The sequence below is a fragment of the Cyphomyrmex costatus genome, unplaced genomic scaffold, assembly GCF_001594065.2.
Source record: "Cyphomyrmex costatus isolate MS0001 unplaced genomic scaffold, Ccosl1.0 scaffold193, whole genome shotgun sequence".
Classification (NCBI taxonomy): Eukaryota; Metazoa; Arthropoda; class Insecta; order Hymenoptera; family Formicidae; genus Cyphomyrmex; species Cyphomyrmex costatus.
Window position 1 is genome coordinate 6,265,480 of NW_017275965.1, and position 144,179 is coordinate 6,409,658.

At 37.8% G+C, this 144,179-nt stretch overlaps 2 protein-coding genes across 2 annotated transcripts; both read right to left on the reverse strand.

The window, feature by feature from the left end:
* Positions 1-13,879: 13,879 nt before the first annotated feature.
* Positions 13,880-56,142, reverse strand: LOC108772662 (uncharacterized). Its single transcript, XM_018538234.1, has 7 exons — positions 56,071-56,142; positions 55,905-55,997; positions 55,434-55,523; positions 53,510-53,727; positions 52,830-52,968; positions 14,330-14,455; positions 13,880-13,885 (listed from the first exon to the last, which is right to left on the reverse strand). Exons 3-7 carry the CDS (start codon positions 55,455-55,457, stop codon positions 13,880-13,882), a joined length of 513 nt encoding a protein of 170 aa, XP_018393736.1. The 5' UTR covers positions 55,458-55,523; positions 55,905-55,997; positions 56,071-56,142.
* LOC108772663 (uncharacterized) lies at positions 55,568-109,390 on the reverse strand. Its single transcript, XM_018538235.1, has 8 exons — positions 109,367-109,390; positions 108,417-108,629; positions 106,608-107,613; positions 88,454-88,543; positions 69,213-69,330; positions 56,071-56,164; positions 55,905-55,997; positions 55,568-55,588 (listed from the first exon to the last, which is right to left on the reverse strand). Exons 1-8 carry the CDS (start codon positions 109,388-109,390, stop codon positions 55,568-55,570), a joined length of 1,659 nt encoding a protein of 552 aa, XP_018393737.1.
* Between the last annotated feature and the right edge of the window lie 34,789 nt (positions 109,391-144,179).

Here is a 144,179-nt window from a genome sequence, read left to right on the forward strand (position 1 = left end):
TCAACGCCACGCGATCGATCTTCGAGCATAAGCATCGTGCGAAAGAGATCGAAAGGGACAGCGCGTGCTGCGTCGCGCGTAATTACATTACCGTAATTAATGCTCGTTAGATCTCTCACAACACCTGGAACAACATCGGAGCCCCATAATGAAAAATCATATTACATTACACATCGCAATTGTATTTTACAAACGAAGTTAGTTATAAGCGCAATTACGTCTACTGGGGAAATAAGATTGAACATCAACGAAAATCGAGGAAAAGTAAAATCTTCACATAAAACTCACAAACGGCAGTTTAAATTGACACCATCATCAATTCGATTGCAGCACTCGTATACGAGTTTCGTGACTAAAGCATGTCACTTTTTATCAATTATAACATCGTTTCTTTTTTTTCGTTTAATTTTTTTACGTCTTCGAGTTGAAGGCAAATCAAGGTAACGTCTTCGGAGGAGAAAGTCTATCCATGCATTCCAATTGTCCCACACCCAGGGGATCCTGTTCTTTTTTTTTCTCGATTTTCACCTCGATCGATCACTGACGATGAGCGGTAGTTCATCGCTGACTTAACGTAGGTCGGACACGCGCGAGCGGAAAAAGAGACGCACAGGCGTCGAGCGCCGTTGGCCTACTGCGCCGGTACCTAATCCCATACAGCCGGCGCGGTGTACGCGATACGGCACGCCGCGTGCACACACATACACGTACACGCGGCACTACCGTACGGGGCAGGTGTGTACACGCGGCTACATAAGCAACACAGGCGCAAGCTTCCATTCCGTTCCATTCCGCCATTCCATTCGAGCCGCACGCCTCGCGTCTAAACTCTCACCGGTGCTCGGATCTCTCGCCACCGCACGCCACGCTGCGCTGGTTTCATGCCTCCTTTCGTGTGCGACGCGTGTACACACGTGTTCATACACGCGCCGATGCGTGTGTGTCGACGACCCACCGCTGACGTCCTCCAATCGGCAGGGACCGATTGCCAGCACTCGCGGCTTGGAATGCCTTTTCCTTTCGGAAACCACTTTGGATCGCGGACCGGTTACGACCGCGATATACCGCACACGCACGACCAAGAATTATTAGGAATTATCGAAAATTGATACCAGACTGGGAGGGGCCCGGAAAATACCCGAGAGGGGGCACCGAGGGATAATGCGGGGGAGTCGTGCGAAGGTATTATTTGCCGAGACGGTATTCTTAGAAAACATAAGTGTTTAGGAACAGCGCCAACGGCACTACTTTGGATCACGATCAGTTCAAAATTGTTTTTCACAAATGGAAAATAAAATTAATGTTTGCTGATTAATCCTCTAGACATCCAAATATCTAGAATTCATTTAGGTCATTCTTAAAAAAAAATAGCAAATTTATTGGAATCAATCAGATTACAATAAATATTAATACATTATTTTAATGCAATACTACTTCAGGCTCCTGCCTGCTCGCTGCAACAATAAATTATGATATCAAAAGCGACAAAAACATGAAGAAAATTCCAGTAAACTATAATATATTAAATATTTGCAATCAATAGAATAAATTTATGAAACTTCCCTTATGTTTCAGTAATCAATGTTATATATTATAAAAAAACGAATTAAATGTTTTAACTACGTCTAATTTCTAGTTATATTTGTATAGGTACTCTTCATTTTAATCAAGAAAGAGAATGTGCAATACTTGTGAGACTCTCACAGATATTTTCTTCAGAAGTACTCCAAAAGGTTTGCAGGTTATTGCCGTGTCGTGATTCATTGCTATAATACTAATGTTCTGTGAACCTTGTCGTTCATGTTATGGCGAGAAACGCACTGATACAGTATCAGTCTCTCCTTGACAAACGGCAAGGTTCACGAAACGTTAGCATTATGGATCATACGATACGGCAATAACCCGCGAACCATTTGGCACCTCTAAAGGAATGTGCGTTTAAAAGAACCATAAAAATTTACATTTATAACGGTATTTCCATAACTTTCCGATAATTATGGCATGTTTGTTTCGGATACATATGTGCGGTCAGACTTCAATATCGAAGAAAGCGACCCGCATGGTTCATTAATGGACGCAGTTTGCCTTTGCGAAAACATTATCGGACCTGCGCATATCGTTTTCCGTTTGTGAGTTTACGTCCGGTATAAAGTTTCACTTTGAGGTGCACATTGCTGTAGACCATCATCATTGGACCGTCACCTATCTTCCGGATTTTTCTTCTTGGCTAACCGCACGTCAAAGGGAGAAGATAGCGCGCTAATGCTTCCTCACACAGCGAGTTCGAAAGATATTTCTCTTGATCTCTCTACTTCACGCGAATTTATTCACGTGGTACCAAGTTTCTTGAGCTCATCTAATGATAACAAAATCCGAGAAGATAAAAACGACGGCGCAATAATTCTTAAGATCTATTTATATCTTTATTTTAAGAGATATCAACTCGATGTGCAAAAGATGTATTTTGTATTCGTGATTATGATCATCTTTAGCGTCGATAATCGTTTTCAAAGAATAAACAACCTTAATAACAATTGTAATAATAATAATTCGCAAAGTTGTATTTATTCTAATAGAGAAGAACTGTGATCGAACAGAGTTTGATATGCAATCATCCTTTCATTATCTGTGAATTTCTCTCTCTTTTGAAAATGATTTTCACGATTTTTAAATGCTAACTTTAAAACAAGTGATAAAGATTGATCCATTTCAACACATGAAAGATATTTAGAAAGCGTTTATCTGCAAGGCCGTTTTTATCACGGTTGCATGCTTACTTCTATAACGAAAAAAATGCGCGAACTTTTTTCGATACATATTTCCAATCGACACGTTTAATGTAAAGCCTATGCATAAAATCAAATTTACATGCATTTCGAGCGGAGGGTGCAGTGAATTCTTGTTCGAGTCGCGTGCGAATCTGTTAACGCACGTGCAGACAGGATTTCATTAATTGCCTGGCGCAGTCCGCCCATTCATTTTGACACGTGATCCCACAATCCTCTCCGTTGATGATCGCCTACGTCACCATTAATTATAAACGCACGCAAACAGTACGCGATCAGTACGCGCGGATAACGAGCTCAGAGAAATAATCGCCAGCTCGTACACTGTGCTGAATTATCATAATTCCATGCTAATAATTATTGTTCTTAATGAGCGTGCCTAATATCCGTTTCGTTACAATATAAAATATTAGGCTAATCGTGAGGTTTGGCGAGAGAGTAACGAAGTAGTTCAGGATGGACTTTAATAAAATCATTAAAAAGTTTATTAACCTATTGAAGTTAACTTCCTTAATTGGGATTGAAACACTCATCGTTTTTCTGGCATCGATAAATTTATACTGACAATGAGAAGTGATAGTAATAAATACTAAGTATTGAAATAAAAAGTGCATAATACGTGTAAATTTTTACGATTATTAAATACATAATGAAAATTTAATATTTTGGCAATAAACATAGAATTTTGAAAAGTATCATCAAATCGCTCATCTATATGTACTAATAATGGAGAGATTAAGGTAGTTAATTAGAAAAGATCCTATAAATATAATTACACAAAAAGTATGGCACGTAGGAGATAATGAGTATATTCATTTGTGGGCTGATAGACGATTATGCTGAGAGAAAATTTATGTTTTCGTATAATCGTGTGGCAACTCATCCGCGAGTTGTAATGAATAGGTCTCATTTAACACAATTTAATTAATTTCAGGCAATTAATTAATTTTAGACAATCCTTAAAAGTGCACCGCGCGTAAATTCTAGTTCAACCGTCAGATAACATTGAAAATTACAACTCATGTGAATTAGTCATTTAATTGTAATGCATTACTTAACGTGTCGCGACGGATAGGTACATGAAGATCACTGTTAATCTGTGTTGAGCGCATTTTTCCTCACGATATCTGATCGCAGTATACGCAACTCTCACCGTCTACGGCTCATTAATTTTCTCTCACGCTATTCGAGAAAAAACCAGTACAGCAGATTCCGAGCTCTTGTCTTACCCTTGAATCGATCATGTTGATGAGTGCGACATAATGCAACGGGAACGAGAATCTGGTCGATATTTCAATGTCGGAGCCTGTGAATTACCATGTGACACTCGATGCGGCAGTAAAAAGAGGGACGTATCTGCATTAATCTACCATTATCATCAAATCCATCTCACGTACTCCGAGACGTGTAACTGTACATTGTACATACGCGACGTATTGATTTCAGCACATTATAACGGATTTCGGATACATTCTGTATATGATCAATTGATATGTTCGTGTATCTCATTTATCTTGTGCGACCCAGTGTGTGTATAAAACAAATTTAGTATAAGAATTCGATATAAAGCACACGAAAAGAACTTCTTTTACAGAATAAATTTTAAGAAACATTATTTTCGAAATTTTGTCTATCTGAAAAGATAAACAGCGTACATAAACCCTTTTATAGAAGACAATAAAATAGTCATTAAAACACCTGGAGTCTCTTATCGCGTTTCACTTTCATAAAGGAAACACCCAGTGCGAGCAATATAATAGCTGTACGGCGTAATGGTTCCTTTCTGTTAAAACAACACTATCTCGCGCGTACCTTAATCTAACTAACAAGCCGCTTAAGTAGAATTCTCTCGGCGGCGCGCAACTTGAATTATATACGAGCCACTTTCATTGCAAGCATGCACCATTGTATGCACGCGCAAGCATTACATTGTTTGTTACGCGAATTATCCTTCTGAGCTAATGAACTCGTGTCATCGGTTGCAACCTCGACGTCCTTGAGCAAATCCATAAACGCTCGGCGTTCTCATTACGATCGCCTCCTAGTCGCAAACGTTCAACTAGAAATGCAGATATAGCCTACGTCCTTCGTGCTCCCAGATCCGCTTATGATGATCATATCGATAATGACTGCTTTCTATGCACGGATTAGACTGATTGACAGTAATCTCGATTATCTCAACAATAGAAAGGCTAACAATTTAGTGCCAGATTTAAATGTGAAATGTAGATATTATACAAATCAATCATATGACTGAAATCGAGTTTTTTTATCCAACAGTCTGCATTAAATTTAGCCTTGTAACATAGTATTTATTCTTGTTGCACAATAATATGAAAGCGAAGATGAATAAATCATGAAGCTAATTAAATAACAGCAGGGAATATTATACATACCTATTTATATTTTGCTAATGGCGAAATAAATGTCTCATCTTTTTATGCTACAATATTAATTAATATATTTGCCACATTGTAACGTCCAAGAAACAGTATAAAAAAATATAAGCAGAAAAGAATATCGGTAATATGCAAAAAAGAAAATTATGCAAGCTATATAGTAGTAGACAAACGCAGGGCGAGAACTATGTCAGTCGAGGGGGATCGGCGGTTTGTCGGTTCAAGAATCCGGCTTATGACAATTCATGAATAATAACGTCGTGTAAGAAGGAACCGAAGGTACAGTTACATTTTCCACTCATTTCTACGCAGTACAGGTAGTACACGTTCGAGCGAGCATATATGTACGTATGTCGGTACGAACGACGGGTCACCCACTTCGTTTTTCATGAAGAGCACGTACGTGACGTGGCCCTGGTCGACCAGTTCAAGATTCCCGAACTAGGGATAGACTGATCTCGGATATACCGTAACGTCAGTAAAAAAATTTGTTACGGTAAAACTGTAATATATTTATTCGACGGTAACGGAACGACTGGATAAGGCCAAAATGAATCGCTTCTTCAATTTGTCTAGTAAATATTCAAATATACCACAAAATAATTATAATAACAACCGATAAAAGTAACCCATTTGAAAATTGAAATGTTTAATCTAATAAATATTCCAAGATATTTTCGTAGTCGATTCTTATTTAACATCGTCTTAAGTACAATCTTAATCAAAAAGAGAGAAGAAATATAGAAGAACAGCTATGAATGCCGCCCCTACGAAATAATTATAATAAAAATTGACGAAAGTAATCCACTTGAAAATATGAAACGCTCAATTCAGACATCCATTCAAAGACCATAAAATAATTATAACAATTGAGAAAAATAATCCACTTGAAAATATAAAATATTCAATGTCAATGATTTACGTCTTCGCACAATTCTTACTACAGTTACTTACTACAGATGATACGCTCTCGCATTTTCTTTACTATTATGTAATGATACACTTCAAAGTTATATGTATTATTAAATTTGAACATACATTCTTAATTTACAATTTCATAACGGTGAATGGCGGAATTCCTTGACATCACTCGTTTGTCTCGCGTATGTTTAGACTTCAAGAATGAGCGTACGGTCTTGAGTATACGTTAGCTGTCATCAGTGCTTTGCTGATTCACTCTAACAAATCTGTCTACAGCGCAGCAAAGAAGCGTTTAGCAAACGGGGTCTGCTGAAACTATGCCGAGTTGTTATTCGATAAATACGCGGTGCAACGACACGGGTTCCTCGTATTATACGCACGAACGAACGCGTGTGCGTGCGCGACAGCAGCATGTGGGTTCACTGCTGCATTCATCTGAGAAGATACGAGAGAGATGGAGAAGGCGCGTTACGCATAGACGATTACGCGCGTAGGTGCAATAGAAAAAAAAATTAAAATACGCGATGCATGGAAAATATGGGTTAATCGACGGCTCGAAGTAGAGCGAAACCCACCTCTCGTCGTCTCCTAATTCACACCGGAAGGCTCACCTCGAGGTGTATTTACAATGACGACCTTCGCAAGATGTCACCTCCAATTTCGTCTTCCTTTCTCTTCCATTCAGCACCGAACCGCGCGCCAATAATGGGTGTGAGAAACGCTCATACGGAAAGATATTTCAAACGCAAGTTCTTTCGGGCTGACATTTTCTTGTGTTAAATAAATTGCACGTTTTACAATTCTTGACGGTAGTATTTTAGAGCGCCTGTTACTTACAACTACTTTCCAATATCTACGTAAAGTTAAAATAAATGTGCTCTGTTAAAACAACATCTATATATTTAATTAATTAAATCTTTAGAAACGCGATACAGTATATATGTATATATTTACTTCATTTTAATAAATTTAAAAACTTAATGAAAAATAATAGACAAATAAGAATTACTTTTACTATTTACCCATTTAATAGATACTATCTCGAAAGACATTAAACAAGGACGTCATTTATATTTTTGATAAATAAAATAAATTTAAAAATAAATAAAATTTATTTACAGGCGGTTTTTTTTCTAAACTAAAGAATATATTATATTGCTTTACGATAAATACTGAAAAGTGTGTACGATAGACTGCAAAGAGTCAGTTGCATGATCGTAAAACTTTATTGATACTTTATCGATACTTTAGCATTGTTCCCATTGCTCGTTAACATATCGTTAAACTTCAACGAATAATTGTTTGCGCTCAGTATCGTTACGATACTACTTGCATAGTCACGATAAGACCATTCCTTAAATAAGAGTGCAAGTTCTACTTGATAATACCTTTGCAAAAAATCCCTTGGCGTAATGAATAAAAATTGAAATAAAGATTCATCGCGATAACAAATATTCCTAGAAGCAGTTATCACGTCATAGGGAACGACGTCACATGGGAACGACGATAGCGCAATTTGCATGTGAAGCACAATTTCGCGCACAATCGCGCCTTACGTTCCAAGGTCTCTCGGCCTTGTTTATTAGGTTTGTCGTGACCCGTTACATTAAACACTAAGAAGGCGGGGCATTTTACGGTTTCTTCTTCGAAATAAGAGTATAAAGCGCATATTGCGTAACACAACGTCGACCATTGTGCTGTGGACGCCATGAGAAAAAGCCGCTCACAGACGACATTGACTCGCCATTTTTACGGAGCCGCGTGAAATTGTAGAATGGCCCTCCGAACGAAATGATTTGTAATTATACCAGATTTGGAGAAAACAATTGTTGAAGAGAGGAAACATAATATTCACATGATATTACACAACTCGCACAGAAAAAACTCAACCGAACATAAGAATTCCAGCTAAACAAATCATAAAGTAAAAATACCGTCTATGAGCTCATTGTTATCTATAAATTGAAAACAGAAATGTCTCGATTGCCGATGCATATTTTATTTATTTGTAATGAACAAGAGTTAGGTCATTACATGTATAGATATATTGTTTCGTTGTTCCTTATCAACAAAAAATGTATGCGATAGCTTATCGTTCTACTTAAAAATCGTCGAGTCGTTAAAAGTTAAGCATATTTGTAGCATGTTGCGATATCATGCGGTATTTTAAAGTAAATTGCAGTTGCTGTAAAGCTGAAAATGTTGTGACCAACTTTTAACGATTTCTGCAACAGAGCAGCGTCGCAAATCGATTAGACGATAGGGTGTTAATCGTGCAACAGATGTTGCGTTCAAACAGAGGAGGACAATCTTCCTTTTGCCCGAGATAAATCTATCGTGCATTAAGTGGGTGTTACGCGTGGGGTCGAGCACGATTAGGCGATTACACGCTTTCACGCGGCGTGGTAGGCAGTTCCGCGCGATAGGCACCCTAAAATTGGGGGACTAACCCGTGCGCCCCTGTAACTGCTACTTAGCACTTAATAAACACGATCGATTGAATTGATACCGAGTAAGCGTTAGTAATTGAATCGAGTTCGAAAGTGCTTTGATCTTAAGTCAAGTGAAAACAGAATTCTATAATGCATAAAATCGACAAATTCAAGGATAAAAAATATATATATAAAAATATTATTTTAAAAAAACTCTAAATAAAGCAGTAATAAAATTCCATATTTACTTAAAAACGCGACATATTCCTCGCATTAAATTATTGTAACATAAGAATTATGATGAGCGAAGGCTCTTCCGATCGTTTATTGGAGCCTTAACAGTATCTATAATTTTCTACAACCAAACTTGTTTATTTTTTATTTAAAAAACCGTTAACCTAAGACTTAATTTTTAAACTTATTTAACCATCTGACATGCAGTATTATTGAAGTTAAGGTCTCAACTGAGGTCAGCTGTAAGTTAAGAAACTCGGTAATTACGGTCTGGATTTTTGTAAAAACACTTAAAGTAAAATATTGCGAAAAAGATGTTCCGTCTATGCGGTATATCAGATAGCGGTCAGCACATCGTCGTCTTGATTATCGCGTGACGATTATGATGGAAAGTTGCGCATCAGGTACGGTGAATTAACGAGCATAACCGCCTTGTGCCGATTCGCGCTTTTGCAATTGAATTTTGAAACGGTTTCCCGATCGCGATTCGTGACACGCGCTCAACACTGGTGGTATCGAACAGCACGTTGATCGGATATAATGTGTAGTCGTTCCTCTCTCACACATAGATATTAATATAATTACTATATTAAAGTAAACATAAAACGACAGCTGATTTGCAATGACATCATCAAATTATTATTAAAACGTTGTTGAATTTAATTATTATTTAAGAAAATATAAAGCATGATTGTGATTAAAGATATTATACAGTTACAAAATTACATCTTGTTCGTAAAAAGATAAGTAAAATATAGTAAAAAAATAGTTTGTATTTATAGAAATAGTCCATTCAAGTGCTTGTTAAAACTTTGTGTGGAATTTTTAACATATCCGAGTGTTAGTTTAACATAATGTTATTTGAATATTTATTTGTATTAAATTGATATTTAACATTTCTTAGTGTTAAAATAACAATTTATAAGTGAACAAATAACATAAAAATAATGTTTTCTTAAAACGTAAATACTGCGATAAATATAAAATGTATTAAATTGACATATTAATTTTAGTAAAAAAACATAATACCTTCTGTATTGTTTTACATTTTTTGTGTTACTTTTTTTTACATAATATTTATGTCATTTTTTAAGGTTTCCATGTTGTGTTAAATTAAGATTAAAAGGGTACACTCATAATAGAAAAAATAGGGAATTAGTAATAAGGAATGATTTCAACCTAAATTAAAAACCGTATTTCGCTATATTTGATTTTTAAATCCAAATTCATTTTTTTTTTAGTCTATTTTCGTTGAGAATTAAAAATAAGAAGATTAAGTTGAATCAGGATTTAAAGTTAATCTACATATATTGATAAAAGTAGATATGTAACTCTACCACAAGAACGAATGTTGAAAAAGATATATATAGTTAAAATATTGAATATATACGCACATATATATATTATATTAAAAAATATCCGGAGTTGTCAACGCAATAACTATTTAATTATCGAATAAATGGAAAATTTATGTTAAAAGTTTTACATATTCTAAACGGTCCACTCAAAGAACTATAGAAAAAATGAAGAATATAAGTGAAATAAGATTACACTCAAACATGCGTGTTCAAAAAGGGAACATAAGACATTTACAGATGTCTTGAGGATATCTTTATGACATGAAAGATATCTTAATGATGCTGAAAGACATCTTGATGATATCTTTAAAACGTATTATGTTTGCATTTTGGATAAATTAATTCCTGACTAGTTGTTGGCAGAAACGAGCATTAATCAAGTACTTAATAATGTCGCGAGTAAGATTCCGTTTTAGTATGCATCGAGTTGCATTTCGGTCGCACGACTGTTGCTACTTTCACGATCGATCGATCGTTACCAAATTCCTCAGAGTACGTTACACTCGATGCCGAGTGTTCAGGTACACTCGCAACAATTGCGCGCGATCATGCCGCGATTCGCGGAGTAATGGCGCGGTTTCTAAACTCGATGGAATTTCTTTCCTAGAAGCAAAATCGACCATGATATCACGAGTTGCGATTGTCGCCATTATAGGTGCCGACATAATGCTTCGTTCTTATTCCTGGCGTGACTTCCTCGCCTTTTCCGCCGACGGTGTCCCATGTAATTGGGTTACGAGAACAGCCGTCTACATTGTTACGAGTACTCCTCCCTAGCAGTCCTTCGACATTATCCTATCCCACCATCGTGTTAACAACGTTTTGTACTTTGATCGTTGCTATAATTAGTTTTCGTTTCGCTTACCTCATTCAAGGTTTGCAATAATTTTTGCGTTCTTATCAGTAACTGCATTAAACGCTAGTCTATTTACAGTTGCCAATATTTACACAATACTCACAGAAAATATTAGCAAAAAAAAAAAAAACTGAAGCGTTGTTATAAAATATGTTTTGATAATCTTAATAATGCCTCTTTCGTAACGTTATATAAAATTGATCGTACTAGATATTAAAAGATCAAAGACATAGTACAGCGATATAAAGTCTTTTCCAAATAACTAGATGGGCACACGTTTCATCGCTATTATAAAATTTACGGCGGCTTCAATTGATGCACCAGCCGTTGAGCAGCGTCGTGTAATTACTCGATGCTCCATATACCGCTCGCTCGTCGTGCAGGATTGAAACGCGCGCGAATCATTCAATAATAAATCGCCAATAACTCCGTTCCAGTTCCGTCAAGATGACCCAAATAATGCGCTTTTCGACCATCGCGGCAATAATCGGTGACAATTATGACAGCGTGTGGGCAGCAATGGGGGTTATTGGGCCGTGTAAGAGGTAAAAGAAAAGAAGGAAAAAAGGGGGAGGATACAAGAGATGGGCACGTTTTTGGATAATGACCCACGCGCTCGATCCTGCATGAAACGGATAATTGAAGTGGGTGCACTGTGATTAATTAACGTCCACGCACGACCAACCATTGCACCGTCGGCCCGACCGGCTTTTATATCTCGTTGATCGTTTGCCCGACGTTTCGCTGTGAGACTGATTAATTAAGTAACAACTGTCTGTCGGATCATCGATGGGCCTTTATTGCGCCCTGAAACTGTCTGTACTACGCGTAATACTTCGGCATTGCCGCCGAGAGAAAGTTTAGTCTTTCGTAAAAAAGGAAAAACGCCCGTGGAACGCCGATTTCTTTCGCAATAAATTTTCTACGACATGGATCGATCGAGGACCAACGTGTTATTATCGCACTAACTTGTGTGACTCGTGGTATAACGCCGATAGCGTAATATAATTATTATATAGCTATTTATAATCATTTAACTTGTTTGATTGCTATTTCAAATTTTACGTAATCGTATTTAATTAGACTCATGTAGATGGAAATGCATGTACCGTCTGGTCACATCTCTTTTTTATCTTTCGAATATTTTCACATTTACATGCGATGTGATTATTCTCGGCGTCAAACATGTATACTTTCACTTTGTTACCTCTAAACAAAGTTATAATTAACAGAAAATTAAAAAGTTAATTATTTTTTAATTTTTTTACAAGCAATCGATATAAAACAATTGTAAACAGAAAAATATTTATCAATTTAATTGATGGCCTTCTCTCATAAATGAAAAAATGTTTAAGAAACTATACAATATCGATGTCTGTGGAAAATTTTTGAGAAATCATTTGGAAAACTGTCAGGTCAAAGATCAAAACCGCAACAGGTCCTACTAACATCCGTTATCAGAGGACGGAAGTAAGAAACCGCGACATTAATTGATAAGAAATGACATCGGTATGTACTTAGCAGTGGATATTCAAGTTTCACTATAGAATGTTAATCGACTCTCCATCATTTATCTTACCAAGTAGTAAGTGTATGACTTTAATTGCGGAACTTATTTAGAAAAACAGCCTTTGCTACATTAAATTAATGACCACGATTAAAGCAGCTCGTTACACTATATCGACGAGATTCTGCAGATTAATTAAACAGCAGATGTCAAGAAAAAAATAATTATCACTATTACATGCACTTGCCTTTTCTTCAGCGATTTTAATTTTCGCACGACGCTTAGTCGGTTATGAAGATTTGTCGGTTAGTGAAACATTCAAAGAAAGCCCCAACAGGCGGCGCCACGAGATTAGCCGATCGACTTACCGATCATAGAGAGAGCTCTAACGATTTAAAACGATTTGTTGGTACAATTGTTGCAATTAAAAATCTGAACTATTCTATATAATTGATAAATTATTTCAAAATGTAAGAAAATTAATGTTTATAAAAAAATAAATATACGCGTTTCATTTTAAATATAATAAAATATAAAGAAAAATCTAATTATCGACTGAGTAAAAATTATATTTGTAGTCAAGTAGATAATATAGTGATCTGTTGCATATTTGAAACAATGTAGATAAAGCATGATAATAATTAGAAACAAATAAAGAAAACCGATTTAATATTTAAAAATAAATTTAAAAAATATATATTTGTAAAATTATTCTTCTATTTTAGAAAATGTCAAGTGTAAATTTAAAAAAATAATATAACAAATGTTTTTATTACTTTACTGTTCTAAACGACAAAACAATATAAAAACTATGGCACGATGCGTGTTTTTCTGCTGGATTGCTTGCATTTTGATAAATTGCTAGAAATTCCGCGTACTCTGTGTTGCAATTCTCGTAATTTACTAAAACGTAAGCAGGAAAATATACATGTGCCGCAGGCTTTAGTAGATTATTCAAGTAAAAAGTAAAAAAATTGAAAATGCAATTCTAATAATTTTTTCACAAACATTTTTTCAACTAAATATATTTACATTTCTATTTTCTAAGAACAGGTTATATATACACCAATTACAAAATGGTATCTACAAATAAATCTCCAGATAAAAAAATTATATTAATAGTACTTTTTAAATAAAAATATCTGCCGTCAATTTTCACGCTGACATTACACGTACCTTATAAATTATGCAAAACTATCTTTGAGAAATAAATGACAATGATAATTGACGCGAATGAATAACCAGACATATCACATAAAGAGCCCTTTAAAAAAATATAAGTATTTGACTTCCACAAAATAACCGACTAAAAATAAATCCATTCAAGCAGATTTTACTCTTAATCCTATTTTCATTTGCACAAATATTTTACAGGAACAAATGTACCTACAGCTAAAATAAATATCTTTATCGTTTTGCATCATTCTCTATTCTGCACTTTGCAAGAACGCGCTTTCAGACCATATTAAGTTTACAGGTGCGAAAGGAATAATCATTTTCGCCTTCCTCTTTTTCGGCGTCGTCACGACTCCTTCCGTGTTATTTCTTCATTCCGCTGGCAGATAAATAAAAAAAGGGGGAAGTGTGCACACTTGGCAGGGGTCTTTGCAACAGTCCGCCTGTCACAAAGGAATCTTTTATTATCTCGCACTTATTGCAGCCACCTTTCGAGTCCTCCGCGACGGAATTTCTTTCGCGTCGAAGCGTGACGGGCGGCTCAATGGGTCGCGAAAAAAGTGAAATCTTCTCCTCTTAGGAGAGCGACAACGACGCGATTCCTCTCGGGGCTCTCCTTTCGATTCCATTAACTGCTATGGGACAATCAACGTTACTTACCATCGACGTGAAGTAAAACTTCTCGAATTCTCGCTCGTGAAGACGTGCCGACGTCAAATTCGTCGCTGTATGTTGTGCGTGCTTCGACAGAATATCCTCGCCTTTCTTGCAAAGCCACGATAGTACCTGCAAATTTAAAAAATCGAATGCAGGTATATTAATTTTGGTTCGTAGAACATTATTGATATAGACAATTATAGATCAGCAACTATATATCATAAGAAACTTAATTAATATAAAATTTTTTAATTCAGTTAAAGAAACAAATTACGTATTCTATATATAAGTTATTATTGATAGAACTACTTTTTTAATTAACTCTTCAGAACGTGAAAGAATATATTTCAAATATTTAAATCATTTAAAAATCTGGATTATTTTTACTTGGTATTTGTCGTTTTAATATTAATTTCGGAAATAAAAGTGATAAAGCAGTAAAACGTTATTTCTATTAATTATTGTTACTCTATCTTTCAACTGCAATCGTTTCAGCGTTTCTTTCTTTTAACGAGTTATCGAATAAGTCGCAGGCAAGCCCATATACATAAAATTATGTTTTATAACGTAACCGGTCTTAAAAGGAACAAAGAAATAATTTACACTGGACGTAACAATTATCTTGTACTCTCTCTCAAATCCACAACTTTTTATTTAAGATTAATATTTATAAAATATAAAATATATATATAGAAATTCTATATATTTTTCTTACAATCATCCGTAGCTTCATGAATCTATTGTGTGTGTGTGTGTGGGCGAATCGAAATTATAAATTTATTATTATCAATTATAAATCTGTCAAAAATGTTAAACAATTTGATTTTCTTTAAGTTACATCTGCAAATTTTCATTATTCTTATTAAAATAAACTCAGTATTAATTAATTCCTTAAAATCAGTTAATGCCTTTTAATTAATATAAATTAAATGATTCTTACAGTAACTATATTACAGATTTTAACGTTAACTCCGAAGTGTTAATAAAAACATAGCTTAGCTATATTTGTGAATGTATATAAGTTGTTGTGCTATAAGTGCATAGTTTTATCTGATACTGCAAAAATGTCAGTATTTAGTACTGCTATAGACAGTGAGTGACATCTGCTGCGTATCCAAATTTACTGGATAATTACAGCTCTCTGGCGTGGCTGTCTCTGACGTCACAGTCATGTGGGAATTATTTATGGCAATATCACTCACAATCAGTAATATATTACACACGGGATACGCAAATATGTTGCCAACAATATGTTGCTCTATTTCGATCATAAAATCGTACAATAGATGCAACAAGACAATACTGTACTCCTACAGATCGACGACTCGCCACGATTAGTCACGTCTTACGCAATTCCTGCCTGCAAGAAGATCTCTACCAATGCACGCGATATTCCTTGTTATGTAATCGTAGTCTTCATTATGACGTAATTGAACAATCATACGACAGAAATGATCCTTTGATCGGTCCATGTCGAACGCGTGCTCTCGCTCGATATTGCCACATTTGCCGTCATGCTCCAGAACTCTCAAACAAACGATGGACGTATCGCTCGAGGAATTGTTGCTTATGACTTATGATGATTTAATGCTCACTCTGCTCAAGGCATTAATCGTTGGTAATTTTAGCGGTATACATTTCTGCCATTGGACAGTTACGTATAACGTATAAATTATAATGAAAAAGATTGCAAAATGTACAGTCCTAATATGTCCAAAATGTCAAAATATATTACGGACATGTATCTCAATTAGACATTCGCGTAAACAGAAAGAAGTGTGATGCAAAAAAAAAAAATAGGAAACTTATGTAAAGCAAGTCGTTAAAAGCGAAAATTTTGCAACAATGTAGACCCTGAAACTTCAAATCAAGACATTCTAAATAGCTATCAATCTTATTTATTGTTACTTTCTATTACGAAAAATAAAAAATTGACCCAATCGAAAATTGCGATCACGGAATAAGATTGATTCAATTCCATTTACCGATTTCTCCTTTCCTTTTTTCTAATCAAAGATTAGCCTCATCTGCATAATCTGACTCATAATACGATCCCTGATGGCTCAATGTCACCCTCCGTCACGGTCTTGTATCTGTCGCGGTCGTTTCACCTGTCACATACATGCCGTTGAGAACCAAAGTGTGTTTCTTGGAGGGAATTTACAACGACGACACGCACATCGAAGATTCTTGCTGATAATTAGATCGCTTCTACGCGCGCGTCGCGCGTGATAAATGGCTAATCGTCCTTCCACAACGCATCAACGAGTGGAAAATATGCGAGGATAATTAACGGCAGCAGCCGGAGGAGAACGCGTCGCGAAGGAAAGTGGATGAGACACGAGGGAAAATATTAAGAGAAGAAGAAAGAGAAAAGAACAAAGAGTTTTGCCATGACGGTGCATCTAAAATTAAACCTAAAATAGACAAAATTTTGTATAACAAGAACATTACTAATTTTAAACGTTATTGAAAAATTACTTATAATTTGTTCTTAAGATAAACAAATTTTGTGAATTTTTTCTCAAATCGCCAATGTTCACAATTTCAGAATGTTTATCACAGAGTATAAATGGTAGGAAGAAGACTTATGGTATTGAGAGATCTTGGAACGTAATAATTTTATTTTTAACAATAACGAGATTTTTAATAAACAGCCATTAGGTATATTATTATTTTTATTTATATAACTGAGCAGCCAACATTAATCCTCGATTACAGCGACAAGTCATGGATCACCCGAAACAAAAATTTTTAACTATTCTATAATCTGTATGATTGGTATTATTATATTAAGTAGTAAAAATTGTAAGTAAGAAAACTTTGAGTCTTTTTGCATCAATCGCCATAAGGCGTAGATTTATTTGCATTTTGTACTTCAAACTAGATTATAAGAAAATTTAATGTCGTCAAAAGATAAGATTCATCTTCTGTTTTGCATTCTAACTGCGGTTAGGGATAATAATTGTGTAGTGATCGGCGAAGATAATACAGAATCCAAAAATTTTATATTACACAACGATCGTTCATAATATTCATTATAATAGTCACACTGAATTGCTGAATAATGAATTGAAACATAATTATCAACGAGAATGATAACAGATTAATATCATAATTATAAATTAACGAGCAAATATTTTTACGTAATTTAATTATTGTTACGAATATAACGATATTGAAATTAAACTCAATATATTCCTTACGAACGTATACAAGATTATTGAATGTTAATTTAATACATCTTATCTCTTGACTTAGTATTTAATTTATATATATTTATTTCTGACACTCCCGCTCTAATTTCAAAATAAATTTATTAGATTTTATTTAGATATATTGAAGATGGTGTGTGTCTAATCGAGACCAAAACGTTTATGCTTATCTTATCTTTCCATGCATAACTAACGAAATAAATTTTAATCATTTGACTTGCGCTAAAAACATCTATAGTGCTATGGTATATGCTTATTATTATTTCAAACAGAAAATGTTTTAAAATTTAGATATAGTTTCGTACTAAAATACTAGCTGTCGTTGAAATCTCGTCGTTGTTAAAAAAATAATTAGTGTGTTCCAAGATACGTAATCTCCTCTACTTCACATTATTCAAACGCATAAATTATTTAAAAGTACATCTCACGCAAGATTGTGTCCGAGATGAAATGAAGACAAACGAACGTTCGCCGATGTTTGCAGATATAAGACAAGAGCTGTATACACATGAGCATCAGAAGCGAGGAGGAAGGGGACTCCGCCTCTGCAAAGAAGAAGGTGGACCTCTTGAAGGAGCATGATTGGACCAGAGGAGAAACGGAAACCGCTTCGATCATAAGCAAACCATGGCTTATTTAGGTCACTGGGCCGCGTTAGGTGAGTCGCCGATCGAATGTCGTGCATACGGCTCTGCACAACACGCGGATCCATCGAGTGTGCAAACCGCTTGTCTGTGAAATGGTAATGTAGGAGCGCGAGCAGCGAATTTCGCGTATCGCCTTTGATCGCGTACGATTTATCTCACGCATAGATCGCGCCCGAGAATCACGCACACCGCCGCGATTTCTAGGTAAATATGCGAAGAACGGATACGCGGATGTTCATTGTACAGATTAGAGAATGGTATTTATGTCTCGTGCAACGTCTTGTCCACTTAAACGCTCGAACGTTTGATCTCGCCAAACGCACGCGACGATAATGCGAATGAAATATAAAATACAAGGCATATTCTTATTTTCTATAATAAACGGTTTTCCAATAGAAATATTACTCGATAAAAGAGAGAATATAGAATTTAATTTCTTTTTTTCTTTTTTAAGTAAGACAGCAAGAGGTATCACAACGTGATAAAGGATAACTGTCCATTCATAGTAAATCATTTGCGGAAAAGAATAATTACGGCACAGAAACTTTGTAATTTTTTTTGACTAGATGTCGATGTGTCAGACAAGTACCGGTCGTTTTTGCAACTTCTCAACTCCGAACGTTGAGTTATCGATCGGTCGGGGAGGCAAACGTGGGAAATGAAAGTTAAATCACGCGCTAACTAATGTACACACTTCGCGCAGGCCATAAAAAGATTATAATATATCATCATCCGGGAATTATATGCATTAAAAGCCGCCGGTATTTAAAGCGGGCGTACGGATATTTCATGCGCGACGCGGCCGGAGCGTGACGCTTAACCCAATTACGAATTTTTCAAACCTTGCCTCGAGAGTGAAGAGAGCCGTCATGTCATTTCGTATCGATCGAGAGTGTGCATCGGTGAAGCACAAACGTGGGAAGTAAAAACTAAATCGCGTGCAAAAGCGCCGTGCGTCTCTCGTTGCGGAATTAACGCTGTATAAATCATCGTGCCGGCGCGTTGCATTCATCGACATTAGTGGAGGCTCACTCCCGACGTCGTCGCACATTCCATAACCGTAAGAACCATGCGAGATCATAAGAAGCGAGACATGCGATGAGTATCTCGTTATCATCGTATTTTCCTCCCCTTCTTCTTGATTCTCCCTTGATCCTCTTGGAAATACTTGTGTGCGATTTTTTTAAACCGCTGGTTTACCATAATTGCAACATCTCTGACAACATCTCGCTTGACATGAATGAAAATACAATGTAGAATTTTGAATAGAACCAATGTATCCATACGAAATGAACTTTCAAAAGATTCTACAGACTCGTGAGATTATAAATATTCACACAGAGCGGAAAGTATTACAAGAACCACAAGACCTTTTGCCATACAGTTAATGCTAAATTCTCACTTTGCGGTGAACACGGTTCTGAATACCGACCGCGGAGTTGTAGCGGCGTAAGGTGGAAAAAATCACGTGCGCGCGCACTAAAAAAAAGTCACTTGCATTGATTTGAATATCGTTAAGAGATTCGATATACGCCACTTGGCTATTACTACCGAAACGATTCTCGTAAGATCGCAACGCTGAGTCTCGTACCGTCCCGTTAAGGGAAAGATACACGGAAACCTCTTCGATCATAAGCAGACCTTAGGTTATACGGGTCACTGGGCCGTGCTAAGTGAACGACGATCAAATACCGTAAACACGTGTGCGCACGTAGCCCGTATACGTGTGTGTGCGTGAGCGTGTGTATGCGCGCGATGAGGTGAATCAGGTGCGAGCGTGCAAACGAACGTTGCACCGAGCCGCCGCCTCCTCCTCCTCCTCCACCTTCTCTTCCTCGTCGCAGCATGCAGCGATCTCACGCGTCGCGACCTCGACGTGGACCGCGTGCGTTTTATCTCACCTCCACACGGCAAAGCGTGCAAACGCGCGCGCGAGCGTGCACGCCTAACGGGCGATAGGTATTTAGGTTCCGTCGTTGCGCGCGCGGCTCTCTACCGAGGCGCTTCCGCATCTGCGGCGCATCTTCTTCTCACGCGCGCGTGGACCGCGCGATCGCTTATCGGTTATGGAAAACGCAGTGTGTTCGATTCGAACCGCGGTGGTGTCGTTATGACTCCGCCGACTACACACCGGCCAATTACCGATACGTGTTGTACGTTTGGAGGAAAGAATGACGCGGACCGCAAGTATACGTGGGAGTGGGTGACGTTCGACCACCTGGTCCACAATATATGCACGGGAGAGTTGAATAGATTGAATAGCCTTTCGGATAAATCGTCGCTTGACGCACGAAAAGGCGTATCTCGATAGCGATTATTTAATTGGAGAACCGTTTGAGAAACTTGCGGGCGTTGAATATTAAAAAAAAAAGATACGTCTTATTTAGTTTATGTATAACACATTCATAATTAAAATAAATTTGTCCATCAATTCTTAATTACAAATCAACATACGCTTCGCATAATTACTTATTAAAGATTATTATGAAGAATATCATTTGAACATAGCTTTTTAGCGTTAATAACTGTCCTCTTTAAAATAGTGACGCATGTTCTAAAAAATTTTCATTAAATATCGATAATAATATGATGCATCGCGAAATTTCGCTTAAATTAGATACTCACACGGAGAAAAATATTTGGTTAAATTAATTGGAATTCTGATGGAAAATGAACGATTTAGATTTCTGGTTAAATCTCTACAAAATCTAGAGTAGAATTAATCAGAAATCTAACAAATTTTTAACCAGAATTCTGAATCGTTCGTTTTCCATCAGAATTCCAATTAATGCAATCATTTTTCTCGGTGCATAAATATCTTTTATCAAGAATTTTATTATCTGAGGTATCAATAAAAAGGACATTGTTATCGCGTGGAATAGTCATAAGTATTTCTGTATCTCGCTTAATTATCTGGGCGTATATGTGAAAGTAAACCGTGCATGCGAGAGCTAATTCGATCGAAAGTATCCCGAGTTTTTGCCGCGAAGATGCTTTTATTCGGACGGATACTGCGAGTGAGACGCGTACGATTCTCCGCGCTTCCTCTCACCTCGCGATGAAGACCTCCGTCGCGGTAACGACGTACCTTCCCGAAACCTGCGTTTTACGACACCGCCTCGTTTGAGTTTCGGGACGCAAGCCTCGTTTTATCGTCCCAGATTCGCGGCGGCACGGCTTGTCGGCGGACGAAAGGAAAGAGGACGACGAACCAGGAACACGATCGCTTAGCTCCGAGGGCTGCCGAGACCCGAATTTTTATTCGTGATGACAGAACTATCCGCACCGGTTCGCATGCTACTTTCTTACAGCCGATCATATGCGTTACGAATTAACACGTCGCGCTTAATGCACGCGATTGGCACATGCGAATTCCTGAAACGATCGTAAACCGAAATGCTTCGGCGGCGATCCGTTAACAACTTGAATGGACACGCAGACAGATTGCGTTCGTCAGACATTTGTATGAGCTGTTAAGGTGCAAAATGGGTGCATAACTTTAACGAGGAAGTCAGACAATTTAACAATTCGAAGGATGATTCATCGAGTCATCGAGTTCGACGTATGGTTAATTTGAATTTTCGAGGTGCCCAAGACTGATTAAAAAGCGAATCGCGCGGTCGCCGATTTGTCGACAGAGAGACTCACCGCCGGTATTCAAAGCGCGATTAATTGAAAGTTTCACCCTCGACGAGTAGCTCCACAATTTATCTTCGTCTGCGTGACGCACGCGTATTCCCGCTGAATGCGGCACGAATATTCGACGCGAGATACCTCTCGACCGCGATCTAACGAGCAAAATTAACACCTAATTTTCAGCTGCACTTCTGAAAGTGTTAGGTATATACATAATCAATTAACCCGCGGAAGTTCAGAATGCCTAACTGTTTTCGACAGACACGATAAGTTTAAGCCAGATAACTGGAATCAACATCGATATATTCATATATAAATTATTATTTATTGCTACACAGGGAGAATAAATAACGACAATAAGTATCGCGACATAAGATAATAAATAAAAAACCACATAAAACACAGACGCTATATTATTTATATATTATATAATTAAAGATTAACATCCTCTTTCATTTCGAACAAATTTCAGAATGAATTTTTCTTTGTGTCAAAAAAGATCTAAATTGTAAAAAGAGGATTAATTATTATAGGATCAAAAATCTTTTGCAGTAAATTAACAAAACGAATTGTAGCGCGTTAATAAATCTGACTATGATAAAGCAATTGATGCAGCTAAAACGTTTCCCAGAAAATTTATCAAAAGAGAACTTTATAATATCATGGCATCCCGTGGAGTTGAAAAGGATTGATTGTCAATAGAGAACAATCGAGAGGAGCGAGGCGCCATTTGAGAGGAACTGTACAGTGTGAGGTTCGACGCGCGATTTATTCGTCCGATCATTTTTCGCGCTTTGACGTTGATACCATCTCACTATGGGACAAGCGGTTTGTTTCTCCGATCCGTACGCCGCGAGCCCGGCCAGAATTAATGGCTCGACGCGGTCGATCGTCGGTGCGGGCCGCCCACGCGAGAATCCGCGATTCGCTATCATTCAAAGTTTGATTTCCGTTTCGCGCGACGTACGTCCTGTCAATTGAACCGTAACGTACATAAAATTCGCGTGGACGGTTGTCGATATGATCAATTTTGATTGACGTAGTAATTAGATAGCAGTCAAATCATTGCAACGGATATTGTAAATGACGGATGAAGAGAAAGAGATAAAATATTACATCTTATTCTGACAATGCAGTTATGATTTTGATATATAATATGTAATCCCTCCGAAAGTTAAGAGAAAAAGATATACAAGAATAACACGGCATATTTTATAAAAGAAATCTATACAATTTTTTTCGTACTAATAAAGATTATTTATCATTTATCAGCAAAAATGTTATCCAAATTACAAACAGAGTCTTATTGCATTAATTGGAATTCTAGACAAATCAGAATTTTTTGTTGAACGTATTATATGATAATTTTAAGTAAGATAACCATAATTTTGATTGGTATGATCAGACTCTTGGTTCATTCACTTTCAACCAAAAATTCTTCTTACAATTATTGTAATATCTAATATAGAAAAATTGAAGGTGTTACACAAAAGTTATCACAGTCTTTAAATATTATTCCGTTATATTGATGTTTAAAGTCTGTTTAAAATACCAAGTCATATTTTCAAGGAACAATATAATAATTTAATGATGATAGTTGCCACGTCACATGTGTCCATCGTATATCAATGAACGGCAACTGTTAATCATTTTCTTGCGACCTGCATCGTACTTTGAGTCAGTCCTTGAGGAACTCGGAAGATCGAATCGTTCGTCGTATTGAATTCCCTGATGCCGCACAAGCGCGTGCTGTCAAGTTGAATGCAAACTTGACAGCACGCTATCAGTCAACAGGGAGACACTGGGAGACGAGATGTGGGAACATCGTGAGATGAGATTTATCAGTACCAAGTATCGATCGTGAATAAAATCCGAAGCGGAGATATCGCGAGCGCATCAACGAATATGATACTTTTGTCCGTCTGAAGATTGATTCACCAGAGACTTAATTCTAAGCGTCGCGTAATATCGGCGTATATAAATCGCGAGTCGATGATTGATAGAGCATATTCCGTACGCCGATCGTTGGTCATCGGGGGAGACAAATTGGAACACTTTATATTCATGAGCTATTTGAGATTTTTAGAGACCTTTAAGGGTGTAACACACGCTACGAGATTACTTCGTGCGATCGCGGTTTAAAAGACTCGTATAGATTTAAAAGGTAAGAACCGAAATTCTCTCGTCTGGATAGCTGGTGGCTGGAGGTATTGATGGTAGGGCCGGTATGTATGTGTGTCATGCGCGCAATCAACGTCTCAATGAATAATAGCACCGCCAAAGGCTGCTCTTACCACGCCACGGTCTCTCAACCATCTTCTCGTTGCAGAAGAGATGAGACTGCAAACGAGGCGCGACACGATGATCCGATATACAATCGAGAGTGGCAAAAAAAAACTATCAAAGGTAATAATCGGATGAAGAAAGAATGATAGCTTCTAAAATCTCATACTTTGTCTTACCGATTTCTAAATTAATCGTTTGCAGATAGGATAATAATTATCATAATAAGGATATACTGAAATAGACAAACTCTATACACACGCGAAGATTGAAAGCAAAATACATTGACATTTACATTGAAGCTATTATTATACGAATGAAAACTGTTACTTGAGGTCAGCTCACAGAACAGTTGATGCTAATTTCTTCAAGCAGCTATAACTCTTCAATTTGCATAAACATTGATGAAAGCAGACATTATGATCTGGATGAATTATAGTTATAGTGTTAACTGTCGGTTTATGCGTGCGAGAAAATAATGTTTTTGTTATAATCATTAACGCGCTTAGGAAGTGAAACGCTCAGTGTGTGGCAACTAGTTAAAGCTTTTATTACGATACTATAATACTAGTATGAGTCTGCATAACGTAAGGATCTCGGACTGCATTACGTAGTCCGATAAAAATCGAGACAACACCGTATTGCTTTCAATTTATGATCTTATTTAAAATGGCGCTCGTTAAATGCTCGGAATATTCGTACCACGTATTTGTATCACGTAACATTTCTGAGCAAATTTATTAGTTACGAAATGTAAGAAGCACAATAATTTTAACCACATCAAAAATTATCACTGGAACAGTCCTAAAAAATTAATATTCGCACGTTGCGGAAAAATTAATAAAATGAAATTGTATATGTAACATTCATGTATAATACAACGAATATTATACATATGGAGTTTCATTTAAATTACGTTTAATGGTGCAAATATTTTTCACATTTTGACTGTAAAATATATATATCTATATATTATTAGATTTTCATATAATAGATTATATCGCAACAAATAGGACATGATAAAATTGCCAGCGATTGAATCTAATTGAGAATCTATATGAACAGTTAATAATTAATTATAATAATATGTGTATCATCATACAGCTTCGATTCAACAGTGATTTCTAAGTGGAAAGAACAATTTTGATGAATTACCTAAAAATTTAGCTAGATACAGAGAGCTCTAGAAAATAATTTTGTTAAATCATTAAAAAGTAATTAATTAAAAAGCTTAAGCATGATGAGTCAATGCTGTTAAAAGTTTTGACATTCTAGCAACTAGTTTGAGCGTCCTAAATAATTATTTTGATGAACCTACAAAATTATTTTCAAATTTGTTTTGAGCTAAAATTTTACATATTTTAGCAAAATCGTCCTTTCTTGCAATAATGCGGAATTACGGAGACAGATGAGCGAACTCTCATTGGACGTTATACATACATAGTAAATAGATCAGTACGAGATGCTCAAGACAAATGTCATTTCGATGCAGACCCGCATGCAAATGCATCGCGACGTGACAGTTATCGGTATCGTCACGGATCTCGTTGCAGGTGTGCCGCCGATTGGTCGGTACCACCCCGAGTTAAACAGCAAAATAAGAACAAGCCGATGTGACAAGAAACGCTTGGCATATACCATGAAGAAGTGCACGAAGTAATGAGGATACAATTTACTCCTAATAAGAAGATACGTATCATATTTTACGAGCGGACTTCTCGCTTCCGCACCATGTATACACCGTCCCTTGCCATAAACCCGTTACGCGTATAGTCCTGGCCATTAAAAGGCGCGAATGTCTTAACGAGCGGATCCATAAGGACAACACAATCTCTAGATTCTCGATGCTTCGTGATTGTATAACAAAGTCCCTTTATTTTTGCAACTTGCCTTCGTGGTGTAATAAAGGCGGATATGCGCGCGGTATATCTTGTAAGATATTTAATTCCTCCCTTGAAGTAACTGGATCCTATAATTAAAGAGATTCTGAAGTGAAAAAGAATTGAATACGTCCAAGCATATTTTATCCAAGTGCAGAAGTAATCTAGTCACATTCTAAGACCTAAGACTAATTCTAGAAAAAAATTAAGAAATGGAAGAACGATGGGCGAAAATGCGAAAACTCGCCGAACTTAGAAACTTAGATAAAACGGGCTTCTTTTAATCGCGCTATTAAACTTCCGGTATCAGCGAGACTATCTGCTCTAATGGTATCCCGACTCTACTACCGAGTTCACGTCTATCGATGGAAGCGATTCAAACGAAGGAACTGCGTTGAGTATATATAGGAAGGGTAGACGCCAACTGATTACGCAGCTACGAAGAAAGGGACTGCGGTGTGTAACGTACACGGAGGAAAGGGGTCTCTACAGAGAGAGCTGAGATTATAGTTATTACTGTAATAAAGATACATGGTTTGTTTGTACTCTGATCTGAAGAGAGAAGGCCTCCCTCGTTCTCGCTGACCAGGTTCGTTACGATTTATTTGCCCGCGAGCCGTGAGGAAGTATTACCGCCACGGCCGACGCGATGTTTAAATCTCGATACCATCAACCTGTTTGAGGCTTTCTTTCAAATAATTTGTCAAGAGATTCATACGCTTGTAGAATACTCCAAGTGTAGAGTTCCTCGGGTAATAGGCATATCTATTATCATTGCTTTTTTCATCGACCAAACGCAGCTACGTAGATTGCACGTATAATTGTATAGATACATAAATGAGAACTCAATTGAGTCGATATGAAAGTGGTATCGCGTTCTACACAAATATTCGCCGAAAGCGTTTTACCGAGGATTAAGCTCTTAAAGAAGAATTTCATTCGCAATACGTTCGAGCTCGTAAAGTATCACTCGCACGTCGTTACACAGGAGCGAGAGTTTTGTTGAAAATCTAATTTACAACCGCAGATTGCGATCGTGCAGATTACTGGTTATGGATTACAGATTACAGGTTACAGACGCTCGTTACGATGGTTTGCCGGTTGTTCGCAGGTTCTAATTTGCGGCACAAAAAAGACGTCGGTGCCATCTCCGATTCCAATAGAAACCGAGTCTTATCTGCTACCGCTGCCCGTTAATCGATTGCATTCGTTCTGTTTATCGGCAGTTATATGACGATCGGCGGCTCGGCGACGTTTTTCCTTAACAAAGTCCTCCCGTGGGAACGTTCAGCCGGTCGCCCATAAAATGCGCTGTCACTTCGCGCGGTACCGAAAACGGGATATTGTCGGGTCGACGGACTCACAAAAGAACGTCGATGATCCCGAAAATAAGGTGTCCTTTTCTCTCTTCAATTGTGTCGATATCCCGATCTGATAACTATCGGCAGGCTCTTTTACGTTGCTCCAAATGCAAAGATTCTCACGGATACAAAAAAAAAGAACATTTATTTCTCGATTTGATCATTGACAAAAATTCTAAAAATTTTTTATACATGTATTTCTCTAAATTTTACACACCTTTAAGCGAATTTTATATATTTAAATTTTTTTTGGTAAATTTATGTAAATTTTAAAGCTCTTTCGTAAGAAAGAGATGCCAGATATTACTGTAACTATGATATCGCTTATAAAACAAGAAATCAGAAAGATGAGTTTGAAGAATGATTATGTTAAATTCTTATTACGCTCTAGTTGGTAATTCTACAACATCTTGTCTTACTTTAGACTTATTCTGTATTTGTATGTCATTTATTTTCGTCAGTCGAAATAATTGATCATAATCATAAGAATGTCTCAGCCAGCAATTAACGTATAAACTCTGCCATAAAGCGTCTCGAAGCATCTAGGGACATTCATATAATCTAAGCGATATTAAAGCTTGACTCCACCCTAATGCATGCCATCGAGTCTCGTTCCCCCCTTCGTGCGTCCGTTATTTATGAGGAGGGCGGATTAAAGAAGCAATTTCAAGGAACGCGAAGCGAAGCAAGAGACGCTATCATGCGCGACACAGCGTTTTCTCGATAAGATAAGGCCGCCTGTAACAGGACCATTTATACGACGGTTCTGTAAGCTATTCAGTGCCAGTGCACGAGCGTGAAAACTAATTACACGTGTACACACGTTTACACGCTCGACGCGACGGTTTCACTGTGCTCGCTTTTCCTGTTTACAAAACAGTGTTTAGCAAGAATAGGAGCCATTGTTCAGGCTGGCGGATGTTGTCGCGCTTTCGATCATGCTATGAGACACCTCCTTGTATCGCATGCACGACATGCTTTAAGAATTCTTACTTTTTTAAGGGGGATATCGTGCGATATTACTCGTTCCCACAGAAAACATTTTACAAAAAAGTATACAAAAATTTAGTTAGATCTGAAAATAATTTTGTTGTATCATCAAATTAATTATGTAAGATGCTTAAGCGTTGATAACTGCAAAAAGTTTTAACGTTCCAACAATCAGTGTGAGCATCCTACATAATTATTTAAATAAATAAAAAAAAATTATTTTTAGTCCTATATATTTAGTTAAATTTTTAGATGCTTCAGCGAATTTTTTTTAATGTAATGTATTTTTTAAATGTAAACGTCAATTTCTAACAAGAATAATTTGATTAGAAGTAGCAAAGCAAAGCATGAAGTCTTATAATCATAAATACAAATTATTAGAAAACCAGAAAAAGAAGTAATTATTTCCTACTCGTTATTCTAATTATACATACACATAACTGTACTTTGATTCTCGAAAAATAAATGTTCTCCTCTTAGAAAACACGTTTCGAAACTTAAACATCATCTAGACGAAATTACAAGTATGCAAATGATTTTTGTGTCGTTACCCAATCACGTTAGCATCGATCGATCCATCGCTGCACAAATCATGAGTTTCTCCAGAGATTATCTACGTCATACTCAGTCGATGCAACGATCGAGCCACTTTCGTTATCCAACGAACTATCTACGCGGCGCAGTAAGCAGTACTTGCCGGAAAACTCACGACAGCCAATGATTTCCGGTATAGAATAGGTACCCTCTATCCACAGGAGACATTAATGCCGGGTGGAGAAGCGAAACGTGTCTTTGGTCGGTCACTTCAGAGTGCCGTGAATTATTGTCGCGCCAGCAGTCGCAATATAATTCGCGGAGCGCATAATATATTGCGAAAATCAAACACGGCTGACAGGTAGTTCGGTAGACAAAAGACGCCATTGGCGAAGCGTAAATCACTTCAGAAGCCTGAGAACGAGAGACAGAGAGAGAGAGAGAGAGACCCTTTCTTCGGGTCGCGCACCTTCTTTCATTTCTATCTTATCTTTTCCCTTTTTTCTCTCACTTAATAGCACTGGCGGTCTTTCCACTTTGTTCTGTGATTCTGAAAAGTTTTAAGAGACCACACAGTACGATCGCCAGCAATCTCGATGACACGGAAGACACCTCGAAGAGTCATCACGATCTGCCGAGAATGAGCGTCCTGGTGGCAGACCGGTCCAACCGATCGAAAACCGAACTCGAGTACCTGTCGCGTTACTCTCCGAGAGTGGCGCGATCAGTATCTCGCCGGCAATCGTGAAGGATCCTCGAAGCCGGCCTGTAACACTTTTTTCTCTGAAGCACGTCGCTTATAGTAGCCTGAGGGTAGGGGACCGCGTCGATAAAGGATCGGCCGTAAGTTTCGGCCGGACGAAAAAAGAGATATCTTCGTTTAATGATACTGGATGTTCCCCGGATAAGCGATACGCGAAGGACGATAAGTAACGGGCAAGCGGGCGCTGTAAATTGTGGGTCATCGAACGTGAAACGCCCCAGAAAGCAACACCGAGCGCGATACTTTCCCCATGACCAATTCATGAATGGAACACGGATTAATAGCGGACTACGCGACGAACAGCGCGCGCGTTATCAGGTATGGTGCATCAATGTACATGGACTTTTTTTAATCAATTAAATTGTACGATGATTTGTAATTGAAAGAACGATCGCACACAAGGTAACATTGTTCGACCAATAGACAGGCCGAGATACATCATTAATATAGAAGTAGAAATTAATCACTGTCAACGATTAGAAATAAAGAAAAAAGACCTTAGAACACTATACGCTGCGTGTGAAAATTCTTAAGCTATAAACTGCTTGTATGGATTATAATAAGCAGCTGCTTCGATTCACTCGTATCTATACCTGTCAACAGGGAATGTCCACAAGATATTTCGTGGTCTCATATAACAGTATATTTTTCAATCGTTTGTTCGTTCGTTCGTTCGTATGACGTTTCTACAATTTGTCATCCACTCCGAGGTTTCGATATCGCAGGAATGCTTGCTCCGAAAAGTCAAGTTAACATCGTGGACAATAGCAGCGGCGTTGTTACTTCCTCAGGCCTCGGTCGTTAAAGGATCAGTTCGAGTGTGTGTAATGCACTCGATCGCGCAGGAACGTTCACTTACAATGAGACCGCGCGATTATTGACGATACGCCGACAGCGAGTTTGATGCTTGATGCCGGTTACCGCTACGGTTTGCGCGCTACGTCCCTTACCACACTCGGATGCTGCGGCAGAGAAGGGATCACTGATGCCCGGACTGATCTCAGGTTAAGACGTACCTACCTACGCTACACTGGGAACCACACGCCCCACCTACCGCTATGCATGAGTCTCCTGGAACGTTGTCCCCTGCTACACCTTCGATTTTCAAAGGTGCCTACAGTGGCAAACGAGATCGAGACGACGCGACACAGTTTGATCGCCGCGATAGGCGTGAAATTCTGCACTTTCTTCAAACTTGTCGTCGGATATTTTTGTTTTAAAATCAAATTTATTTTCTCAACTTTCTACGCGTTACGAATAAATTTATTTATACGTATTGTGCCGATGTCTCTGCTTAAGATAATCATATATGCTTTTCTCTTAAGAGCAAATTTTAACCTATTATATTATATATGCGGCTAGAAAAATAGTTGAAAAATTAGTCCATTTAAAGTATTATTACTAATACTGTTTAAGCCGCATATACTTTATTGGAAGTCGTTATAGATATTTAAATGTAATTAATCATTAATGTGCGCAATTTTAAGTTAAAAAAATAAGTATGCTTTAAAATTGTACTTTGCATTTAAATTATCAGATTTTTATTCTCACGCATGAAAATACGCTTGTAAATGCAAATTAACCAAATGCGATTAAGTATCACAACAACACGCCACTTTAAAATATGCACATAGAAAATTACACGTCACATTAAAATATGTATTATTAGCAATGTATCGGTGCAAATGAAAAATGTAGGTACAAAGATTATACCACATATTAGCATTAATTTTACTTCGCGAGATTATATTCGTAGTAACAATAAATTATTCAATGTTACATCCGATTACGTAAAAATATAAAACTGAAGTGAATCTCACCGTTTAAATTCGCAAGTGAAAACGAATTCTCGGTTATCACGAAACCGTAGAAGAGTAGAACCGTGGTAGATCGGTGGGAGATTAGAAGGTCCCATGCTCTGCGGAACGTCTCGGAGTCTTGGGACGCAGAGTCGTGCCTGCGGTCGGGCCATGCATACTTAATGACGCGACCGGGTCTCGTAAAGCTATTTCTTGTAATAAGGATCTTCGTCCAGCGAGCGGATCTCGAATAAGTATGACCACCGGCAGCGGGGGATCTCGAAAACTCGTGCCGCATAATTCACGAGATCGGCTGCGTTCAATATGCAGCACTTTTGAGGAATGTCGTGTCTCTCTCTCTCTTTCTCTCCTGATAGTTCAAAAATAACAGGTCCATGAACCGGATTCGAAGGTCAAGCGCCCTTCCGTGTGAGATTCGTGTAGCGGGAGCCTCGCTTCCTGAGAACGACTCATTGTTAACGGCGACCGGATACCACATTCCGGCTTTAATTAGTCTCTTAGAGTAATTAAACACCCGCACGGGAGTTATTAGATCGCAACAAATTTCCGACGTTCCCCGATTCTTTTAATGAGCGCCGCGAGGTCTTTGGTCCCATCGCGCGCGTGCATGCATTCTCCGTTCTGGAGTATGAATTAAACATTGTATCGGTACGTTAATGCCGCATGCCGACTATGCAACGATAATACGCACCGGCGCCGGTATCTGCGCACGCGGATCAGAGATCTCTCCGGGCGATCGTCCCGGAGACGCGAGTGTGCATACGTAGCTTTGTCTGCGATGAAATTGCGGATGCAGCTACGCGCGATGATGCAGCGAAACGACGCCGACGGTACCCACCATGGAGATCGACGTCGATTAGGATCGGCAGAGACAACACCGGGCGCAGAAGTAGCGATAATAATGAGCTACTTGCGGCCGATACCGTCAGGAATTTGTCACAGCCCACTTCGTACAGTCCCACCTCGCCTCGAGATTAATTATGATAGCATCGCTACCACGAAGAGCGCTCTCTTATCCGCACGACTGAATCCTTGCGATTTCCCATGCCTGATCCGAGCATGCTACGACACTCGAGTAATTACCCGCATTATCATACGTATCAATTAGATTTTTTTAACAACGTTGGAGCAAACAAGAATATTTGTAATAAACGAACTATAATTTTCCTTCATTTCTCCTTTGCGAAAGTCCCTCCTCTCAAGACATTAAACGATTTAAAAGGAACCAGCTGATCAAACCGTTTCACCGTTCCCTCATTTCTAGCGTCTCGTTCTCGTGCAATGACAATTTACTTCGTTTAATTAACGAATCGAATTAATCATCCTGGCAGCCTACCACAGCAAAACTTGTCCCCTCGCGACGGGACATCGAGAGTTGAAAAACAGGATTCTCGATACTATAACCGCACCTTTACGGTAAATTCCGGGTGTCTACATATTTTTCAATACTAAATAAAAGAGACAAAGATGAAAATCTCAAAATTAATAAATTTATTAAACTTAATCAGCATAAATTTGTCAATTTCGATGTATATAGTTTAACTATAAATTACATACAGTGAGTTATGATTTGAACTTCTTATATACTGAAAAACTTCATAAAATAATTGTAATAAAAAATTTGTATTAGAAAATTAGAGAAAAGGAAATACACTAAACAAAAATATAATTCTTTCTAATACACTTTTACTTATACGTTGGACTTTTACTTGGAATCCCTGAAAGTTTATAGCTTTTGCTCTTGGAGGTTCAACATTCATCCTTGAAAAAGGAGTCAACTGACCGCAGTACCGACGAAGAAGAAGAGGTAGAAAGAGCCGGCTTAGACTGCGAACGATGTGCTTGGCCATGCAGTCATCCTGGCTCTGCGCTCAGAAGGAACGATATACACACGCGCGTGCACGAGACACGCGCGTATACGCACGAACGTAGCAATTAGCATACCAGGGCGTTCCAGGAACAGGCAAGTCGTTCATCGTCGATCCAAGAATGCGCCGGGTTCGATGATTCACTCATCGATTCGCCATCCTTCGAAATTACATGTATAGACTCCCATTGATATTCTTACAGGAAGAAGTGAACGAGTTCCGCAAAAGAAGCACGCGCTATCACTTTGGTGAAAACGATGCAAATTCAGAACGTGATTTAAAATATAAGCTAAGCTATGCAAATAGTGTTCTCTCTAATATAATATATTATTATAACTATTTTAAATATGTGATTATCAAAAAAATAACTGAGCGTATTAATTTATAAACATCTGTCAAAGATTTATCTTAACCATGTTGGAATGTAATTTAGTTTCATTAATTTTCTATTTAAAAATTATATTTTTTATTTAGCAGACAAACTGTCTTTCACAATTTTCTTGAACGGAACACTGTGTGTGCATATGTCATAACAATCTTTTACCTAACTTACATTTTATTATCGTAAAGAGACTCTTAATGGAATGAGAAAATTTCAAAAAATCTTCAAGTGAAGTAATTCTATATTTTCAATAAGCCAAGTGCCAAATGATGTCCTTATCTTGCGCAACAAATTAGAAAACGAGTTTTGCGAGTGGGCCAGAACGTCCTACGTGAGTTGTAAGGGAAAGATCGTCTGCGAGAGGATGATAATGACTACTCCTGGCGAGGAATCCCGCGCAAATTACGACCACGCTTCTGCGATTGCGTTCTCGATCGACCACGTGTACCGCAATATTCCATGTCGGGCGAGAGTGTCGCAAACGTGTGCGAAGCGTCGTCGCGACAAAGTGGGCATCTATATATATACATTACGACTGAGGTTACAGCACTGGCAATAAAAGTCGCTCGCGACACCCATGGAGAGGAAAGGGTGGACAGCGAAAGAGCGAGAACGGGAGAAAAAGAGAAATGTTGCAACGACGTTATAGAGGGGAACGGGGATATATAATTTATATAGGTCTTAAAGGATTGCACAAGAATGTCTGGTCCACCAAGAAAGACGACAGTACGGTGGCGGCGCCTCGTGATTCGACGCGCCTTATCGTCATGAAAACAACACGTCCAGTACGTAACACAAAGGATCGACAAAGGACCGATCGAGAATCGTGAAACCCGGCGCGGGCGCCTGCGATTGTGCCGGCGATTGTAATGTCGACCGACCGATAAACTCGATAAGGCTCTAAGATCGATGAGATGTTCGAATTATTGATCTAACAAAAGCCGTGCAATAGAAAAAGAAAATATCATAACATTGTCCTATAATTTTTTAAAAAATATTCTTTAATTTAAAAAAATAACTAAATCCAATTTTATAATTAAAAGTGTTGTATTTTTTAATCCAAACACAATTCATGATTTTCCGAAAACATTTGCAAATATAAATTTGTAATTTTTCATTAAAATGTATCTATAATTATTTTTAAGAAGCAAGATATATACATATATCTAATTTTAATATTTCTATTTATGCTACCAATTATAAGTGTTTACAAGTAATTCGATTAACAGAAAATAATTTCAATAATGATGATATAGATAGGGCTTTATCATTAATTATGCAATATATCGTCCGATTTGGTCTGATAATAATTTACCCTTTCATATTTTGTGTCCTCGTTTCTTGACAGTACAAAATTACACAGTTACAGATGCATTTCGCGATAAAGTCATTACGCGATGATTACTCCGGAAACACTATAATCTCGTCATATGCACGAGCAACTGCGAACGATAAGAGCGGGCAGTTCAGGCAGAAATGTTACATCCAGCACGCGGTTACAATTTCACTCGAAACTTATTTTACTGGATGAATTTATAATATTGAGATCGATTTCGTAGAAAGTTAGTGGAGCGCGGATTCCAGATGACTTCTCGATATGAACGGAAAAACATTCACGGAACGTCTCGAATATGGTCCGTCCCGAAAAAAACAAGCGGGGAAGGATGTACTTGGCGAGAACGATAAAAGTTACCTCTATGTTTTGGATCACCGACTCAACCGCAGGAAACACACTTTCGAACCTTCTTTTTATCCGAGCAAAGCAGGAGTTACGCGATATCGCCACGGTCTCAGCGCAGATCCGCTGAAGTAGAGGCAAAATAAGAAAGTCCACGTGGTCACAATTATACCTCGGTTTCCTCTTGCGATCCAAGGTCATCAAATAAAGCGCCGTGAACCATTAGTATAACACTTTCATTTAGGTCTCAAGGTTCATTACCATGAAATCGTGTAATCTGTCTCGCAGGGATTACGATCACGTTATACGCTTAGACAGCAGCCGGAGTTTTTACATTGCTTCACGCGATCCCGAGGTTTCATTTCAATGAAATACACTCGATATAATGTATCACCCGCAAATAAGCTCCGTACGATCAACTCTTTAGCTATCTCAGTCGTAATTTTACGCGATTATTTTTATCCATTATTTATACTCCAATTAAGTTACTCCAATATAAATTAGCACTACAAATACCGCTATTACTTTCACATTAAATCACTATACACAGTCGCTTTAAATCTTACGTATAATTTACAGAAACATACAAGAGCGAAAAACTGGAGTCTCCAAATTTGGATTTATAGACGCGATTATCTCGCGCTGAAGGCCAAATTCCAGCGGTAGCCTCGCTGAGAAAATAATTACAAAGTAACGAGAGAACGCAGCAGAACGATGAGTAACGACATCCATGCGGGCAGAGGTATGGCGGTTTAACGTCGGCGAAATATCGCTTGGATTATTCATTGGCCCGCGGTGGACCTGATTGGAGATGAGCGAACTCGATAAGGACCCTCGGGCTTCGCGAAAGAATTTTCAGGTCTGGGAGCAGGTGTCGCGTACAAACAACCTGTTTCAACACCGAGAGAAGAGAATATGCAGTTCAGTCTTGTCGTTCTCTACAAGCCACTGAGACGCGATCCAATAAGCCGCTTCATATAAATTTGTTCTGAGTAATGTACGAAAGCGGACTGGCGATCGTAAGTAAATCTCGTGCGATCGTGATACTTTCTTGACATTGATAAATTAAAGAAAAAACGAAAATACATATCTGCTGCTTTATATATTTCATACATAGATGTTTCTTAATTATTCAAGTCAAATTGTATAAAACAATCCTTTAATATCTATACTAATGTCTATATATTTTATTGATCTCATTATATATTATTTAGAAATATTCATTATTTTTTAGTTATGTAACATAAAAGGAAATAGAAATTTAAAAAAAAATATAATCATTTAACAATATTTCTTCTTTATAATTCTGATTCAATCGCCTTTTCAAACGAAGTAAATTTATTCTTCGAAACGTTAAAAAAAATGTTACCATTCCGTCCAAGCGTAATCATTTTTCCGCGATTGTATATGTACGTGTCATAGCAAAGATGCTGCTAAGGTACGAACTGTATGAACACGACACATCGTACATCATACAAATATTTACAAGGCACGTGCACGTGCGATGCAGTCGATACGTTCCGCGAAGGTTACGACGAAGCATTGGTAGCGAGCGTGATCCATGGATCGTGCACTTCCTACAGGATTAAGCGTTCGCCTTCCTACCGCGACCTGTGAACCTTCGACGCGTTTTTTTGCAGGTGAAATAGATCTCTCAGGCAAGGGAAAGACCGAAAGCGCATACAGTGTTTTTTAAAAAAATATATTAAATTTTAAAAGTGTACCCTGATTATATAATACATAAAAATTTGGCTCGAAAAGGTAACTGTCTCTTTTTAGCAAAATTTTTATGTATCAGTGAATATATTGTATAATACTTTTTAATTTTACACTGTTACATATCCGTTTCTTTCTTAATTGTAATAGAAAAAAAATTTAGTGCCTTCAGCAGTTATTTGGTTGAAGTACTTTTTATAACAGCAATCAAATATTTTATTTAAATAACACAACAATTTATTGCTTGTGTGAACAATATTTTTCTGCCTTGTAAATAGAAAAATATTTGTTTATATCAATTAAATAATTCAGTTTGTATAAAATTACAATTTCTTTAGTACAGTTCAATCGATTTTTGTCATAGTAAAATTTTGATTAAAAAAAAAAAACAAAACATTGTTCCTGGTGATCTAAACTGATCTAAACGTAACTTTCTCGATATGCATATAATTTGTCAATAGCAAAAGCTAAATGTCAGAGTTGCAAGTCAAAAGTATAACGGACACACAGGATCAATCTTATTAGATTATGTTTATGCGTATCTGCAAACGCGGTGACTTCGCGGTAATCGAGATAGCCTTCCAGCCGGCAATCTCGCGTTGTATTCGAGTCTCGTATAGCAATCGACGGCGCGATATTTATCCAGCCGGTATCAAAGTCAAGGCCCCTGTGGCCGCGAACGCTAGAAAATACAGGGTGCGATTTATTATTCTGAAACGCTCGGCGCACGCGGGTAAATACATGGGCCTGTCACGGTGCAACCGATGGAGTTACGATACGGGATTCTATAAGAAGAGTCGAGGAGAGGCGCTAATCGAATCGACCGTCTCGACTGTGCTGCGTGAACGTAGTTTATCGCCTTTACGCCTAATTACCAAGTTAATTACCGATACAGGCCGCGATGCACGCGCGCCCATTTCGATGCCACGTTCGAAGACGCGCATGCCCGAGAGAGGCTCTAACCGGACCTAAGGCATTGCGATTATCACAATTAATGAACGATTACGTTATCTACTCTCTCCCTTCGCCCCTGTTCTAGCTTCCTCTTCAACGATAGAACCTCTCAATCTCGCCTAACGGTCGCATTCTCCTCGTCCTCCCTCTGACCATAATCTACACCCATAACTCCTCCGTAATAGTCTCCTCCCGCTCTCCCGTTCCATTCGAACCGGCACTGTCTTTCCGCCGAGTTTATGATAAACGTACCTTAAATCAGTCACAGTGTATTAGCGGTGCCGAAGGCGGATTACGGGGTGGAAGATAAACCTCTCTCAAGGTCGACGCGATCCAATAACGTGGGAATTCACGCGCACGAACATGCACGCCGCGCCCCGTCGATGCAATTAAACGTGGGGCGCTCGCGAGCTCTTTACTCGATTCAATTAGCAATAATTGGCGAATTACACCTCGTGCTGCGCCGCGCGATAATCGCCGCGTTTAGGCGGCTATTTCGCGTCGGAATGGCACGAGTTTTACAAGCACTGCGGCTTCGTTATTACGATGCCTTCTCATCAGTCGAACAATTATGTTGTAACAAAAAAGAAGAAGCAGAATAAGTCGATCGTTCATATGAAATAGTCAAGTATCACGAACTGTTTTTACCGTGCGATTCCAAACGCAATGCTCTTTGTGTAATCGTAATATGTCTAACTTAATGGCAAAAATATTTCTTTCGATATAAATAAAAATGCAAGCCAACGTAAGCATATCGTGGTTTGAATTATTTTTTTGAAATCTTATTATTCGAGATAAATGTTATTAATTATTTCTTTCAAAATTTAATTATAAGTTTATCACAAGAAAATATATTATTATACATATAGATGGTGTATTATATTTTTGGTAACGGTAGGACGATCTGTATAAATGTTACATATAATTATTATATTTCACTTTCAGTTTAGTTTAATGTTAACAGATTTATTTATTAGATTTAAAAGTATTGTTAATAAAACTGAAATGTATCGTGTCTCAGACTAATAATAGAAAGAGAGAACTCAAATATTTGTTAGTCTACCCTTTGTCATTAGTGCATTAGTTCAATGAAATTATTAGTTCCCGAGCAATTACATTTAGGGGAAGAAAAGCCCAAGTAAATCGATTGTAATCCATGGTGATCCTTTTAAGAAGTTCATTCCGGCGAAATCGCTATTATTTGAGTTGCTGAGAGCGTGGCACGTTAATCCCATTAACCTTCCGTTTCGTTCTAATTGCGCGAGTCAGACACTCGATATCGTTCCAGGCGTCCCTTCCGGCACCCCGCGATGCCACGAAGAGGTTCGGAACTTAGTTCCACGACCTCTTGACGCGAACGCGAGGGATAATACTAGTAAACGACTAGTAAGTCTAATGGCGCCGGTTCTGTTACCCGATACCCACCAGTCACGCAATTCTACCGTTTTCCTCCGTATACTCACATCGTGTAGATGTGTTGGTGCAGTTTTGGCACGAGCGGCACCTCATCCGTGAAAGAAGGATATCTCCTTTTCAGAGAGATAACGCCAAAACTTTTTATAGAATTACGTAGCTTGGATTAGAGCAAATCGTCGAATTTAATCAATAATGTTAATTACATTTTTTTAAAACATATCAGAAACATAACGTATGATTAGAGATATAAACAAATTTATAACGAAAAATAAATTCGCTAAAAATTAAATTTAATACTTAACTAAAAAAATCATTAATAAACGATAATAAATATAATACTGTGACAGCAGGATGCTTTCATTAATTTTCCAAAAATTATTTTTGTTTATGCAAATAGTAATATAAGTATATAAAATGTCAAACTTATACAGTTTGAAAGTATGATATAATCCTTTTAATCGTGTGAATTAATTAGAATTTTATAATAATATCGAGTTGTTGCAATCATCTAACGTATTTAGTCGATGATTTATCATACGGTTAAGTGCACAAGAAATTATGATAAATCGTTGCCAATATTCAAAGTAGCAAAGTAACTGATTAAAAAATAGATACCCACCTTTATAAATATATATACGATACTTGAGGAAGAAAACAATTTTAGTTAAACAGTTTTATCATCGCTAAAGATGATGAATACTAAGTGAAAGGTAATCTGCGTATTATCGCGTGAATTCTAAGTAAAGCTCATAACATTATTATTTACGCGTAATTTAATGCAGAAAAGACTATGTAAAAAAAAATAGGAAAAACAGAAGTGAGGAAAATTCTTGAAACCAATTTCTCACGTCCGATTAAGGAACCAAAAGGGCACGTACAAAGTATAAGGTGAGGTATTCGTTATTTCGTGCTTCCATGAAAAGGCATTCATGAGAAAGTTCTACATTCTAGGCTGAGAAAATCGCGGAAGGTGTATATTAAAGAAGTGGAAATTACGATGCGCGGTAAATAAAATAATCGTGGAGAGCGAGAGCAGTCCATAACTTCTCCTCATTTCGATGTCAAAGTGATTGCTAATAAATAATTTGACCTCTAACATTAACTTGCCTACGCATTGCCTACAATTAACGATGGTAATCCAATCTACGTTTACTCCACACTCTCCACATAATTTAATTCGAGTATATAAAATACAACATATTTTCATCGAGTTTAATTTGGAAATTTCAATGGGATGTTAAATGTTATGTATATATATTATATCGTTAAACATCACGCAGGAAATAAAATGTATAAATAATCATGTAATAATTCTCAAGACAAACCATCTACTTTCGACGATCAAAAAGGTTTCAATTGTTGACGGAAGAGTCGTAAAATGCTTTTAGTACTGTGATTCGCGCCGCGTGGATCTCGCGCAAATAGAGAAAAGAGAAAGCGATTTTTGAAAACTCGCGATGTTAATCAAGAGTGACATAATGCGGAAGAGTACACGCGGAACGATTGGCGGAGTAAAATGAGACCCGCCGCTTCTTTCTACGAAGTATATCTCTACTTCGGGATAGATTCATTCCACGCGTGGAGTCCACGGTGAGGAAGAGAGAGACAGAGATCGCACGGAAGGAGTACAGGCAAGCCAACCGGATGGAATAGGATCCTCAGAAAGGAGACTCAATGACCCGTGGACATTTTGTCCTTTACAGAGTCTTTCGTAGAAACGATAAACCGAGCGTTTTTCGCGGCGCGAGAAGAATAGAAGAGAGAAAAGAGAAAGAAAGAGGAAGAACGACGAGCGGCTCGTCGCCACCGTGGCAGGAAACGCGATCTTTATATCTATAAGGCGTTATGACACGCCAAAGAGGTCGGCCGTGTGCTCATTTGCATGCGCTTTGGTACAACAATGGTATCAGACTTACACGAGTCCTGGCTAGATGCATCCTGCGGTGGCGCACACCGCAAGCGGCGCGACCCGCCGCGAAGCACAATGCACGCGCTGTCGGCTTCTTAATGATCGCATTTTTCACGAAAGTCATTAAGAACGCACGAAAACCCGCACGTCTCTCAAGAAGAAAAAGTACACGAAAAGTTCGCGCAATTATAAATGCCATCGTGAAAGTATGTTTTGTCATCCAAGACTTAAATCATGATCATCTTTATAATGCCATATATTCCGAGAAAGTTTTGATAAGATATATATATATATATATATATAATCCTTTTTATACAGAAATTGCAAAAACTACTGTAAAAATAAATTATTCCTTTTCACATTTATTATAATATATTATACCATTTATTAAGAATAGAATAGACCGTGAGAATACTCAACTACACGTCAAGCATACCAACAAATCAGTTATTTTTTAATTAAATTCTTTTTTTTCATATTATATTAGATATTATATATACAAAATTGGCTAATTAAAATAATTTACTTTCATTATGTTATTGTATCGGAATAGTGTTTGACACTTTCATATCTCGACAGATTCAAAAATTTGTTTCAAGATATTTCTTACTTCGACTATATTTTCAAACTTCAATATCAATATGTGCGATCTATGGGCGGAAAAACTGTATCGCGAAAGTTCGAGTTTCGTTCCAGCCGTGAAACGATAGCGGAGATAGCGACTACTCGCGGGACAACGAAATTGCAGGAATAACACGCCGCTTAGCAATGGAGCAACGCGACTGTACATACACGCACAATAGGTAGATAAGCGGCGCAGGCGGTTGTAAGGGGTACGCGCGGTCGGACTGTCTTACGCGTTGATATGCCCCAAGGAACGATGTAGAGCGGGCGCCCGGCAACGAGGCCTTCCCGAGCGGGAAAAGCGTTCGCCTTCGTTGGCCGTGCCCGGCGCATCTCTTTATCTGATGGAAAGAAGCCGCCTTCAGAGACTTTTGCCCTCGCGCGAGATCGAGTCCGCGTCTTCGTGAGTCATCGTCGTGGCACAGAGGGCAACGCGAGGAGCCTTTCCGCTCCCGAGTCCGTAAACTCACTTTCTTGCACCGGCAACCGTTCGGGAAGATTACAGTGAAACTTTACGAGTTGAAGCTCGCTTTCGTTTGCTCAAGTGGAAGTTTGCATGCAATCGAAGTACGTTTCGCAATATCGATTTGCAATTTGTAGCGGAATCATTCTGAAAAGTTAATCTGGTAGTCGCTGTTAAATGAGTGTAAAGAGTCTACGATAATTCGAAAGAACAAAGAGTTGCCAACTATACTAACTATAGTATTAAAAATTCTCTCTTTTCTATATGTATTTGATATAGATTTGAAAATAATGTCAAAACTTGTTACAGTATTGCTCTACTATTTTGATAGTCCAACAAAATTATTTTCAGATCTATACTTACAATTAGATAAATTTTTAGATACTTTAGCAAAATCGTTATTTCTATAGTTACTCGAAGCTTTTATTTCAATAACAGATATAAAAAAAATTTATTTCACCTATTCCAGAGCTTTTTTATGTATGAATTTTACATTTTTAAAAGATACAGAGAAGCTAGTTACGAAATACTTTTCTAGACGAATTTTCTTATTATAATTCCGTAACAGTAAAAGAAACGAGAACAATTTTTCATTAAGCATGTCTAACTAGAGAAATCTCGAAAGTTATAACTAGATTGACGATCGAACTCGCATAAATCTTCTGTAACTGACACGCTTTTAAGATTTTTCTCAAAGATCGCTTTCATCGCGGTAAAACTTGTTCGCCTTTATTTTCGTCCAATCTTCCATTCATCTTCTAAGCAGCAATAATCTTCCTCTCGTCTAATGCTTTGACAGAAGATAGATCGATATCTTCGCATATGATTATAAGCGACGCAATGTTAAATAAAAATGTCATTATTCTCCTTTCAGAAATTAGAACGAACCAATTAACGGTACCCAATTATCGACTTGTAATCGCGTCATTTGTGGTTGTGATCGTATCAATCGCGGTCGACCACTATCCACTCGAGAAGGCATGGCTCACCCAGTTCGAGTGGAGTAGACATCGCCAATTCGATGCGAACGCTTATTATCATGGACACGGGCGTCTGACCGTGAAACGGGCCGTTCGCGCTAACGATGCCTGTAATAGTCCGCGAAATCGGCGTACTTCCTATCATTACAGACGAACGTGGCCTTCACCATGGTGCACTCTAATGAGTTCTCGGATGACCAATATTTATCGCCAATCTAGGTACTAACAGTTTTCTAATGTACAGCATACATCATGTATTGACGACCAGATTTCCGACGAATCGATATTCTTCTCCAATACACTCGCAATTTATAGGAAGACTTCGAAATGGCACTATCACTTACGAAACTTTGTATTAATAGTGAATATCTTAATTTTATATATTTTTATTAACAGTATTTATTTTTTAAATACACTGAGAGAAAAAAATGTTGTTAATTTAATAAGCTAACAGTATTTGTAATAAATAATTTGTAGCTATAGTAACAATAAATGTCGGTACCGAAAACGAATACCTATATGATTTGTTACTTTTGATTTGTTGTCCAAGATTCTTCTGTCATAGAGACTGATGTTAGTTTGCTATTCCAATCAATTATTAGTAATAGAAGTAATCTGTATCTGCTAGACAGATTTTTTATTTGTTAGTAATATTGATTTGCAAAAAATGCAAATAACGATTTAGTAAATGTGATTTGTATCATAAATCGTGTATTATTTGTTATATTGATGAATAATGAGAAATAATTCACAATAGTAATTGAGCGATCCGTTTTCCTATCAAATTATCACATTTATTATCACTTTTTGCTCTAATAACAAATTCATTTCTCTCAGTGAAAGGTTACGAATCGCGAGCTGGGTTTATTTTTAATATATTATATATACATATATATATATTTCTTAAAAATATATATATATCTTCCTCTTGTATGTGATTAAATTCTTTATAGAAGTATCTTCTTATAAATGAAAAAAAAAAAGTTTCAATATCCAGCGACTTTTAATATAGCTAACACTGTTAATTTTGAATAAGAAATATTTTCTGAAAGCCTTATTCGCAGGCCAAGTTTTTATTAAACATGAATGTCGCTCCTTTACTGCCTTTCAACGTGGTAATTGGATATTTTTTCAACAGAAATTACACGAGCGAATCAAATTACTTCACTGTTGCAGCGGCTGTTCTTTTTTTGTATAAAGAGATCGAGCAGAAAGGAAAGTCGAGTTCGAGATGAAAATTCCGTATAAGGCGACGAATGTGAATCCACAAATGTCGATACAGTTTTCAGGCGGAAGTTCCACAGACAGCTAGAATACATGTGAGAGGAAGAAAGTCGGGACTTTTAACGTTTACGAGGAAAAATACGGGAGATTAGCGTATTATGCAAAATACAGCGTGGCCGGAACGTTGCGAAACGTACGACGCGATCATTACGCCCGGGCGTGCGCTTTATTCGCTGTTATTTACTCAGTCTCTGATCGCATCGTGAAAGTCAGCTTTACACGCTCTCGCGCATCATTTCGAGAACTCTCTTTCTCTCTCTCCCCCGCCCTCTCTCTCTTTCTTTCTCTGTCGGTACTTCCTTATTAAGATTTATTTTACGGAAATCACTGGGCCATGCATGACGAGAGTGTACTGACTGCCACTACCTCTTGCGCTGGTACGTATAAAAAAATTCTTCCAAAAGATGCAACAAATATACGAGGAATAAAAATAAATCATTAAAAATATAACAGAAATATAAAAATTAATCTTGCATCATTTACAAAAAAAAAAAAGAAATTGGTCACAATATTGATCACAATAAATTGAGGAGCACGGAATTAAACGAAAAAATTGCGTTCCCTCAAAGAGAGGAAGATTAAAGAAAAATTTATTTAAATTACTTATCAGATGTGTGTATTTCTTAAATGAACATGCAATTTTTTCGAAAAATTAAATTACGTAATCTCTATGGTAATAGATAAAATTTTTGGAAAGTTAGTATATTGAATCTGAAGGAAAATCAGTTCAATATTTTCTCAGACATGATGAAGGTGGAAATGATATGGAAGAAAAATGAAAAGCAGAAATTTGCCGTGGAGAGACTCGTCTCTCAAACTTACTATCTCGAATCTCGAGCAAAGAGACTTTAATGCGATGTAATCGTCAGTCCGAAGAGCCCTCTAATATCAGCCGCCGTCTCGGGCAGGCCGATAGTTAGTGGAAAGTGCGGGTAAATGTAAAACGTGACGCGGTTTCAATCCGTCGCACGTAATTGGGTGTAAAAGTCGGTTCACGTCCATGGAGACAAACGAGCCAAACGGAAGGAGAAGATACGGATTTGGCGAGATCTATCGTTTGATCTTCAGAACATAATTCTCCTCTCTTTCCCTCTTCGATTCGTACTAATCCTGAATCTGGAAAGTCTTCCACGTATCACGGTAACGTAAATGAAAAATGTGAATTGCGTTGAAGAAATGCATAACGACCTAGGAAGGCAAACATTACACGAAGGGGGAGGATAAATGAAAGTTTGTTCTTTCAGAAAGCTCGTATTACTTCTGATACTCGCGTGCATTAGTCTGACGTCGATAATGAATCTTTGTTCGAGTCTTTCTGATCATTTGCTACCTTCTATGGTGTACGATCTACTTCATAGACAATTAAATGTGGACAAGCAGTTTCTATTATTAAAGTAAAGTAGAAAGTTATTCCAAAAGTACGTATAGAGTAAAATATAATAAAAGAATACAACGCAAAGGAGAAATTTTATAAACGGAAGGATGCGAAAGATTAGCAAAATTCACGGAAATAATATAAATATTTTACATTCTATATTTTTTCCTTTCTCTAATAATTTAATAATACATAGCTTTATTTACATAATTATGCTAATTTTCTCTAATAATTTCATATTAGGTAGCTCTATTTGTACAAATTACACTTGTGATAGTAAACCGCGATGTATTTCCTTCAACACAGAATAGCTCATACTGCAAATGTAGCTGTATAAAACTTAAAATAGAAATATTTTCAATAAAACGTCACGGTCGACTGCGCATTTATATAATATATTGTATCGGAAATTTCTCACGTTGGTGGACACACCTTAACACGAAGGTCATATAATACGAGATAAATATATTTTAAGTCCGTGGAAAATATGAATCTATAACCACGAGTGTGCAAGGCGAATAACTCACGATTACTTTCTATGGAACGGCAACAAGAAATGATTTAATTCTACATATAATAATTTTATTTGTAACATTTCAAGTCTTAAATACCACAGATATTTCTAATTTCTTCCTTTGTTTGTTTATATATTGTAATTATTATAATAATTTATAGAAATTATCATGCACACATAAATATGCCTTAATTTCTATATATAATATAATTTATTTTTAAAAAACCAAGGATATTTTCTCATTAAATGGTGAAATATATTAAGATTAAAAAAATGAGTGAATTTCCTTCTAGATTTTATAACAATATACTGCTATCACTGAGTCCTCCATTTTTTACTCCATAGATAAATGGAGTCATCACAATGATAATGACCAAAACCGCGATTTTCACTTGCCAGGTTTCAGCGATAAGCTAAAGTGCTTTTTCGGCATTGAAAAGATGTTGCCAGATATAGTACTGTTAATTAGTTGGGCTTGAAGAATATATATAAATAAAAGAAATTCCAAATCTCTCTCGCGTCCGCTTCGCTTTCTCATCAAGCTACACATCCTGTATACTCAAAATAGTTTGAACATCTCTTAAGCTTGAATTAAGTTTTATAATTTATAACTTCTATACGGATTTCAGTCCCCGAGGGAAGGAAAGACTACTATCGGGACCGTGTCAAAAATCTCGCGAGAGAAGGCTGGTTTGATATTGATGAACGATTCAGCCCACTTTCCCACACACGTCCATAATTCGTACGCGGCCCTCGCTCTCAAGAGGGAGGAACCGGTGTTACGGCAATTAATTCGTACCCGATCGACGCGTCGCTCCGAGCCCTCACGAGAGCATTCCTTTTTCCCTGTTCGGATTCTCATCTCCCACCGTCGCTGAGAGACGATGTGCGCTATTTCCATGAACCAAATACGGCGGTCGGTCAAAGACGGGGAACAGAGAGCGCCGACGCTCACGCGGCGGCGTGAACGATTGATGAGAAGTGTCGGACTGGTTTTCTTTCGGATCCTCTTTTCAAGCTCGGCTTTAACTAAGCGATGACAATTGCACAACAAAGAAACTTAATTACGTACATCAGCAATATTTTCGATAAATATTTTGACTTAACCTAATAAAAATGCAACGTAGCGTTCTTACTGTATACTGAATATAAACTTTCTGTTTTCATATCTATTAAAAAATATCAACGTTTTCTCTGCGCAACTTTGAAATAAATGTTATTTGTACAATAATATTTGTATAATAGATGTGTGAAAAACCAATTGGATTTACTTTTACTTTGCTTTATTTTTTTGTTCTTATTTCATTTAAAAAGAAAAAACTATCAATCAGACTAGTTCTACATTGATGATTAAAAAAATCGAGAAAGGATGAAGAAGTTCGCATAAGACTCACAAGTAATTAAAGTAGAACACATAATAACGGAATGGGCAACGAGATCTTTGCTTCGGGCATTCGCCATGATTATTATTGTCGTACGTGTTTTTTCTGTCATTCTCCAACAAAGTGTGCCGATTTTATAGCGATCAAAAGACGCTGCCACTCGCTCGAGATAATCTCCTGATTAATGTTGTAGAACGAGAAAGAATAATACTTCTATGTTCTCGAATAGATTCGCACGTGCACGAATCGTTTAAAATTAGAACAGCCAATATTATTCTATGACTCAGAGAAAAAAGAAGAAAAAAAGAGAAAAATAGGTATTGTGACTCATACGTGTAATGTTAACAGTCATACCAGATCATTGCCATTGTCGTACTTCATTTAGATTTTTATAACATACTCATCTATTAAGCAACAATACGACAATTGCTCACATCGCAAGAGCTTACGAAATAAAGTATTCTCATTTAGCAATGCTGATGAAGCAATTCTGAATATCTATCTTGGTGTCTCCCTCGAAGGATCGTGACCATCCGTACGTGAAAGCGAGGTACGCCCGATCGAAGTGCTTCGATCGAACAATTAAACAATTGTCAGGGCTGACCCACTTCTCCACCAGGACACGTTGTCCTTCCTCGTTGTACGTACGCCATCGTACGTAGCATGGCACTTTCGATCTACAGTACAGATCGTTCAGATTAAAATCGCTCGATCGCGTGCGTTCAGCTTATTTGGTAAAACGATCAAGTGCAAAGAAGAAGCTACCGGCAACATAAATATAATACGTTCGGCAAACAAACAAAGAAAAGTATAAATTATATTTAATAATTTATATATAGATATATAATTGTTTCCATACTACAAATTTTCTGAAGATATGCACGAAGTCTTTATAATACATAATTAGCATTAGATTCATCATAAACTATTACTTACATAAAGTTTAAATACTAATTATTCAAATTATACTACATAAGATGATCCGAGAGAAATGCATCTAATATTAGGTCAGGCAGGAACGTTTTATCATCGAATTTTTATAAGCACTTAAAATATACCAGTCGAGATCTTAACGCATTTCAAACTACAAGCATATTAACGTCGTGCTTACGGGGAAATTGTTCCGATTAATAATTAATCAGTTCGATAATGTTGTCTCATGTTATCGCCTGCGTGATACTACCTGGTTTCTTTATTACCACTTGCCGATGATAGATGGATCGATCCAGACGAAGCGTTAAACTACCCATTACCACTACGCATTCCCGATCGCATCATCGCGTAGTTAATAAGATAATAAGTACCACGCTGGGGATGAATAATCGCGATAGGACGCCCTGGAGCCGCGCCGGTCTCCACGCGAGTACGTCGCGCGCGGCGGCGATTAACCACAGCAATAAGGAAGCGTTCACATCACGGATTAATTGCAGAGTCTCCTTTATAGTTTTCGATGCGAAAGAATGCACTTAGGACGAATCGTTGATTAGTTAGCCGGTATTTCTCGATTGGCATTTCACAACGGTATACGCCACGGGAATTCAACGTCGGGATATTTCAATTCCACGCCTGTTTCCCAATGGACCGAGACATGCAGATGACTTGGGAACGCGTTTCCTTTTACGACCAAAAACCGTCGAGGGCAGACGTTATCGATTGATCAAAATTACAATCATGACGTTAAGTAGTGACTTCGTCAAAGTGAAAGTCCGACGGCTGCTGTATTAACGCCGTCGTCGACTCGTCTCGGTTATGTCGGGTGTATACGACTTCGCGCGGCCGCGTACACGGCGGCACACGGGCAGCACGCATCTTGTATCTAATTATCGAGGAATGCTTTGTGCGTGTAGGAAGCCGCGCGCCGGCCGTCCAGGCTTAACAACTCAGCAGAAGAAAAAGAATCGAGCCCACGAGATTGAGCGGTACACGCACGCACTTACTTGATACACGTACGACATTTCGGTCAATTTCGCACTCGCGCCGTTTCTTCCTCTTTTTCTTCTCTTTGCGGTGGTTTTTAAGGAGTGTTAAAGAATATATTATCAAGAGATAATTCGGCGACCTGAAAAAATGTGGGACTTGATAATTTCGAAAAGAAGAGATTGAAGGAACATTAATTCGACGTACTGCATTCGAATTAATGTCTCCTATAATTCTTCTCTTAACCTCAATTTTTTTAATTACTAAATAATCGCTAACATAAAATTCAAGAATCATGAATATATTTATTCAAATTATTCTAAGAAGAAAAATAACATCGCTGCTCTTTGACTGACTTTGATTGTGCATTGAATCAATTAGATACAACAGTTTGTCAAACATCCGCAGAGGTCCTTAGACGTTTCGAATTTATTTGAATTAAAAACAGGGAACGCAAAGTGGAAGTAAAGACTATATTTATGAGCAATCTCTTTTCTCTTTAGCACTAATCTAATCTCGTAATTTCGACGAATGTTGTTCCCCGTGTTAATCGTTTTGGACGTCTTGATGATGGAGGAATATGAAAAAATGGTGAAAATTATAGACCCGAGTATCGCGAACCGCCCAGGTCATTCATTCACACTCGGGTTCCCAAAGGGAGGGCCATGCTTTACGTTCCCATGATGGATAATTAATAATTATAAAGCGATCAAGGGAAGGGTGGCATTTATGCGATCCGCCACGGTAATTTCCGATTCGCTGGTGCACGAAAGATGCGAATTCGTGCCAACCTCGATTTTGTTTTCACTCTAGAGGGCTCGTTAAGAAGGAGAGAAGCTGCACATATGTGCATAAAATCATGATTAGATGATGGTTCCATTTAGTGCGATGCAAACCCGCGGAAAAACGCGCATTCATTTCGCGTGTAAGAATAAAAAACAAATTTCTAACGTTATATATATCGTATATAATTATTAAAGGAAGATCGTTGGTATGTTTCACAAGACAATTTTCAATAATTGAAGGTTTACTCTCCAGAAAGATGTATAATCCACATAAATGCACAAAAACACATTTGCATTACAAGAAATAAAAAAATAAAATAAAATAAAAATAGACACTTTAAGAGAAACGAGACGCATACAATGTGAAATGTATGTTATAAATATCACTTTTCTGCCAACAAACTATGTATTGAGAAAATTTGAAAGTTTGTAATGAAGATGTCGAACAATATATCGTTCCTCGATCATTCTCCATTCTAGACCGTTTATCGATTCGCGCAATCTTGCCTCGTATTATCGATTATACTCGGACGCGTTGGTAACGCCAATCACGTCCCCAGACTCGGTCGTCATTATGGAAATAGTGAGTGTAATGCGTCGGGGAGGCAGATGATTGCGCGCGTTCGCCAATCTTCGTAGCGTCTAATACGAGGAAAATGCGTTAACATGCGTGTTTGCTTTAGGCATTTCTTGGAATCAGCGATCGCGAACAAACTACTCAGTCTACTGAAATTACTGGAGAAATCATCAAGTATAATTTTATACATTAAATGTTTTCGTTTAACTAAGTTCATAATATTTCTCTTGAATCTTTCGTCAGAAAAAATCAAATCCAAACTCAATAGGGAATCTACCTTTTACAATAAGACATTGTGTATACGCAAATGATCATGATAGATATTAAAAGGAAATTATTTTTCTAGATAAATAATAAATTATAAATAAATATCGCATAAAGTCAAGCTATTCTCGATACTCAAAGAGCGCGATTCTCTCGATACCACTGACAAAGCTGCATCGTATTTGCAAAGGACCAAGGAATAACAAGTCGGAGATGTTCATTGGCGAAGCTAACGCTCCGCAAAAGATCGATGAGAGATCGAATGTCAACACGAGAGATCGTTCGACGGCTAGGTATACATATACAGCGCCGAGATTTTCGAAGCGAAAGTTCATTCGTGGAAGTGAGGATAGGGAGCCCTTTGTGCGTCTTCCATTGTCGACTGAGGGAGGCTGACTGGCTGAATTCAATGCAAGTCGCGCTCGAAAGAGTGGCCATACGCGGCTCAAAGGGAGGATAGTCGGCGTATACGAGTCAGTATAAGCATTGCGTGCAATAACTTCGGTGTAATCGTCGAGAAACGAGTTAGGAGAGCGGCCATGTACGGTGGGCTTCCATACGCACGCGAAATAACAAACCATATAGCAATACATCAATAAAATCGTCTAATTCAAGGCCACGTCGATGTATAAACAACGCTCATAATTAACATGCTAATCTAAATCATGATCCTTCTCTCTCTCTTTCTCCCTGGCTCTCTCATATGTGGAAAAATATATAGATATTTGAATTATAAGAGCAATATTAATATTTTTGTTTTATTACGTACACAAAAAAAATGATTTTGCTGAAGTATTTATGTAAAAATTTATAACTAGATACAAATTTAAAAATAATTTTAGGAGCATCAAAATAATGATGTAAGAATGTCAAGCATGATGAGCAATGTTGCGAAAGCATTTGGCATTCTAGTAACTAGTTTGAGCGTCCTACAAAATTATTTCGATTACCCAACAAAATTATTTTTAGATTCATATCTAGCTACGATAGATAATTTTTAGATTCTTCAAAACCTTTCCGTATAATTATTACATGTATAAATATTCTATATATTTAAAAATCTCAATCTTAGATCTCCCTCTCCTCCACATCTATCCAAATATGCCGTTATTGCATCGGATATACGACACGATCGGTCTATAATCTTTTCTGACTCCCATCATGATAGCAACATCGAGGCTAATATCAATCAGATAGGCTAGCGTTTCGGTACGGATTAGCCAGTTTGCGAGTGAAGAAGATTTACGAGACTTCACAGACGACATATTAATTTACGTAAGACTTACCTCGTGTGCTTGATCCTCGATGCTCCGTAGAACCGCGAGATTGCGGATAGTCGCGCGTCGCGACTCGAACGATGACTCCAGCCTGGTGGCAGCCTTACCCACCTCCTCCACCAGTCTTCGGGCTCGTTTCACCGACAATCTAGAAAGATAAAAAGGAACCGTGATCGTGACGCACCGTTAGGAATCCGTGTGGCCGTCTCCTCATGTACAAGCGATCGAACCCTAACCACGAACGAAGGTCAAGATGCAAATCGGAATCGAATGTTTCATCGACTAACGTGTTTCCTTATCTTCGCATTAAAATGTCCTTGGTTGATACATACTTCATAAATACGTAGGAATCAATGAAAGTTTAATGTACCTGCACCCTCAATCAAATTGAATAATTTTGCAAATTTAATGCCTGCTTAATCAGAGAGAGAAATCATTTGCATAATGAATAGATAATAATTCAATGTTACTACAAGTGACATTCAGTATTATATTAATGATTAATTAGAAACAACACATTTAAATAAGCAAAAATTAAACGTTGATATTTAGTTTATAGAAAAATTAAGTTAGGCGAATAATCAAGAAATCATTTTTCATATATGTGTGTGACAAAAAGTATTTTTTAATTTAATTTAAAAGAAAGAAGGTTCCTTTCTTGCGTGATCAATAAAAATAAAAAATTGTACCTAACGTGCTCGATGTGTGAAAGAGGAGCTGCGCGTTCCTCGAGCGCGGCGATGGCCTCTTCGGCATCTCTAGACGTTCTTCTCAATGTGGGGTCCGTGAGGAGCCGACCGAGAGGCGTCAAAGTGCCAGACAGGCTTGTGCATTCCTTCAGGTCCGACATTTCGAGGGCTAATCTGCGACCAGCCGATTGCCACTCCGTCATGAGGCTGTCGTACTCCTACGGGAAATCAAAATACCGATCATGGCGAAATGATGTCTATCTACTTCTCGCGATCTAGCGAAATGTCCTTCATCGGCAACCGGTATCCAGGAGGAATGCCAGCGACGTAAAAGTAGACATGTCTAATACGGCGATTGCGCGATTCAATGAACCGTAATCAATCAATCATTGCAAACCTTACGGGGAATACATTGTTTAAAGAAGTACGTAATGAATGACGCATATCTGTTGCACGTAGAACAAATACGCCGAACTATTATCTCGATGATTTCTTAGCTCCAAGTGCCCGTTCGAATCGTTCCAATCACGTGCGCGCAAATACCAATCGCGTTAGATCAACCCGCGACGTATACGGCGCATGTTCGGAATAGCGATTGATATCGATTTCCGATATAATTAATTTAATACTGCATTTATACATCAAGCTCTACCATAGACATATCTTCGTGACAAGATATATTAATTTTGCCCGATATAAAGTCAAGATTAGAGAAACGTAAAAATTAGATTATCAGCATACTACAACCTCTCATAAACGGAAATAAAAAAAATAAAAAGTATTGTATTATAATATATATATATACATGTATAAAATATGTAATTATCTTCCAACTTTAAAATATTTAATAATCATACATTTACAAGTATACACGTCCGATAGGTTACAGTTACAAGTTCAACCGATATCTTAATTTTGTGAAATTGCCCAGTAGATTAATCAATCTCATATAATAATCGATCTCCGGGTATAAATCCATTATCCCCAGAGATAATCGATGGTTAAATTTCTATCATGGTAGTATTAAAGGACGGCTCGACAACTGTAGAATACATTCGGACAATGCAGAATTATTAATTACGAAAGATAATTACCCAGTATTCTCGTCAAATATATTTTTAATTCCTCTTCTTCATCACAACTTTCGATTAATAATCGATTATTACCCGATTTCACCAATCTTCCTCGACTTTTTATTAACGAACATAAAATTAATAACTCACGATTAAAAATTAAAGTAGCATTAAACTTTATTAGCTTTCATGAGAGATATAATAATAACATCTTCATTAAACTTGATTTAAAGAAATTTAAATGTCTTTAAGAAAATTAAATCCCAAAGAACGTAAAAATACATGCAAGATATAATTTTATTCCAAGAAAATGATTAAAAAATTTTAATAATTAGAATGTAAACACATTTCAATAATGTGGAAAAAAAAAATACTGATTAATTAATAATATTATTGACCAATGCCCACGATCAAGCAATAAATTCTCCGACATTCATTGCGAAAGATTATCGGAATAAGCAGATCGATACAATTATTTCGCTCGACCGACTTTCAGCTATTTATTTCGCTAAATTTGCCGAATCATCATGATGACCCGATCGAAATGGCTTTCCATTGACTGAATGACAAATTGCGATAATAATTTGTCGCGAGATTCACATTACTAAAATGTTTATCTACATTAGTCTTCATGTACTTTATATTATATAATATAATATAAATTATTATTATTACATACTACATTATTATATGATATAATATATTATATATATTGTATAATATATTATTATATAATATAGTGTATAAATTATTTTATGAGAACACTTTATGTTCCCTTTGATCTTCGGTTATTTCAATTAAATTAATGCAATATCGATGGATTTAAGTATTTACTGTGAAAGTATAATTACCTTGTAAAAAGCGATCCATTGCATCTGGTCGTGATTTTCTTCTCGTCTGGGAATATACTTTGCGAGAGTGGCGTCATTCACGATGACGGTCTGAAAGGGAACGTTTATGGCTAATTATAATGTCCCGATAGCATTCAATGATCATACTTATGGAACTGTAAATTACGTTTGTCACAAATACCGAGCTTTAGCTTTTGTAACGATATTCGTTTCGCCCCAACAAAGGAGAGAAATGTCACAATGGAAACCGTGAGGCTATAATGCACCAAGCGACACAATTCCGATACGAAACGCACGTGCGGACGCTTAAGAAGCCAAATATAATACACCATGGAAACTGGATCAGCTCAACGTACAATGAACATCGGGAAACAAAAACGACAAGCGATTGAGCATGATTACTTTCTTGCCTGCGGGAAGGTGCGCTCAATGCCGTCTGAGGATTTAATTGTTCTTCGATATCAAACTCACCTGGACGTTACTGAGAGGTAAGAGAGATTCAATCAGGCCATCCGTTGTTGCAGTACTTCGAAGCACGAGAGTCTGAGCCACGTTGACTCTGCCCTATAAAGACAAGAATTGATTTCTATGACGGTTTCTCAATAAAATCTTTATTCACTCGTGATATTATTCTTACCTGCAACAGGATTACTACTTCGTCTATGAACTCCAGACTCTCCTTAGAATCACCGCGTATGAAAATAGTGAAGCCATCTTTTGTGCAGTCGGAGCTGAAAATTAAAAATAGAAATCAAACATTAATTTGCAATCATAGAGAATGTAATAAAATTATTTCTTGTTTAATTATACAAACCATTTATTTATGGAAAGAATAATTTTGCCAAAGTATCTAAAAATTTACCTAAATAATATGATTGGAGTATTGAAATAATTATAAAAAAACACTCAAGCTGATTGCTAAAATGTCAAAAATTTTTTCCATATTCCTTGTATTTGAATTTCCAACATAATTATTTTGATAGTTCAATAAAATTACTTTCAAGTGTATATCTAGCTAAATGTTTAGATACTTCAGTAAAATCATTTTTTCCGTGTTTGATCATTCTAATGTATAGTGAGATTTTACTCTAGTAAAATCGTCATTATTGTCTCACTATACATTGGTATATCTTGAACAACTTTCAGATGGAATTATGATATATTAAATAAATATTTCCAAAAAAATAAGAACATGAATTTTCACTTCTGTTAAAGTAACAATGTAATTGAAAGTTGGTTCCACGTGTGTGATATTATCGTCATTTCTAAAAATAACCGTTGTGTGTGTCCATCGCTTCGTACATTAGCCGGACAGCCTGCACTTGGCGGTGTTTTCGAGTGCTTATCGAAACTGTACCCCACCGTACACAAGTGCACCGGTCCGTATTTACAAACGTCGAATTTCCTAAGCAAATATTATCGCTTCCGACGAGAAATTCCGTGTGCACACGTAATGCAAGATCTCTCATATATGTTGCTACGATTTCTCCTTCCCGTCGTCATGCCGCGAAATGGAACGTGTCATTCGTTGTGGCGACGCTTTTATAAAACAACGTACACGTGCAGCTCCTGCAAGACATGTCTCGTTATGTATTTTAATCGACATATCGTTTCTCACGATCGCCATTCGCGCACAATGAGTTAATTTTAAGGCGAAGCGCTTAAATCACAGAGAAAACTGGCGCACTTTCGATTTGACATTGTCAAGAGTCTGAATTGCGTTTTATCTACTAAACACAAATAATTTTAATAACTATTAATTCTACATTATTCATATTTCTGATGACACTATATCTCAATATTTTCATTGTTTTCTCTTTAATAATTTACATTTAAATAAAAAAATTGATAATATTTTAGATATTTTTATTAAACAAAGGTAACAAAGGTAAGGTTTATTTACGTTGCAAAATAACTTACTAAATAAATAACTAAATAGAATAATTTGTATGAATAGCTTTCATATATTTAACTCTTTTTTTATAAAGCTGGAGTATCCTAAACAAAAAGAATGATTTTGCTGAAGTACCTACCTAAAAATTTAAACAGATACAGAGATTTGAAAACAATTTTATTGAATCATCAAATAATTATATAAGAAATTCAAGCGTGACAAGCAATATCATTAATTGAATTACTTTTGTATTACAGGAAATCGTTTTAAGAGATTATTATGGTGTTAAAAGGTAACAATGCCGTTGTAATAAAAATGTTGACATTCTAACAACCTTATACATACATAATTATTGTTATAATAAACATTAGTCCAACAAAATTATTTTCAAATCATATCTAATCAAATTTTTAGATTCAACAAAACCGTTCTTTCCGTGTAAACATCACGCGCCAGTAGTAAAAGGTTAATATCAGTTTTCAACCACATTCTCATGGAAATGAGCATTTTAACGTTATTGCTGATTTGAATACTTTTGTACTACCTTTATACTTTTGTGTACTAAGGAAACTTATACATTTTAAGTGACTCGTTATAGTGTCAAAGGGCAACATTGTCGCTGCAATAAATGATTGTATACCTGGAAAATACACCTACAAGGACTATAATACGATAAGAGATCGCATCTTCATAAGCAGTAGCTGAAAATACGCGTAAGCGCAATCTCAGCCGGCTAAACGTAACCCAGTTGTATCGGATATCGTAAATAGCATTAAGTTATGACACGTGGGTGGTTGACATTAAGCATGCAACGTTTCTCACGCGGCTCCCGTGGCACTCACACTCCTCTCTCGTCTTTCTCGCGTATACTGTAATCACGTTCCTCTGCACAACACAGTGGTGCAGTGTCTAGCGGGCACAATGCTGAGCTTTGTATGCACCACTTATATCACGCAGTCTATCCTAAATCGTCATCAACGCGACAAGCCACGAGTCGAGCGCGACGTACATCTCTGCCCCTCGTGTTTGTTCTACTTCCGGTTACGGATTGTTCCTTTGACTTCTCTGTCACGATACACCAAACTCCTCGATTGTACATTATCGGCAAGAGAGAGCGGCTAAGGAGACGCCTATGCAACGTTTCGTGACAACCTTCTCAAATTGCAACTGCGCGACCGAGACTTTCGACTGCGTTACACGTTGCTACTCCCCGTAAAATTTGATAGTGCAAATCATACAGTTGGCCACGAGTCGATGGAGCGGGTACGACCTGTTGGAGTGATAGCGCATAAGATAAAATCAAATCGCAGGTTCTGACTTCCTGTCGTTACACGTCCATTTATGAAGTCACGGCGAAGGTAACCTTCGAACCGAGGAAGATCATATTTCCGGATTTCAGTTCCGTGAAATATTAGGAATGATAAATCATCAACAGACTGTATTTTATCGTTGACTGCGTAAATTGAATATATTAATCTTTTTTATCCATTTTTCATCAATTTTTGGTAATGAGTGTTTGTTTTAATTTATTAATTATTTCAAGCTATTTTTTCTACTTTTATGTCTTAATTGTAACGAGTCGTACATTATACGTTCAAAAATAAAAGATCCTGCGCACAATGAAAGAGATATTTCACTGTAAAAAAGCGAATAAAATCTGTGAATAAAATCACCAAAAAAAGGATAAAATCTGTTATCTATTCTTAAGTATTCAAGAGTGCAAATTTTTTCACTCTTTTTCAATAGTGGAGGATTTCCAATCTTTCGGAATGAAATTTCACTCCAAGAAATATTTTGAGAAATTTTTATTTGTCTATAATATCATATATATTTCTGTTCCTCTAATATTTCTTTCATTATACGCAGGACTTAATTTGATCTGTTCGTATATATAATAAAAAAAATTCTTTTTATATTTTTATTTCTATATAAAACTGAATTGTTTGATATTATTTCTCAACCAGTTATCGTTAATGTTTACCACGCAAGTACTCTCCCGGATGTGGCTCAGTTATTCGCGCGTATTCTCCGCGTATTTTACCGCACGATGATAGATAAGAGGACAGGATCGAACCACCCTTCCTCATCACAATCATCGCGCATCTATTATCGAACCGGCCGTTTCCATGTAACCGTAATGGCACGTACTCGTGGATTTAACGGTGCGGAACAGTCAGATCACAGCGGTCGTTCGTTCTCCGGAACCACCGATCTTGTTGATAAGTAAATCACTTTGATTTCGCCGAGTTAACGTCACGCGACAGCTCACGATCGCGACGCCCACGTCTCGCCTGGCTCGGCGCGTCGGATTCATCAGCGCGTGGTGTAACTGCCGCATGGCGGTTGACGTATGATGGATATAGGCGTTAGCGAGCACGCGTTACAACGTCTCTCGTTCCTCCCGTACGATGCGATTATGCGATTCAACGGCAACAGCAAGAACGAGATCGATAAAACGGCCCCGAAGAGGCTGTGTCGACACTGATCGCCGTTAGCGCGCTTGACAGTTAGTGCTTCGCCTAAATTACACGTCCCACACGTCGAGGGAGCTAATGAAAGGATGCTGCGATATAAGATTTGTCGCTGACCGAGGAGATCCCGTTGCGAGATGCTGAGCCGGGTATGCACGTTTCCTTTCCTAATAGCATTGGACGGTGCTTCCAAGCCAGCGGAAGTCAATGTCACTGGCGAAGTGGCATGGAGCAGCTCAAGGACTTTCATTATGACTGTATGTCTGAGATCATTGAGATGAATTGGTAACATTTACTAATCAATCAATCACTAATTTTTACTTCTACCTTCTGGATGACGATTCAATGGTTTAATAGTGAGCGCTAATATATTATTAAGTATTTTAATATATGACGTTAAATTAATGATGTTGAAACAAATATAAAGCTCATTTAGTGATGAAACAATTCTTTCACACGGAATTATTTCAACATTAAAGATCTAAACTTGACTACTTAGAGTTTATTTAATTTGTCCACATTGCGGTCTAATACGATACTTTTGTATTAAATTATTAAATATAAAATTTACTGTACGTTGAAGAATGCATTTTGCAATCTATAATAGCTATATAATTTTCAATTTTTAATTTGAGTATATAATTTTATAATATATATTTTATAATCCGAAAATTATTATAAAACGTACAACATTGGCGTTTAAAATAAGTTCAAAATATGTTAATTGATACAGATGCAAAATTATGGTACAAAAAGATTTTGAATTATCTAAAAATTTAGCTAGATACAGATCTAAAAATAATTTTGTTTACTCACCATACTTGAGTTTCCTACATAAATATTTTGATGGTCCTAAAAATTATTTTTAGATATTTCATAGCAAAATCACTCTTTCATGTAACTAATGGAAAATTTTCGAGAATCAACTATGTACTCCCAGGAAAAACCTCTCGTATTTAGCACGACTGTCGACCTAGACTCCCGGTGAAACCGGCATCGCATTCGATATCGCAAGAGTTCGTCGTACGTATAAGAGTCCCTAGAAGTAAGAGTCTGGCCAATTTTGTCCTATTTTTTATTGGCTTGATGAAAACTAGCGGAACCAATTAGATGAGGACTGAACACTGTGAAAAAATTGGAAAGCAGATATGCGAACGCCTTATACAGTTGTGTAAGTACACGTATAAATGCACGTGTATGTGCACATATGCGCGCGCGCGCGCGCGTTATTTTTAATTAAACTAGAAGACTGATCAGACTCTTACTTCTAGAGACTCTACGTCGTACGTGCGCATCGTGCTGCACTGCAGCGGAGTCTGAAACCACGTTCGCGTCCTGGGTGGGCAAAGGTTGTCGAACAGAGAGGCCGCGTCACGACCGACTGTCGAGTCGCGATTGACGCCGGAGGAATATTCTGGCACAACGTGCGCTTGATAGTGCAGCAGCGATAATTTCGCGTCCTGGGGCGACCGCACGAATGACATTTTTACCGGGGTGCACGCAATTCGACGTCGATCGTCGACGTCGGCTCCGCGTGTTACTATCGCGACATAAAACTTCTTTCCTCGCGAAATGAGAGAAATTGCTCACACGACACCCGGAAACAGCGCCGAACAAACGTGAATTATATTATAGAAATATCTAACTGCTGTAACTTCGAGAAACCGCTTTTCCTTGCCACGGTGAATTCGATTAAGCCTACAGGATGCCGCAGCTTCATTCTGATGCTTAGTCACGAGCCATAAAGTTTAGATAAATGTAATAGTTAGCATTAGTACGTCGTCGACCGCGATACCTTCAGCAACAATGATCATCGTGAGGGCCAGTATAGACGTGGCTAAAACTATTGGTATTTAGACAATCAATTCGACAGAATACCGTGTTTCTCGGTAAATATCTAATCTTTGAGGAGAGTTGATTTGTCATTATGTTTCTACGTAATCTGAGAATAAATTAAAACAAGGAAACGACATGTTACTGATTATAAATACATATGTAACTGATTATATATACATATATAAAAAATCTCTTTAAAAGTGAACTATCTATCACTTTTTATTAATTTATATTAAACATCAATTGTAATAAATCATACAGAAATAGTTAACCTTAGAATGCTATCGATATGTGAACGTGCAAATAAGCGAGGTGATTGAATGTTAAGATATGTCTTTAATGGATCATTAAGAGGTCCAATTTGCCATGCCGAAAGCTGACGAACAAAAATAAGTTTTCAAAAATTTTATCCATGTATTGTATTAATATCAGTATTGGACTCCTTAATGGTCGGTATTATAAACAATTGACAGTATAATTTAAATTTTTAAGCAGTTCTGTGTTATATATTTTATTTAAGTGTAAGAGGAGACACACACAATTAGACTATATTCTATATTATTTCAAGATTGAATTTGATAGCGTGTTTATTCTTTCTTTCCTTTTAAATTAATAATTATTAATATCATTTGTATTTATAAAATATCTAGATTATAAATATCTTATCATTAAAAACATGAAATATATAGGAAATTTGTATTACATTAATTAACAGTGACCTATTCCTTTATATGTAAAATTTATGTATCGATAGCAATACTGTATATCATTTATTAATTAGCGATAACATTTTAGGGTTAAAATTTTACTAGAATAGTAAAATAATAGATTACTTGGATATTCAATTAAAGTCGACCGTTGCAATAAGTAACCAGTCATCAATTGACGCACGAATAATCGAATTTCGGAACCTTAAAGGGACGACGAACTCGTAGAAAGTTGAGAAGTCGAGCTCGACGTAAGTAGAACACATTCGGATGGCAGCGAATCGTGTGAACTGACATTATAAACGAAGAGACCTATATTCTTAATACTGTTCTAATGCTGCTAATAGTGCTCTAATGAGTGTGTAAATATCGTCGGTATTTAAACGTTACATGACAGTTTTACAACGCTAATCGCACCGCGACCAAGAATCCGTTGCGTAAAACTCACGTGATTCTTCCTACCGAGAGAATAAAACAAGCCATAATAATATATCTCGCCATAAAAGAAAAATAATAAATCTTTATGACTAATAAAATGAGACATATATACAGCCAGAATCACATCTTATACGTAAATAAATTTAAGTGAATACATACGAAGGACCAATGGTCCATAATTTCCGTAAAAACATGCGATTAGAGTAATAAAAGTTTCAGACTGGGTTTTCACTTCAAATTTATTTCGTTTCTCTTAATTATATTTTATAAACATACTATTATAAAATATTATAAAACCGGTAAGTCAATTAATCCGTTAGTTTTTAAAAATTCTTTGAGCTTTATAAATTACCAAATAACTCAATCGAGATAATCCAACAAAACCCTCGTTTCCTCTTCACTGTCGACAAACTTTGAAGATCGAAATGGAGGGAGAGAATGCCCTTAAATTATGCACTCAAAAATTTCAGGAAACATAAATGTCTATCGATAACACTAAGAGCTTCACGACTAAAAAAATGGGGGAACATTTTTGTTCACCATGGTGGTCAAGGGAGAAAACAATAGGTAGAAAAAATAAGAGGAAAGCAATTAGGGAAGGACGAAAAGTTGGCGGCGGCCAGAAAAAAGGTGAGGCTCTCGGATACCAGATACGATCTTAAAAGTGGGTCGGTAAACTGCAGCTGCGGATCTCTGTCCCGAAGGGAAAAGCGAGCGGGGATAGCAATGAGGGACGTTTCGCCGAAGTCGTTACCGTTAACCATCGCCAGAAACGAGGGTGGCTCGTGTCGGTGGGAGGGCAGGAAGAGCCGACGATCACGTCAGTTTCTCAAGAGGAAGGAAGGGATAAAAGGATTGATGCACGTCCATAACTCATGCGGAAATGCGGTCAGGTGCACAACTGGATCAAACGAGAGATCCCCCGCGATCCTATCGTCCTGCGATCTGCCGCTCGTGACTCTCCATCCCACGTGATACACGATATATACGCGACGGGTTGCCAGCCACCGGGATGTTCCTCGGCTTACCGTTTACTCGCGCGATCGTCTATTAATTATTGGTCGCGGTATATCTGGTTGCAGTGAACACCGATACCGCGCTACTGGCCTCATCGATATTCTCGCAAGTGATCGTGCGAGTCTTTCGTACGTAAGATGATATGAGTCAAAGCAGGATGGTATATGTACAGAGTGTTTCAAAAGTAGAAGTCAATTTCTCAAGACGGACTCAAAAATAAGAAAAGAAGTTGATGTGAATATGAATGATTGTTATAGACCTAGAATGTTTTCTGATCTCTGTCAAGAGATACTAACAATAAGTAGATTATACCTCCATGTAAGGCGGGAATACATCCTGAATAATGTTAAATAAAATAGCCTATCATTTTTATTTAAATTATGTTATAACTCATAAAAGCCATCTCGTTTTTTCAATTCTGATAGTGTATTAATCCAGTTATCTCAACTAGAATTCTAATAGATTTAACCAAAAAATTTCAATTTATCTATTTTCAATCAGAATTCCATTTAATTAAACCAATTATTTGTCTCAATAAACGCATTTTTAGACCTATTATGTTCATATCATAATTTTTCCCTTTTTTTCAGTTCTAATTATAATATCGCTCAAGCAATTGTTTTTGACGTCCACATTTGAAACACTGTATTTAAAACTATTTTTATTTGTATAATTTAAATGCATCTCATTTCGACAGTAAAGAGGAAACAAGATTCTTGTCTTTGTCGGATTAACTTAATTACATTACATACGTTTTTCGAGTAGGAAGAAGGAAAAAATTGTCTAGACAATTTTTTTACCCTGACACGTATAATTATATTACAAATTTATGAATGAATAAAATTGCGTTAATAAGGCGCATCATTACGAGTGCACTTACACCGTTTACATTTTTGCGCGGGTATCCGTCAGTCAATTTCTCACCCTTCTCCTTAATATAACGATCAAAGCTCCGATTCATCGCCGGACAAACCGGCGATGCGAGTTAACGGTGAAAGACGAGTCGAGGTCAATTTCGCCCGGCGATGCATTCGCGAATTACTTTTGGTGATTCGACCTTTCACCGCGACCAATCAAGTTATTACGCGTAACGCAAACCGCGGGAGTCTCGCTTGACGCTTAATATATTTCTCTCGTGTGAGATATAAGCTTTCAAGACGGCCACTGCAAAAGCCACTGCGGTGAAACATGACTTGTTACTTCACACTATGACAATCTCGAATTAAGAAAGTTGCATGGACCCGTTACACGTGTAGATTCTTAAGATCGCAGATTTAATCATTTGCCATCAACTTATCTCTTATAATAAACACCAATTGATCATCTTCTTTTGACATTGTTCGATAACAATTTAAAATTCACTTAGCACGTAGAAAGATACATGATGCTGCAATTCAATCAATTATTTCAAGAATCTATTTAAAGAATTAAAAAAATAACTCAAAATAAATAAATTTATTTATTAATATTATATATAATTATAATTAATTAAAATAAATTGTTATTTGTAACTTTTTAACCATCACTTTTCATCTATCATCTGTATTCTTGATATAATATTTTTTAGCATAAGCGAAACCTCTTTCTTTTTTAATTTTATTCAAACGTCAATTTGGAGGTTTTTTTTAAAAAAAAAAACTATTTGATATAATATAATAGAGAAATGTTAAAAAATAACTCTGAATTTTTCCATATTTTTTCAAATAGCCTTGAACAGTAAAAAAATTTGGGTACAAAAAAGACCCAGATTGCAAACAGAGTAAAAATATTGTATGTTGCACAATTGATATCTTTCTTAACAAGAGCCGTTATATTGTACGTACTCCGATAAACAAGATATCTCTCGGAAACCAAGAAGATCAAAGCTTATGAAATGATAAGTTGTGTACGAAGCACAGGCAATATTTACTCATAATACCAGCTATGCAAATATATGCAAATATAAATGCAAATCCAGGAAGTACAATCAAAACGGAAACACGCGGTCGATCAACCGACAAGCCACCCACCGTATTTCTATCGGCGAATTTCAATTAGCCAATAAACTTCTTCGATACCTGCGGACATATACGATGAGTGCACTTAATGCGCGATAACGGAGTACACACTACGCTTTCGCCATTTCACCTTCAATTCGCGCGAAACTAAGGCGTGATCAGAGCGCAGTTAATATTTTACCTGATCTACGTGCAAGACAGGTTTCACCGGATCTAGGAAACAACACGAAAGTGAAAACCTTGAGACAAATATTAATAACTAGTTAAATTAGAAGTAAACATCACAGTTGTCACCCCTTATTTCTGGATTTCAGCCGGAGATTCCAGCTTTTTGATGAGTCTTTAGTTCCTTGGCTAATGGAAAAGATCTGATAATCTTCTTTCAGAGAATGCACTACAAGACAGTAACAATTTTAATAGTGGCAATCGATCTTCGATATGATAGAGGATTTCCGGCAGAGAAGGTGGCAACCGAACTCTCTAAAATTTTTAGAGCATATCTTTCTCTCTCTCTCTCTCTCTCTCTCTCTCTCTCTCTCTCTCTCTCTCTCTCGAGTGAAATTTTACTCTTAAGGATTGAAAATTTAACCTTTTTTCAAAAGTAACCCAAATTTCACTCTTTACAGTGAAATTTCATTTCAAAGAATTTAGAGAAATAATAAACGTTTTTACGCAACACATTTCTCTGTAATGTAAAAGATTTCGATAATCGCCGCGGTATCAAAATACCACAAATTTGTACACGTTGAATGTAACGTCCAACATACAACGCAGTATAAATCTGCGGCTAATTTTAAAATAGTTCCATATACCTGATTATCCATCGATCACGCGTGATCCGTCCATCGATTAAACGATTTCCCGTAGATTACGCGATGAGATGAAAGAGTGCCGCGCCGCGCCGTATCTCGTCAAGTCGAGATATTACACGGCACGATAACGCGGTAAGCGTAAAGTTGCGTATGCGTTTACGTGCACGTGGAAATTCCGGGGTCAGTTTCACGCCAAGTTCCCAGACGTTTCGTCGTTTTGCTCGGTAGCGCAATAAATCTGCATCCGCCGTGCTTATCCGCGAGTAATCTGCCACCGATAGCCCAGCTAGGCGCTATGTCAACGTCGTTCCTCGCTTTCCCACTACTACCACGGAAAAATGCTAATGAATCTCGCGCGCTGTACACTGCGTTGTATATAACCGGCACGCTGATTTATGGCGATCGTGTTCCGCTCAGAGGATCATTATGACACCGTCGGCTTTCGTCGCGGATTCCACGGCGCCCCTCTCGAGATTAGCTCGCGTGTGCGAGCGGCAAATGCACGCTCCCGTGTCTGCCTGCTTTTCTTCCGGCAACGAAAGATATCGACATGTAACAATGCGTATTGTGGCCACGCGAGATGATAACTCGGCTGCGATAAATTAGAAGTATCGCTTCGACCTGGATAGTCCTGGGAACACGAGCGATAGGTCGTTTACGCGAGTTTCGGTATCGCTAACGCGTTTACTTTGCAGTATCGATATGGGAAATCGTCAGTCAGCCAGGATATGTCTCATTACGGTGATCTTTCTCTCTTCTCATACATTCGTATTAATTCTCGTGAAGTTTGAAAGCGGCAGCGCGATCTCGCAACGCTTTTCCAGAAAGACCCCTTTAATTATCCTCACATATCGAGATATATCGCGATCTGAGAAGCCCACGGGGCCGGCTGATCTCAGGCTGCGTGAATTAAACCTCGCGCCAGGATACCCGATGAAAGGCGGTATACCGACATGACGCGGCGAAAGACAGCGTCGATGAAATCGCGGAAATTTTCCGCCACTTTTTCTCAAGCCGGCGGGGAAGAGTCGCCGACGCGGAAACGACGCTGGCTCGCTCGCGTCGAAGATGCCGAAAGATAGATCGGCGTGTTTCTTGCCGAGAGACGCCCCGAGCGTAATAGCGCGCGCTTTTCTCGCTCTTCGTTTTCCATCCCGTTCTTCCCGCTGCCGCCGCGCCGTCCCGATACTATTCTCCCGCTCGTATGCTTCATCCCGACGAAGCATACGATGAGAGTTCGGTTACCGGTTGCACGGAAAATCATAAAGCCGCGTGATGACCGTATCGGCGTGGCTATCATGCGTGATGTGTTTTACGAGCTGGAGAGTATGCGAATGCGGTCGCAGAATCGCGGAATGACAGCGCGATTATCACGAACAACGAGAGATGCAAATGCATTGAAAACCAATGCGCAATGAAAAGAATCTATATCTGAGAAGTAAAATGATACATGGAGAGGATAAACTTTGCTCAGGTATCTAAAAATTTAGCTAGTCATAAATCTGAAAATATAATTTTGCTAGATTATCAAAATTATGTAGGAAACTCAAGAACGATGAGAGCAATGCTGTAAAAGTTTCGACATTCTAGCAATCAGTTTAAGCGCCTATATAATTTTATGGTCTAACAAAATATTCAATGTATAAATGATATAAATGTACTTTTTTCTTTAAGAGATAAAGATATAAATTTTCTTCAATTCTCTTTCTCAATCCTTTATATTAAAATAAAACTCAATTAGACGCTCCCCTCTCTCAAACAGATATTTTCTAAATAAATAGAGATCTTGCACACATATATCATTAATTAAGTAGATTTAGATATTAATGTTGTGTGTGTGTTTCAATTAATTAATAATATTAATAAATATACAATAAAAATATTGACAATTGAATATTAGATGTGCAATACGAAAAATCGTTTTCCGTAATCGAATCGGTGTTGATTCGCTCCGATTCGATTCTCACGGTGTTTAATCGCCGCTGCACCGATATTAGAAAGCGTTCTGTCGGTGGGCACGTCGTAAGCGTGTTAATTGAATAGCTTACAAACTAGAGAAGCTTCACTAGAGAGCTTGTAGGATGAGATGCGGTCAAGTTGGAAAGAACGGTAAGCCGCGACTCTGCTCCGTATCGACGATTATAGTGGGCGTGCCCGCGACTTCATGACGGTGGAAAATTATAATTATTACCAACATCGGCGTCGATCACGTTTATTTAACGGAAAGCTCACGCGCGCTCCTTCCTTCTCGCCCAGCCGGGACTAATAAATTGCCAATTCGGAGTCGGATGATTTCAGTTATTATCGGCTACAACAGCCTCGTTGAGGAGTACAGATGCCGGCGTAATAAATGGGTGTCTCGCGCCAGTATGCCGCGGCCGTAAAGTGTGAATTTTCTTGCGAGTTAAAAACGCCCTTCGTAAAAATTATCGCGGCCGCGTCGCCCGCTAATCGAATTCATAAATTATGGTATGGTTCAACGAGCCTCGCACGCGCGACTGATCTCGCGATAATCCCGATTGATTTATTGCTACCCCGCAACTGCGGGCCGTATGGCCTGATCTCGACGTATGCACCAAGTTGATGCATTATGCGACGAATACATACTTGGGTAGACGAGCGAGGTAGAGGAGAAAAGACGACGTCTCTCTAACGGAAAGGGCTTCCCTCGTGGATGCATTGTCCTCAAATTCGATAACCGGTCTCCCGATAACGTCCGAGTATCCTGCAACAAACAATTAGAACAATTTTCGTTAATATGTCTTATTCGAAATTATTATCATGGAAATTGAACAGCAATTTGTCTATACATAAAAATATCTTAAAGATGCACGTGTAACATCAAAATTACACGATTGTATCATAATGTTAAACTCTTGCATCTAAAAAAAGATGCAAATCTTTAAAGAGTTGCAAATCTCTAAAAAATAATTTTTCCGTACAATAGCGTGTTATTTCTTCGCGCGTTTATATTATATAGCAAATACGTGCGATGGCGCAACATGAATTGTCTCAACAGTGCAGAAAACGTTGGCCAGCGTGGCTGATTACAGAGCATGATTCGATTTACGATGAGCGATTGCCGATTGCAATCTTTCTATCCAGCATAAATTATTAAATGACATCCTTTTAGTTGTATCTACCTCAGGAGAGTAGGTCATCTTTGAATAAGGTCTCTTAGCTACGGGGTGAAATGTACCAGCAGTGACATTACAAACAATTCCGTGATCGTAATAGATAATACCGAGTAACAGTTCGTTTTCATCCGTGTTATTGCGAATCGTGACGTCGGGGTCGTAACCCAACTATACACTACTGATCATTAAATACAGCCGACGCCTTTAAACATTACATAAAGATGATCTGCGTTTGAGAATATAATAATATGTATATAAAACAAATTCTACAAATAAATATCACGAATGTTAATTGCCAAATGATTTCGCATTTATTGCCTACAAATAGTAAATAAAAATATATTTAAAGAAATCGACAGACAGAAGTTTAGAGACATATTTTACTGGAGACATTTTGCTGCATAAAAGAATAAAATATTCAAAGACAGCATAAAAATCAACAGGAATAATTTAAAAATAATGTAGACTCACAATCAGTATTAATTATTTTTCTGTCGTCTACAAATTCATAAAATTTGAAATTAGATTCATATTTTTGTAAATTATACGCAAAATAAAAGACTTCATTCCTTTATATTGATAGATATAGCATTTAGATATAAGTAAATCGCATTATAAACACAAGCTAAGAAAAATCAATACATAATTTCTTACTGAGGTGTAGAGTTCTACGAGACGAGGACATCGTTCTGTGCTTTATAAGTACACACATAGTACTTTAAAGCACTTTCAAATGTATTCGCCTAAGACGTAAATAATGACAGGTATTATTCAATTAATTATGCAAAAACGCAATAAAAATGTATAATGACTGACAAACAGCTAATCTTAACTTTTAAATATCCTCAGAACTCAGTTTGCTATATCTACTCATTTTCTTTGCATAAAAAAAAGCTTTAATTAATTGCTCAATTTCTTGTCTAGAGTTTAATTTATAGTTACCACAGCTAACTCAAATAACAGTGAAAATAGTATAAAGAGTTGTTTTAGTTTTTTCAAATAATAACTTTCATCATCATTATTATTATTTATCGTTCAATCATTCTATGATATTCTATCCTGTAATTACAAACAGTTCTTGAGATATGATAAATTACTTATAACGCGACATGATTTGCCAATATATATCTAAAGTCCGATTTCTAATGTGTATCAATAACATATTTCAAGTACGGCATATTGACTTTGTGTTATTTGAATGGAACACAAATGTGTTATACATGATTATATAAAACTATCATATGTATACGTTATAATACATCATGATAAAGCAACATTTGTACTGTATTATTAATATTAGTAGAAATAAACCGTCGATAAAAATTATATGTAGCTACATTAAACTGTAAATAAACAGTACTTCACAATATGTGTAACAGCAGAAATTCATTTCTGACGTCTTGATAATTTAAGTGCCGTAATGATATAGATTATAGTCTAGTTACAACGTTAACGGATAAAGTGTCGATCGTTCTACAAGTACGTCAAAATAGATTTCTCGAATCGGGCGTATCGCCTTCGCGATCGCAAGTAGACCGCGTGGGCGGTTTTCTCCCTTTTCATGCACGACGAACGACCGCTCACGCACTCGTTGTTGCGTTAATCGAACTGCACGCATCGTGACCGCTTATCGCCACTAGTGCGTAGTGGCTGCATCGAGTACCGCAACCACCAACAGTGGGCGCGCAGCTTTTTTAACGATCGCGCTCGACGTTCGCTCGAATTACCATAACCGATCGATTACCGGTGCACCATGCGCAAGCGAGGGGTTTCTCTCGGAATGAAGACGTTAATCCGGACTGTGCCTGCCTCGATGGAGAATTACCGCCTCGCAGTGCAACATATTCAGGCACTGTTGTTATAGATGGTGACATTAATGGGACAGAATTCGATAGTATACAGAACGATATGGTGGAATATATAAACGTATTCAATTGATAAAATAATTTGTCTCTCAATAAATACTATTTAATGCCAAAAATTAGGGAGCTGTATATAAATTCAAAATCAGTATACAAATAATAAAATCTTGATTAACTTTTTAATCAATCTTAAATTTTTTTTACATAATTAGTCTCTTTTTAGATAATCTTATTATAAATTAACTTGGCTCGAATAAAAATTTGGAATTTCATTTCCATTACTTCCAATGTGATACATAACGAAAATTTATAGCTATAACATATAAAGGCGTTATCAAAGAACGGATAATTAATACGATTGTATACCACACGTAACGAACTGATCTGAAAGACGATTGTGCGATTGGCATTTTTCTACCGACATAAAGCGATGTTCTCAAAGCTACGTTTTGTGCACTCGGAATATCGGCCACGGGTTGCAGATGATCAGCAGATTCGCTCGGGCGCATACACATATCCGTTTCGCATATGCGCGCATTCGCCGATCGCCTCTACAAATCGCCGATCGTTCATCATCATCGTCTCACTCCTACCCGATAAAGACTCAACGCGGACCCAGCTCGGCTTTTAACGTAAATCAAGCGTGCTTATGGTCGGCGCGACGTCTCCTCTCCCTCCCCCACCGCGAGAAGAAAGCCCCGTAGTTCACTCTGGAGGCGTCGATTCTTTCGTCTCGTCTTCTCCGCGCGAGCGAGAGCGAGCCGCTCGCGCGGAGTAGCCGCGAGGCGCGCGTCGCGTTTACGGGGCGTGCGCATGGTGTGGGACTCGTGAGAAAGATGAACGATAGCCAGATGGATACGTCAATATGCGTGCCATTAGCCGTTACTTTTTGGATTTATTGCACGATGCCCCGTAAATCCCCGTGATTTCTAATTACATGGCCGCATTTGCCGCCCCTCTTCTACCCTGCCTCTCTCTTTTCATCTCCTTAACTTCCTACTTGTTCTCTCGCGGCTCTTCGCCAATCAATTTCTATTAAAATGAAAACGTCGTTGCATCGATCGCGAGATGGACAACGCCTGGCCGTAATGCGTAATTCACTTCATGAGTTATTATCCTCGATTTTGCTGCAACGGATATTGCGGACTGGTCGGAATTGTCGGTCTGTAATACAATCGCGATTTAATCGCAGATTGATACTCGATGTATTTCAGAGACATTTAGAGTTAATTACTTAATTATTTGGCTGAACGAATTATCGAATAATTCTCTGGAAATAATAATTTTCAGTCGTGCTGTAAATGTTCAAATTATACGCCGCGTTTTAATATATTGTATTTTCTTTATGAATTGGTTTGTATAGACGTCCTGAAACTTTACTCTCTTTTACAGATAAAAATATATACTTATTTTTATTAAATTACAGAAATTAATTTAACGATGAAAAAATCTAATTAGATAAGAGAAATCCTATTTTTCAATCGAAGCAGACCTTAATGGTTAAATATTTCTGTGTAAAATTATATATACCTGCGTATCTGTGATTATTGCAAATCGCGCATAAAAATCTTTTTCATCTTGAAACGCAATCACAAATAGAACCAAAGTAGTAATATCACAAATTAAATTGACAAACAATTTAATAATTTTTAACGCTAATAAACATTTTCATAAAAATATTAACAATCTTATGTTAATAGGGATGTTAAACCTGCGAACAGTTTATTGCGAAAAATATTGCTTCAGCTATGGGATTCGAATCCGAATTCCCCCATAACGATAAAGCTCGAGAATATATAGGACAGAAAACGATTTCATCAAGAAATAATGTCAAGAAAGACGACATATATATTTTTTTAACAATACATTTCACACGTTTTCTAATATAATTTGATGTTGGTTCTTATTATCGGTAAATATTAAAGAGAAAGCTGCAAAGGTGTGAAAAGGATTGAAATAATCTTTCCTTTCTTGCCATTTTTTTCTTTCTCCTACTTTACGCGTCTATGGAACCGTTAGTTATACTATCCCGTAAAAGCTAAGTTATATGAAACGTTTCTCGGAAACGAGAAGAGAGCGAAATTGCGTATTGTGTGTACACAATTACATGATCGAACAAGAGAAGTGTAGTATCTTCAGCGTGCGCGATATGGAATTTTCTACAAGTATATTGATAAGAGAAAACTCGTCGTCGTGCTCGGCTAGGCGTGCGGCAAGTTGACCCTCTGAGCTCCCACAGGCACGACTCGCCTGTGGATTAACACTCGTTAGCTCGCCCAAGATGCTATAATCGCTTAATTAGTCGCCTCAATGCACCACCACGTACTTGTTAGGGTAATCGGCGATTATACATTCGCCGCGGCAAGTAGCACCGTAAGTTTCTCGCAATGTAAGCCCGACGAGGAAGTTCCGCGATCGTAACTTCACCGCGACAAATTAATGGCTTGACTAACGTTCTTTCGACTTCGACTGCACGTCGTACAGTTACCCGCGTGACGAATATTCACTTTCGCTAATAAGATTATTCATTAATTAACCACTGATTCTGCATTATTTATCTTCATTTTTATAATAACTGAATAGTTCAGAGAATTACATAAAATCAATTCCAAATATAACTTACATTTCAAAGATAAAACAAATATTGAGATATAAACATTCGAATTTAAATTCACAAGTAAATATCATACAAATAAACATAACTTTGTGTAGTGTTGTGAGAAAATTTGTGCAATAATTCAAGATATTCTGTAAATGCTATTTGTTCAGAATTTCCGGATCGTATTACTATATTTGAAAAGCTAGATTGACGTGTAAGAATCCACGAGACATGTCATTCTTATTTAGAAAAATATATTCGTGGTAATATGGGAAAAAATTTCCACCTCTATTAACCTTGAATCTTTCACCTTTCGACGGACCATCGACTTCTGCTAACCAGTCGTCGATCATACGCGGTACATGCTCCAGGTGTTCTAGCCGAGTGCGGGAATATGTATACACAATTCGATCCTTGACCCGAACCTCGTGTCGTGCGCTCACCCGTATACACTCGATGCGCACATATCGCGACGCTAAGATGACGTTAACCGCGCCCCGGCATTATCTTGCCATCATGACCGTTATTGAGAAGCCATGGGAGAGACCGGCCACTCAATTAGTAAGTGATGGAATGGATCTCCGTTATAGAAACACGCTACTGAATGAACTTAACCCGCGGGACAATCTCACAGATGAAGATGGTTTACGAAATCTCATGGAGGATATTTCAATTAGATGACAGAAAATATATCTTCGCCATCGTTACAAGTCTTGTATATTCATATCTACTATAAAATTGCAATACATCTCTCGCGTATCCATCCAATCACTTACAAAGTAAGCTTCGAGAAGTAACGGGTCAGAGGCGAGCGATCGTGTGAATCCTTAATATAAAAATAATACTTTATATTACGCACGTACCCCCAATTCCTTCGAAAAACAGTGATTCACAGCGCTGATGAACCCTGCTTGTCAACACTCGTAGAGAACTCCGTTGAGCAAGCTTGCGAGTGAGGACTCGCGAAACCGGTAATGCTGAAGCGTTACGAAGTAAATACAAACTTTACAACCATGACCTTGACTCTTGATCGCACGAATGCGGTTGCTTCGGCCGTAAAGATCGCGGGGATCACGCCCTCGTCTCTCGATCTCATCCTAAAGTATTCTGCCGGCATGACCGAGCCAGGGTCGGGGTGATACAGAATGTGTGTGCGGCATGTATAGTCGATTCGTGCGTGGCTAATGCACTTGATCCAATCGTCGGCGTGATAACCATAATCACGTGCGGTCCAAGTATACCGCGGATACGTACGTACATACATATGTACACGATCGAGCTCGCGCGGTCGATTGCACGTCCGCCGAGAAAGATGCAGTTGCACTGCGTGATGCAGCGTGATGCACGTGCGCTGACGCATCGGGCCTAATGCGATTCGAGAAAGCCGAATCATCGTGGCATCCGCCTATTTTACAGAGTAACATGGATTTATGTGCCTAGTTACTCTCACGCTATTATACAACATCGCGAAGAAGAAATAAATACTTTCATATGCGAAAAAGTCATTTCTATTGCGTTACAATACCGCATAATTTATTACTGACTATAGCTCCATGAGATGTGAACACGCTTTCCTAATTGTTACAAAATGTAATATATCAACCAAATTTTATCAGTTAGATTTAACAATTTAGTTAAAATAGAATTAATTGACATGTTACAACGATTTAGTTCTCTCTGTAAGATCGGAAAGTGACCTTATCTATATATATAATAAATAATTTCATATTAGAGATAAACATCTGCTGAAAATTAAATAAATTATATTTATTGTTTGATCTTTCCCCGATTATATAAAAAATGTTCAAGGTTAACCTCTTCTTAACTTTATTCTTCGATTATACATTTCCTATTGGCAGGGATATTTATCAAGTGTCTCTCTATTTGTTTCTTACTTGTTTACTATGTTCCTCACTCACGTCGTTCCACTAACATTACACTCTAATACATTGACGAGATGCAAGGCCTCCATGGTGAATCTCACGCCCCCACGCCAACAGATGCCCATTACTATTTACGAGCAGAAACGGACCAACCGGTCGCAGCTTCGTTTGCATATTCTGTTTTATTAAACCATACATATGCGCTATAAACGACACGCACTAAAAAACATCTAATAAAAATTTTATGATTTCTTCCTTTTCCGTAATTACATGAAATATCATTAAATTATCTATCTTATTTTTTATTATGAACAATGCATAAATACTCGTGAAAGAGATCTGTACTATAAGTATACTATTGTCATTTCAAAGTTTATTGTTTATATCAGAAAATCATACAGAAAAAAATCTTGATTATACAAATTATAATTATTTTTTCCTAAATATTTTCAGATACCCTTTATTAATTTTCTAATCTAAAAGCAATGAAATCTAAACTTGCTTCTTATTCTTTTTATAGAGTTTTATTAAACAAAATGTTAATCGCTAAAACAATTTATAGGACAGTTTATCGTTCAAATGGTTATGAGACGTTAAAACAAAACAATTTCCAAAAGTTACAGACGTAGAATTTATTAGTACATACGTTCATTTTATTGTATACATATGAAAGTCACGTACCGATCAAAAGAATCTGTCCCAAACTTTCGTTTGTACCAATTTGCGAATCTTTTCTCCGCGTTCGATGCCGGTTTCCCTAGGAAATAAGATCGATGCACAGACCAGGTTTTAAGAAGCGACTCGTTCCACGAGCACAGATCGGTGTGATAAGAACGGTCGATAACGGGTCTTCGGCGGGTGGGCGTATTTACGTTTGCAGAAGCGATCAAGAGTACCTCCCGGTTATATGCCGATCGAAGATCGTTCGATGCAAGATTACTCGAATCCTTGTTTACGAGCGCAACATCGAGCGACGTGAGCAAATAATTCGATAAAGAGATATGTGCCTAATCAAGTACGGATGTTAAAATATCTGGCATAGCTATTAGATAATCAAAAATTTGTACAGCTAAATTTCTCACCAATATAAAGACTCCATTGACAAAAAAATGTATTACTTCTTCACGTTTAGAAATGCAACTCTTTTTTTTTTTTTTAATTTAACAACCCTTTTATGATTACGTTAATATTCGCGAATTTGTTACCTATAGGAAGCGACTAAATATCATCTCTCTTAACTCGTAGATCTTGTTTGCGAATAATAAAGAAGTCAACGGTAAAGTCAAGAGTCTGGTAGCGCTCTCTCTCTCTCTCTCTCTTTCTCTCTCGACTACTCGAATATCGATATTTACGACTCTCCCTGATTATTTCCGATCGGGTCTTAGAAGCATTAGGGCATTAGTTACCGTGTGGCTGCTGGTCAGACATTACTCATGTCCACGTGGACATTTCTCATAACAACCGGTCGAATATGCAGCGGCAGTTACTACTTACATTCCTTGTCGAGAGGCTTACCCGTGAGTTTACTACTTTCTCGCACAAGAACGGCGCGAAACGTAGATGTTTTAGAATCGCATTAAGCATTTACAAAACAGATCAATTCGTATATTGTATTCCACCGTCGTGTTTGCTAAACATGGACATAATAATGTAACGCGAAACGCGCGCGTAATATATATACACAGCTGTTATGAGTAAATCTGATCATGTTCTAAGTTAATGGTTTACTCCGATCACATAGTTCAAATAATTCAGATAATTTTTCTCAAATAATTTAGACTTTATCAGTATCTACAGATTATTATGTAGAATTTAAAATTACGATTCTCAGTGTGTATACGTTCAGATTTGAAGAAATTACATATCAAATTGATATTTATAATAGAAAATTAATTTCATTTTTTTGCGTAAATCTAATTACTGAATTACTGTTTCAAATATATGTATATAATCTATACGGCGGCTTTGGACTGATAATAAACGTGATTAGCGCAATAGAAAATTCACGGTGAGTTAATAAATCGTATAAAACGTTAGTCGGCAATGATCATCAGAATTGCATTGATCACTAGGAAGGAGTATCTAAATGAGAGAAATATTGATTGGAGATACTTGTTGGGTCTAATCTGCGATTGCGATTACCGTTTGCATACCTCTCTGACAAATCCGCGAAGTGCATTTATTATCACGCGGCTCTCTATATACAAATAGTGTTTCAAAGCTGCAAGTTTTTAAAATTAAAATCAGATATATGTCACTGATTAATGAAATATCATCAATATCGTATTGCCTAGGAGATTAGAAGCTATAGGAACGTGTATCCTCGCAAAGAAATTAGTTGTAAATATCTGCGAGATATTTATTTTGACTAATGAACGCATTTGTCTCTTTGTATTTTGTGATAAGTCCATTGCTCTTACTAGAGGATAATTTTCATCAATATACTATCTTGCATACTATCTTACATGTATTACAACTATTACATACGTTATCTTTCGTAATGTAATTCATAATAATTTATTAAAATAATGGCGCGTCTAATGAAGAATAAACTATTAGACAAAAAGGTATGCACAACGCAATTTATGCAACTACATAAATATGTATCACTGTCAGCAATTAAGGTGAGGTAATTAGTGTAAATTCGCGGTAGCAAAGAGCGAATAAATCACATAAGTTGGCGAAACACCTATAGAAACACCGTGTGCGTGTTCAATTAATTCAATCAATAATGTGCAGCTGGTAACAGCCTGTTTCTCCAAGTATCTCCGTTTCAAGATCAAGTCAACCGCTATGGCATGCGGCTTTCTTACAATTAGTGTGGTAACATTCGTACGACGCCAATGACGCAGTCGCCTCCCGTTTCGGGATCTGCGTGCATCGCAATTAGTTCCGCGGAAAATCAACGGTTAATAACGCACACCGATAATCAGGCGAGGTGCATCGATCACTCAAGGAGGCATTATCGATTGGCCTCGGCGAAACCTTATCTTGCGCCGTTCGATGCAGCACATCGACGTCTTGCACAGCCTCCTCTTCTCTTGGGATCTGGGTCGTACCCTGAATTCAGTCTGCGTGCGCGATATCTACGATTACCGCGTAATTGCCTGCGTGCCCAGGCCGCGGCCTAAAGAGCACCTAAAACGAGGGCCGGGCCGTGATTATCGAGTATCGAAAATTATAATGCTCTGCCGTCTCGCGTGCATCACCGGTATATTAAATGGCGAGAGGTATGATTTCGAGGCGATTTTTTGAGGGAAAGCAAAGCTCGCCGAGCGCGCATACCCGTAACACAGTAAGTTTTACGACAAACAGATTTACATGGCTGCCGTGGATTACGCGATAAATTACAATATTAACTCCTCGAGTAATGTCCTGCTTGCAAATTTGCGGATTTTTTAAAATACATTAACCCATATTTCGACCGCACCTTCGTTCCGAAGTACGAGTATGCCTGTTAGACCGTTTATTTAATATATGAATCATTAGTGTCGAATTGAAATGAGAAATAATTAATAAATAATGATAAATGAAAACTACAGACATAACTGTCCAATGGATATTATTGAAAGCACAGTAGAGGATAAATATCCTCAAAGGGTCAAATTCGAGTATAAATATAGTAATAATTTATTTAAGTAAGAGAAACCATGCGCGCAAAACTGCAGAATCGTAAACTATTCCGCACAAAAAGTCGAAAATCGCCAAAAATTCTTAATAACTTTTTTGCAAAATGATGAACAAGGAAGCACGATAGCTTTGAATGCTTATCTTCTCCGTTAGATAGCAAATCCAGAACCTTTACAAACAAGCTATAGTAAAACTTTCCTCGATTGCGGATGCTACATGATTCCAATTTATGCATGCTTGGATTTTCAGAAAGCCTTTGATTTGTTATAGGACGCGGGAATATCCACACTCATAAATAAACCCTATTTGCATACGCATACACGTTCGTGTTTCGCGGCTTTCAAACTTCATTAGCCGCAAGGTGAGCGAATAGCCACGGAAAGAAGCGCGGAAACTAGAATCCACTTAATCTGGCCGATGCAAGATACACATTTCATGTTTTTATCAGTTTGCGACTTGCGTGAGCAACTATCAGCGAACATCAGTATTCGTCAAAAGCTCTTTGCCAATCGCATGGCTAATGTTTCAACGTATTCGAGCGGAAAATCAGAATTACTTGGCGCACGTGCTGAATAACATCCCACCTTGAGTTATCTTTAAAGACTGCAGGTAAATGTTCATTCGCCAGTTAAGACACAGTTTACGTTTCACGACCGAATTTCTATTTATTCCTTTTCCAAAGTTTATATCATTAAATCGTTACAGCTGATATAAATTCATATCTTTAAGTAGCACTCCTAAATGTTTCATTACAAGTTGGAAACGTTCATAAACGTTTTGTTATAATTTGCATGCTCAAGTCGCATGCTTACTTTCTAAATCTTTTTTTGATCGTCGGCACATACTTGTAAAAAATAAGACAAATCGTGTCACGCGCTTTGTGGATACGGGATAGGAGATTCCTAAGATTTTCTAATTTTCTCACCATCGCGATACAAGCAGTAAAAGGCAGTAATTACGTGAATCGGGTAATCGGGATTTTCGTAATAACACGAGAGACCGCGGCTGATGATCGCGTAGTCGTAACGAGCCGTTTCTAAATCGCTGAAATCGTGATATCAAAGTGTTTGCCCAGCCTTCGAACGCTCTCGCGTTCAGATATACGCGTGCCATCTTCGATGAGGAACGAGATGAAGCTTCGGCGGTGAATCATATAGTTTATCGCATGTCGAATATAACGGAATGTATGCCTCTCTTTTTGCACGCTCACAGGCATGTATACACCGGCGCTTAGCTACGCTTCGATATATTCTCGAAGTAACAATTTCGTAATCTCCTAATTACAAGGCGAAGGGTTGCGACGAGTATAGCCTGGCAACTATTAAAGATGTCTTACATGTTGAGGATACAATATCCCTCTTTATTTTAGAATAACGTCAACTATATTTTCTCTTAGAAAAATATAAGATCAAATTCACACCAATCTACAATCGTAGTAAGCCTTGCTGTTAAAAAAATGTTCACAATGAAATACATTATTTAGTTAAATTGGATACAGAAATATATATGAAGAAACATAATACACATACACTTCAATGACATATTTATTCAATAGAATTCATTTTCTCATAAGAATTGCATAATGCGAATTTCGAATTATGTTGTTTCTTAACTCCGTGACACATTTTTCTGGATACTTTTACTGCAGTATGCAGAAAGTGTTCCATATATGATTTATGTATTACACAAGCTTGTATACCAAATGTACAGTTAAAAATTATCGTACCTATGGTACGGTAGTCTCCACCTTCTCGTACTACGTATTTAATTATCACGTCGCTCGAAGCTTGAAATAATACACAATGTACCGTAAACCATGCATAACTAATTAGGCTAATAAACTCAGGGCGCGATTCGAGCCGGCACGAGAAATCCCTTTCTCATAAATACGTCTATTATCATAACTCGTTCATACGCGGGCGGTGAGGCGCGGAAGAGACGTAAATTTTCGCTATTTTCCACGCGTGATAAATTATCGCGGTCCCGATGAGTGCAACACACACAACGCCGTTTTTCTGAGGACGACGTGTAAGACTCTCTGGCCTATTCCGCCCACATGAAGGCCACGAGCCTCCCGTTGCTGGTCAGGCAAGCATCAAAGGCGTGTGTGCGTTACCATACGATAAATGGCCATTGATTCATCGCGGGCGGCATACGGTGTCACGATAATAAAATACTTCCATGTAATTAGGCCCGCGAGAGTACCGGCCGATACGCTCGACTAGTTGAACGCGATCGATCGATGATGATTATGAAATGCCGGATATGATGGTACTCGATTTAAATACCCGCATGCGCTATTAGCGCGTGGGTCGACTTTTGTGATACAACGAATGGGATTATCGTTTCGAATTGTTCCCAAAGCACCAATTACAAAACAATAATCAAACACACACAATGTAAAAACTTGCAATAAAATAATAATTTTAATTATACATCGTATATATTATATGTGCACCGCAAATGATGTACTATCGACAAATTTGATGTTAGTCTTTTTTTGGTACAAGACTTTATTCTTCAATTTTTTCGACATTAGAATAAGACAGAATTTAGTTCTCCCCCCTAAAATCTCGTTAAAAATCTATTTCATAATGTGATAGACATATTGAAAAATAATATGAATTTTTCACATCTTTTGAAAGTCTAAAACAGTAAACTGAGCTAGATAGAAGGAATATGATTGCACAAACGGAGGGTTAAATTACAAAGATATAACAATTTGTTGATTTTCTGTTTTTAATTAATAATTAAAATATTTGATCTATAAATATTTCATATTTTTGTTCTCCGTTAAGTATTACGCTATGCATTTTTCTTGGATAATCGATATTACTTAGACAACAATAACGAAAATTTCTTGTGGATAAAACACGCAACGTCTATAAATTATAGTTCTATTCAAATGTATGGTCTTAATTAATATTGATGCTAGAAGAGCCTAAATACTACCACCTGATCATCTTAGGTTGGATTAATCGTTTCGACCGTGTGTAATCATATTTTCCCGCCGAAATATCTACTTAATCACCTTTAGTATATTTTTAGTGTCTACCATTTCAGTACATCTACCTATTGCAAATGTTGGTCTAGTAGCATCGGCCGTAGGCGATGATATGGATCTTCCGTGCCGGATCCTCATTTCACTTCCTCTTTTGCATACCTGATATATTCTCCTGTTAAAAGTGTCTGATACTAAACACAGGATATGCCAAATTACAGGCAGTAATTTTGTCTATCTCAATGATACAAAATCCCCTAGGAAAACCATCGTGCTCGTAAAGTGATAAATTAATTTACAAAATATTAATTATACAACTATTAAAATTGACATAGTTCTATGATATACAAAACAGTAAGCTATTATATACATGAAATATTTCAATAATGTATGTATATAAAACGCAACCAATTATGTTTAGAAAATTCCTAAATTTAATTAACTGACAATGAAAAGCAACTCGAACGACTCAGCAAGTACATTTGAAAAGTTGCCACATCATAACGTTAGACATATAACTTTCAACTAGATTTTTACGAAGGTAATCGAAAGTTGCATATAGCAGTCAGCCTATTAAAACTAAAGTCGGATATATAACTGACACACAAGTGAAACCGGTCTTAAACAATCGTGTATTTACCTTTTCAACCGCTTAAATAATACCATATTACGCCCGATCTTCCGTCTGTGTGCATATTGCCAGACGAAGATTAGTCTCGGCCAAGTCACCACGACACGGCGGTGTGCCGCCGCCGTGAACGACTTTATCGTTGAGCGAGAGGTCGTAAACAGCCGACCGCTTTCACGAGACTTACGGCGGGTTAGCATGCAGCGTGCTCGAGTTCCGAGTTAGGCGAATCAGTTTGATCTGCGCATTAGTTTGAACCCCGTGAAGAAGAGGCACGGGCAATCGTCTTGCCACACATACGGCTCGCAGACACAGTTCGACCTGCATAAAATCGTAAATCACACCACGTGTAAATACGTACAGGGTGTCGCAATTTACGCCGCTGCTCGACCTCGTCGTCGTTCGTTCTTCGTCTAATTTAACGAGGATATCCAGCGGCTATCGCGCTGATATATCATGCTCCTTAAGAGCACGAGGTACAGAGTGCTTCATAAATTTTGTATAAAAGTTATTATTTAAGAAACATTTGAGAGGATGCTATATTTTTCTTTAATATTAAATATTTGTGTATATAATTACACTTCGCACGATGTTACCAAAATTAATAATTAACTACGCTATAATTAATTGGGGAACTGCGCACCTAATCTCTCTCTTCGTACCTTCCCTCCCCTCTCGCTCTTCTTGAACGTTAAATTTCTCGAATTACGCCTTGTCAATTTTCATACGAGAAAATCTCTCACTTTAAGTACATCGAAAAATCAATGAAGTTCAATACAAATTTCATGAAGCACCCTGTAGGTATAATTTCTCACCGCTACTCTCGAGGATTCTATTACACGTTCTGCTCACCTGCTGCGACCGTGTACGCGCCACGCGGAGAGCTACCTTATAAATCTACGATTCCTGGCACAAATCGAGTCGAGACGATTTCTCTTGACGTGACAACGTTTTTCCGATAATTAATGTGGATATGCCTAATCGAGTCGACGAATTGAGTCAATGGACGTCGAACGAGTTTGCTAATTAACCAAACCTTCTCATACGTCGCCTTAGATTTAATCGAGCAAGAACTAGATCGCAAAATTTTCATCGCGCACGATCATCGCCTCCGCAGATTTCCCGTATACGGGAGCTGCGGAAAAAGCGACGGTAAGAAAACACGTGACAATCGCAAAGACCGTCATCGTATACCATACACGCGGGCTCGTTAATACCCTCCAATCCGACTCTCTCGAAGCACCCGCTTGAACTTCGGCCGTGGTCGTTTGTCGTACTTGCACCTCTTTGCCCGGCGGGCGTAAACGCGGCACGACGCTGCGATCTCCTGCGCTTCCTCTTCCTGCTCCATCCCACCTCTTTTAAAGCGACCGCGGCTCGGCTAGGCACAAGCTCCGACCGGCTAATCGGCGACAAAGCGGCAGCTTCGCCAACTACGGGATTACAGTTAGGCACCCGGTGATCTCTCCAGCAGGGAATCCGTGGGAAGAGGAAAGGAAACGACTGGGGAGAAAGGAGAGGATATAACAAGGGAGTCTTGAGCTGCCGTTGCTTGAAGAACGCGGAGAATCAATGACGAGGAAGCAGAAGTGTGTTCGGATGACGTACTGAGAGACCCACTTCATACACCACGAGACTTGTAACATTAGATGATGGCTAGGGAAGCGGATTAACTATTTGTGTTTAACTTCCAATAATGATTAAATGACACTCTACTCCTTATTCTGAAAATGTTACAAATCCTTTTATTTTTATAAACCAGATATCTGTGACGATAAAAAATGTTGTGTCAGTGGTATTGCTCGCCAAAACGAACAAGTACAACTGTACTTTTAACAAGCTGAAAGATAATTTTGTTAGTGTTCTTCTTATTTAGCCGAGCAATTGACGATCATCATGCCCATGCATGCACTGTTATTTCAAGAGTGAGTAGAATAAGCACGTTATGCATATAAAGTCCTTGCATCCTGTGCACTTTTGCACAATAGGTGATTATCTAAAAGATAGCGTTTAGATTTCTTGAACGAACAGAGTGCGCTTCCGCCTGGCAGATTGTCAACAGACTTTCTCGTAAATTCCTACGTTCTCATCGCGTACCGCATTGGTACCACAAGAGGAATGGTACATGCAACGTGGACATGTAAACATTAAAGTGTAGAAGATCGGAGCGACGTGAGACGGTCGGAAAATCTCGCGAAGATTGCTCGAGACGAGTCGGAAACTGAGCCCCGCGGGCAACTTCAACGGGATCCCACGAAACCGAAACAACGTTGCGCTTTGTTGCAATCAAGGTGGCGGAATGAAGGAAGTGTGCACGACCAGACGAGGAGAGCACCGCAAGCGTCGAGCATTGAAGGCGGAATCGATGGATGGAGAAAGAGAAACGAGAGGAGCCTAACGAGACACGCGAGGAACTACCTTTGGAAAAGAAAGGCAGTATAAATAGGTGCGGGAATGTGAAGTACGAAGATACGTGGGTCGAACCGACGAAGAGCGGTCAGAAAATACTTCCGCGAGGATCTGCTTGAAGGTGAATCCGCACGGTTTAGTTTAACGAATCATCCGCAGCAAACGAAAAATAAACAACATAAATAATTCTTTTGAAAAAAAAAAAAAAAGAAGCAACCCTCTTTTTTACTCTATTATTTATATTTAAAGGGAAGGGGGGTCTATTTCTTAAATCTTACAGCTTTCCTAATTATTATAATTCATCATCTCGTTGCCTCAAAATATGGCACGTGTATACGTTTCAATAATAATACCACTACGTGGCTTGTCCATCCTATAAAGAATTATTTAACTAATTTTTTTTTAATTACATTGAATTATATTACATTATCATAGTCTACTTTTTTAATTATTTCCTTAGACAAAAACTTCATTCATTGCATTCGCTGCATTCGCTTTTCGTCGGAGACGATCGTTTAATATAAACCGTTTTATCTATAATAGCTGTTAAAGGGCAATTCACCTCTAAGGGTCTCGCGCGATCGTACCGAGTCCCGTAAGAAGCGCCGCGTGCGTTTTACTGTAATTAAAATTAACAACTGACGGCACGACGTGTTTCTTACCGTTTATTTCTCCCGTTCCAAGCACGCCAGAGCCCATTAGATCGTCGCCCATCGTCCCTGTCTGCCCGCGTACCAGTCAGCTAATCGGCGACAAAGCGGCAGCTTTGCCAACTACGGGATACAGTTAGACATACGTGGATCCGGCCAGCTGAGCGAGCCACGAAGACGGGCGGAAGAAAGGAGCGGAGGGAGAACACAAGGCACGCGAAGGGAGCATGAACGCTGAGGTGATACCAGGAGGTAAGAAAAGGTAACGAGAAGAGGAGTGTGTGACGATATACGAAACGGCGTTCGTGTGTGAGACATAGAGAAACAGAGAAGAGCATTCATTGAGACGAAGAGAGGCGGAAGGGCCCTTTTACGAGAAGAGGATATAAATGGATGGACGCACGAGAAACACGAAGGCGTGCGAACTGAGCGTGTAGCTCATGTTCAAGTAAGTGGATAGTTAACGTTAATGTTGCTGCAAGGGGTCCCTCCTTAATCGAGACACAAAAGAGTCGCGTATATCCCACACTCGGTTGCAATTAAAGCGGCCGAGTGCGCTTTTCCCTTTCACCCGATTACCGTTGCAGGACGCCGCTTCGAAGGAGGGATTGTTACGTGAACGATGTCGATATTAAACACGCCGAAAAAAATAGAGACTTCATTGGATCCAAAGTAAAGTTCGATGAAGTGATTTCCCCGTATCATAAAGATATTACATATCGCTTTTAATCGATCCTAGTATAGATTAATATCACTTCTAGTTTATTATCGCGAGATAACGCGCGATAACCATCACAATGATCGCATTTACTGCACCAAGAAAATCGAATGCTTGGGTATTATTCGTTTGATAATAATGATTATATCTCGCATTAAAAACTTCCTTTTATGTCCTTATAAATAAATGAATTTTATAAATTTATTCCATGAATTCTATAAATTCATTCATTTATTTATATAAATGAATAAATTCTATGAGTATTTATATATTTATATAATGCAAAAAAATATTTGGTATATTATTTTTACCGAACATGAACTTATTCAAGCCCATTTCTATCAATGCAGATCAACTTAGATTAATTTACTTTTTCTAATTCTTCAAACTAAAAGAAGAAAAAATATAGGGTGAACCAAGATTAAAGTTAATCTACATTGGAAATGGACATGAAATATATGCTCGTTTAAGCACTTAAAAAAATCATTATATCCTTCCTATGGTAATTTAAGGCAAAGCGTGTTTCGTGACGCGAACACTAGCGGGTTAATCTTTGGTCAGGCTCCTCTCAGCTATCGTCCAGCGACTACCTCTTCCCGCCGTGCGCTAATCGACGACAGAGAGCAACAACTGCGCCAACTACGGGAATACAGTTAGATATCTGCAGATCCGACCAGCTGAGCCTCACGGAAAGGGAGAGAAAGGGACAATGCGGGACGAAGAGCAAGGAGAACGGCCGAGAGAATGGCGCACTCGACAAGGTAGAATCACGGTAGAAGGGAGAGAAACGGCGGCCTGCCGGGGAAGTATCTGCCGGTACTCGACGAAGTACGTAAATAGATGCACAGAACGGGCTGAAGATGCGGGGGCGTGTGAACCAAGGCTTAGGAGCCCTACGTGGTGGATGGGTGTGTCCCAGCTTCCGCATACTCCTCCGCGGTCACCGCGTGTTGTTATCTTCCGCAACGCGACGCGAGAAGCAACGCGGAGTCGCGTGTGTGGCGTAAGTACACGTTTCTGCCGTTGCCTGCTATATGTGGAGCATCTCAACGCGAAACAAAGGCTTACGACAAAAGCGCAGTCGACTATCGCCAAGTATTTAAATTTGGAAACCTACTATCTTATTTCACTTCTGCGATATCTCTTAATTTAAATAATCTGGAATATATAGATTTAACAATAATTTAAGAAGTATATACAATCGTAAAATCGTTGAAAACATCGTTTCAAATTCTTCCGCTCTTTAAATGAGTTTCGACGATCTAATATCGTCATATAACAGATAAAAATTACTATCATTTCTCAGAAAATTATCTCTTTTAAATACTTACCGGGAAGTGACAGGCTACACGTGAGAACGTGTTCCGGCAAGTCGTGGATAGTCCTTGGTGATGCTACTTCATCGACTCGCTTTTTGGTTCCTGAAATGAGAATGAAGGATCTTGTTACTAGAACATTCGCAATAACAGGGATACCCCTCAACCATTTGCATTCCAATTTGACAGCTGAATCGAATGCTAGCAAAAATCGGTAATTGGAACCAATAGTGTAGGGTCGGCTACACAAAACTGACAGCTGAACGAATCTTGATGTGATTCATCGAGATCGGTTCATCCCTAAATAAGATCGAATAACTATGAAGAATCGGAAATTAACTGACACACCTATAATTGAATTCATAAGAATATTTTGTAATATTCAATAAAATCTTTTTATTGTAAATTGAAGAAGCATTACTGATAAGAAAATGTTGTTGACTAAAATAGCTTTTATTTCTTTCCTTAAACAAATATCTTCGTAATAAATCTTAATTTTCACTTGCATTACGAATATTGAGATGTATATACGATGCATTAAGGCCTTAATTAATATTCACAAATAAGCATTACATATTGAAACGTTAAATACAATTAATTATGTTAATTAGTTTTGGTAAGTATTATGTATACATATAATATCATAATACTTGACACTTGATGGGTGAACATATTAATATTCATAACTGAGTATTAAATATATTAAAATGTTAAATAATAATTAATTATATAATTTTAGAGTGTATTAGCATTCGAGTGGTAGCATTCGACGTTCAATTTCTTCTGTTAAACAAACGTGCACGTCATGCTGAATTGTATAGAAAAATAAAAAACACATCTCTCTGTATGATGAATAATGCCGGTATGCTTCATCAAACCATTAAATACGTCTCTACGATTAATATCCGCTTTACGAGATACAAAGATCGATCGAAGCGCGCGTTCGCTACCGAAACGAAGTGCGTTTATCGATTAATCGCGATGGGAACGTGCTCATCGGTGGCCCGATGGCGAGCACGTACATCACGCACGTGCGTATGCCGCACGTGCACGCATCCAGAAACGAACGATCAGATTGTGCTAGCCCGCGAGCTTGACCTTGCGTTGAGAGGTTCCCTCTAATTCCACCTTTTAACCCTCGTCACCTTCTGTCAGAGACCGCAGCGAAGGTGAACGGCGAAATGTACGCATATTTCGCCTCTTCTTCAGCATATATATACGTATCGCAATGCATCACGCGCACAACGGAGCACTTTCTACCTTCATGAGTAACACGTCGAATAATATGTATCTCACGTCGGCATTTTAAATAGCGTTACTACCGCGAGTAGCCGGCGCGAATACCGGACGTCTCATTCATGACGGCGCAGAAATAATCGAAAGTAAGCGAGCGTGAGCGGCGTCTCGTCAAAGCGCATTCACTTATATGCAGAATTGCGCGCCAGAGATCTCGCGGGAAATGTAATCAAGCGTAAATCAATGCCACTCGATTTGCCTTTTCTCTATATATGTTGCGCTCTCTCTCTCTCTCTCTCTCTCTCCTTCCTTCTCTCACTTTTTCTTTCCTTTTTCTATTTCTCCGAGATCAACAACAATGTAATTAATGTTGATTACTACTGGCGTACTATTAACACGAACGGATTGGACTATTCTCCGCGAAACGCGCGAAAAAAGTTTATCGTTTACACTTGTAGACATTTAGTGCAGGTCGTTAAACCGGTTACGAAGAGTTATTCCCACGTATAGTATTGCCGCGAACTATCGGGACGTCGTACTGAGAAGCCACATGATTTTCGCGCTAGTCGCCGGCCACACGCCCTGGGTGTACTCAATTAGCGCACGCTATTTGCACACGGACGCTTATTAAGCGATTATAAGACGTTTCACCGGCGACGTTAATTGCGGGTTTGCGCGGCCTCGCGACGGTTCAGCTTTATCGCGTCCTCGCTCTTGTTAAGTAAATTGATCCGCAGCGAAATCGGGACGCGATTGCCGTCCATGATCTTGCCCGCGGGCCGCGCCGACTTTACGCTGATGCAGTAAAAGCGCTTGGGCTATTAAACGCGCGCAGAGATACGATCAATTAGTTCTCGCCGTGCGCACGTGAGAAGCGACGACGTGCCGCGTTTGTCCCAACGGGAACGTGTCTGCTGCAGATGCCACGCGAAACGCACGTGGACTGATCCGAGTACAAGTATAGGTATGCGCGCGAATAAAGTAAGCTGTATTGTGCGAACGTAATTTGAATTTGCGAGAGAACTTATCCACGAAAGTTATGCGATCAGATTAGAAATTTGTTCGTACAATTTTACTTTTAGAATTAATTGGAGCACGTAAGATCGTATTATTCATTTCCATCTCTGAATCATAAATCGCAAATTCTCTTAATGTGTCCAGCCGCTTATAAAAGTCTGTAACCGCACTTACATCGTGATATATATTCTTACTGTTATTATTCCTCCTATAGTGTCTGCGATTTAGAGAAAGTACGTTAATTTCTGAAACAGTCCGCGGATAATGTAGTTGGCACTATTTCTCTTGTGTTGAAAAGTTGAAATATACTGGTCATTTCAAACCGCGATTTAAACCTCGACAACAAAATATTGTAAAAATTATATTTTAATTTTTAAAAGGGTATGTTAAAAGGGAGACTTTGAACAGTTTAAATCATCAGATTGTTTCAAATAAACTAAACACAATTTTTTTTCAATTCTATGCATGAATTCAAAATTGAAACTTTTTATTGACTGTGTGATCTCGATTTAGAAATAGTAACACATAAGCAAAAATATCTCGATTACATTTTGTTGATCGAAAGAAACTTAGATTTGAAAAGAATAGAATCTTTAAAATATGTTTCTGTGAAAATCATTTTATGATTACCTATTTTTCACAAAGTTGCATAAATTTGCATTTTATCATTGAGTTGAAGAGATCGTTTTTTAATTTCATTTAATTGAAAAATAATTTTAAACGGATAAGAGAAAAATCCGAGTAAAACCGTATAAACATACCCGCAAAAGTGCTGCTAATCGCAAAACAATTCCAATCAATCGCCATGACGTTTACTAACTGTTCATGCATATCGTATTGGCAATTACCGGAGAATCCACAATGGCCGTCTCTCCTCGTATGGCTATCTGTTCCGGAATTGTTCTACCGTATTCAATCGATAACTAATATCGTTTTTTTCACATAGTTCGAATATCAAACGAGTTTACTATCGTTCACGTTGAAAACACAATCGGAAGTTCACTTTTACGTTTACACGAACGGCGATGACAGGTATGACACGCGACCCAATTTTGCTGCCAGGTGCATTCACGCGATTGCGTCCGTATGCAGGAACAACGGACCGGTCTTCTCTTCGTGCCCGCATAGCTCGGAACGGAGAATGACTTCGCGAATGCGGTTTTGCGGTATGCCGGCAGCCGTAGCGAGATTCACATGCAAATTTCCACGCTCGGACTCATTACGCCGCGGAGGAATGGAACAGAAGAAGGGGAGAGTGTTAATTACGTGGTAATGACGTCCACAGGCGTGTATATTTTACGAGACAACGGACCTGACGCCGCGCCGCCACAAACGCAATTTTACGGGAGAGGCGTTGTCGGCGCAACGGCGGAAACAAAGACAGACCGTTAAAAAAACACGGTTATCGATGATTTATCGACGACGGTTCTCCGAAGAACTCATCCATCACTCCGGCGGAATTGTAAAAGAACGCGAAGCCTCCTCTCAGTTTCTCTTTCATCGCTATAATATCGCCTTCTGTGGAAAACTGTAAAAGAGCAGTTATCTAAATAAATACGTAAATCTTCATCGCTGTAATCTTCGAGCCAATGGTCAATAATAGAAGCAATGGCGCTCTTTCAACGTAGTGAAACAATGTATAAACTCTACGAGCATCGTTGATTATCTATCCTGTATGATTTCTACTAATGCGAGCAAAAAAATTACATAATTTATTTATAAAAGAAAACACAAACTATGTTGATAAAAATAAAAAAATTTTTATCTTTAATATAAATATTTACATTTTCTCCTTACATTTGTTTCTGAATTAGTTTCATATTATAGATTTCGTTAAACATTTTTCAATATTATTAATTATCAGTCAATTTGCGATGGACTTTACAGTTTATTAATCAAATCAAATTACCAGCAGAACGTTGTAGCTCGTATTCAAAACGTAGCGCTTTTATCGATAAATGCGCGCTTTTATTTTTAAATTTCATTTTATATATATTATATATATATACATTATTCTAAAATTCTATTAGTATGTGTAATGTGAACTATGTATTCAAAATGTATTCAGAATGCGGTTACTGCATGCTAACATCGCCGTAACCGCATTCTGAATACATTCCTTGTACGTATATATATACGATTGTTCGATACCGACAAGAGAATAACATACCTATATCTCCATGCATGATATCAAGTAACAATAACGATTAATATACCCTACACAGCTGATTATTATAAAATACGGCTCCCCTATCCATGAATTAACGGAAGCTGGTATCATTTTATTTCTCGCGATAGGAACTTCCGCTAGGGCAGGCGCGATTTCATTAATTTATCATTATTTTATCAATAGAGCCATAAATCACGTTCAATCATATTTACCTATTTGTTTCATTACTAAGAAACGACATAAACCGAGAATACGAGCAGTTGAAAATACCGTTCCCTCGATTTTCCGTAATTCATAAGCGCGTCGCTCTTCCGTCTGTGTAATTATATTTATTCACCGCAGTAAAATAACGCAACAGGACATTATCGTGGCGGTCCTAACAATTACGAGTGAAATTAGTTGTCGATAATAATTATAATTAAGCAGCGTACGTATCTCGGAGTAATAAACGGGAAGTGATTGTCGACCAATAGATCGGTGGACATTATTTATGCAAATTACATGTAGCTACCGCCGCGAATCCGCCATCGTGCTGGTTATCGTGCTTCCCTTCGAGCTGTTTCTCGAACGGAGACGATTTCTAATTTCTTATAGGCGTCGAAACGAACAAGTTCGAAATCATTGATAGATAATCTGCGCCATCGAACATCACCGCTGATCGATACAGCATCGGTTGTAATTACCGATTATCACGCGAAGAAAATCAGCTGACGAGACCGGCTGCCTCCGTTCAGAGATAATGCGCCTCCTTTGTGCGATGCACCGACGAAGAAACGATCGGGAGACACGCGACCGTATCTATTAGAGTCATAATTTAGAGTAAACAAATTTATACGAACCTGAGAATCGGGTATCCCGAGCGCGGGATTTCGCGGAAGGGAATACGGCGGAATCACGCGAGACTGTATCGCGCACACGGCGCAGTAAACGTCCAAGTGATTTGCGATAGAAAATCGCAATTATATTTCTGTAATAGAGACGGCTGAAAGAGATTACACGCCGATACGCGTAAATCTGTTTTTAGATTAGAAACTCGAGTATTATATAACTTCCGCTCACTTCAAGATTTACGGATAATCTTTGCTCAGTGCGATATTCATAGATATTATGTGATTTAACGCAGCCTTAAAATTTCGATGCTAGCGAGGATTGAAGGAACAAGAACGTCTAATGAACGTCTTTCGATCAATTAAAAGTACAGTAGGGTAGATAAAATGTGAAATGGAATACAATCGCATTTGTATGTAACTGTAAGAAGAGAATAATTGTCGAGATGAACGTTAAGTATATCGGCGAGAAATAATTTTCTCATTACAGCTAATAACATCGGAGAGTTCATAATTCACTTGAGCGAATGAACCTCGTGCGAGCGCAAAGCAGCTTCCTTCTCTCGGATCTGCGTGGGATCATTGACACAACGAATTGAATGGAAAGGAAGAAGGGAGAGAGAGAGAGAAAGAAAAAGAGAGAGATAATAAGAGCGGGAGATATATGGAGAAACGATCGAGGTCACCGATACGCAATCGGATGCCGCTGTTGCACACACGCCGTTTCGATGCGTCTAAGTGCAGCCGCTAAGAGTGTTCCTAAAAACAAGATATAAGCCATCTTCTATACAGTGACAGTGACTGTCGTCGGAATCGAGAGATCGTCCATTCTGGCGGTTGGCGATTCGAGGCCTTACCTTATCTCCGAGTTCTATCGCAGGAAAGTCGACACAGTTACATTCGTCGCGCTAAAATTTCCTCCCCAATTGCATCGCCAACGTAATTTTCTTGTTGAAAACAATAAATACTATTTTTTTACAAAAAAAAAACTAGGTGACCGTAAAAATCGTGACTTATATAGACAATAAAAAAAAACTATGCTCTTTTAAAAAAATTAATTAGAATATTTTATGAAAAAAAAAAAGTATCAAGTAATTAAACATAACGTTTAACAAATAAAATCTTATTCTTTTTGAATATTTAACAAAAATATTGTTTTCTCAATTGATAAAAGTGCAGCTAATATACGTTTATTGAGTATCTAAATAAGCCGGGTAACAAATTACGTTGTTAGAAAATTAAAAGAACATAGTTAATAATACAGCGGCACTTCGTCTTCGATCTAATAGTAAAAGCGCGGCCTAACGTCGAACTAATAATTATTACCTCCAGGATAATACCACTTTCCATGACTTAAGCCGATTAATCACGTTAGCATTGGGTCAGTTTAATCCCAGTTTTTAGCGTTTAACTTCCGCGCAATTCGATGCGCGCTAGCACGCGACTTAACGTCGTGATTTATAGTGCGAAAGCGCAATCAGGCGGCGCGCGATGATTTTATTTAGTGACCTCTCCTCTAGCACTGGTTATCGCGATACGCGGTAATTAGGAGCAGACGATGAAAAACGGCGTAACAAAATCCGCCCGTCGTTTTTACGCTGTGTGTGAAGAAAGTGAAACGACCTATTTTTCGGTTTTTGTTGCTCAACTTGGCGCAAAGTGTGTCCCTAATCGCTTCACTTTATATACGAGCACTCCGTTCTTCGCACGCGTCACCAATCTACTTTGGAATCAGACACGAAAGACCAAAGCACAAGAACGGAAGAACACTCGTCTCGCACTCGATCTCGTTTCGCCCGCGGTGGTTGCTCTTGTATTTGGGTTAATGCATGTTAACGCATCAAGTCCGAAACCACTCCCAGCGCTATAAATCTTCGTCCTTGGATTTATTGTCGCTGCACTAGACACAGTGTATCATCTCACGAATAGTTTCAACGCGGAATTATTGCCAGACCCGAGGCAAGCATTACTTGCGTGGTCACTCGTGAATATACTTCAAACTTCAATGACTAATCAAGCAAGATCCTCGATTTTTTTTCTAATTGTACATACAAATATATGTGATTGAACAATTTTCTTTTTTTATACTGTAAATATATTAAATGTATTTAAATATATTTTCTAAGATTCCGTTCCAAATATATCTATCAATCAATATATTACAACGAAATCTTATAGAAAACAATTGTTTTTTACTCTATTTTTACGCTTCTGTAAATCCATTGATTGAGGCATATTATTTTGTAATGCAAACAATACGAATTCTCCAATTTTTTGACCTGTGACTTTCCTATTTTATTAAAATCGTAACTTCGTGTCGATAACTGTTTTTCATACAATATGTATAAATTCACATAAATATATGTATGTAGTATTCCTTTACAAATCATAATCGTTACATCGAGAAAGCCGTATTGTGTCTGAATACAGTTCAAAACATATCGCGTCTCGTAGGACTCGACTCTTCAAAGATTTTATAGCATCTTATTTATGCAAATGTTTAAGAAACGAAGCGACCGAGTAACGACTTTCGGGTTACTGCTTTACTATCGGCAATGCCATTGTTGAAGAAATATCCCGTTTCTCTTTATCAGATGCACACACGAGCCGGATAATTTTCATCTCGTCACCGTTAAACCTCTCTCACGCTTGCATCAAATCTTAAAGTGTAAATACTTGCATGACGCCTACAAGTATTATTCTGAAATAGAATTTGAAATTAGAATTCCAAATCTATACTAGTTCTGACAGATATTTCAGACTGTAACACTGATTTTTGTGTTTCAATTGCATTTTAAGATTGACATATTTATTGTTAGGTAAAAACTTCCATTTTATTTATTTATTAAGAAATATAATGTGCGATTAAATAGATAATTCTAGTTAACAATTATCTGAAAATATATTTTTCTTATCTATTTATTGGTCCAGTCATTCCGTTATTATTCTTGACAAGTTTCGTTTAGTGCCAATATAAAAACATATGAATATATGAATACATGTTTAGAATTACATGGTATTATGGTATATACGATGTATTATAGGCTCCAGAGACTGTCACGTCATGCGTCTGAGAATTCTAAGAGTTTAATGCTCTTCGCAGGTTCGTCTTCGACGCGGCTGCGGCAGTGCGAACCTATTCGCCAGCAACGAAACCGCCTGTATTAGCATAAAGCGATAGGTGTCGCAGGCCGACGACTCGATTGACTCGTAAGCAAAGGTTGATTGGATCCTCTCGCTTTACGATGCGCCGTTTGCAATTTAAACGTTTCCATTCGCGACGTCTTGAGGTCTGGCGCAGTGTGTTTCCGCATGTCTACGACCTCTCGACATTTTCCCGCCGTTTCTTTGTTATGAAGATACGAAGGGTGGAACGCACGACAATTTTAACTTAGAAATCCCTAACGGATGTTTTGACCATCAGAAAATAACAAATGTATATTTCAAGAATTAAAATTATGCACTGATGAAATTATATTGTAGTTTCTAATATCGTACAATTATATTGTATAGTTTCTAAAATAAGATAAAGTAAAATAAAACAAAAAAGTGTAAAACTTAATTTATTTATATCTTTGCTTTAATTTTTTAATTTCTCGTAGAAATAATTTTACGATTGTATTTCCACCTAGAAAATAGAAAACAAAAGATGGTAGAAAATCAGAACTAATTTTTCTGTATACATTCACATACATGGATACAATGATTTCTTCTAAAATGCTGCTCGTACTTTCTATTCATTAGTAACACGCAATATCGAAAGCTTCGTGCTTAATACTCAAGCGACATTTAGAATCTTTCGGGACGCATAAAGTAAGATTGTAAAAATTTCCACATTATTTATTTCTAAATGTCAGTTCTAATTAAAATAATGTATCTTTGTTTAGATTATGAATGAGATAATCTCTGAACAAATCACACATACAATTCGCGAAACGGTTATTCAGAGGATCGTGAGCGATGTCCTTGTCAGATCCAGTAAGTCGAACACCGTGGCTCCTTGGGTGGTCTTAATCTTCAGTCTTTGCGACTTCCTTCATGCAAGTTCCGTGATTCTAATGCTATAGAAATCCATCGAGTGCTCATATATTAGAAAATTGTTTAGAATTTTTATATGGAATTTAGTGTTTTTTGCGAATAGCAGAATGAATAAAACGTTATTAGGTACGTTCTTATTTCATTTCTTGTGTGTGAAATAAGCGGAACGTCACGAAAAAATAAAGAGTACAATTTATAATCACTACAAACAAATAATATATTGTTCAAATTAACATATGTAAATCTAAGAAAATTAAAATATAAAAATGTCAATTCACAAAATAAATTTTGTATTTTAAAATATTTTGCTTCACATATTTCAGTTTAGTATAATGTATATTTAAGAAATATCTTTCTGCGAGAATGTGCTGTCTGAGAATCCATCGCTAAGTGATGCAAAAAATATGCAGCAAACGTAGCGTAGCAATCGAATGAATTCCCGATAAGTCGGCAATCTCCTTGAACCTGACCGATTTATCCTACGACAATTTTTACTGAGCATTATCCGACATGTTCTCCATTTGGAGGCATTGACAATGAAATCTGGCGCAACCGGCTCTTAGCGGAAGCAATTAACATCGCATATGGAAACTGGAAACGATTTACGCGACGATCAGCTTTCAAGCTGGAGAATCTCTCAGCGCGTCGATATTCTCTAGGAAGAGTCTGCTAAATACCATTAGACTTCCTTCGCGAATACGGAGCGTGCTAATTACCGGGGTCCGTGCATAATTTTCCGATCATACGTGTCGCGCGGAACATTTTTAGCAGACGTATTTCATCTTCAATTTTTCTGATTCTTTTAAATCAATAATACTTACTGTACCATGATTTATTTTAATATTATTATAGTATAATTCTCGCACTCTCTCTTTCAATTGTAAAACGTAATAGATTTTTGATCCATTTAAATTTAATACGTAAACTTTTAATTGTAGATTTTGCTATAGTACATATATCTTTTGAAAATCTTTTCTAATTTGTGTGATTCATTTGAGGAGAGAGATTCATCAAAGAAATTCATTTCAAAAATATCCTAAATTTTACTATGTAAATCTTTTTCTTTTGTAATGAATATTAAGCTTCATAATCTTTCGTTTTTTAATCAAATTAACATTATGTCACTATATATTGTTAATTAATTCGTGATTAATCCGTGTTGTATATTTAGATAAATGCATTTGAATGCATGTAATACGCGAGTATTACAAATATAATAAAAATTACGTAATATTTTTTCCGTAAAATATGATAATCCCATACAGTATTGGAGCTAACATTTTAGTTTGTTTATAATCGCTGTAAACTCTTATACACGCGTTTTAGATCACATTTATAATAGTCGCACAAGCTGTGTCGCAGATCGCAAGCTTATCGTGATAGCAATCTGAAGCGTTAGTTTTAATAGGCTTTCTACAATAAGCCATTACTTAAGTTTTAAGTATTAAGTCATAAGAAATTGACCACTCACAGTCGATTATTCTTCTCACATTCGATTGTGATTGGTAAATTTCTTATGATTTAACACTTAAAACTTAAGTAATGGCTTATTGTAGAAGGCCCATAATATTGATGCATCAGATTGACTGTCACAACAAGCTTGCGACCTACAACATAAATTGTGCAACTATTGTAGATGAGGCCTTACAGCTTACACCACTTCAATGAAGTACGACACTTTTTTCCATGCAAAAAAAAGACCCTGTGCACAGGAGGCCGCGCATTAATAAGAGGAAGTGTCTAATGGACTTCCGCTGCGTTGTTCTTTATTTTCTATAGCGTCCGCGGCCGTGCGTTTGTTTGTAAATAACGTCATGGCGTAATGGGCCGTGTAATGCGGCGGCATTTATTCGGCTCGTTGAAGATCGCTTTATTCACGGTTGGATCAAAAGATTCACCCGGCGGCCGTGTTACCAGATTTTACGATGTCGTGATGGCAATTTGATCGCTATCTGCATTATGATTAATAGCGACAACTTCCCTTTTCCACCTAACGATCCAAGGTGCGCCTCGACAATTGACAATAATACGAGAATTTTGTGAAAGCGGACGAGACGATCGTCATTAAAAATCCAACGAAAAAAAGAGCTCTGAAAAGTATATACTCTTACACTTTCATTTCACATATCATAAAATATTATGTGTCCTACAAACAATAATGCCATAGCATACATTCTTTCCCAATGTAGAAATAATATTAAAATGATAGGTTATCTCTTTTATGTCGAGTTTCTAATTAAAATAATGACAGCAATATATTTATTAATTTAAGAGAGACTTTACTGCATTAGATTGGTAATAGCCATTCCGAAGAAGCTTATATGATCGGCGTTAACTTCATCAAAAGCATCGTAATTAACGTTTCAGAAGGCGACGCGACGTTTACGGTGAATAAAAGTCGCAGGGGGGAGAAGCTCATCTAACTCAATCGTCGTCGACAGGCGTAATAAGGCTCCGAATTAATCCAATTGTCCTGCCCGTAATTGAATTGCGTAAGAAGCGAGAAATCGATAAACCACCCTCGCGATAAGTAGACACGATCTCGGAGGGGCAAACAGTTGGGTAATCTTGCTGTTAGCTCGTGCAAACAAGCAACCCCGCATACTCGGACGCGATGAGTGTAATTGCGGAATACGATTGGCCGAACAGACGATAATTCCTTGCTTTCTCGTCCCATACTCGACACGCCGCGCGTCGAACGGAGGAACGCGCCGCGAGAGGTGAACAGCCTCCATTGTAGAAGCCGCTTGATTCTCGCTTAAGTAGGTATGATTGAGGGCCGCCGTGGGGACGATCAATGAGCTACTAAGTATAGCCGGCCCATGAGTCCGGCAAACGTTCAATCAACCCGCGCGCAACACGGGATACCCGATGCAACGTACGGCTCGCCCGATGTACCACACGAAACGCTTCAATTGAATCGCGAAACCCCCGGATACGCACGGTGGCGATACAGAAGCTCGCGGCGATACGTCACGCTTCACTAACTGTTCTAAGCTCGTAACCAATTGTGTCGTGAAAAGTCGCACCGTTAATCGCGACTGAACCAAAAAATAAACACGAGGAACTTGTGTAGAAATCCGGCAATTACGGAAAAGAAAAAATACGTGACGCGGCTCAATTTGCGGAAATGCGAAACTGACAATTTTCATAAATATCACATCTATAATAAAAAGAAATGTGATAGTACCTGAATATAAGTATATATAATTTGACGTAATATCGCTAATTTATATCTCCGATAATTCTGTTTAAGAAAAATGTGGCAAATATGTAAAATTAAAAGACGATATATTCTTTACAGGATTCGTTCCGTAAGATGAAAATACTTTTTTACCTGACCGCGTAGAGAGATCAGTGAGTCAATAAGGTGATTACAAAGGAAAAGCTTTGGCGGCGTTCTTCACAGGAAAAAGAAGCGTGGGAATAATCGGCTGATCGACAAATACGTCTCGATGGCGAATCTCGTAAAATTTACTGGCTTTCACATGCCTTCGACGACACCGACGAGTAATAAAATTCCGCGATGTAGCGCGAGAAACAATAAAGTGGGTGAATTAAATAGCGTTCTAGGTAATTTCCCTTCACCTGGACGGTATAATAATCTACCGCGAAAAATAGTGCTACATCGATATCAGCTGATCGTTAGCGCGTATTTATATTTCGTGCTATTTCTCGCTTTCGCGCGAGAACCTTTGACTTTCAGCCGCGTTGAGAGCGTTGCGTTGTTCAGCAGCTATAATTACCGTTAGAATAAATGCATGTTCTAACGCACAGACTCATTTTACCTTTTCTAACGAAATACTCGAAGTTCAAATCGTGGGTACACAAACCCAGATGATAAAGATTGTAACACTTTTGTTAAGCATAAATAGAAAAATATCATTTGCAAGCAATTTATTATTAATATTATTATTATTTTACGAATTTCTACCGAATTAATCAAATTTTTTAAATATCAATAAATTTTATCATATTAATTCTTATATATCGTGCATTTGAAAAAAATTTAAGAAAAGACAAATAATTAATTAGATGTGAAAGCTAATAAATTTTTTCGCGAAAGATTCGCTACCGAGATGTATTTATTGACAACAGAGATTCAGCAAATGTTTGGTATCTACATATTTTCTCAGGAATGTTAATTGAATATAGTATATGATGGGATACGTTATTCATACATTAAGTTCGAAAACACGAAAGAGAGGATTAAATTATGCTGGTGTTAAGAATAGAAGCTAGGAAAAGTCTTCGCGACTCTTCCTTTCCATTCTTTCTATCAGGACGAAGTATGCGTTGCGGTTATTGCCGCTGTTAAAGTCCAAGTTGATGATTTTCTCGGGCCGGTTGCGCGGCAATACACTAGTAGGATACTCCGCCGCATTCTTCCTGCCTGTGTCTTGTCGACCGTCCGAGAATTAACCGCCGCGATACGCGGCGATACGAGATCGGTTCTTGCGGGAGTCAGGATCTCACGATACGACGTGTTCAAAGAATTTCCGCGAGTAAATTTTTCTGTCTGGAACAAGAAAACGTGACGCAGAGCCAGTTGTGAGTACTTAATCGAGCGGTGAGATATCCGCTAATGAAAACAACTTCCAGAGAATTAGTACATGTCGAATTGTGGGGTGGAAACGCATGTCGATCCAAAGTCGTTGCACTTATAAAAAGTGAAAATATGAACTTTCTATAGTAATCTCACCACATAGAGTTAATTATATAATAGAAATCGGAACTCTAACAAATTATTGTCATATAAATAAAATTCAATAGCAAGAAATTATTACATAGAAGCTCAATATATGTATAGAAGAGAGAGAGAGAGAGAGAGTTCTGCAGAACGATCATTGTTATTTTTAACATATAATTAGTTAAGTGCTACTAATAACGATCGAAATAGTTATATAAACATTTTAGATCACAAACAAGTTTTGTAGCATATCCATATCAATTAAAATTACAAATTTAATCAACCAAGAACATCTTAATAGTTTAAATAATGCTTAATGTTCCATGATATATAGATTTAATTCCATCTTTATAGCCTATCCATTTATTATCATATAATTGCATTTTATAGTCCCACATGACAAGATCAATTTTCTCAGAAAATTTAGAGGATAGCAAATATTCCCTCCTACTTTTCTCTCTCTCTCTCTCTCTCTCTCTCTTCTCACGAGTCTACCCAGTCTGCCGGCCTTCGCACGCCAAAGGAAGCGAAATCGAATGCATTCCAAGCTGCCGTAAGTCATTCCCGACAATATCCTCCTCTACTCGTAGCACCCTCGTGCGTGGGTAGTGGCGTTTATGTCGTACGATGGGCGGATTATGTTCCACAGCGTGCCGACAAACCCGCGAGTTAAAAAAAAAAACGAATGGATCGTACCGACGAGACCGTCGAGCCGCGCCGTCAATGAGATATCCACGTGCTAATGAAACACGACAACCGGCGCAAAGGCATGTCCGATCGCATGGCGTGGTGCGCCGCAAGCACAGCCACACCGGCTACGCAGGTTACGGAACGATGACAGCAGAACGAACGTTACGGGAAAGAGTGACGACCGGTTCTTCGCACTTGATTGCCAAATACACCAAAATAGAGATAAGGAAATAGAGATAGGATTATCATATATGAATGACTAGACGACGACTCATCGGTTATTTTTATTTACATACATTACTGCAAGAAACCCTTATATCTGATGAAATACGTATTTTCTTTTCTTCTCTATTATCAAACTTGACAATCGAGTGCTGAGAAACTATAGTTAAACCAAAAGAATAAGTATTCAAATTAATAATTCTGAATGCAAAAGTAAAAATAATTACTATTGCAATTATAATAACTGTTAAGTAAATAACAAACTATTTGTTACTCTCTATATTTGTTACTATATTATTCATTATTGATATTTTTTACATCATGCATTGGTTAGAAAATGTAAATTCTGTGTCGCAGAATTTATAGTATTTCTTATAATTATTCGGACTGTAATATCTTTTTTTATATTAAAACAAATGGGCAGGAGATTTTTCTAAGATTCAACATAATATTCTCTTTCACAACATTCAGTTTCAAACAAAATTTAAACAGCTAGGTTCATGAAAAATTGATTGTTCCTAATACTTTAATAAACATTCGTAAATTTTGGCACTTTGCGACTTTTTTTTATTCGAGTTTTCGGTTTGCCGTTAACGTTTCAGAAAGTTTCCGGTTCACTGTCGTATTTCATTAGCACGAATACTCATTGACGAGTTCATTACTCCGTTCATTCACTGTCGGGGCAGGTCGCTCGCCTCTCGCATCGCAAACGCAAACACTGCCGGTTGGAAGGAAAGTCAAGAAACATGTTTGAGCACGTATAGCGAGGTTGCTGCAATGGACGAGCGCAAATTGGTTATAGTAATTCGCAATGATTCATGGTATCTTGTGTTACTAATCCTGGACTTAGAGAGACATGAATTAAAAGATTACTGACTACGATAATTACATACAACGCCCGCATATTTATGTGAACTATATATACAGCAGTGAGTGCACGATCGGAGTTAATGCGGCATCGTAATATATACGATATTCTCCGTTTCTGCCCCAGAAGAAATCATCGATCCACGTATTTGACTCAATGCTATTTTTTAGACGGGCTTATGACAAATTCCAAGAGAAATTATTTTCGTTATGATCATGATATGAAGCGATATTTTATAGAACCACTTTTCAAGCAATTTTCTTTTTATTTTTCAAATTACAGCATTTATAATGCAGCAAAAACAATTTTTTACGTTTAAATCAATTATCTAAATCTTCATTAAATCTGTTATTTTCAAAGAAATATTTATTTAAAGAAGAATCGAAATTTTTTATGTATTGCTTTAAATCAGAAATTAAAATAAAAATTAACTTTCACGTTATATCTGTAACTATTCGTATCTTCAATTTGTATATATTGGATTATTTTATTCACAATCTTTATACTCGATCGTTCAGAAGTAGTTCTCCAAACATACCTATGAACACACTGATACGATAGTTCTGCGACTCTCGAACGTGTTTTTATACGACAAATAAAGAAAGGGATAGCCGAGAGCGAAAGAGCTTAAAAAGGAAAGTTTGCCCGTAAGATTATTGGCACAAATTATGTACAGTGTGTAAAAAATCTCGCGTAACGAAACGGCGAACGCTGTAAGCTCATTTTTACGTCGAAGCTGTGGCCGTGGCGTCGTTTCGGATAAAAGGTCTTGACTTTGCAAACTTGTCGGCGGCGGTTACCAAAGAGGCGGTCCGAGACGAGCGTGGGAGGACGCGAAAGGAGATCGGCGGTCGAGAACAGCCGCGAGACTTTAAAGTACTGTCGGGCCCGTATCTGCGAGTGATTCGTTTGGCCAGTTCCATGACGAAAGATCGAGTGACAAGCAAATGCGCCGACAATTTGCATACTCGTCCGTTACAATTACGCTTGCGTCGTCGGCGTGAGAGTCATCGCTCGTTAACGATGCCCTCAGGGAGACGGATTAAACCGGGATTGTGACATGTGACACGAAAGTTTGCAGCCCCAAGAACCGCATAACAAAAATATTCAGGATTCAATTCAAGCGAAAAACTGCATTCGCTCTTAATTATTCATCGTAGTCTTAGAAATATTTGAAAATTGAGAATTATTAAGAATCAAAAGAACAAAATTAAATATAATTTCATGGCAAGTGTAATTTCAATAAAAATCCAAACAATAATAGAGACAATTGATTGCGTAAAAGCAGAAATGAACCATTAAGAGAAATGTTCGGTCAGATTAATTAGAATTCTAGTTATAAATTAGACGAATTAGAATTTTTTTTTATTAAATCTTCTAGAATTCTTAGTTGAAATAATCAGAATTTTGATAGACAGTTTTTATCAAAATCTTCTGGATGGTTCATTTTCAATCAGACATTTTTCTCAGTGTGTTTAGAAATAAATATAGTTTCCTAAAAATAACTATGGATTAAATAATTAATAACTTGTCAAACGACAACTTATGTTTGTTTCAAATTAAGTTTTTTACATGCGGAATCAGTATTTTTCCTTGAAGCTTAATTATGTCTGTGCGGTAAGTTATGAAAGGATTATTGCGAAATAAGTCGCGAGTTAACGTGGAAACCTCTACTAAATACACGTTATGGATTTTCAGTACTTTGTTTAGCAGAAAATATTTCCGTCGTAAACTTCGTCATAGCTTCGGGATGTGAGACACGTATTCGCGCGAGCACGTGCACACCGGAATAACGTTACGCAAGTACAGCGGTTCTATTCACTCGCTGGAGTCTCTCCCCAATGAAACTCTTTCACGCGAGCATGAACGAAGTACAAGCATCGATTCGATGCACGAGTAGCGTTCGGATTTTTTAACAACCGACATGACAAGAAGTAGCCACTTTACAAGATATGCCGCCCACGCTACACTTCAGTCAGAATTTCAAGTACGGTGCGCCGCGCGAGTTTAGTCGTCGGTAAATCACGCATGCCTACATAAAAGCGTTCGTCGAGTGAGAGCAGCTGGCGTGCCGGTTCGGCAGAAGTAATTCGCGAGTTTTCCTAGATCGCATACCTCCGATAGACGGTCGTTCCGGAAGCGAAATTCAACCTCGCAATTTTCTACGCTTGTAAACAAGGTCATATTTTGTTAAGTAATCGCTAATAAATCTAGCAATATTTTGTAAGCACTCTACAAACAATTTACGTAACACTTTCTGATTAAAGATAATTTTAGCAAGAAATACTTTAAAATCATTATTTAAAAAAACAGACGCAACAATCGCTTTCTAAAATAATTGAAAACAGAGCAAATGAAAAAATTCCCGCTGCTGTATATAAAAGTAAAAATATATTGTGTAAATTACTTACCGAATCCCATTCGTACTTCTTCTTCGTCGTCACTGTCGATATGCTTGATTCCCGCCACTTCGAAGCTCTTCGCGGATTGTTCCTTTCGCGAGACGAGCGCAGAGGAAGAACAGTCGCAGTTATCCTCACCGCAGCTGCAATCGTCGCCAGCGCATCTGCATCCCAGTAACGGATCGTCCGTGTCTATATTCCTGCACGCCGGACAGGGGAAAGTCATGTCGTCGAGCGAGACCCTTTCAATTTTTCTCTCGACGGTGACAAGCAGACTGCCTATGTATGCCGGTAGATCCTCATCGTTAACATCGTCTGGACCACTTGCATTCCGCAATCTGTCCTCGAGATCTTTCGGTGAATCATCGACGATGTCGTCTCGCCGCAAAACGCTTTCTTCGAATTGCAGAGGACTCTTCAGATCTTCCGGTGCGATCGACCTGCTGCGCATTTCACACCTACTGCTCTCCTTCCATTTTTCCATTGTTGTAGGGGAGACCACCTTGGTGCATCGTTTCACTTTGGCGCGACTCTCGTCGCCGCCGGTGGGACTAGAGGAGGAATTCTTGGAACACGCTTTACGATTCGAGCCTCGATCGAGTTCGTCCTCGCCGCCGCCGTCGAGATCGTCCTTCCAAGTGTCGACACTGGACGCGGACCTTGACTTCATCACTGTGGCGGTATGACCGGACTCGCCGATCGCACGATTCTCGCGACAGAACTGGTGTTCCAGCCTGTCGATCGACCTGGCCTCTTCTCGGCGATGTTCAGCGCTGTTAGTTCTGTTGATCTCGCGTGTCCTCGGACGCGCGTCCTCGCGCGATCTTCGCCGCGGACGACCGGTGGTTTTCATCATGCTCGATGGCTGCGCTCCGCTGAGATTTGCGCTTGCCGTATTCGACGAGCTCGGCTGACCCTTATTTGTCAGGTCCCGCCAGTCCATAAACTCGTCTTCACGGTCCCAACCCAAGATCCCCGGGGCCCTCATGGACGTAGTTCGCCAGACTACTGCTATCTGCGAACAGCAGCAGTTTTGATCGTAACTCTCTCTTACTTTTATTGTCCATATGATTTACGTCCATATGTTAAGAATATTACGCTAAGGAATTTCTGATTTTAATATCAACGACGTTTATAATTTAAAATCAATTCTTCCATAAGAAAAATATAAAATAGTAATAATATCTTTTGCCAACTAAACTTCAAAGAAATAGTTAATAAATAAAAGAATATTTTACTTAGTTTTAACTGAATTTTATTTAAACTATATTTTACTCTAAATTTTTATTATAAAAATATTAGTAAAAATATTACAAAATTAAAAAAGGAAAATTCACAATTTCAACATTAAATTTATTGCAGGAAAGTTTATCATATTATTGTAATATTTCTTATCAAGTCTTTATGAAAGTCTTTATTGAATTCAGCCGCTTTGCGTAACTCATTGTCATGATAAATCAGATAGCTTGGCACATTTCTAAGAATACGGGAAAACGTTATAAGCGTGACAATGCCGCGTCGGCATTCTCAGATATACGTCCTTTATTACCCGGAGAGGAGCTTAAACGCGCATCTAATAATGCGCGTGCCATTACGCGCCTGCATCCGATGACTGTTAATATTTATGTCGAGGACCCTGTCGTACGGGAAGAACGCTGGGAATTCCGGCCGAGTCTTTTCGATGGTCGGAGGTGTCATTCTTTCGTGGTGGTACACGGAGGACTTCACCACCGGCGCGGCTTCCTTGTGAGGAAAGAGAGACAGAGGGGAGGGGGACACGAGAAAAGAGGGGAAAAAATGAAAAGAGACATGACTCACCTCAACGGTATTTTGCTCGACGGCTTCACCGGCGGTCGTAGCGCCGCTGACCGACGAGGTGATTGCAGTTGCAGTTGCAGCAGCCGCGCTGCGTACGCAAAGGTAACATTCCCCGAGACGCAGTGCGGACGCCTCGAGCTCACCCAGCTGCAGGATCAGGCCGCTGCCACCTAACGTCAGAGGCCAGCCCTCAGGCACCACCGCCTCGTTTCCCTGCAATCAGTCAAATGGATCGTGTCATATCTCGCGTCTGATCATCACGTGGATGCTTTCGCGTTAAACATCGTAATTTTCATCATGTTCCGATAAACTAAACTCTTCCGCACACGTTGGTTTTCGAATATTCCGCTGAAGATAAATTGACGTTTTCAAACTACGGGTAAAATTGTAGCTATTAATCGAAAGCTACGAATTAAGTTAATTTTTATAGACACATTGTACATAAAAGCGTGGGAGAAATTAAGACGTAGGAGAGCGGTACGTTAATCGCATTCATTACAGGATATACCCAGAATTAAGACGACGTGCAGCCAGTAACTATCCTTTCTCTGCTGAAAAGCATACGCTGATGAGCAGAAATTTAATCGGAGTCAAAACATTTCGCGCGCAAAGCGAAAGAGGATAGCAGAGTATTCTGCGCGGAATGTGTTAATGTTGAAGATTGCATCTTAAAGTATTTGTGCACGTCAGAATATTACAACATCGACACTAGAAAGTTTGACGTTAATTACATTAATGATAGTTAAGTCATGCAATACTTAGCGTGATTCTACATAAAAACTAATTATGTAACAATTGTGCTCACAAATAAAAAATCAAATAGTGAACAATTCTTTCGGACTTTAGTAATATAAAAAATTGAAAAATAAATCGATATATAATGTTAAACATCGAATTTAAATAATGTAAAGAATTAAAAAAAATAATGCTCTCAAATAGAACACGCTAACTGTCGGCACTATCGCGATGTTCATTTCTAGATCTTGGCAGGCACATCGTCGTGTTAATTTAATATCAAATCTTATAGCTCATATCTCCTCATCTTTGAAAGAGAAGAGATCGCCGAAGGTGCGAGACGACTCTCTCGAGTGCACCTTGCAATAACGCCTACATACATATGTCGACCGGCGACTACGTGACTCGTCGTGTAAGCAATTAGACGGTAGGATAGCGCAAATAAAGGGCGGCAACAGAATGCACACAACGTGCTTCGAGTCCGTAATTAAAAGCAAATGAAACGCGCCCATTCGGTCGTCCGCGATTTTCATTATCGAGACAGAGACACACGCACGACTGCATTCCAGGGGGAAATGGAACTTTATCAAATAGAGTCGGACGATCAAGAGACCATTCGACGACGATTCATCAATTCATTGACGCAAAACTAATTAACTCACGGCAAAGAGAAATACTAACATTGCGCGCAATGTAAAAGACATATTTATTAGATATTCACTTTTCTAAGTTTAATCCTTCTTTTGTGTTTGATTTATTTATAGATTACAGATAACTACATAAGTACAAATAATTTACGTGTATAAAAATTGATATTGAATTATTAACATATATATTGTATTTTCATACACAGCTTTTACTTTCTTAACATTTAATCGTTTATTAGTGTCTATAAAAATATTTTTAGTTCTATATGTAGCGTGATGAATAAATATTTCGTGTTACAATTTTTTTAATTTTGCAGTGCACTGTCTCTTTTCAAAAACGTTTGAATACGTAATTTATACAATATAGCAATTAGTGTAAAATTAATATGCAGTATATGGTTAAAAAGTCTAAGTGGTAGAATAAACTGTCGTATAATATATAATAAAACCACATCAGATAGAACATTTTTAATTTAGCGGGTATGTTAAGTTAGCACCCCAACTATAGTATTCAGGAGTTCTGATTAGAGTTCCCACTTCCTTTTGACGAGACGAAGAGTTCCCTATAGTTAATAACAAGAGTTCCACTCAATAAACATTTTTTTTTACATTTTTAAAAAATGGGGTGCTAACTTTTTATCGAATTTCGAGGTGGAATAGTTCTGAGCGGCTTAATAGCTTCAATTTGCGATTGCCTAAAGTTCCTGATATGTAAAAAAAATTTTCGAATATTAAAAAAAAATTAAAAATTTTTGAAAAATTAATTTTTAGATACAATAGTTCTGATGATAATTTCTGCTTCTTTTTGACGATACGAAGAGTTCTCTATGATTTTTAATGACATATGCGCTTAATAATCACTTTTTAATAACTTTTTTAAAATGGGGTGCTAACTTTTTAACGAAATTCAAGATCGCATAGTTCTGATCAGCTTAACAGAAGTATTTTGTGAATACCTAGAGTTCTTGATACATAAAAAACATTTTTGAAGAATAATAAAGTTTTAAAAAAATAGTAAAAATCTTTGAAAATTTTTTTGAGAGTACCGAGTAGTTCTGAGTAGTGTTTCTTATAGTTCTCGACGAGTTCTATCGAAAACTGTAAGGTGAAAAAGCGATTGGACCAACGGTTTGCAAGATACAGCGACATTTGTCAGAAGATCAACAATTTTTAGAATAGATATATCTCGGAAACCGTTGGTCCAATCGCTTTGAGCCCTGATACTTTTCGACAGAATTCGCCGAGAACTGTTCAGAACTATGATCAGAACTACTCGGTACTCCCAAAAAATTTTGACTTAAAATTTTTTTCCAAGTCCCACGTCGGAAAAGTTTTTGAGAGTACCGAGTAGTTCTGATCGGAGTTCTGGACAGTTCTCGGCGAGTTCTGTCGAAAAGTATGAGGGCTCAAAGCGATTGGACCAACGGTTTCCGAGATATATCTATTCTAAAAATTGTTGATCTTCTGACAAATGTCGCTGTATCTTGCAAACCGTTGGTCCAATCGCTTTTTCACCTTACAGTTTTCGATAGAACTCGTCGAGAACTATAAGAAACACTACTCAGAACTACTCGGTACTCTCAAAAAAATTTTCAAAGATTTTTACTATTTTTTTAAAACTTTATTATTCTTCAAAAATGTTTTTTATGTATCAAGAACTCTAGGTATTCACAAAATACTTCTGTTAAGCTGATCAGAACTATGCAATCTTGAATTTCGTTAAAAAGTTAGCAGCCCATTTTAAAAAAATTATTAAAAAATGATTATTAAGCGCATATGTCATTAAAAATCATAGAGAACTCTTCGTATCGTCAAAAAGAAGCAGAAATTATCATCAGAACTATTGTATCTAAAAATTAATTTTTCAAAAATTTTTTATTTTTTTTTTAATATTCGAAAATTTTTTTTACATATCAGGAACTCTAGGCAATCGCAAATTGAAGCTATTAAGCCGCTCAGAACTATTCCACCTCGAAATTCGATAAAAAGTTAGCACCCCATTTTTAAAAAATGTAAAAAAATGGTTTATTGAGCGGAACTCTTGTTATTAACTATAGGGAACTCTTCGTCTCGTCAAAAGGAAGTGGGAACTCTAATCAGAACTCCTGAATACTATAGTTGGGGTGCTAACTTAACATACCCAAATTTAGCAGTAAAAACCTCTGTGTAAGATATATTAATTCTGTCGACTTATTAAGAGTCATTCCCTAGAAGTAGAATATTTTTTTGGATGTGTAATTCAGCCCATATTCGCACGTACATTGAAAGAAAAGACTGACTACTGCAGCAAATTAGATGGTTCAAAAATGCTACGCCATATTCAACCAATCTTTTCTTTCAGCATAGATTATGAAATATATTAGTCCTTGTGTTAGTACAACTGAGGTATGTGAAGGCGTTTAATAAAATTGTGCGAAATTAAATCATTTGAACGCAGACAAAACTTTCTGTATTGTTTGTGATAAAAATACAATCACCATTATAAAAAAAACAAAGCTGTAACTTCACTTACTATATATATATATATATTTTTTTTTTAAATCTGTTAAACAAAGATGTTCAACGATGATATCAATTCCTGTGTTAATTCTAACTCTTGAAAGTGTACATACACGAATAAAAAATTATAAATTTCACAGGTTCGCTTTCTCATCGATTTTCACATCCTATTCATATCTCCAAAAAATTTTTAAGAAAATAAGTTGGAAATCATGCAACAAGGGGAAAGCGTAGCGTATCGCAAAATTTCATCGAGTGTCCAATGTCACACTGTCAACGGTCGAAGTCTCTCTCGTAGTCGCCTTCGCACTGATTAGTGCAAAGGCGACTACGAGAGAGAATGCAGAGGCCATGTTGTTTGACCATGACGCCGAGACGGACGTTTATGATGCGCGATAAGGAAACCAGAGGCCCTCTTGCCTGTCAACCAAGTGTCTCATTAGCGCGGTATAAACAGCGTATGAGAGAATGTATCTGGCGCCGAAACTAAGCGGCTTTCACTGCGTGATTTACCGATGTATGCACTGCCTTCCTCCCTCGATTTACGTGCGGCACACGGCTTGCCTACGCCGCACGCGGAAATCCTGTGAATGTTTTTAGTGATCGGCGGCAAAACGGAAGGTCCCGACGAGACAGCGGTCTAGCGAGAACCGGCGTAAATCAGACCTTATCGCCGCGGAATTCGCATTAGGCCGCTAAGTGCGAACGCTGGTGCGTTAAATTTCATCGCTCTCGATACGCGCTCGTTTCTCAGACGCGGGAGAGTTTATCAGTCGCCCTCACGCCGCATCGCCGTGTAATAATTTTAACGTTATCGGCGATTTTTCGCGCCGCGATCACGCGCTCCGTTACGCGCGACTAGTATGATCGCGTTGGTACCAACTGAGACTAGTTTGAAAGGTGCGTTGAGAAGCATTTCAACAAATTGGAATCGCTTACTTTCTTCATGCCAGTAAGCTGTAGAAGCAAAGGAGAGATATGAATCATAAACTTTCTATTCTTATAAAAAAAAAAGGCTTGAATAATTTAAAAAGAAATAAAGATCATTTATATTATCTTCGTACAAAAGCGAAATAAATTTCAAAAATGTTAATCAAAAAAATGGAAAAAAATATTTTCATTTTTAATATTTTGTATTTTAATATTTTATTTCAATAAATTACTTATATTATACATATGTATAATAATAAAGTAATTTAAAAAATACTTTTGCACTTTTAATGGTGAATTGGTGGTTAAATTTAATGTGCAGTGATAAGTTATATAAATAATTTTGACAATGAAAAAATACATTTTTATTCTGTTAAATACGTGCGACAATAATATTATTAAGTAATCGATTATTTAAAATAATTATATATCTTTATATTTAATTTAGTTAATTTTATGTATAACAATTTTTAACGTGTACTAATCGAGCGTAGTACCCGAAATCGCTATAAATCACACATACGCGACTCAGAAGCGATCTGCCTTCTTTATTTCGATTTGATAAAAGCGACTCGGTAAGTTTTCAAATCAATCATTAGCTGTTTTACGATCAGCATCATCCTAACTGCGGTCGTGCGGCGAGAGCAGCGCATGAAATACACGTTCTCCCTAAAGTGATATCCACTCGATCTAAGAAAAAAAAATTCGTAATAGACGATTAAACGAGAAAGATAAAAGGGAAGGGAGACACATAAGAGACTCGCTGACTGCCGTGCCGGATGCTGTCAAAGTGACAGACGCGTGCACGCGACGAGAGCTCATTAATCGGCTGCTGCACCACACGGCGGTCGATGCATTGACGAGCTTGCATCTACGCGACTCACACGAGAGAAGATACACGCACGCGAGTTGGAGTAGCACGCGCGGAAGTATCGGAGCGGATACATCGAAACACATTTTACAGCGGTCCGATCTGATGAAAGTCCGGCAAGACTGATTGCGATCTGGCTGCCGCGAGGAAGTGAGGAAGCAAGGAAGAGAAAAGGAGAGAGAGAGAGAGAGAGAGAGAAGGAGAGTGTGAAGGAGAGAAACGATTCGTGGACTTGTTCCTCGGACTCTGTTAAAAAAAAATGCGCACGCGCCCCGCCGACCGCCCGTGGTAAACACGCTGTGTATACGTTGCGATCAAATTAATCGGCATGACATCGTTACTTCTCTGAGTCGGACGTCTTTCACTCTGCGCTCCCGAGCGCGTCTCACCGTCCGAATGGGGAAGTCTTAACCGCGATCGTCCCCGGCGCGAAAAAATATAACGGTCGAGCACGGAGGCTGAGAGGAAAGAGAGAGCAAGCGCGGATTTACAGCGGTGTGTATCGAGTTACCAACGGTGCTAATTGCGACTTGCGTAAATTCGCATGAGGTTATTTTTATTGAGTAAATTTCTCGAAGTGTTGATCGCGTGGCTAATTGGATGAAGAAAATTATACGGACATTTCGTGTAAAAGATAATCGAATGGAAAGAACAAATGGTCTAATATAAACGAGAAATGCGAACGAATTTTATTAGATCTATTATAACGTTTGTTATAGTCACGTATTATTATATCTTAAAAATAAATATCCTACATTATTTTAACCAATATATTAAGTACTTCTATGCTATATATTTATATTCATCTCCTATATATTGCTATTTCTAACACGATGCTTAACACAATGCTTCATGAATTTTTCAAGACAAGGTCAAAGCTGTCGATAAAATGAGAATCTTAACCAATAAAAAGTTTTACGTGGTCTGTAGACTGATCGATGCTTCAACAGAATGATCAAAAAATTGCTAATTCTCCTCGTATTTATACAGCGTTGTCGTTAAATATGTATGTTACCATCGTGCTTCAATGTAGAACTTTCGGTACCGCGGAAAGGAAACCGAGATGAATATCGCAGAGATGCGATCTAGCAACTTGCGAGACGTGCCACGGATGCGGCAACGGGAATACGGGATGTATGCATGCGGGCGGTGCACAGAACGCGACGGGTCTGGCCAGTAAACGCACCATGAACACAGGCGTGCACAAGCCGATTCCCTCTTCGCGGCACGGCTCGTTTAAAATGCAGATTAGACTCTATACCGGCATCCTTTCAACGCGAGGTGCCGACCGGCGTCGACGTGGCAACGGCACCGATCAACGCTTGGCTAAAGCAGCATCTAACAATTAAACACGTAGGCAGACAAATAGATTAATAAAGAGAAATTTTTTGTATTATAGTACGTAATAACGTAAACATAAATATTTATCTGAAGTGTATAGATATGAAATAAACCATATAAATTATATTATTTATATTATTAGCTAAAAATAATAAAAACACATGACACGCGCGTTGAATAAATAAATTGTAAAAAAATATAGTAATAAATCAAAAACAAATTATACGGTCTATGATGGGATGGAGTAAATTTTAAAATTAAACCCAAGGACACTGAGATGCCATTTCTTCAATCATCAGTTGAAAATTGAAAAAGAAAATTTGCACGAGTACGTGTTCACCTCTACTCAAGCTATTCGATAGTATGTAAAAAATAGTTAAATAGACGCGACGACATCCATATTATTATCGCATGAGCACGAAATTTCTTTGTGTAGCAGAGAACCAATTTGAATGAACTCATATACATAATATTGTAAATAATTTTTTTGGAAAATTTCCACATCAGTTTCCGAGTAAAAAGTGCGATAAAATATCACAGATTAAAGTAAACCATATTGTTGTAAAACAAACGTTAGCCAAAGCAAGATCGTAAGATATACCGCGTCAATTCTACGACAAGAGAAGAGAACGGCTCTTCCTATTTCTCACTTTCCTGGCGGTAAATCTCTGTCAAGCGCGTGCGGTGTTTCTCAGCTACCAGTTAACAATGCAAGATCATGAGGAAAATGCGAAAACGAGCCCCGACAGAAAGAAGAAGTCTCTCCATCTCATTCGCGTCTCGTCTGTCAAGACATCTTGTCTAGTAAGCTCGACTTCGCCAGAGGTCGATCTCTCGCTTGGCAATAGACAGTGTTAAAGGGGTCCCCGATGCAGATTCTCAATCTCTTTCGCTGTATCTCACGGAGGAGCTCTCTCTTCTCTCCGCTATTTTTTCATTGTTTGCATAAATTCTATTGTACAAAGTAGACATTATTACCAAGATTCTTAGCATAATATGACTGTTTCTCATTACATACATCCATCAACTTGTTCTTATGTTATTATAAGTGTATATATACATATGTTATCTCTAATAAAGTACTTTTATTACACAAAATAATTAAGTTTTAAATATCTTAAAAATGATCATTTAAGCGGTTCCTAGAGATTAATATTATTCCATAATATTTTGATCATTTGGAAGTTATAGTGAGTATCCATTATTGTTTCGTTTTAAAAGGAACATTAATAATAATTTTTTTTTGTACACAATAATATTGAACGTCGAGAGACCGCCTTATTTAGCATATTCTCTGTCATATACATAATTTATCTTTATATTTGTCGCGGAATATTATCCAGGATTATTATAAATAAAATTTCTAAAGTCGGCTGTCTGATTATCCATTTGGATATCTTTCTTTTGCGGTGGGGACTTCCGCAAGGGAATTACGGGATCAATGAGCACGTTACTGCGTAGGAGCCAAAGGTCCTCCGCGTCCTCTGACTACGATTGGCCTATGACCAGCGACAATAGAAAGCTGGATTCGCTTGTAAACCCGATGGCTTTTGAAAACGTCACTCGGGGGAAGAATCATAGAACTGGCGGACCGGTTGAAGAAGCATCTACCAGCGAAAAGGTTCCTTGAACCTGACTGTTTGACGGTCACTTTCCTCAAAGATCGTCCTTTCACGTATATCACGTCGCAATCACCTGCGCGCCACGAGTCGCCTTTGCTATCCGCGAGGAACGAATTCCCATAACTGTTATATGAACATCACCCACCTGGATACATCGAGGTCGATATTACGGTATCGGTTAGATAATAATGATTGGACAAACAACTTACGACCATTTTCAGCATGACAAATGCACCGTCAAATCAAAAAAAAAAAAAAATGATAAATTATTTAATAAATTAAGGAAATATAAAATCTAATAAAATAACAAACCGCACAGATATAAACTTACATTACATATAATGGTGATAGAAACAAACTTATACTCTTTTGATGTATATTTGGATAAAATAAAATAAAATATTCAATACTTATAAAATAAAAACAAAAAAATAATAAAAGTTGTAAATTTAGCTTAACTGTGCAGATAGAATGGAGAAACATACTTTCACAAATATCTCAATCTTCGTAATGAGAAAGATAAATTAATAATTTGCGCGCCATATAAAATATAAATGCAGAATAATCATGATAAAATATGCGTCTAACATTTCTAAATGACAAGCAATAACTCTATCAAATTAGGGCGCGAGAGCAAAGATCGAGAGGCGGTACTTTGCGACGTTTATCTCCACAGATTGCAGCTGCATTGTGACGCCGCATCGTACAAATCGGGCGTATCGTCTGTCGGGATACACGCCACAAATTCTTTTCGGCTTCTATCGCAACCTGCCATTATCTGATGTGACATTTCATGAAAATGTGACGGCGGCCGTTTGTTATTACGCGGCTATCCGTGAACGTCGCGTCGTGCCAGCAGGTAATTATCGGTCTCACGGTATAATTATCGCAATTGTTATCCGATCTCGGGGCGAGGCCAAGAAGGTCAGAACTAGGGGAGACCTGCCCCAATGTAAGACTCTGCGACGTAGATCCACCTCCTTGATTCTATTCGTCTTGTTGCTATCATAAAAAAATTAACGAGCCAACTATCGTCTAGTTAACGAGTAGATACAATATCGAATGACATTTAAAAAACATTGCAAAAAAGGTGAAATAAAAATTACTTAGTATAATGACTTGTAGCATTTGTTAAATATCTTTTCATATTGTAAAGTAAAATATATAAAATAAAAGTATAAAAACACCTTTTATATTTTGTTTATAATCATTTTCAATATATTTTTTAAGTAGAAAATATTTTCCTTATTACAAAACAATAAAAGAATCAAAATATAAGATATAAATGAAAAAGGAAACTTATACCTAATGTGGAGAAATCCTATCCTCGCTTTGACTATTCCTAGAGAAATCGTATATTATCTTGCCAATAAGCTTACAACGCTAAATATAGTGAACGTTAATAAAGTACATCATCTAATTAGGTAACCGTCAATCATTTCCTTATCGACATGCTTTGATGGCGTAGCAGAAGACAGTGTCGGTCTAGAGGAAGACGCGTCCTGTCTCTGATTACCATTGGCCCCGCATCCTCCGGACGATCCCAAGTTCACGTCATCGTGGCGTTCACCTCTGCCGAGTGTTCTTTCGCGACGTGTGCGCGAAGAGACTACGGCGAAGTTACGAATTGAACAAGAGGTTCTCGTGCTGGCGGTATACGCTTCTCGGATTTGTACGCGCACGAACATCGTATACCACAGCACGCGGTGTACAAGACACGGATAATTCCTCCGCTATAATTCATCGCGAGAATAGGAAATGAACGGCTCTTCTCCCTGGCGTGGAGTAGCGTCTCTATTCATTTGCCGGTTCAATGAGTTAGCGTCGAGAGACCTCCCCAGAATCGCCGGAGGTGCGTTAGGTTGTCGTATCTTTCAGGTGCACACGCGCATCCCTGTACCGCGCATAGTAATTATGATAATGTCGCGTGAGTCACGATTACAGGGACGCGGCGGCGGAATTAATAACGGAGATTTACGATATATCCGAGGACATGTCAATTGGAGACAATCGCGACGAGCAGGAAGCGACGTGGAACAGGTACTTGGATAACGCCAGATATCCTAGAAAACGGGCGAACACACGCGAGCTGGCGATCAATGCGAACGACCGAAGTTCATACTTTGCGTGGAACGTCTCAGCGTGCGGTCACTGTTCATACTACGTCGCCTCGGGCTCCGTGATTACTTATTAAACAAATTCACGCACGTATAAACCAACGAGCGTGAATATATCGGCGATGAGCTGCTAACAGCAGTGTTGCATGTGCATACGATAACGCGCGTGGAACTTTATTTCAAACAAACTTAAATTACATAATAGCTCTTCACATTTTGCAGCAGCAGAATTTAGCTCTGTTATTCTAAAGGTTACACGAAAAGAACGATTTTGCTGAAACATCTAAAAATTTATCTAGATATAATCTGAAAATAATTTTGTTAGACTATCATCAAAAATAATTACGCAGAAAATTCGAGTAGGTAATAATAAGCAATGCTGCAACAAATTTTGGCATTCTAATAACCAGCTTGAGTATCCTCTATAATGAGCAATACTATACAAAAAAATTATAGAGCGCTTGAGAGTCCTACATAATTATTTAAAAAAAAGTTCAACAAAATTATTTTTAAATCTGTATCTTTTACAGAAAGTATAAAATACCTATTTATTAGCAAAATCTTTTCTATTCAGTGTTCTTCAGGAAAGAATAAAAAATTGTATTTAAAAATTTACCTCTATTTTTAAAATAACGCAAGATCTCTTGTATCTAATATATTTATATTAAGCTTATGTAAATTAAATCCAGTATTTTATTATAAAATTCCTAGTATCTTGTTTCTGCACATTTTATCAGTTCCAAATTTTTAAACGAATGTGTTCGCTGTTCATCACAATTTGCTGCAACACTTGCATCGTACAAGCGTATCTTGGCAACACATGGTCCCCCTCAAACAAATGGGCACCTAATAGTAACCTCGAGGTACGGTTCGAGGTAATCCCAATGCATACGCCGGAAAGGCAGTGCCAGTATCTTTCGCGGATCACGACGCAAACGAACGTTTATCGCGTGCCCGCGTGCGCCTTCGTGCATAATTCCGCGTACGAGAATCCCAATTATCCGGTACTTGCGCCTCGCTGTACTCGAGCGTCCTCGACAATGTATCAGTCTAAAAGAGCGTCTTTCCGGTGCTCTTGCTTTCTTCTTACCGAGGCCGCCAGACAAATACGCACGATATGCATTAGTTTTTTCCGCGCGATGCACGCACATCCTCGAGAATTTGAGTAAGAATTCTTCTAAAAACGTTACTTCCCAACTAAAGGGAGATGAGATCGAATCAACGTTTTCACAAATTTTAATTCGTATACAGAACTCGTATATAACTAGAATCATTTAATTTAGGCTAAAGAGGTTAATAATTTACTCAACAGTTTAATAAATATTTGTTTAAATATATCTAAGTAAATATTTACTAAATGTAAACTTACATTTATTTCATACAAAATGATTCATTTTGATTTAACTATTATTCTTCATAGCCAATATTTACAGTAAGTATAAGTCAACTTGTAATTAGTACCGTTTAAAAAATATTTATTAAGATTTAGTAAATTTTGTTTCAATGTAAAAATATTTGAAATTAATGTTAGAATTATTATTATTTTGTGTAATAAAATCAGATATGTACTTGAATACATGTACGAGTTTATGCAGAGATAATACTTTCGTTAGCAAGCAACTTGAAATAACTAATAATATTTCTGTACCAGTCATCGTTCATCTGTGCATCCATCAGATTGTCCACTCAAACACGCTTCATTAAATCCCGATAGCGAATAGCAAACAGTTTCCTTGGGAAATCTATTCTAATAATCTAATCCTTTCGAATCTATTGCTGTACGTTACGAAATCCACTTGCAAAGGGTTTGATCCATCTCAAGTACGTATTTCTCTATAGTAATATACATCTCTGGTACGCGACCGCCGTTCTCGACGGATGATGCTGCGGAGTGATCGTCCGGAGCTCTATCTCTCTTTCCCGGCCGCCGCGCCAGTTAGCCGCAGGCTACTTCTTCCAGGTGCACGCATGCATCTCGCTGTGCCTCCCATACAGTCATTACGAACACTTGCATCGGTTTGCCACACGTGTGAGTGCATACGTGCGTATGAGCGCCTAGCTACCTCGCCTAGTCGTCGATGCGTGACTGCGTCGGAGGAGAGCAGTCTGCTAGGATTATTATGCAAGCTCGTGGTGCTCTCAGGCTGTCGGTGCTTCAGGTTTCCGGGTCCGATTGTTCGTTCGGCGTGGCACGCTTCTTGGCACCTGATGTTAATGGTAAACGTTAATGGCGCGTTAACATGCGCGGTATTTCTGCTCGTTTGTTCGCTTATTACAGTGTATAATTATTTGTTACTCTGCATTGCACATGCCTTTCGCTGTAATATAACTCCCGTTAACTTTATTCAATTGTTTACTAATCAAACATTCTCGTTTCCATGCAATTTTCATGTAAATCTTGTTGTTTTTTGTATGTAATAAATTAAATTAAATTTCTTAATAAAATCTTTTTATATTTATATCATTGTCATTAAGCAGAACGTACCATAGCAAGATGTTATAAGAAACAAACTGGTGAAAATGTGTTATAATTAAAATAAAAGGGTTGTAAATACAGTGTTTAATCACTATACAAACATGGAAAGTGCTGCTACAAGCGGAGAAAAATGAGTAATGTAATTCAAAACGTTAGTTAGTCCATTGTGCAAGTAATATTTTTACTTAAACTTACGTCTTGAAATATTGACTGTAACACGATTTTTAAAAATTAAAATGATTTAATTAAAATTTTTTGCAGAGACTTATTGCTCACATGTTTAGTGACATGAAATGAAAATAACGGGTGGACAAACGAATGCAATAATGATTTATCAAAATTCGCATTTAGGGGTGCCGACTTTCACAGAGCTGCTGTGTGAAGTCGGCACCCCTAAATGCGAATTTTGATAAAATCATTATTGCATTCGTTTGTCCACTGTTTGTCCACGTTTGTCCACCCGTTGTTATTTTCATTTGTCCACCCTCCAAAAAAAGTTATACACAAAAAAAAATTGTAGTACCCCCAAGTGATTATTTTTCATTATTATGAAAAATATAATAAAAATAGGGTGGACCAACGAAAATAATGGGTGGATAAACGTGGACAAACAGTGGACAAACGAATGCAATAATGATTTTATCAAAATTCGCATTTAGGGGTGCCAACTTCACAGAACTGCTCTGAACTATCTTTTTTAAACTTTATTATATTTCAAAAATGTTTTTTATGTATCAAGAACTCTAGGTATTCACAAAATAGTTCTGTTAAGCTGATCAGAACTATGCGACCTTGAATTTCGTTAAAAAGTTAGCACCCCATTTTAAAAAAATTATTAAAAAATGATTATTAAGCGCATATGTCATTAAAAATCATAGAGAACTCTTCGTATCGTCAAAAAGAAGCAGGAATTATCATCAGAACTATTGTATCTAAAAATTAATTTTTCAAAAATTTTTCATTTTTTTTTATTATTCGAAAATTTTTTTTTACATATCAGGAACTTTAGGCAATCGCAAATTGAAGCTATTAAGCCGCTCAGAATTATTCCACCTCGAAATTCGATAAAAAGTTAACACCCCATTTTTAAAAAATGTAAAAAAAATGTTTATTGAGCGGAACTCTTGTTATTAACTATATAGGGAACTCTTCGTCTCGTCAAAAGGAAGTGGGAACTCTAATCAGAACTCCTGAGTACTATAGTTGGGGTGCTAACTTAACATACCCAAAAAATCCAAAAGTTTTCGAGTGGCACATTTAGAATGGAATGCCCCATAGACATCTTATTCATGTATTTATAACAGATCATAAATTCTATGAAATATTGCGATCAAAATGTACGTTTCAATTGCTACACATAGACGTGGAGAACGTCGCCAACGCGCATGTCATATTAATTTCAATTCCTTTTCCTCGTAAACGCAATGTCACTACACATGCGACAGCAAAAGAAAATCACTCATCGTGAGTTTGTTACGCTGATGAAGAATCGGCGGACATTATACGCGTTCGCGAAGCGTTTCTCTGTTGGTGCATCGCGTGCAATTTGTCATTACACGTGTCATCCTGTCGGGTAAAAATCGCGTCCTTCGGGGTGGCGATCTCTCGTGCTCTCGTCAGCGCGCGATGAAAGGGGCTTCATTATTCATCGGTTCGGCCGACCATGCGAGCTATGGGCGGTGTGTATTTAACGTTTACCGAGAGAAGCTCGACGTCTCTCGGTGAGAGTTCCTCTAAGTATAATATCATTTCGCTTACGCAAGCGCACCTACGCAAGCAGCTTACACGGGCGCGTTTCGTTACGTTGGTATTGCGATCGAATCATTATGCTTTCTCTCTTTCTCTTCCGAACAATTGTCGAGAGGGTCCAAACAACATTGAGTTTCGTTCGAAGTCATTTCAGCGATACCATCGAGAACTCAAACGAGATACTTCAAGATAAGGTAATCGCGATTCTATCGCATTAGACGTCGATGGCTTCCGCTTGATGTTATTTTTAGATATGCCGATAATAGACCTCCTCTCGCAATAGCATCGATATATTATTGTTACTATGTATGGAATATTGACGGTATTACTAATCATGCGAGAATATCGATAAATTGCCAAACGTGAAAGAATTATAGGCATTAAACCTAGTTATAATATATCGAGGGATTTGCCACACGTTCACCGTCATGGGAAGCTACTTCTTATCGTACTAAATCACATTTCCTGGTATCAAACTTTTCTCCCTGTCTCTCTCTTTGTTCTTTATCGATATCGTTTACAAACAAACACGTTACGTTAATACACAAAGATTGTATCGTTTTCTTTTAATAGAATGAATACCTTTAATAGTTTCTAATACCGCTAATAAAATGTTCACCTTTTTCCTTCCTCTTTCATTATACGTGCGCCATCCGCCACTTAATAATATTAGTCAATATCGATCATATATATATATACGCATACATACACAAATTTACGATCAAATTTGCAGAAAATAGCGTTTTGATTTGTTCTTCTTTGTCATTATCGGTTGATTTACGAGGGAATCGACGAGCGACAATCGGTGCGTCGGTTTACGAGCGATAATCACGGTACTTGCACATAGCAATGCTGTTGAGCGTCGAACCGATGCCCCGATAATATTACCCTTTTTTTGTACGCTCATCGAGCGGCGAGTGTCATGCACAGATGTATTATTAAGTCTCGGTCGCCGTTTAAAGTTTTACGTCCGCAGGCAAGACGATAAATTTACATAGGACCAAAGATATTCTGTAATGTCTTGCTCAGATCGCAGCACTTGTTTTGTGCACATTAGAAAACATAAATAGTAATTTGCAAGCTACTCACAGAAAAGTCCGGTTAAACATGATAAAAACTTCCATCGCAACGATAGCGATTTATCGTGAAAAAATAAATTAAGTTATTGTAAATGTAATAAAATAATCTCGTTGCATAATAAAATAATTTCAAATTTTTGCATTTAGCTTTGTTTGTTATCATAATACTTATGCAAATATATTAAACCGAAATTGATTGTAGAAGATGAAGATAAAAGTTCATTAAAAGGTAATTTCGCAAAAATTGGAGACAATAAAAGAAAACTGTACGAAAAATACATAAGCAAATATATAAGAAGTTAATCCTATCAACTATTAATATCAATAAAAATATCGAATATTCGATATTATTAAATAACGATAAACATCCCATACTATCGACTCGTGAGAGAGAGATAAATTAAAATTATTTTAATTATTTATATCTCTTATAAATATATTAATATTAATATCTCTTATAAATATATAATATTAATAGTCTATAAAGTGTTAATCATTTCACGCTTCATTAAAATTTGTCGTTAGAGATAATTCAAAGAGACGCGCCGCACTGAATCAAATTTTCATATAAAGTACGAAGAAATTAAAAAGAGATAGGAACGCAAGTCGGTAGGAGTCTGGTGTGCGTTGTTTTTACGCGACTTTCATAACGCGCCTGGTTAACCGGCTTAATAATTGCACTCCTTATATGTTCGTGGGGATAATTGTTTTTGCATAATCGAGATGACTCCGTCTCTCGCGACGCGTCCGTTTGATGCAGCAAAAGAAATCGGTATAATGTGTGTGTGTGTGTCGAATGCATCTAATGTGTGCCAATTGCATAATCTACGATGTAATTGCCCGAGATTCATAGAGAATTTTAATACGTTCGTGTATCCTGCACGCAACACGCGTAGATCGGTGAGTAGATCGGTCATTAAGAAATAATTAAATGCCGATCTTACAGGTGTGTGTTTCCTGGCATTACGTTTATTTCTGTCTCCGCGTGCCACTGCACGATTTGTAAACTTCAGATAGAATTGAACATCAGACTACTTTTTTTTAAGTAATTATTACATCAGAATGAAACAAAAGATATTATAAATACTTTTTTAAAATATTTTTAACATTTTTGACGTATCCAAATAATAATAATTTCAAGAGTTTTGCGTGTAAATTAGATGAAAATTTATACCTCAGTGAGGTCTAATATGTCATGATGTATAGAAGAATACCAAACTCGTAAATATAAAAAAAAATGTACATACATATAGGATCAGGGACTATAGATCTCCTTGCGTAGATATGTATATGAATCATTTTCCATTTAAAAAGATGCGATTGCGCGTTTGTATGATGTCACTCACACCAAGATTACATGTGTAACTCGACTAAGACCCACGAATAAAGCCTCCTTCAATAAGAATAACAAAACAATCGGTAATAAGATGTTAATATAATAATCCATATGAAAATATTTCCCCGATTCGAAACGGTTAAGAAATAGTAATATTGACTAAAGTGTTTGAATATTTCAAACGAGCGGTTCAGAAATAAAACGATCGTATCTGTCTTGACAGTTTGTCTATAATGCAAGTATCTTTGCTAAAAGAACCATCGTCTGGTAATATCAGACTTCATTGTCGTTGTTAGGAAAGACGAAAATGTAACATTATTGCATTCTTCGTGTGTACGAAGCAGCGCATCAATGCCATACAGCGCGTCATCGTAATATTTCAAAAGAGCTGTCATCCTTCGAGCTCAGCAGCGAAAGCTATTCAAAGCGCCAGCATGAAAAATGAACAGTCCATCTGATGTCGGGGCTATGTACCTTCATCTTCCCGTAAGATCAAATTAGTGGAGATTATCGAGAAGTAAATTGATTTTCAGTAATCATATTTTTATCACAAACAGGTTATAATATTATAGCTATAATAAACAGCTATAATATTGATTCATCAGATGAATGTACACGTATAAAAACATTTATCAGAAAAGTGAAGCGCGGGAAAAGATTTTAACAATCGTAATAGTACAAGAAAAGTCAAATAATTGCAGATACATCATTGTTTACTAAACGTGATAAAAAAAAATGTCGAACATCTTATTAAACATTCGTCTTCGAAAAAATTTGTTTATTTGGAGAGGGAGAATTTTAACAGACATTAATAGCAACGTAAGAACTTTCGAGAAGATACTGTTTTAACAGAGAAAGTAATTTTCTCCTACATTTAATTATTCATCTTAGAATAGAACAGGTCTATAAAGACATTATTAGCTACCGCGGTTAGTTTTAAGAGCCTCTGAGACTCAGTGTTCTCTTGCAACTCTGACGATTCCAAATGTCGAGAAGCCGCGAAACGGAGGCGAGAAAGCGGCGGCGGGATTGACAGCGTGGAGAAATACCTGTAAAAACGAAAGCGGCGGCCGGAAATTTAATCAAGTGAGTTGATAGCGAAGGTCCTACCGCCGATGGCCCATCCGGTGGTAGAGAACTTGGCAGCACGCGCTAAATTACAGGTTTGAAAGGCTCTGGAAGAAATCGCTGTCTTCCCTGTGCGCAGCGCGCGTGTACTCTCGCACGAATTATCGGCCGTGCGATCGAGTCGTTGATCGCCGTGGTCGCCAATCAGAGGCAGTTTTCTAACGACAATGAAAGTGCTCGCTCGGCGAACGATTTTCGTGCGGAAACCGCCGCGGAAGGAATCGCCTGTGAAGGTTGACGACACGCAATTGACCCCCCAAGGGCATTGCAATCCGCGCAAATTTGTCGAGAATTTAACTAGACTCGCGGAAAACTCGGAATCAGGAATTTATAGCGTATAATAGCAAAAATATTTAGCCACACGGCAACTTTGTCATTAATTTTGCTTTCACCTAAATTCATCTACTTATAAGATCAGATTGGTATCAATTGCTGGAGTAATTTTAGAATTATTATAATATGCGCGCAATTGTAAAAGCAAACACCAACACTGTATATATATATATATATTCTACGATACTTTAATAATCAGAAAAATGATTCTGCCGTAATATCAACACAATGTACGATAATGTGCGTATCGTAATTGACTTAATTGAATAAATTTTCTTCAAAGAGTACCAGCAATCTAGAGTGTAAATTTCTTCGCACTTTTTAATAAAGTTTCGTACCCGCAGTTATCGAGACTCAATTCGGGTATAATGAAAGATGTGACAAAATATACGATCCATAAACTTTCACGCAAAATTCTGCTAGGACATGCATCCGGGAACTTTCTTTTTTTCGGGAAGAGAGAGAGAGAAAGAAATATGAATGCGTGACGACGGCATAACTTTTGATGGTATCGATTTCAATCCCGCACGTGTAACATATAATTTGCAGGCATATATACGAACATGTGACGTTAATGATAATGTTACGACACGTCGCATTATCGATCCGGGATTAAACTGGTGCGATTATCATCAATTATCTTGCTCTGCTCCAAATGTGGTGTTCGATCTCGCGGCACGGACACATCAAAAGACAAAATTTGACGTTTGATCTTTCGCTTCTGGAGAACGTGAGAGGCCGCAATCAGTCCTGGCGGGCTACGAACACAATCGCGTGGGAACTCATCGGGGTTCGTCCATCCACTCTTCTTTCCCTCTTGGAAAATTAAACGGTACGACGCAGATGAATAGAAGTGATTGTTAAGCGAGTCACTCGCACGCGTAGCTCGTTCTTCTTAATAATCGACTTGGGAAATGTGATAAGAACACCGATAACAAGAGGACGCTTCGTACGTAACATATGGATCAGGATCTTCTGTATTTTCTTTTGTCTATTAATTCATTTGTCGGTTCAGAGATCTTCACGATAATAATTGTTCTTGAATTACAAACAGATAAAAATCGAATTAAGCTTCCATAATAAACTGACGAGAATCAATATTTAATTCAACGTGAAGTTAATTCGGCTTTTTCGATCTCTCTCGAAATCTCTCGAAGATAATCAATATAATTAATGGTACGATATCGTAATACTGTAGGAAATAACTCCAGGAAGTAACGATCAATTTTGCCTCAATTACACCGAGATCGTCCGAGAGCACGAACCATATCATGCGCCTTATTTTCGGAATCACTCATCTGTGTGTATTCCATAATGATCTCTTAACAAGCTCAAGTTTACGAATAATCACGCGGTGATTGCAAAACAGCTACGTGAATATACGTGTGTACATAATGTGTATGATACGTATGTAAACGTATATAAAATAAAGTCAATATTGTAAGGAGATATCCGCTTAAAATATCTTCATTATACATAATAATAGATTCAAAGGATGCCTTCCATTTAGCGACACAAGCCAATACAAGTATCATTCAGTCTTAGTTGCATTCTCATAGAATGCAAAGAAAGATGAAACGACATTTGTGTCAACTTGTGTCACTGAGATCGCACCGATGTTACTTTAACCTTAATCGAGACTTCAAACTCTCTCTGTCTTTCTCTCGACATTAGAGAGAGAGAGAGAGAGAGAGAGAGAGAGAGGGAGAGGGAGAGAGAGTTCTAAGCCTCGCTCAAAGTCAAAGTGACGTTGGTGCAATCTGCGGACCTGAGGCACCCGAAATAGACACGAATCCTCGCGTTCATCGCGGCATCGCACAGTGTTGGAGAGAAAGTTATTGTCATGCATCGACGGTAAAACGCGCGAAATAAGCATAGTCCATTAACCTTCGACCGTTCGTCAGTAATTGTTACTCTCTTAAGATAGTAAGATGCGGTATTACCGAGTTAATATATAATACGAGGAGAATCACGCGTTTTCTCACTTCGCGCGACTCTTCAAGAGCAAGAGACAACAATCGCGGTGAGATAGAAAGTACAATGAAAGGACTCTCGTGTGCAGGTAACACACGTGGGAAGATAACGAATTTCTTGCGAATCCTCTGCATTCCGAGAGGACACGGGCTCCCCCTTGCCGTGGATTTCTCTGGGTATTCCCGACATCGTTTAAGCGATATCTCGAACGTGGCGTGCACGCTAAGCATAATAATCCATTATTCGCGATAGAACCAGCCGAAGATAGCGCGAAAGCACATCAATGATGGTATGTGCTGTATTTATTGGCCGGTAAACGCGAGAACGTCGCAAAATGCACGAGCGCGGAGTTGCATCGAGAGCACCTTCGAAAGTAGATCCATTATTCGCCTCGTTATCCCGCTTTATGCTAACCGCCCCCAAGGCGTTTATGACGCCCAGTCCCTACAAAAGAGCGTCGATCGCGCCGCAATTTTCGACGGATAGAAAAGCCGTTTTAAGAAATGCATGACGTAAAATACGAGCGCGGTATACGCGGAGACCAGCGCTCGTAAAATACACAAGGAAAAATTAATAGTTGGCAATGCTTTTGAAGCCGAATAAATTTTGTGTTACGCGTGTCTTAGACGTGAACTCTCGATTTTAAAATTTATTATTGTAGCGAGAAAAAATATCGAATACATAAAATATGTTTCATAAAATTTTCAGAATTTCTTCATCGAGTATGATAGGTCGAATATTAAACGGTTCTTATACGATCGTGATGTTTAATATTGCACAATATTATTGATCGTGTGGAGACTCTGTATTGAAGTTTATTTTGAATTATCTAAAACCTCGATCGGACGAGAGAGTGAGATTGAGAGATTAAACTGGAATTTAATCAATCAGAAAAAAGAAAACGAATCTCAAGTTTAGTGAATTTTGCTCTGTGGTTGGTTGAATTTCAATCCAATCTCAAATCTGTAATCTGACTACAGCTTAAAGGAGACACGAATAATACTGTACAAAATAATTGTATAATATTAATCGTCTAAGGGATCGTTTTACAAAACCGATCGCATTTTCGATTGATGTTTCCGATCCGAAAATGGATCTCGTCGGAAAGGCAACTACGGAATTTACGTAATGTCATCGTTCACGCATACGAATCTTGGCGCGGGAGGGGAGGGCGGCGAACAAATTATATAAAAGGACCACACACGATGCGCAAGAGGGGGCAAGTCGCCACGGACCGCGCGAGCATGTGGCGCGGACGAAATATATATACGACTTCGCCATGACTATGCCGGGGGATTTACCTTTACGTCGAGCTTTGAATCGCTCGTTTAGGATGAAAAGGATCGGTGGCTCGACGGCCTCGGCCACGTGGGTGGTGCCGCGAGGATGTAGGGGCCGGCAACGATCTCGCACGCGCGCGGGGCGCTTTGGAGATTCGTCCAGGTTCATCTCAGGCCCGCATTTTCTTGATTGTGGGACGACTCGTTTAATCCTTTCAAACACAGCAATTGCGAGACACATTTTTAATTTACATTTCACGCGCAACGGGCTTATATTCTTTTCTACCGCAATTTTGTTATATATACAATATGTATAATGTATTAGCCATTCATAAGGTATTTAATACTTTTACATCGGCCTATGCGGAAAAAAAAGTAACAATTGTTATAATGCTGCCACAGCATAGCTTAAAATAGATGAATCAAACGGTAAATTTCAAATGCAAGAGCGTATTTGCCATCCGAGACACGCGTATATACACGCGAAAGTGAATACGGGAGAAAAAGCGTCGTAAGTCAGATTGATTAATGAGCCCCACTGCCTGATACTGTAATTTCGTGCAAGATTAATTATTTTCAAGCGTATAATATTCCCGTTTACGTTGATTACGTATATCGCGTTCATTTTAATGCACCGTGTATGCAATCTACGCACCCCAGAAAGTCCATACATAAAGATGAGAAAATTTTCTTTTCCTTTATCTCGCCTGGTCGGTCGACGATTAATAACGACAAATATATAATAATTAAGGAAACATGTATAAAAAGAGAGTAAAATTAATCTAACTTATACGCGGTGAAAATCATGAGCGAATCTAAAAATATTAAATAACGCATCAAGTGGATCTGATAAAATGTTATAAGTTTGAGAGAAACACACTCACATCACAAATTAAAGATGCACACATCAGGTGTATAATCTGCAAAAAGTGACTGAAGTTGGAAATTTATACTTTTCGTATGAAAATAAATATTATATACATTTGTACCTACATATAAAACAATTCCTTAAGTTAATATATTTATACGTAACAACGCAATTTTACAATTAAAATAAAATTTTTCTCATTTTATCATAGTTATTTTCCAAAAAGATGCAGTCTACTTCTCATTGAAATAATTTTTTATCTAGATTTAAAACTGCTGCTAAAATTTTTACATTATAGATAGATAAATCTGTAATTTTTTCATTTCACAGACAAATAAGGAAAAATTTCTAAAAACTATAATATTTCTATTATTTACATTCGTAAAATGATATTCACATAAATAAAGAAGCCAAAATGTCTAAAGTCTTTGAGAGCTGAGCAGAGAAGAGTCGTTCCCTGGTGAAACTTTGGCGCGACGCATAAAAATTTGCTGATATCGCCTCGAGATCCGATGGCGCGATCGACCGAGCCATAATTTTCGTCCCGTCGAGGGAAGCGGACCGAAGGCTCGCCTTGCGCGCGGCGACGCGCGTCGCACAACTCGCATCCGTACCTCTCAAGCGTATTCGCGCGCGGGAAAGCGCGAGATTTCGCCGATTGGTTAATAGATCGATCTATCGCGTCCCTCGTGAAAATGCAATTACATTTACTCGCGCGCGAAATTTCTCTTCCGGCCACCGTCGCCGTTTTGCAGCCCTTAGGGCTCTATCTCTCTCTCTTGTGTTCTTTCCCTTTCTCTGTGGCGAGCAACTATCTGCCGACAACAACTAACGTACATAGTCATACTTGCAATATGCATAATAATTACTGTATTAGAATTTGATTGCACGGTGCAGCGTCGGTGAGCGAGAAGATTGTGGTCGTTACATCGCTGTGTCGAACGTGGAATCACGGTTGGAAAATGATGACAATCCCCCATGGCCAGTCGTATTATATTATTCGTTATTAACGCTGATAAACACTGCGTTATTTTATAGTCCAGTATAAATTGCACTGTGTTATTACTGCTCGACCGTTAAAACATGTATAAAAGTATTTAAGAGGCGTTACCGTGTCATTTTGTTTTCCGTTTTCTTTTAGGCTGTTTCTTTATCATTTCTTCGTCATTATCAATTTTTATTAGCCTGTAAAAACGTAATTCAAAATTATTAAATGTATTATTGAAATGTCATTACAATTTATATATTACGATTATAGCTCAATTTATATTCGCCATTTCTTCATTTTGAACGCAACTTCCAATAAAGTTTTTGTACAAGACAAGAAAATTACGATTCAAGTTCCTTCCACACGGTTGTCTAGATGTTATCACGAAGAATACCGGAAGAACCACAGGCTGTAGTTGAAAAGCAAATAAGAAAAGTCGCAATGGGATTTACGCGTGGTTAAAGTTTCACGACACTGTTAGGCAATCCTAGATATATGTTACATATCGCATTGGCATCCCGAAACCGACGGACATCGAACTGATAATGGCCGATAACGGCAATAACGGGTTTAAAAAACGAAAATGCCGAGTATTTCCCCAATAATAATAATTACAGATAAAAATCGACAGACGAAAAAAAAATACAGGAATGACGTCTTTAACCATAAGTATCCTTTTAACAATTTGCATTTTCGTATAAAAGGGCACAGAGAGTTTCTTTTAGAAGGTTCGCCATATTATCGGTCGAATTAATTTTCAAAATGCGCACGGAATATCCAAAAGCTCCGGCTCTCTTCCGTGACATATACCTTTCCGCCTACTTCTCGTACACGCGCGTCAATTTATTATCCGAGATCCTCCTCGCATATACGAGCCGCGAGCGAGAGGGGAGCGCAGGCACCAGCCAGCCAGCCAGCCAGCTTTACCCACCCACCATCGCTCGCATGCATGCGTGCATGCATCGCATCCGTTGTACTCATCCATGCGCGCATGCATATTTATATGTGAGACCGTGCGGCGAAGTGCATTACGCCTCTAATTGAATACCGGCCACTACTCGGAAGAATGTTCCCGCCAGTCTCCGCTGGCGTCTACTACGCTCCCGGGACCTCTACGTATCATATACGATACACACGGGGCATTGTTGATTTTATGCACGCGTAACGGACAACTCATTTGTAGCGCGCCGATTACATCGACGTTATATTCCTGCCCCAGAGAGTCCCGTGGCTGCCCGCGATAACGCGCGCGATTATGCGCGTGAAATTCAATTCCGCCGCTCTTCTGATATTCCGTTTTAATTGAAAACGCGCCACGGCCGTGTACCGTTCGTTATCTGTATAATAAGCCCCGCAGTCGGAGCCGCGTATTCCGCACATCGGTAGTGCCGCGGTAACGAGTGTATTTATGAAAATGCCTCTATCCTGTGCGAGCGCATCCGGATTCAGACGAGACGAGCGAACGCGAACAAACACGAGTGAACAACTCGCTTCAATGAGCCGCTGACTCATTCAAGTAAGTTGTTCACTTAATTGCGTTTGTTCGTGCTGGATTACTTGATCTGGATCACGCTTTAATCCCTGGTTGCTATATAATACACGCGTTGCGGCGCATTAAAGCGTGTTTCTACAGATTACTCTCTATATATTTCTTTGGAGTGGAATTTCACTTTAAAAAGTAAAAATTGAGCCTGTCTTGAAAATGAGTGGCTCAATTTTCAATCGTTAAAAGTGAGATTCATTTCAAAAGTTTTAGAGATGTACCTTAACTGAAAACGTGCTTTTTTTTCTTTCAAATATCGATTTCGCATTATTTTTGGTTTTCAATTGATTAGAATATTTTGTAATTTTATTTTCGATAATTTTGCGTTTCATATCAATAATACGATATCTTCGTCATCGTGTGTCTTGCGGATAATAATAAGCGGTTTAAAGTGTCGAAAGAATCTGTTCGTAGCAATGAGAACGCTTCCGCCACGGGCACGAGCGAGGCAACGAACGCTTTCTCACTCGCCGATGCCTACACCGGGTAAACGCACCTTTAATCGGTATACAACACTCGCAATCTGTAAAGAAATCTAAAACCAGCCGGAAGGGGAACCCGATGCGCGATGAGCTGACGGCGGGCAGGCGTATCTCCTCACGCGCGCGTTCGCGACTCGCCGCCGCGTGCTATACTATTAGAATCGCATCAGACGAGAATACGGCGCCACCGGTAATGAATCACGCCTCGCGACCTTAAAAAAATGAATAACGGCCGAAACAATTTCTTAATTGTTTCAAAGCGCGCTCGCTCGCGCCGGTTATCTACCTAAGATTACTCCCAACACGTTTCCCCGCTCGAACCTGCCGCTAATTATCATCTGCGAGATATACTGTACGAGCTAACTGCGATAGTCACGACCGGAGTTTAATCGTCGAGATAAATTCTGTCTGCCTCTTTTGTGCTGAGATTGTTACCCAACAACATTAATTAATCTGCGCTAATTCCGGACAGATTTTGCCTAAAGCGCCACACTTTTTTTTGTCCTTGTAATTATCCGTTTAAACGTAATTAATATTATTGCACTATTTTCGCTATACACACAAACTATGCAATTTTTAATTAAATATACATATTTAAGTACATTCACGGTTATATTCATTGGCCGCGTTCAGTAGAAAAAGCAGCTTCGTAACGGTTGTAAAATTCTTGAATATAATTGTTTCATACATTTAGATCCACTGAGGAACTAAGAGCAAAACCAATCACATTAAAGAATTTTACAATAGTTGCAAAACTGCTTTTTCTGCTAAACGCAGCCATTTTTATATTTATAGATGTACATAACATTTTTTTCATTCACTCGTGTGCGATGGTATAAAAATTTTGTAAAACTTTGTTACTGCTACGTTTGTATCAAAAGTAAAAGAAACTGGTTTTAAAATTATGAATTTCTATGAATATATATTTTTATACACACACACAGTTATCTTAAAAAATTTTTTTTCAATGTTCATGTAGTTGTATTATTTACGTTTAAATATCTGAAACCAGTTTTATGGCGCGATACTCCTTAAATTAACCAGCGGAAATGCTTCGCCATAATTTCCTGATTATCTTTAATGTACGGTATTCTCAGACGCGCGCCTCCTTTCGACGTTGTTGCTTTCTCACGACAGACATAATTTTTTGTAAAATGTTTACGTATGCAAATTTCTACATTTTGCAAGCTGAGAGAATCGATCATTTTTCTCTTTTTGCATTAATTTATTGCAAAAAATTAAATACGATTAGATGAATGACCTTTCAAAAATGTGCATACCTAATTCGCGTGCAATGAAAGAAATATAAGAGGACAAAATTTTTCCTTTCTTTTTTAATTTTTGCATTTTTCTTGAATCATTCGGAGAAGCAACAGAGCGTATACTTGCACACGTAGCATTGTGTCGTCTTAGCGGTACTTTAAGAAAATGAGGGGCACACGTAGTTACCGATCGCTCGCCAGCGATCGTATAACGAAGCAGAAAATACGTTAAAATTGGCGAGAGAAATCACTGACCTACGTCCTACGGCATTACATAGAAAATGTCCTGTTTTCCTTCATCATGTGACTTACCCTGAAAAATTATATCTTCTCTTTAAAATAATCGCGACTCAACGATTACTACTCTTACCTACTCTCTTATAGTTTCTTTTATGCTCGTGGCCCTGACCGTACATTTATCTGCATTTTCCCACAACGTGGATCGTATATGCCACTTAGCAATTTTTTTATGTTTTGTACACAAACCATATTTTATTTTAAAAATAATGTGCAAATGTTTTCTATTATGCATTTCCAAATCCAAAGCAATCAACAGAACCACGCAAAGAATTTGTATGCATTAACTTTCAATTTAAGATAAGATAAATCAACGCAGAGCTGATCATTAAAAATTAATATCGTTTGAGTTATGGCGGGCCACATTTGAAAAATATTATAGAAAAACAAGACGCATGGCACGTGTTATCGAATTATAATAAAATATCGTATATTTACACATAAGAATTTTCCATTGCATCGACTACTACTGCCCTTGCAATCGTCTGCAAGAAAATACCATTGAAACATTAATTATCACTAATATATGACGAGACGTTCCCGCGAGACGGCCATGCGATTAACATGTTCGACCATGAAGCTGAAGCTCCGACGAAGACTTCCGTTAACAAAGGATATCCGTTAGAAACAAGGCGTTGATCGTCTACCAATACGATACAATCATCAGTAGACAAGACATCGTCCGTCGCTTCTCAGAAAACAATGATGAATTTTGAATATACAATATGATTTTGTCTCTAAATCTTGCATATATAATGTTATCTACGTGATCATTTCTTCTAAACATACAAAAGATATTAATGTATCAGAAATTAGCAACACATAAGTATTAAAATATTGAACATAAATAATTAAAAAAATATGTAAATAACAAGGCTCAATAAATAATTAAAATACTTTTTTGTTTCCTTCTTTTTACTTTCATGTTTACTGAAATAAATTATGGCATTATCTCTAAAGGCACGCATCTCGATGGTATAATTCTTCTTAATAACATAAGCGAGAAAAAATTCCAAGTTATGACTCTCGTAAAGGGTCAAGTCACAAGCGATATTACAAGCTTCGCAAGATAATTTTGCGATCTACCGGATCGGTCCGTCATAATGGCGTCCAAGTGGTTTGTATAAATCACGCGTCGGCGGTTATGTGTTTGTTCATTAGTTTCTTTCCGGCGGCATGTGCATCGTGCACGATTATCTGAGCGATTAATCTCGCCGTCGGTCACAGCCGTGAATTCCCCCGCGGCACCGAGATTCTCGACATCCATTTCGCTCGAGCAAGAACAGCCAATGTTGTCCCGTGACTTGGAGGTAGGAGGAAGAGAACGTTACGTGCAGATACAGAGCATTCGTCACCTCGGACATTCTTCAAAGTTGCAAAACGAGTCGTTCTCATTTACATTACTTCCGATATATCAATACGCCGATACGAGGTAGTGTACGTAATTAAAAAAACCTAATCAACATGAGGTGAAGACGGAGAACTTACAGATCGCCTGTCCGAGATACAATCGTCAGGATCGGAAATTCATTCGTTTCGCGTCCAATGAGGAACTTTTCATTGAACGGATTCTCGATTTATACGATTTCCTCGTCCGACAAGAGCGGTGATCTCGAGTCCTGATAATACTACAGGCGGTGCTAGGTTAATGAATATTGCAGATAAGATCTGCGTTCGTTGCAATAGTATTTAATCGTTCAATGCACTCGGCCGTAATAAATTTTGCGTTATGCGGGTGTTCAACCGTGTTTGGCGAGAAATATGGTACGATCGTGGTACACGCGCCATTGGTCTCCTCGTTCGTGGGTGGATTGCTGGCGACCGAATTCACATTAATATGCGATAATGTCAATACAGAGAGGTCGATATCTTTACCGCTTATATATTTTAAACGAGTCATTCACGGTCCGTGAGTTCGCGTGATTCTCAGCCCCGCAGTGTACGCGGTTCTCAGGGAACAGATGAGTGGCGCCACTCCTCTAACAACAGTGTACAACCTCCGCTAATTACTCGGCGAAATGAACGAACCCTCTTCAAGCCTTATCTCCTTCGAAGTATCACGCTCGTATGAGTCTCCGTCGAATGCCGCAACAAGTCGGCCCTTTCCGCATCATTCGATGCAAAAAAGAAAGACGTTACCCGTTAAGGGGCACTTTAAACTGATTCATTGTCGCGCATTTGTTTTGGTGGAAAAGTTAATAAGCTCCCTGCGAACGCACGCGGATATAAATAATGTAATTATTATTCCTAACGTAACAGTATCGTCCCTCCCGGTCGCACACACCTCGTTCATAAGACAGATCACCACTGTAACTTGCTCTTACCATTATTTTCAACCGCAGAGATCGTGTATTCTTACACTTGAATAATACACGATAGAACGGCGACAATAATCGATGCTCCTTTCTTAGGTGATGATTGTTCAACGTATAAATTCAGGAACGATAAAAAATACATCCCGCAGGTCACAATTAACTCGCGTATGATAATTAGAGTTCTTCTCGCAACGTCCACTAAAGAAATATCGTACTAACGAAACCGACAATTAAGAATTTTCATCTGACGAATTTCGCGGACGCGATTAATCCATCCATACCAATGCAACAATTATTTAAAGGTGAAAAGAAACGAGCGACAATAAGGAGAAACGGAGGGACGAGATAGCGATCAGTCCTTGGATGCTTTCTACAAATTTATCATCGCCTCGGGATCCACGGGCTCCTGTGGATGAACGTGTATTCAATTGCCGTTGCCGACTTATTCGTCTCTCGTTAATCCCGGCTCGATCGTTTGTTATTCCCTTAATTCGCGATCCGCGGCCAATTATTCTCAGCATTATGCTCTATGCACTCTATGCTCTATTTCGATATACTTGAAACTACAGGTGGCGAGAACGCGATATACAGAGAGCCGCGGATGAAATTTGCCGGAATTCCAATATTATTTAGAAACTATTAACATAGAAAATGTCACATGAGAACATAAAAATTGATGTAAACAGTTTTAAAATTATTTTGCTAAATATTGAAATTAATAGACGATTTTATCAAAGTATTTAGAAATTAGTTGAATTGTAAATCTAAAAATAATTGTGATTAATCACATCTAAATAATTATATTGATATAAGTATATCAAGTCTAATTTTTGTATGTATTTTAGTAAAATTGTTCTTTTCATGTACATTTCCTACAAAGTTATTGCAATTTCTTGACCCGATAAAACTTTAATAAATAAAACAGAATTAATACTATACCTCTATTTTTTTAAAGCATCATAGTTCATACAATCTTCCGACTCTTGAATCTGTTATATACATGTTTAATCTCAATAAACATTGAAAGAGATTCTTATATAATCTAGTTCTAAAACCTATCATGTATGACTTAAAATTTTCTAAATACATTATATATTTTTTTTCATGCAAGGAAATGTCGGATTAATATTGGCGCGATACGAAAAAAGTTCAAGAAAGCGAGTCAACTAGAAAATTACACACCCAACTTCCGTATTAAAGGAGTAACTCGCGTAGTGATTGAATTACAATTATTAACAAAAACCTGCTAGGAGAATGTACGGATTATAGTATAAGACGAGGGCTAAAAATATGGAGCAAGTTTCAGGATATAAACGATAAATGAACGAGAATTTTTCTTCCGAATCTTCGACTCGGCTCGGCTAAAATCGCTTTAAAGAGGCTTACGCGCGCCAGTTAACGTATTAATCCATCGGTAGTTATTTCTGGCATTAGGTGCCGGTGCGCTACGCGCGCGGTAAGCAGCTTAAATTGTCAAGCAACATTGCTCGTGTACTCTCGGAATAGATAGAACCAGTTTTCATAAAACTTCCCTCGCGTCGCAAACGAATCGTTACAACCGCGAAACTCGCGGGACGCAAGTTTCTGAGAAATTCATTAGCGCCTTAATGGATTTCTGTGTAATGCACCATTGCACGAACACGTATATCGCAACGACGAATTAATTCAATCGTCTCGCGTATATTGCTCGAGTTTCCGCGTGCGAATTATAAATCAGTTATCTACAAAGCTCGGGGTAGTATTTAAAATAAAATTATTTAAAACATACATCTATTTTAAATTAAAAAAGTTAACGTATTTAGCATTTATTATTTTAAATAAATCAGAATTTACTTTATAGTTTTTTTAAATAAGTCTTATTTAAAATAATTTTATTTTAAATCCTATGTATTTTTAATTTAAAAAAAATTAAACAGTTAAGTATTTGTTATTTTAAATAACTTCTGACTTATTTCTTATTTAATATTTTAAATAAGTTTCTGGAATCTATTTTATATTTTCAAACTGGATTGTTCCCCCTTTCGGTAAACTTTAGCTCACTGTCTTATGCCCTTACTTTTTTATTCTTTTGAATATTCAATAGATAAATTACCACATACTTTATCCAAAGATGAAACAATCGGCCCTTATTATTTTAAATAAATCGTAATAGTTTGCCGAGCTCTGTTATCTGTTAATGGTTATCTGTTAATGATGTAAAATAAACTGCGATTGGTCCTGGATAAAAGTTCCTTAAATAAAATTCAGTTTTTCGATAATCAATTTTTAAAATGCAGAACACATATTATAAAATTCTGATTAAAATTATTTCATTTTTCTTAGAAAATACAAGAAATTTGGGGGATAATTGAATAATTTGAATTAGAATCTATTCTGAATGATTTCATAATACATATCTAAAAAAGGAAATAGAAGAGAAATATTGATGAAAATTCGATCATTTCAAGACTGACGGTAACATTGTCATTATGAACTCTCCGGATACATCTTTTTAACCATAATCGTGTAGATGCCCATGGCCCATGGCAAAGTAAACAGCGGCTTTATTGTTCTCTTCCGTAGAGTTCGTCCTCTGACGCGAACTCTGAACCATCAGGAAAGGTTGGCCGACAGCAAGGTAACTGTATGGGTCATCAGACAATTTTCATTCTTCCCGTCCTATGGTGCTCAAACGGTGCTTCTCGATACAAGCGTGTTCGTGTCACAAGTGGAAATAGATTATGCCTAACCAAGGCGACGTAAACAAGTTTATAAGAATCTCTCTAAAGTTTATTATCGGATTTTATGGCTCTCAATAGACATATTCAATAACGTAATGCAGAACGCAGAAATCCTGATCGGGTTGAATAAGATATTCGTTACAGAAAAGCAATGCAATAAACACCGCAATTCACCTCCATTTTTTACAATATTAAAACATTACGTTGTTTTAATCCTTCAGCGTCACTCTAACGTCTTATAAGTTAGCGGAACAAAGTGAGCAGAAGAGATTCTAATTAAGCAGATTAGAGATTCTAATTGACATTTTTATTTGTTGCTCATTTGTTGCTAACAAGTTGCTGCCAAAGAAAAATATTTGTTGCTCTATTAGTGTTTTTTTTTTTAATAATGTTTCGCTAAAGGAAGATTAAATTAGCGGAACTATATATATACATAGAATAAAGCCGATCGATGTAAAAATAACGTTGGAATTTGTTGCTCATTTTTTACTGTAAAATAAGTAATTAATGTGTTGATCTTTATTGATAAAAGTTATAGTACAAAGTAAAAAAATCTCAGATATATTTTCCTACTGAGAGTAGCATCAAAAATTAAAACTATTTTCTAAAAATAATCTAAATGTTTATAAAATAGATAATTTTCTATCAATATGTTGCAACCAAGATAATAGTTAAAAACCCGAAATAATTACATCCTGTTGATTCAATCAAATGACAAAGATAAATAACATAATGATGGATAAAAGCGCGCGTTTAATTTTAAATATATACACTGCACAAATCGGCGTAAACGTTACCTTCGTGATCGATTTAATAAAGCAACCCCCGTGCAGATTTAACGTAAAACAAGCATCGCATTACAGTGCTCGTTCTGCTATAATTAATCGTTCTCGTTAATTACTGACTGATAAGCAGCTACATTCAAACGCAGACTCGTCGAACGAGATTCGCGCACCATGCCTGTTAATAATAATAGTAATAAAACTCGTAAAAGCAACGATGCTGAACGACGTTAAAGGGAGCAGAGAGAGAGAGAGAGAGAGAGAGAGAGAGAGAAGCATAAGCGATTTACCAGATAAAACGTCAGCTGAATGATTAGGCTCATTCAGAGAACGATATTACTGTCGTACGACGATCGTGCGACTATGACGCTATAGGTATCCGTGCTCTTAACCCTAACCGGAGGGAAAGGTCTCGACCGGCGATAGTTGGAAAACGATTTGTAAACGTCGCCACGGCGCAATAACCATATCACTTGCCCGTTACCTTCGTGAAATGTTAATCGCAGTCGTGGAAACTGGTCGTCGACCGCTCACGCGTACGGGCGCGCTTTCGTTCGCGTAGGAACAGTCCCTCTCCTAGAACGCTATCGTTAGCCATCGATTAACATTTAATACGGCTTTACGTCTAAAATAGAAGGAAAACCGGCTGAGACAAATAAAGTACCGTTCGACAAGGTAGAACGTAACAGAATTTTATATATCTCGATTTAACACTCCCTTATCAGATAATAATATTAATGGATTATTTGTTTTGAAAGTAAACGCGTAAATAAAAAAATGTTATAAATTATATTACAGTGAAAGGTATCACATAAATAATTGCATTTGACGCATAATAAATGTCAGCAAACATGGATAATATAGAGTACTATATCGTACCAATGTTAGTAAGATTTTCGAAAGTGGATTTACCTATCAATTATTTCAATATACACGGACTGATAACATTAATCACAAATAATATCGTGTCATTAATGAAATGACTAACGCAGTTACATCAATACAAATCAAAGCAAACGAGAAATCGATTTTCATTCCCGGAATTAATAAACGTGCCCCTTTAATCAAGAGAGAGGGGCGAACAAAAGCGCGCGTGTCGATGTATCGAAGTGAAGACATTGTGAACCGTAATTGAATGTAACGCAATTATTAAACTCGCGAGCCGCGTGAGAACCGACACGGGCGGAACCGCGTTATCGCGCGCGACTTAGCGGCTCATTAAACAACCGCCCGACATCATATTTCTCATCCGGACGATAATTCTCCTATTCAGATTGCGTACGTACGTCACGTATGCATGCCGGCTTCCACTCGTCGCGAATCTATTTCGCAGGAGGACGAGTGAGAGGGGACGCACGTGGCTTCTTAACGGCATATATCGCAGTCTCGCTTTAATTTCACGCAGGCGATTTAATTTAATCAAGAGACATCGCGTGTGCAAAGAGCGCGCGCGCGCGCGTCCACTTTTCACAAGTGTCAGCGTCGCGCGCCTGTACCTGTACTATAACGTCGTATCGGCGCTTATCGGCGATCACGTCGATTATCGTTGGAGCATGGGAAAACGTGATTTATTAAGCGGCCACTTCGTGGTCCGCGTGCTCGCTGACCTGCCTGCCTCGTTATCCTTATCGCCGAAAGAGTATCGCTTACCCCGCGAGGTCCGAGAGCAACTTCCTGCTCGCCGCGTCGCGCCGTCACGTAGCCGTGATATCACAATTTGCCTGCGAAGACGGGCGTAAAAAAATATGTATTTTTATACGTATTTTCTTCCCGCATTCTCGAGAACGATGCGTATCTCGCAAACAAGATCGTCGCGAGAGAATAACTGCCTCTCTTTTGTCTCTTGACTTTACCAGATAAAATTCGAAACACTTCTGCTGCTTCAAACTCTGTTTTAAAACTCTCAATACAAATATAAAAGTATAAAATGAAATGGATTGTGGTCGATATCCAATCCGAGATATACGCAATATTTTTATTTAATGATAAAAAATCGTTTTCGTTTTTCCAATAAAGTAGTGTCTATATAATCCGGGAAAAATTTTGCAAACACTCTCTCGCATGCATCATCCGAGGACAATTACATTGGCTTTTATGCGACCGTGAATGCGAACAAAATTTTTATTCGTGATTCCTAAGACGTGCGCATATGAATTCTTTTCTCGTTCTGCTGTACAGAACATGAGTAAACGTTAGGAAACGTGTCTGGCATAAGTACTGCCCGAAGGAGCATGACACTCGCATGCAAGTCACACATGAGTTTCGTGCAAGTGACGGCAACGCAGGTCTCGTGAGATAGCACACAATACTAAGTCGATTAAGCACAATTTCTGTCAGCAAAAATTAACTAAACAATTCTATTCGCAAGAATTAAACCGTATAAGTCCGT

What these genes read in the sequence shown, in the direction of transcription:
- LOC108772662 (XM_018538234.1), bottom strand. Translation starts at nt 55,457, where the DNA reads ATGCAATGGATCGCTTTTTACAAG. An exon ending in AATGGATCGCTTTTTACAAG is followed by an intron (nt 53,728 to 55,433) that starts GTAATTATACTT and finishes GATTTCCCGTAG; the next exon opens with GAGTACGACAGCCTCATGAC. An exon ending in TCACACATCGAGCACGTTAG is followed by an intron (nt 52,969 to 53,509) that starts GTACAATTTTTT and finishes TTATCTTTCTAG; the next exon opens with ATTGTCGGTGAAACGAGCCC.
- LOC108772663 (XM_018538235.1), bottom strand. Translation starts at nt 109,390, where the DNA reads ATGAACATCGCGATAGTGCCGACA. An exon ending in TACCTCGCTCGTCTACCCAA is followed by an intron (nt 56,165 to 69,212) that starts GTATGTATTCGT and finishes TTTAATTTTCAG; the next exon opens with CTCCGACTGCACAAAAGATG. An exon ending in TACCTCTCAGTAACGTCCAG is followed by an intron (nt 55,589 to 55,904) that starts GTGAGTTTGATA and finishes CGTAATTTACAG; the next exon opens with TTCCATAAGTATGATCATTG.